Consider the following 141,183-nt stretch of genomic DNA (forward strand, 5'->3'; position numbering starts at 1 on the left):
CAGTCACATCAGTCATATTTTCTTTGCACTCAGAGAGTGAAATAGGGTTGTGCAGCAAACTGACATCATGCAACAATTATTTGAGTCCACTAATAAGTTTGGGTTTTGTCAGCAGTGAGTTTTGAATACATCATTCACAATGTTGAGATACTCTCCTACAAACTACACATAACACCCCTTCATTTTCATGTGATGTACCAAATTAATTCAAATCAAATCCCTCTAAATGTATGCAATACCTTGCCAGCAAAAAAATGCCTTTATGTCCAGAAATGTGCTACATAAACCTGACGGATTATTATTATTATTATTATTATTATTATTATTATTATTATTATTATTATTATTATTATTATTATTATTATTGTTATTATTATTATTATTATTATTATTAAATATTTAATTAATAATTCACATCCATTTTATGAACCGCTTATTCCTCACAAGGGTCGCAATGGAACTGGAGCTAGTAGTACTAGTTGTAGTAGTGGTAGTTGTATAGTATTTGTATTAAGGGTCCAATGGCCTGTCACTGGGGCTGTACCTTCAAGGCCACGGTATGCCAATTGTACCTTATAAATAGGGTACACATTTGGACCCTTATGATTTGTACCATTTGTAGGCTAATGTAGCCTACCACAGGGTATTTAATGTAGGCCTACACTAGGATATTTATAATCTGATACTTATATATACAGCAACCCCCCAGCCCCATCGAGGCAACTTGGGTCATATATGTTACAGAGCAATAATAGTTTAAACGAAAGCACATGTTGAAGGGGCATGCTGCTGGGATAGAGGGGGCCTAAAGTTGGAGGAAGGTCAGTTCCGGCTTGTGAGATGTGTGCATTCATGAAACCTTGACCGTGGAGTGTATGATAAACTTCTCACCCATGTTGTTTTCTTGCTGGGGTATGAATGCAGTTAATTTGGTGTACATTAAGCATATTGTTTATTTTTTTGTTTATGTTTTGTTTTTGTTTTTTTAAGGACATGTTCTTGAATGGCATTGAGAGGTTCCACTTTTGACTACCCTTTGTGTGCCAGGTTCTTGGGGAACAACGAAAAATAAGTATTTAAATTATTAATTGCACCGCATTGGTCCCTAAAGATGCCGGCTTTATCACCTAACATATTGGGATGATCTTTCTAATATTTTCAGAGCTTGAAATGGGCATAATGTCCACATACATTCTGATTACTTTTTTGACATTATTATTATTATTATTATTATTATTATTATTATTATTATTATTATTATTATTATTATTATTATTATTATTATTATTATTACCGTTATAAGTGTTTATGTCCCTTTTTTATGGAAGCGTGGATGAATGAATGCCATTTCAATAGGGAAATTGATGTGATATACGAGTAAAACTGAGTCACAAGCTTGGTCACGGAATGAATTAAACTCGTAAATCAGTGTACAGTAGGCCTACATACAGCACGTCCCTCCCTTTAGCTGTAACAACAGTCACGTGGTACGCGAACACGGGGGTGCGTGGAAGGACCGTGGTGTTGTCCCTTGCCACTGTTGTGAAGACGGAAGTGACAGCAAGGACGACTTCCCTCAGGCAACACACCTTTTTGGAAAGAGCTGCATGAAAATATCACCGCTTGCCCAGATATGTCCGTTGCATACAAAAACAGGTACGTTCTGCGTGGGATGATGGACGCGAAAATTGATGGAAATGCAATAAATTAGCGTTTGTTTTTTTTTGCTCCAATAACAAAAGCATCCCGACCATACGATTGCAAATCGAGCTAGCAGAACCGTAAACTTTCATTCAAAAGTTATCGTAGATCGCACCACTTGTATTCCACTTTTGTACTGTTAGAAATGAGACTGGTGTCATCGGGAAATCGTTGTGCTGTCGTAAAGTCAAATATTTATCTATCAGTTTGAAAAGCTAGCGATGCTAGCATTCCATTAGCATGTCAGCTGATAACATCCCACTAAACACGAGCCTCTAACGTCTAATGTTCCTACATTGCTGGCTGTGTGTTTGTGAAAATGTGATCAGTGATCTAAACGTCAGACGAGGTTTAATTGAATCAATGGACTGTTTGGTCTCCAAACCCATTTTCCATCAAAAAAATAAAATAAATGCTTGCAATAGTTCCATGGTGTTTTGCATTGCGAGTGTTTGTGTTCTCTGCTTGTTCATTTTCACAAGGCTTGCTTTAATTTGGGATAATAACGAGACATAAGCGATACATTTGAGAAAGGACCCAAACATATCACGTTGCAGAAGATTTACAGCTTTAATTTCTTGGTATTTGCATATATATGTGTTAAACAACTCTGGACATGGCACCTTTTATTTGAACCCACCCACTTTTCAAGTGAGAAAAAGTATTGGAGTTTGCAACAGACATTTTTAAATTAACTTAAAGTATATAACATTTAATATTTGGCGGCATATGGCTCATTTGCAATAAGTGCATCAAGCCTGCGACCCATTGACTTCACCAGACTGTTGCATTTTTTATTTGAACTCTGTTTCCAATTCTTGTTCTTTCTTTCTTTCTTTCTTTCTTTCTTTCTTTCTTTCTTTCTGTTTCCAATTCTTCAGTCTCCTCTACAATAGGAAAAATGCATACTCTATTTGTTTAATATCCGTTGATTGACCTGGCCAGTAAGATTTCCACTTTTCCCCCTGATAAAGTCCTTTGTTGTGTTGTCAGTGGCAGTTGTGTCATTGTCTTGTTGTTTTCCCGCTTAATTTGGATACATTTATCCGTAAATTGCCAGACAACATGGTTTTATAAACTTCAGAATTCATTCTGCTGCTACCATCATGATGAGTTATATCATCAATATAGACTAATTGTCATGTGCTGAGGTTGGATCCCAAAGCGCAGATACAAATAAGATTGTAACTATTTATTCACATTGAGAGGCATGGAACAAACTTGACTAGACGAGAAACAAAGAGAGTTGCACAGAGGGACAGTGGTAACAGAAGTAATAATCTGACAAAGACACACACTTCTCAGGAGGCTTATATAGACAAGGGATTGATCTGATTGGCTGTGGCTTGACATATGGGAAACAGGACTGACATGGAATTATCTGATTGGCTGTTGACCAGGTAAAGGGATTAACGATTCTTGACATCACATAGCCCTTGACATCACATAACATCACACATCTTAAAACTAGATGCTAGTTACATCAGTACATAACAGACACTTGAAATGAAATAACAAATTAGGGAGTCAGGGACTTTTATTTTGAAATACATTTAAAGAAAAGATTTTGTATCATCAAGAACCCATGCGAGCAGCAATCAGGTTTGTACTGTCTCACAACTATGGAAAAAAGTTAGTCTTTTAGCAACTTCTATGTTGTGGTCATATTTGGACATCATGTGGGATGACCTGAAAAATAATAATTACAATTAATTTTGTCCAAAAATTACATATTTTCATTAGAATTTTACTTGTGTGGCGAGCTAGCTGGTTTTGTTTAGATGGCTAATTGTTAGCTTCATAACTTAGATATGAGCTGAAAATTAATTGGTGCAACCAACCGTCATGTGGTGAGACCATTTTAAAAAGTGTTCCATGATAGATGTCCTAAATTATAGATGTCATAAATTCTAGATAATTGAAATTGTAAAATTGTAGGTTTTAGTAAATACGTGAAGTAATAATGTAAGTTAATAGTCAATGAAAGAATACACATTTTGTGTTTTTGTAAGAAATGTGCTGGCTCTGGTAAAATCCTTATCGGTCAATGACCCTAAAACATTCCAATCCAGCTTCCTACTAATGTAGTAGCGGGGTTGGAGGATGATATATATATATAAAAAAAAAAAAAAAAAAAAAAAAAAAAGTGGTCAAGACAACATAAACTCGCATGTTTTGCTTTCTGAACTTGTCACTTAAGACGAAGCAATGAGAAATCTCAAAAGTTGATTTGTATCAGTAACTATTAATAAAGTTGGCCATGTTTTGTTGTCACCCCCAATGCTATTTTTTTATTTATTTATTTTTTTTTTTTAATGGTTCAAAGCATAAATCAGTGACATTTCAAACACTGCAGATTGCACACACATTTTTTTGGACCCAAAACATTTTGTGGTACTCGCCATTTTCATTTGAAGACATTTTCAAGGACCAAAATAAAAACAAAAGATATATATATATATATATATATATATATATATATATATATATATATATATATATATATATATATATATATATATATATATATATATATATATATATATATATATTAGGGGTGTGAATTGCCTAGTACCTGACGATTCGATTCGTATCACGATTCACAGGTCACGATTCGATTCGATACCGATTAATCCCGATACGAATGGTCACGATTCGATACCGATTAATCCCGATACGAATTTATAAGTCGATTGTTGCGATTTTTTTCCATTCAAATTTAGAAAATACTATCAGTAAATTTGTACATGTACACTGTAAGATTTGTATGAATATATTTATCTAAAACTTGAGGCTTATAACCGTGAGCCACTGTACACAAACAGTTTGCAATCTGTTTCACATTTGAACAGCATTAAAATAAAAATATTAAGGCTTAATGTGCCGTTCATATAACATTCTTCCATGCTCAAGGTGTGAATCCTAAAAAAAAAAAAAAAAAAAAAAAAAAAAAAAAAAAAAATCGATTCTGCTGATTATTGAATCGATTCGAGAATCGCGCGATGTAGTATCGCGATATATCGCCGAATCGATTTTTTTTAACACCCCTAATATATATATATATATATATATATATATATATATATATATATATATATATATATATATATATATATATATATATATCACACACCATAGATGTTTGTAGTGTTATAAGGGTTATCCATCCATCCATCCATCCATCCATCTTCTGAACCATTTATCCTTATTATTAGCCAGTTAGCACTATTATCAAGTTCGAGTCAGCTGCCTTTGTTATGTTGCCTCTGCCGCCTACCACGTCCGCCAAAATCAATAGCCATCGACGGAGGTCCCGCAAGTGGAGCAATCTTTCCGGGGTGTTAAACGTGCAATAAAAGTCGTCAGAACTTGTCAATTTGTACAGTACTCCAATGTTGATTCAGGCCACACGATTATACAGTATTTATGTATATACAGTAAGTAGAGTATTTATGTGCTTAAGTTCTGTGAACTATAGATATTTTCAAAGTGTAAATATTTGGGTGCACGCACTACACAGCATGTTGCTCATTCCATTGGGATAGTTTCAACTTAAGCTGTGATACTGATAGTGATAGTTCTGATGGCATTTCTTTCTTTCAGAATACAGGACTTCAAAGTAGCTTTGACAGAAGAAAATATAAATTTAAAAACACTAAGAGAGCTGTGCTTCAATGGTAAATTTCTGTCATATGTTTTTCTATTGCACCAAATTACTCTGATAAGGCATAAGGCAGTGTTTGAACCGACCTTTTCTTTATTCATTTTAGGAATACCATTTGAAGGAGGCATACGGGCACTTTGCTGGAAGGTAAACATGATTTATGTTGTGTGCATTAATTGCTTCCCCTCACTGTGCCTGCACATCTTTTTGTTTAGAAATTGCATTTACTGTCCAAATAATTTTTTTGAGTGTAATTAATAAAGCAGAGTATTATTTAACATAAGAGGAATTTTGAGATACTATATGATTTGATCATTTAACATACATTTGAAAGATGAATATTTGAGCACATCAAGACTCAATAGAAGAATTTGAAATAATACCACCTTATAATACAATAAACACTTCTCTTCTCCTTTTAGATCCTTCTTAATTACCTTCCTCTTGATCAGACACGATGGGACTCGTTCCTCAAAAAGGAAAGGTAAGGTAGACATTCTAGACATTAAAGGCAACACTGCTTATTATTATTATATAGAGATTGCAGTGAAGAGAAATGTCAGCGGGGTTAGATATGACATACTAACTTACATTACCGTCTTCTCACACTGTAGAGTTAAAAAGAAAAAGGCTGTTATTCCCGATCTAAGAAAAAATTTTGCCATGTCTGACCCCAATTTATTACTGTTCTATTTTTTTTAAATAAATAAATAAGAATTTATTTAATGCCTTTGTATATTCTACTAATAATGGTCAGTGATCCAGAACAGTGTTAATTTTGACAAGAAATTTTAACTTAGTTTTAGTTATAGTCTTTTGACACAAATTGTTTTAGTCATCTGATTTTATTTTAGTTTGAATCCAATTTTAGTCGACGAAAATAATGACCAATTTTAGTCGACGAAAAAAAAACAGGGCAATTTTAGTCGACTAAATTGACTGTTTAATATATATTTTCCTTCAGCATGCATTTCAACTTATTTACAGAAATTTATAACACACTTATTTGTAACTGTAGTTTAACACGCAAGACATATTTAATTCAACGGTGTCTTTATTAATTATTTCCATCAAACATATTGAACTGACAATAATATAACAGTTTTCACCTAAATAAAAGTGTGTAATTGCTTGAGATTAATTTTACAGCTGCACAATGAATGTAAACATGTTTGAACATTAAATAATGTGAAGTGAACACTGAACAGTTTGTTTGTTTTTTCCTCCAACCCACATTTCATTCCTTCTGATTAGAATCTGAATTTTCCTCACTGTGTTGTTTTCATTTTCGTTTTAGTTATTGACAAAATTGTCAGTCAATTTTACTTATCATTATAATCTCAATGAATGGCTTCTATTTTAGTTTCCTTTTAATTTTCGTCTGGGGAAAAAAAAAAATTGTGACGAAAATTATGCCGAAATTTTTTTGTCAACGAAATTATCAATGATCCCAAAGTTTAAAGCGACTGAACATAGAATATTCAATTTTGAATCGCCACGGTGATCGAGTGGTTAGCACGTCCGCCTCCCAGTTCTGAGGACTCGGGTTCGAGTCCAAGGCTCCGGCCTTCCTGGGTGGAGTTTGCATGTTCTCCCCGTGCCCGCGTGGGTCTTCTCCGGGTGCTCCGCTCTCCTCCCACATTCCAAAGACATGCATGGGAAGTTAATTGGGCGCTCTGAATTGTCCCTAGGTGTGCTTGTGAGTGTGGATGGTTGTTCGTCTCTGTGTGCCCTGCGATTGGCTGGCAACCAGTCCGGGGTGTACCCCGCCTACTGCCCAGAGCCAGCTGAGATAGGCGCCAACGACCCTTGTGAGGAATAAGCGGTCAAGAAAATGGATGGATGGATTGCATCTTTAACATCAATCAGTACTTATGGTAATTCTAAAGAAGAAGAAAACGCTATAAGACAGTATTCAAAAGCTGGTGATTTATTTTGTGATTGTCAACATTTAAAAAATAATAACATGAACACAATTTATTCAGAAATGAGTTTATCTCTAGATATTAATAATGGCACACCTCTTAGAAAGGTAAAATTGTGTCAAATATTTCATTTGCTCCAGGGAGGTGTATTCCCAGTTTCTGAAAGAAATGATCATCCAACCTGGCATTGCCAAAGCCAACCTGGGCCTATCCAGAGAAGACGTTACTATGGAAGACCACGTGAGTCAATTTTTTTTTTATTTTATTTATTTATTTTTTGTTCTACTACGATTCTTGAATCAAATGACACCAACACATAGACTAAAATACTTGGTACCATTACGTTAAAGAAAGGAAGAAAAAAAACAAAAAACAATTGTCACTGAAATGACTTGAAATTGACTGAGTGAAGTTTTCTGTAAAGATCCTACAAAGTGGGGAAAAAAAGTCTTCTCTTGCAAATTTGACACACCACAGAGAAGAGTGTTGTTAAAAGCATGCCAAATTTGAATGAATAAATAAATCGCCAATTATCTTGAAATCAGACTACAAAACTGAGACTTCAACTCGGCTCTCAGACTCTTTGGGCGTGTCCGCTGACTAGGCTGGAAACACGCCACTCTCAACTATTACCTGTCACTCATCACACAGTATGTGCTCAAGTGTCTGTTGTTACGTCAGGAGTGTGACCCACAATTTATTTATTTTTTTTATTTTTTTTAAAGAGCTCAGAATTGTTCATTCGGTAGTCTTACCGATTCAACGTCTTGTCATCATTGCTCTTTTTTTTTTTTTTTTTGTGTGTATGTGTGCGTGCGTGCGTGCGTTTGCGTGTGTGCGTTTGCGTGCGTTTGCGTGCGTGCGTGCGTGCGTGTGAGTGCGTGCAAATACGTATAAATTTATACTCATTCATTCACCTAAAACCTTATAAATATCCCATTACCCTTCGCCTTAACCAGGTACTTCAGAATCTTGCCAGAGTCGTGAGGTTTAAATGGTCAGGAGACCAGAGAAAAGGTCAGAAAAAAAAAGAAATAAAGAGAAAAGAAAGGTAAATCAAAGTGAAATCCAGCACCGACCAAACACTTCCTGCCTTCCCCATGATTACAAAATCAAAGTCTTACGCCAACCCCGGAAGCCTCTAAATTCCAGCAAATTTAGCGAGATCTCAAGAGACCAGAGGAAAAACTAAAGAGAGGAAGGAGGGAAGGATCGATAAGGCAGAGTGAGATCCATAGAAGCCAGTACATCCAATCCATCAAAGTGAAGTCCAGCAGCAACAAGACCCCTCCTGCGTGGTTACAAAACCAGAGTCTTATGCCAACCCCAGAAACCTCATACTTCTAATAAATTAAGATCTCAAGTGACCAGAGGAAAAACTAAAGAGAGGAAGGAGGGAAGGATAGATAAAGCAAAGTGAGAACCACAGACACCAGCACCAACTGATTCAAGGGGCTGTGGGAGGGAGAGGGTACTTCTGTTGAGTTTCAGTAGATGCTGGTGCGACGGATCTGGCATGCATAAGGACCACCACCAAAGAAAGAAGCCGTCAACCGCGGTCCAGCAAAGCGAGCACCCCCCCCCCCGGAATCCCCAGGCCGCGGCAGCACCAAGGCCACCCCCAAGCCACCCGAGCGGACACCGGTCGGCGAGCCGACCCAGACACCCGGAACACCCCCGCCCCAGCCCCGGCCCACACCCCCGAGCACCCCACCCAAACCCGCCATCCACCACGACCCAGGCCCCACCACCCCCGACCCCCAAACCCCCGAACACACCCCGACCCCCAGCACCCAACCCCCCACCCACACATACCTCCACCCCCCCCCCCAAACAAGCCGCCCCCCCCCCCCCCCCGACGGCCGCCACCCCCCCCCGCGAACCCGGCCCCCCAGCGGCGGGAGGGGGGAAGCAGAGGAGGAAGCACCAGGGGAGAAGGCGGAACACCAGAACACCGAGCCCGGTGGGGAGAGGCCCCGGTCGTCACGCCAGAGTACTAGTGACACCTAACACTGTTACTGAGTCCGCCAGCTCGCCGACTGGCGAGCTCTACCCTTACACCGTGAATGTGGCCCCACCCAGTGTATATACAAGTGTGTGCGTGTGGTGCATTAAAATTGGGAGCAGGTGAGTCGGAGCAGAGGGAAAAAATTTCCCCTACTCCGACACACCCGTATCCCCCCCAAAAAAATGAATATGTATATGTGTGGTGCATTAAAAAAGGGAACCCACAATTTAAATAACGTGCATTAATATTTTAAGAAACGTCGTATAGATGGTAAGACTGCTTGCTGAATGATAACATCCCTTTGGGTCCTTAGGCAAGAGTTGTCATACAGTATGATGATCAAAAACGAGTTCCTTAAGGAATTCCATTCAAACCACTCACAAAGGATACTACAATGTTATCCATGTAGTGATCGTCATATAGGTTAATTAGAATATCGAGGATAAGTACATTTATTTCAATAATCTGTTTCAAAAAGTGAAATTTGCATGTTGCATTTTTCACGGCATATAAAGTGAAATATTCCAGCAGAGGTCTTACCCCAGGTTTACACCGGTTGCGGTGCGGTGCGTCTTGACTGCGTGCTCCGGACGGGTCAATTTTTTGGCCAATCCACACCGGCTCCGCACAGCTGCGGTCCGGCAGCTCCGTCGCCGACCACTTCCCGCCGTGTCTCGCGTGACCGCGCGGTCATGTGGCATTAAAAACAACGACAAACACACAGAAAGTCTGTGCTCAACAGAGAAGCAGAAAGAGAGGTGGACTTTTTTTATTTTGTGGCTTTCTACCTCCAATATAAACCTCTCCTCGTCCATGTTCGCTGGTGTCTAAACCGTGAATGAGCACCTCGCACGTTAACTCCAGGCCCGTCTACGCCCACATCACTTTTTGCTAGCATGCTTGCGAAATAGGAGCTGGCGAGTGTTTTATCTTGAAAGGTAACCGGAAATTTATTTCGAAACTGCGTCGGTCTTCCTGTCCCGCTCGATGTGTTTTGTGCTACCTTGCCATTTGCCGGAGGCCTACCGCTGCGGCGTCCGGCAAAAATAGAAAATAGGTCTATCCTTGCGGAAGGGCTGCGGCACGCCGCAGCTGAGACGCAGTCGACACACAACGCACCCGCAAGCGGTGTAAACTGCACCATTCGAATGAATGGAATCTAATTGCTTGCGTCGCCGGAACGCACCGCAACCGCACCACAACCGCAACCGGTGTAAACCCGGTGTTACACTAACTTTTTCACTGGTAGCACTGGAGTAACTTTTTTTAGTTGGTCGCACAGCACAGGATTTGGTCGCACCATTTTTTGTGGGGGTACAGCATGACCTTAGGTATACGCAACTCGATATATTTGCAAAATATTTTATTGGAACACGAGGTTTGCCTGCAACAGCAGTGGCTATCAAAACAAGTCAATAATTTCGTATGACTTAACTCATGTGAACATTATTTTGTTTAGCTCAGTAAAATTCAGTACTTTTTTTTTTTTTTTTTCCTTCACCTGTTCCATGGCCAATGTTCCCCTGACCTTTTCATCTGTATCATTTGAACTGTCCAAGCCATGCTTGTAAGCTTGCTGCCATGAAATTTCACGAGTGGCAAGTCACGCCAAATTCAACCATATTTACAATTTAATATGGACTACCATGAATGAAATATTGAGATTCACGACCGGCTCGTGAGTCACGAAACTATTTGTGAACGGAGAGCTCTGCCGCTGGAGCTCTCCATTCAAGTGAATGGGAACACATGACCAGCCAGCGTTGTGCACTGCAGAACCACTGCCGAAAAGGGCTCTAAACAGCGGTTACAATGGAACCGCTCGACCCCGACAAAGTCCCATGGAGACATTAACATACGGTGACAAAAAATGCTGCTTCAATGTGGAACCAGTCCGGTGGAAAAGCGGATATATGTTTGTATGTAAATTGTAGTCTGCGCGTGTACGCATATGCTGTGCCCGATCAGGAAGTAGCCAGCCAATCACATTGCAGAGGCTCATGTTTCACTCAGTCGGCATGCGGCAAACATTGTGCAGAGGGAGCATTTATGCACTCGCGAGCGGCTTTTTTTTTATTTTTTATTTTTTAACTAGCACGCACTTGAAAGTTGCCCGGATTTGCGAGTGAAATGCTCGCACTGTCGAGCCCTGTCCAGGCCTTTATTTGTTTCAATTTTTATGATTATGACACAAAAATAAAACAAATCTAGTGTTTCACAAAATTAGAATATTGTGACAAAGCTTGTAGGGTCCCAATCTCGTTAGCTAGTTACTACAAAACTGCAGATGTTTTTATCAGCCTTTAAATTGGCTCAGTCCATGTTATTAGGCTTCAGAATCATAGAAGAATTACAGAATTAGCCACTTTTTTTTTTATGTTTCCTGAAGGATAGTGTAGAGTCCACTATGACTCCCAGGTATCTGAAATCATCCATCCATCCATCCATCCATCCATCCATCCATTTTCTTAACCACTTTTCCTTACTAGGGTCACACGGGTGCTGGAGCCTATCCCAGATCATACAAATTATTGAAATGAAATAGACTATTCCTCGACATTCTAATTATATTACTACTAGTAGTACATGCTATTTTAAGTAGTGTGCATCTCAAGGCAGTTGATGTGGCTGCTGCCATTATACACAGGAGGAAGTAATCAGCTACAAAATTATAGTATGGAACAGTAAAGTCAATTCTTTGATTTTGTTGTTGGCTGAAATCATTTAAGATCATTTAGATTTGACATCAAAAGGCGAACTATTAGACAAGACAAAAAAAAAATTGGTCTGTTGCACAGAGTGGTTCAGTCCCTATTCGTGTAAATAAATAAATAAATAAATATCTTGTTTTGTTTTTCAGCCTCTAAATCCAAATCCAGAGAGCAGGTGGAACACTTACTTCAAAGATAATGAAATTCTGCTTCAAATTGATAAGGATGTAAGGTATGGTTGACCTCAATACTGTGTGTAATATCTTTTTCTTCCTAAATCTTTGTCCTTGTCACCACATCAGTACACAGAGTTAGTGAATATTAGGTTTGTCGCACTATGCACTTGCAGTAAAATATGGACGCTTACATTTCACAGGAGGCTGTATCCAGATATGGCCTTTTTTCAGCGCCCAACGGACTACCCATGCCAACTTATCTTGGACCCTCAGAATGATTATGAGACATTACGTCGGCGAGTGGAACAAACTACCCTGAAAGCACAAACTGTAAATCGTAACCGCAGTGGAGTAACCAATGTACGTATACATTTCTTCTTTCATATACCTTATTTGGGAAAATGCCAGTTTGATGTTCTATTTACAACAGTGTAAAAATCACAATTATACGATAAAACATTGGTTCATAACGTTTCAAATGATTTTGATTTTGAATTTCTATTTCAAGCATGTACAAAAGAAAAAAACAAAACAATTGAAGCAAACAAGAAAACTTAATAAAAGATATGAAGTAAGACGTGAACGGGTCTTTGGTAATAAGTTCAACATACTGTATTTTCTGCACTATAAGGCGCACCTAAAAGCCTTTAATTTTCTCAAAAACCGACAGTGCGCCTTATAATAAGGTGCGCCTTATATGTGGCTCAATATTGGTTAAGTACGGCTACCATAGTCAGAGGGCGTCACCGAAGTAACAGCAGTTAGAACGGTAGTACCACACCTGAACAAGGCTGGGAAATATTGTAGATATGGATAGTGATGTTTGAACAATATTGAGTTAGTGTTATATTGTTAATACGGAACCATATTGTGACTGCACTACTGGTGACTTGTTTTGGGAGTGAACAAAGTTGTCAGAATGCCGGTTTGTATTCAATTACTGGTCATACATATTGACTGACTCATCTGTTTTGTTCAGATTCCCTTTAGCACAGCTCCATCTCTTGCAGGGGTGGCAAACTGCGGTCCTCGAGGTCCTGCATAAAATCTTGATTTTTTTTGCAGTCATTCAGGACGATTATGATTTTAATCGATTTTAACCTAATAAATCCAACAAACGTTTACTTAAAGGTTTCATTTATTCAAAAATAATTCCTGTGCAAAATGTTCAGACACCAGTAACGTATACTGATTCTAGATCAGTTTTAATGCAAAATTACATCACATAAAAGCATTTGGATGTAACAGAACATAAGAACAACAGCTTTTAATCATCCAGAAGACAAAATTAGATTTCACGATTTTGCAAATTTTCAACGATTCGATTTTTTAAAATGAAGATGTATCGAATTAATTCGATTTATTGCCCAGCCCTAGGCCATTCATTGAAGGTGTGCCTTTAAAATGCGGTGCGCCTGATATATGGAAAACATTTTTTAAAATATGTAATTCATTGAAGGTGCGCCTTATAATGCAGTGCGCCTTATAGTGCGGAAAATACGGTACATTTGAAAAGGGGTAGGAAGAAGTATAAACTTTTATATTCCTACCCCAAAAATAAAATACAACAAGTGCTGTCTAGGCTAGTAGTGTCCAAACTATGGCCCGGGGCCCAGTTGCAGCCTGCGGCATGTACCGATAGAAAAAATTTAATTTGACACAGCCCGTAAGACTAGTTTAAAAAATGGAAATGGTTAGAGAAAGAAGGGTGTTCAAAACATAGGTGCCACTACTACAAATACATTGGTTTATGTACATTATAGCTTTTCTAAATATGCATAGACACAAAAATATTTGTACAATTATTTAGGACTAAAACACCACAATTTCTCTTCAAAACACCTTCGTGAATAAATATTGTTCAACTTTAGAAGCAAAAATAAAAACAGTCCAGGAAGGCAAGTTCAGGATAAAGATGTTTTGTTTTGTCTATTTACTTATTTTTTGATTATGAATGTCTACTATTTGCTTTGTGTAAGCGCCTTTAGACTGGTTTGTATTTTTACACCACAAACATCTGTACTGTTTCGGTCCTACCAGGTGAGCTCCCCTGGAAAGTCTTTGAACCTGTATCCATCAAACGAATACGAAGTGTTGCCCAATGGGAGTGAAGCACACTGGGAAGTAGTAGAGCGAATCCTTTTTATCTATGCCAAACTCAATCCTGGGATCGCTTACGTCCAGGGTATGAATGAAATTGTTGGTCCGATTTACTATACCTTTGCCACAGACCCCAACAGCCAATGGAAAGGTAGAGACCCTTCTTTCTTTTTTTTTTACCTGTTGACATTTCATTTAAGTAAAATACTGCGTAATCCCTGTTGTGTCATAGTTCAACCACATTGTGTCAAACTTTTAATAGCAGCAACTGAAAGGCCAAAGTAAACACTTGTACTAACATTTCATTTCATTTGTATATATCGAAATGGAAGAAATAGAAGCTGTTTTTGTTTTTACAGAGCATGCTGAAGCAGATACGTTCTTCTGTTTTACGAACTTAATGTCAGAGAACAGGGATAATTTCATCAAGAGCCTGGATGATTCCCAATGTGGCATAACATACAAGATGGAGAGTGTGTACTCAATGCTCAAAGAAAAAGACCAGGAGCTCTATTTGAAGCTGGTAAGGACACAATCAAATTTTCATAGTTGTGGGAATGTTAAAAGCATTCCTACATATGTCATTTGTATTCTTTATTATTATTTTAGGCACATTTTATTCTCCTCACTTTTTTTGCCGTCAAACAACTCCCACATAGCACTTCCAATTTACACCGCTCAAATTTCAACTTTCAACAAAATTCATGCCTTCCTGCGAATATATCGTCTGATTCGACATTACTGACAGTACTTGCACAAATTTAATGTTAAAGATCAACTTTTCCTCATTCATTTTCAATGAGACTGACATGGAACCTTCCATGCCCACTTCCATACATCCAACTGACCGTCACTACCAGCTCTCTGATGCTGATCAGTCGCGCAGTTGGGAGAGTGTGTATTTAGCTTAGCATTTAGCTATTAGCATTCAGCTTTCAGCATTCCCATGCAATTTCTCCAGAAATTGCACTTACTCTAGTTCAATCAAAAGTATTCTCCCAAAGAGATATCTAAAAACTTTAAGATAGTTGTTTGTATATACAGTATATACTAGGGGTGTTAAAAAAAATCGATTCGGCAATATATCGCGATACTACATCACGCAATTCTCGAATCGATTCAATAGGCGGCTGAATCGATTTTTTTATTTTTTTTTGTTTTGTTTTTTGTTTTTTTGTTTTTTAAAAGAGCTCAGAATTGTTCATTCGGTAGTCTTACCGATTCAACGTCTTATCATCATTGCCTTTTTTTTTTTTTTTTTTTTTCTTCCTCTCCTTTTGTGTGTGAATCGATTTTTAAACTTCCATTTTTAATGGAAAAATATTCAACAAAACGTCTGACTTCGGGTTAGGATTCACACCTTGAGCATGGAAGAATGTTATATGAACGGAACATTAAGCCTTAATATTTTATTTTAATGCTGTTCAAACATGAAACAGATTACAACCTCTATAAGATAAATAAATAATACATTTTCATATAAATCTTACACTCTACAAGCTTACTGATTAGTATTTTCTAAATTTGAATGAAAAAAAAATCGCAACAATCGACTTATAAATTCGTATCGGGATTAATCGGTATCGAATCGAATCGTGACCTGTGAATCGTGATACGAATCGAATCGTCAGGTACTAGGCAATTCACACCCCTAGTATATACAGTGGATATAAAAAGTCTGCACACCCTGTTAAAATGCTAGGATTTTGTCATGAAAAAAATAACAAAAAAAATGTTTCAAATGTTTTTCCACCAGTTACTTACACAACTCAGCGGCAAGAAGTGAATGTAAAAAAATTAGCTCTTCTAAACCCCAAATGAAATTTATTTTGGCATTAATGGTGTGCTTCTTCTTTTTCCTCGCACATAGCTAGAACAGAATATCAAGCCTCAGTACTTCACCTTCCGCTGGCTGACCCTGTTGTTATCGCAGGAGTTCCTCCTACCAGATGTCATCCGCATTTGGGATACTCTGTTTTCTGACCAAGACCGCTTCCACTTCCTCATCCTGGTCTGCTGTGCCATGCTCATGTGAGACGCTCAGCCTCGCAGTCATAAAATGGATACTTCTGCCATGTCCTCATGATGTTACTCACGGTTTCTCTTGACTCAACACATTTACAGACTGATCAGGGATAACCTCCTGGCAGGAGACTTCACAGTGAATATGCGATTACTACAGGTAGGTGTTTTTTTTACAAAATGCAACAAATGCGATTCTATGGTATGTGTGTATTAGTCTGTAAACTTTCTGTTGGTTTTATTTTATTCCTCATCCTCAAAAATCCAAGCAAACTCAAATGCGTCACAACAAACCATGTGACGAGGCCCTTTTCATTGGATGTAAGAACATAAACAGGAAGAAGGTTTGCACGATAAACTCAACTTCAAGCAAAATTGGTATTTTGTTGAAAGATTTTATTACTAAAATGTATATTCAATATTATTAAAGCATCTGTATAGGGATGTAACAAAAACCCCAATTTGTCTCGCAAATGTTGGTTTTGATTTAAAAAAATATATATATACGAAGCTATCGAATCAAAACAGATCGAATCTTTCCACTTGTAATATGCCGAAATACGCATTAAGAGATATCTGATGAAAATGGCACATTTACAGTTCTGACAAGGTCATTCATATGTATGTAAATGACAACAAGAAACTCATTCCATCATACCCTCTGGAACTGAGCCGAAACATCAAATCAAATCACAATTCCACAGAATTTAACCTAATCGAATTGTGTCACTTTAAAATTGAACCATATACAGTCAAACCTTGGTTTTCGAACATAATCCGTTCCAGAAGGCTGTTCTAAAAGCGATTTGTTCGAAATCGAAATCCAAAACAATTTTTCCCATTATAATTGTAATGCATTCCAAGTCTAAAAAAAACGTTTTCCAAGTTTTTTTTTTTTTTACTATTTTACACCATAAACTGCACTGTACACTGTTTACCATAAATAGAAAAGGGTAGAAATCTACACTTTTTCTATTTAGATATCCTATCTAAAATGAAAAACAAAACAAAATGCAAACATTTCTTTTTTAAATTCAATAGTTCTGCGCACTACTTTCCTCTTTTCTTCACCAGCTTTACCACTTGCACTTGCATTCTTTGGACCCATGATTAGGGGCAAATACACGATGCAAAACTAAAAAAGAGATTTGTGTAAATAGATAACAATTAACAGGACTGCTCCAAATGAACTTTGAACACGAATGTGCTACGGAGGAAGCATCCTGGGCATTCGAGTTAACTCTGCGCGTTCAGGTACGCTCGGCTTTTTTCAGTTTGGTCGAGAGACGATTTTTTTTACGAGTTCTGAGACATAAAATTCTCGAATTTTCTGGTTGAAAACCGATTTAGTTGAGAACAGAAGCGTTCGAAAACGAGGTTTGACTGTAATATGATAATATGATGTGATTGTCTTCTGTTTTGTGAAACAGTAAATTATTTTGCCACTTGCATAGTTTGTTCTAAAAATTACAATTAAAAACTGGTGAAAAAAAATTTATAATCATTCAACATCAAAATAATGTCTCTCCACAATATTAATTACTATTTAATCAACAATTACACAAAAATCTGCTGTCTACAATGTCCATGTATTTTCATTAAAAAGCTTTACTTGATGAGTCAATTAAAATGTATTGCATGTAAGAAAAAAAAATTAACATGGATAAAAGTTATTAAAAAAAAAATGTGCAAATTAAATGCAAATGTGTTGTACTAAAAGTTAAATACAACTAAATTGTACTTGAGCTTTATTAGACACAGACAATCTTAATCATGTTTAGCGCAGTGTTAATTATTTACGGCAATTCACTGTAGTATCCACTCTGTACTACTGAAATTCCAGCAAAACACTTACTGAAATGTATACCTGGCATACTCTATAGCAGGGGTGTCCAAACCTTTTCATTTGAGGGCCACATACAGAAACTCAAAAGGATGCAAGGGCCACATCATGTTATGAAGAGAAATTGTGTTTAGTCCTAAAAATTGTGCAAATAATTTATTTGTGCTTTTGCATATTTAGAAAAATGCTAAAGTATATAAACCAATTTATTTGTAATATGGTAGGGTTATTATAGTTTTGGAATTTTTCATTTTATTTTTTATTTTGTTTTGAGTTTTGCTTTTTAAATGTAGTTAGTTTTAATTAGTTTTCAGGGTGTTTCTGTTAGTTTTAGTTCTTTAATAAATGCTTAGTGTTAGTTTCAGTATTAGTTTTAGTTTTTTATATTTTTTTATGTGTATTACTTGTGCGCAATATTTAAAAAACACCATGGGCGCACGTCATTATTCCGGTTTATATCAAAATAAATCTACTAAAGATCACATTTAAAATAATCCGCAAAGGCTCATGCATTAAATTAATTACCAAAGACTAAAACGATGTTAAAACGATGATAGTTTTATTTTAGTTAGTTTTGTAAACATAAAATGTAGTTTCAGTTTTCTTTTTTTAAAAAGCATCTTCGTTTTTATTTTATTTCGTTGACGAAATTATTTTGAATTTTATTTTTTTCGTTAGTTTTAGATAACTAAAATAAACTTTAATAGCACCTGTGTTTTTCGACACCCTCCCTTCTTACTTTGACCATCTCCAAACATTTTTGTTTTTATTTTATTTGAACTGAGTCAAATGCCATTTTTAGCATATGTCGCGGGCCACTAAAAAAATGCACGGCGGGCCGCAAATAGCCCCCGGGCCGTAGGTTGGACACCTCTGCTGTACAGTCTTTTTTTTTTTTTTTTTTTTTTTTTTTTTTTTTTTTTTTTTTCTAAAGATAAGCTTCAAGACAATGGATATGGGGCATAAATAGGGCATGAAAGCACTTACATGTATTGTATACTTATGTTGCCTGTTTTTTCCTCAGGATTACCCCATCTCAGATGTCCATACCATCCTGATGAAGGCCAAAGAGCTGCAGGACAACTCCTAACATGTTCACTTTTCCATCAGCATTCTTTAGATGTAATGAGTGGAAGCCCAGACAACAACAAAGCATTATCAGTTGTGTTTAAGGACCTAAGCGCATGTGTTGTGTGGGGGTAAAAAAACGACAAAAAAACAGTATATTGCCTTTTAACTGGATGACTGCTAAGAGAACGATGGAACGTCCTTAATTGTGGTGAGGAGGAAATGCATCTCAGGTGCATTATGGGGAAACAAGTCCCCGTGGTCATCCTCCATTCGCAGCCATCTCTCCCATGGAGACTTGTTGTTCTGAGCAAGTTTGCATCTGGGGCAGCAGGAGGCATGTTACATCGGTCCAACCAATCATTATGGAAACATTCCAGAGATGTTCAATGACATTTGAAAGAAACACCGCAATAGCATTTGTAAGTCTGTAAAATTTGAGCAAGAGCGCACGTTTTCTTTCCCTGTGTTTTTGGTTGTTGTGTTATTTTAAAAAATGTTATAAATCCTGGTATCATTTTTCTGATTGTTGACAGTGACAGTATTTGAAAGGTATTTTTTGAAGTGATTTGGAAAATCGTTACTACGGTACTTCAGCATTGTGCCTTTCACCCTGTGGTGGATTTAAACCCTGACAGAATGAAATATTGTATTAGTAAAAGAATTGGTGAGAAAAAAAACATCAGAAGATAGTTCACACTACCAAATATGCTTTAAGTGTAGTAACATTTGCCAACATTTTTTAAAATATCAGTTTTAAAACAAAAGTACCTGATGAGCCTAGGTTTATGTTCTAGGTGAAACATTTAGTAAAGTTAATAGCTTATATGTGACACATTTGTTATGATGTACATGTATGTGAGTGTGGGCTTGTGCATTTTGTTTTGTCTATGTGGAGCGAGCACATGGAAGCTGCCTTGGGAAAATGTGTTAAACATATTTTCTTTGGCAGATTTTCTTGTGCCTCAACCCAACACTTGTTCATTTTTAGTTGCTTCCACTTCATTGACACAGTATAGTCAGTTTGGAATCAGAATGTGAATATACAGAATGTACCCCTATACCTTGGTCTACAGCATATCATCCACCCAAAAACATGTTAACAGGGTTAATCTACTGATATCATCTCAGAATTGTTTATTGTTTTGTTTATTTGGAATGAACACAGACAGTAATGTTGTAGAATAATTACTTTCTGGATTGGCTGAATGTAGAGAAAGTGTTCTGGTTTGGTCAATGTCTCATTGGCTCATGTATAATAGGGATGTAACGATAAGTACAATATCGTGATATTAAAACTGCCACAATATCATTGTCGTCATGTTCACTATATTTAAATGCCACAAATCTGTAAAAAAATACAAATAAAAATCAGGTTGATTTCCATTTGTGCGGTTCTCGCACCCTCTGGTGGCAATTTTTTTATTTTTTATTTTTTTAGTGCAATTTAATTTTCATTAGGGATGTTTTGGCCCTTCTATGTTTAAAATCGACACTAATTTTGAGATGAAGGAACATAATATTCCTGTGAAGCAAGTCAATATGTGGCGGAACTCAATGTGTGCATGCATTAACAACATAACATAATAATAATAATAAAACATAATAAGAATAATAACATAACTGATGTTAAGCACAAAAGCACAATATTGTCCTTTGTTAGCATGAGCTCTTTTTTTTTATATATATATTGTGACCTTTTTTAAATATCGCCAACCTCCCCACAATATCGTGATAATTATCGTATCGTGAGCTTCATATCGTGATGATATCGTATCGTGACATTTGGATATCGTTACATCCCTAATGTATAATGCCAACTCGATTTGCAATCAATGTATGTTGTTGTGACTTTTGGCATGTCCCATCATTGGTCACCATAGTGAGACACTCACGCGATTTGTTGGTGCAAGTTTTACACCTGATGACCTTCCTAACACAATCCACCCATGTTTTTTTTTCTTGTTTTTTTTTAAACCCCACCTGAATTCGCCGGGTATTGGAGTATTTGAACCCACACGGTCTGCAACAAAGGCAGCATCATGTACCACCATACTATAATGCGATATGTAGAGTTTACACTTAAAACAAAATAAACACTCCTCATAAATTTTAACGTTGCTTATTTCATGATTCATCCTTATTCGGTGTATTGGTACCACTTTTTTTGTAAACTGCGCAAGTGTTCAGCATGAACACTTTATATATATATATATATATATATATATAATAAAAGGTGTGTAAATGAATGTATAGTTCAGTGGGGTCAAGTGAAGAAAATGTGAGGATTAAAAAAAGATTCTCAAAAGTTGCATGTTGCAATTTTACATGCTCAAATTTAATTCTATTTTAAAAAATTATTGCATTTTTTTAAACACATTTTTGTGTGCAATGACGTATGAGCAGTTGTAAATAATGGAACAAATAATGCAAGGAAATAATGTTCTCCTTACTGTAATCTGCATACAGTAATTGCAAAAGCCTCCAACTTTAGTTGTTAAAAACAAAAAAAACTATAACACCACATGCATGTATGTATTCACTAAAAATAAACACCAATTAACACACACACCAAAAAAAAAAATCATTTTAACATTCTAATATTGCTGGTATGTGCGGTTATGCACCATATGAAGCGCCTTAAAATTGAAGTTTGTTTGGAGAGTTGTGGAGGGAGGGGTAGTGTTCAATGATGTAAAATCTGCCAGATTGCATGTTCCAAACTTTATAGTCATGATTTTATAATGACTCCAGTGTTAATACTTGTAAATATGTTTTTACTTGTTTTCAGATGTGCATTAAAATGAATGATGGTATGACCTACCTTACAGGTGTTTGATTTGTATAACGGAAATGATATGCAGGTTACCATACTAGATTTTGCTGACCATACATCTTTTTCTTTTCAACAAATCAGACTAAACTCTTCCTGCTTTAGGTCAGAATTACCAAACTTATTTCCATTTTCTAAATGTCAGAATGAGAGATGTATTTTATTCGATTTTTTTTATTTTATTATGTGTCGATTATTATGGTCGACATGAAATATAAACTACATGTAAAACCAATCCACGAAAACAAGTCATGACACACGAGAAGTTTGGCATTTGACATGAAATATATGGAGCCCCCCAAGTGCCAGCGTATGAGAAAAATGATATTGCTAATCTCTTCCCTCAATTTAGTAATCTGTATCCCCAATTTACTAATATGTACCCTCAGTTTATTAATATGTACCCTCGGTTTAGTACACTCTAAAAAGTAAATTAGAGTTTCAGTTAACACCATTTGATTTAATACATAAATGCAAGTTTAAAAAAAAAATGTAATGCATTGTGGATTTGAAAATATTAAAGCTTTTTCTTCATCATGCATGCTTAATGCCCAGATGAGTACAAAGAGCCCTTAGGCTACTTTTTAACAAAGACCACGTCTATCATCTTGTCTCATCCCTTCAGTGTGGCGTGTTGGCCTCAAACACTGGAAGCTGACTGTGCCTTTTACCTCGCACCGGTCACGCTTGAATTATACCGTTAAAAAGCTTAGCTTGTGTCTTTTCCTTTGAAAAGCAACTTTCAAGTGCTAAAATGTATTCTTATGTTTGATTCAACCTTAATACACTGAAAGGAAATTAGAGATAGTTTTGCTCTCCTTCTTGGGCGCCATCCTGAACTAGTGGCTTTCATCACTCAATGTTCAGTCAACAGTTATAATTTTACAGCAATGTTCTAAATGCTCTTTGTGTACTATTCCTTTTAATAATTGCAAACAAATTTAGATGGGGAACCTCATGAGCATGTTAATTCAGTGGACAGAACATCTATCTATCTATCTATCTATCTATCTATCTATCTATCTATCTATCTATCTATCTATCTATCTATCTATCTATCTATCTATCTATCTATCTATCTATCTATCTATCTATCTATCTATCTATCTAATCTTCGAACTGAATTCAAAACTCATGGAGGGCCTTATTTATTTATTTATTTATTTATTTATTTATTTTACAACACAAGCTCAGCGTTCAAGTTGTATTTGAAAGTGTGGGGGAAAAAAAAGGTGAGGTCACGTGTTTCCGGCGGCGTTCTCATGAGCAAATGGAGCGTCACAGGAAATACATGACTTCCAACGAAAGTGCCAGCAGTGCATATTTTATTTAGATAACAGCGAAATGTAGTCGAATATACAAAACAACTTCGCGTTCGTTCGAGTTAAGGTTATGGTTATCGTTATTGTTATGGTTAGGCAACAGAAAAAGTGGATCGCAAGTGGAGGTCACGTGTTTCCGGTGGCGAGGACACGCAGACCTGACTGCCATCTTGAACCGGGAGTCCAAGTCTTTCATTCGTTGTGTTGAGGTAACTTTGTCTCCAATAATTTAATCATAAATCGTACAATTCTTGAACGAGTTTGACACAGATTGGTTTGTTACTAACATCAGACATCGTGCAATTATGATAGCAGACCAGACACGTGGAGTAATTGAATGTTTACAGTCAAGCGCCTCGACTGGAGTTGCATAGTTCGTGAAGTACTGTACTACAGGTAGTCAGTGTGTAACTGTAGGGGGAGCATATAGACACAAGACGAAACTGTAGGGGGAGCATATAGACACAAGACGAACTCTGCATTTCTAAAACTCTGGTTGCACCGCATTTCATATATATATATATATATATATATATATATATATATATATATATATATATATATATATATATATATATATATATATATATATATATATATATATATATATTGTGCCCGCCCATTTGAGGCATGGATCTCTAAAATGGTTCTCCTTTTTTTATTGTTATATTTTTCCATTCATTCGGTTTAGCACTCTTATATACGAGTCTCAGTAAACGCAACACAGGTCTTCCGGTGTCGGAGGTATGTTACGTTTGTGTTGGCTACTTCAGTTCATTGCTTCTAATGCTCGCCACTCGCCGAATTGTTCTTGTTTTTGGCTACGGCCAACGGTGGCCGTTTGTACAAGACAACTAAAAAGGGTGACATTGCCAAGTAACGTTTTCTGGCGGCATTCTTGCAAGATGTCACAATATGAAGAAATATTGGTATGGTTTTGTTTGATTGATAGCCTTAGTCTTAGATAGTTTTAGCTGCAAGAGCCATCACAGTCATACTGAAAATAATGCTAGGTATGCCTTACGCTGACTTATACGCATACGCGACAAATATGTCAATGTTGGCGTGCAATGCAAGAGTCATGTACATTTTGTACAAGTGAAGCTGCAAGTTTCTGAGGACGCTGGCGCACAACACAAGTGAGGAGGGACATACTACAAACTACTTTTGTGTCGGCAACTAAAGAGTCACTTGGAAAAAGATTTAAAAAAAACTAAGGGACCCACATATCATTTTGGCATCTACTATGAGGTAGGATTTTGCTTTCCTTTTTAATTCTGCTGCAGACACCGTTCAAACAGGTGGCCCGTTCGAAGCAATATGTCAGCACATCCGCCCTATTGGATGTGGCAATATTACATCGGCAAAAATAGTAAGATTGACTTTGAATGGGATAAGATAATCAAAGGTAATAATAATTCCTTATTAATCCAATGAGTTGTGGCTTGATGATCCATCTCCAAGGAAAAACAGAAGGAGGCATCTTTACAAATAGCTTCACTTTGCTTCATCCAATATGCCTGCGGCGTCAACGTACTCACGACGCCACTGCAGTCTACTTTATGTGTGTGTACTGTAAATGCGGTCTATGATAATACTGTCAGCGGGCGCCATTCAATGGATAGATGCACGACAGTGCTACATAAATTTATCCAAATATATTGGGCAAGTTAATGCTGTCAGTATGGTATTCATAATAATTGGGCCCTATGCATTTCATGTGCCCCCCTTAAGCCTGGGCTCTGGTGACGGACGGGTCTGTATACATATACATATATTTGACAGCCAACTTCTTTGAGCATAAACGAGAATGGCTATATGTAACCTATGTAGAAAGAAAATAAGTTCCTGATGCCATTTAAATTGTATTAGTAATACAGTATCACTAAAATAGTAATTTCACATGCGGTTTCAAAGCAACGTGAGTTGAAGTAATACAGTACATAAGCTTCTTTTGTTTATTTAGGTTTGTTCAATGAAGTATTGCAGTACACGTGGTGGAGTCCATGGATGGGACTTCCGGGATGTACTCTTCTCAGGTTATGCACCTGATGGCGGGATGTTCATGCCTGAGAGTATTCCCATGCTGAATTCCGAAACTCTGAGGTGCTGGAGTGGACTGTCCTATTCCAAACTGGTAGTGGAGGTAGCCTCAATCTTCATTCCCTCTCAGCTAATTCCCAGAGAGGATCTGAAGGGTGAGCTCACTGTCAGAAGGGAAATAGGACTACAGTGTTTGAAACATTTTTTGGAATTTATACCTTCCAACTACATTTCATTTCTTGTCACAGTTCTTGTGCACTCTGCTTTGTCTGGATTCACTGTGCCTGATGTGATCAGAACTGTCCACCTGAAGGATGGCCTGTCAATCCTTGAGCTCTTCCATGGAGATAGCCTGGCCTTTAAGGACCTGGCTATTACCTGCACAGTTCGCTTTTTGGAATACTTTCTGCAGAAGGAGAAACACAGAGCTACCGTTCTTATTGGTATGAAAGTAACAGCATGAATGAATCATTTTGTTGGTTGCTGTGTTTTTGTGGGCTACGGCGATCATGATAACTTGCACATACTGCAACATGTTAAAAAATATTATATGACTTCTCCACTTGCATTCCAATGTAGGTACATCAGGTGATACAGGTGGCTCGGCCATCCAGAGTGCAAAAGGCCTTTCTGGCTTGGATGTGGTGGTGGTTTACCCTCGAGGACGCGTTACTCCTGTCCAAGAGAAACAAATGATCACTTGCCTGGAGGATAATATCCATGTCTTTGCAGGTGAACACACTACAACTATCAGTGTTTGGTGTTGAATCAAGAAGACCAACACATTTTTGAAGAAATACACTCACCTCTCTTACCTGAGAAGCCAATTCTCTTATTTTTGGTCGTCACTGGAAACATTTGGGTTTGACATCAAAAGATGATGAGGAAACAGATCAACATTTCTTTTTTTTTTTTTTAAACACATCCTCACATAAAACATAATTTAGATTAGATGATACACCTTTTGTTTTAACCCACCCAATTTTTATGTAAGCAGAATAGTGCTGTCACTATTGAATATTTTTCGATCAGATTCGCCTTAATTTTGCATTTAAGTGTATTACAAAGGCATTACCGTTTATTAACCAGTGATTGGTGTTTATTTCATACTTCATAGTCATATAGTGATTTAAAAAGGGATTGTTTTGTACTATGTTACCAATTCAGTCATTGCTTTCCAAAGTAAGGACAAATATTTGTAAATGTCATATTTTGATTAAACACTGTTGTGTGCTGAGAGGTTGGATCCCAGAACGCAGACACAAATAAGGTTTTATCTATTTATTCACATCGAGAAGCAGAAACTAAGAGAGCAGTACACAGAAACAGTTGGACAATAATCCGGCAAACCACACACAATTCTCAGACTTCACCTACAGACAGTGAATCGTAAAGGACTAAAGAACGACATCACATAGGTCCAGACATCACCGAAAGGATTAAAGGTTGACATCACGAACATCACGTTTTGTAAACAGACACTTGTTACATCAGTACCTAAAGAGACACAGAACAGGTCATGAACTCTGGCGCACGGTCATGAACTCTACTCAAACTTAACCCAGGCATGACCCCAAACATGAGACAAGACCCAAATATTACTCCTGCATGACTCAAGCCATGACAAACACAGAAGATAATCAGTCTTCTTTCATCAATGATGACAGAAATCAGTGAACAATTCCTGTTGAGATGCTGAAATCAGAGGATTTGGACAATTTAAAATTAAAAAATTGCTCCAAACGATGACTTGATTATTAAAATAGTTATCGATTAATTTGATAATCAATTACTTGTTGATTAATCGATTAATTTTGACAGCTCTGACACGTGACTTACTTGTGTGTGTTGTTGCCCTGTTTCGTGTTACATTAATTACACTAGGGAAGAATTTGAAAAAAAAAAAAAAATCTATTGAGTTATATTTTAATGCTGATTATAATAAAAATTGGTATGATGATTCCAAAATTGCAGTCAGGTTTTTATAGCGTGTCAATTTTTTTTCTCCACAGCTTACCCGCCAGGTAATCAAAAGTCCACTGATTAGCATCAAACCTGATGTAATGTAAATTTTAACAGTAACAACTTGTACACAATTATAATTTCAGTAGCTATGTCCTTTGTAAAAACATAACAGTCTTACGTAAACATTACAGTCATGCCTGTTTCTTTCATATTTCATTGTTTGCCAATATTTGATTTTTTTTTTTTATATATATAAAACAAGCACAGATTTGTTAATTACAGTTTACAGTATTTTTCATGATTTATTTATTTTTTATTTTTATTTTTTTAGCTCAAAAACTTGTCGTGATAAGAGAAAAACTGAGATCAGTTTTGGATTCCGCACCCAAAAATTAAAACGGCTGTCAGACCGAACTCACCAAAAAATGTGTTCCCCAGTGTTATTCAAATCAGAAAATTGTCAATGTTGAACTGCTGCTGTCTTGTCTCATTTTCATCTTTTGATGCCCCCCTTCGAATAGATTTGGTCTCACAATACTGCTTCGAAATTTGGAGGTGAGTGTAGTGCATGCACATTTTGGTTTCATTGGATGCATTTTGTGTTTTCAAAGCGGACGGCTCCTCAGATGACATCGAGCAGCCTCTCCGTCATTTATTTGCTGACCGGGAATTGGTGAAATATCACGGTCTCATGAGCCTTAGCTCTGTGAACTGGTCTCGTATCATGATCCAGCTCGTGCATTTCATCTATGCGTACTTGCAGCTAAATGGTATGGAGCATGATGAGGCTCACAAACCACTGCCTGAACTGGAGGTGATAGTGCCGACTGGGGGAGCAGGTAACATTACAGGTAGGCTGATGACCTAAAATACATATGCAAAGTAAAAAAATAAAAATAAATGCTCACATAGTTACTTTGGGATTAGGAGTCATCCCTGAAAGAATATATTTTTTATTTGTCCCTCCTAAGTGCAAAGCTTAAGGCAGAAGGTTACATATGGATCTTATACACAGTGTTTTTGGTCTCTTGGAGATAAGCAAGAAGTAGGAGGGGCATAGCTCAGGTAGTAGTGTAGCAGTCTCCCAAGCTGAAGGTCGTGAGTTTGTTCCTCAACCCTTGGGGGACTTTTATTTTTTTTCCAATTCTTTATTTTACTCTCTTCCAAGTCTAAATATTAGCCTACAATAAAACTGAGTCGATTTGACTCATCTTCCTCTTGTTTTTGTCCACGTCTCTCTCAGCTGGCTTCATTGTGAAGAAGATGGGATTACCCCTGAAGCTGGTGGCCATGGTGAATGCCAATGACATTGTTCACAGAACAGTAACTTCTGGTGACTTCACCATGGCAGCTAATGTCACACAGACACTGGCTCCTGCCATTGATATCCAGGTACCGCAACTGTTACAAGATATGATAAATATGTTTTTCATCTAATGGCACGATTGGTAGCGCACATAAACGGTGTGAAAGTATTTTGATAATGATTGTGATTTAGGACCCTTATAACATGGAGAGAGTGTTCTGGCTGCTTCTGGAAAGAGACTATGCTGTGGTGAAGAATATTATGGAAGAGTTTCAACATTCACATAAACACACACTGCTTGAAAACCACCATAAACTGGTAACGAATTTGGAGACTTCCTTACTGAATGTCCACAATGACTATTAAACATTCGAATTGTTTTGTACTTGTAGTTGTCCTATACTTTCACAAGTGGAACGGTGGATGATGAAGGCATCTTAGCGACGATGCGGAGATGTTGGGAGGAAAACCAGTATGTGCTGTGTCCCCACACAGCTGTGGCTGTATGGCATCATTACCAATTTCCTCACGATCCTGCTGTTAAAAGGTTATGTAATTCTTGGAATGTATTTGAACATTCACAAGACAAGGACTAGTACAAATAACTCTCATTTCTTTGAGCTGCAAGAAATTAATTAGCCTGAATAAGTGTGAGCTGAAATATAAAATGACCCCTTTCTAATGTTAACAGTGTTCAGTAACACATATCCAAAGACTGAGAATACTTTATGCCTTGTTTTGGGCTAAGAGTAAAAAGCTATTTTTATCCTACTTTCATCTCAAACTCATCTTTTTTTTTTTTCCCCCTTTCAGGTGTTATCTCGCCACAGCTTCCCCAGCCAAGTTTCAAGCAACAATAAAAAGGGCCGGGTTGAACTTTGACCTACCTGAAGCAGTCAAGACTTTGGACAAATTACCCTCACGTTACGAGAACCTGGAACGCACCTCTGACTGGTGCAAAGATTGGGAGCAAAAACTGAGAATGGCAATCCAGTCGGTTAGCTCAGCCAGGAAAAACAAAACGGCTTATTACAGCTGAGTTAAACAGCGCGCAATAGTTTTAAATTTTATTTGCTAATTGCTATATGCTCTTTCAAATGTATATCTTTTGATATACTGTATATTTTTATATGATTGTTTCATTTATTAATTTTTTTGCTTGATGCACTCAATCGAGTATTATCGATTCATAATCAAACACAGTTGCAAACATTTAAGTTCAAATGATGTGAGCTAGAAAAATACTTTTTTTCAATATACTGATTATAATATAATTAAATATTTTATATTTATTATAATGAACATTTTTATTTACACTTTGCTACATATTTTGTATAACAAACCACAGAAAATCAAATAACTAATGCAGGCATGGGAAGAGGAAGTATAAACATGTAGACTTGAAGAAATCAATAAAAGATAAACTTGAACATGAAGTGGTGTTACCAGGGTGCAGTGGAGAAGAGGAGAAAGGAGTTAAAAAAAAAACCAAAAAAACCCGAAACTACTTTTTTCCAATCACTGTGACACAAAATGCGCGGAAACGACAACATCGAAAACAAGATGCTCTTGCCAGTGGCAGAGGCACTGCTGTCAGTGTAGCATGGAGAGTGTAAAACTTGTTATAGAGGTTCACGGATGTGGAGCCTTCACAGTTGGTTTGCGGTGCGGCGCTGTCCACCGTCCAGAATACATTGGTTTGATTGCTTTCTGCACTTGATATGTATGTTCAAACAGACTGTCACGGAACAGGAAAAAGTCTAGCACCTCACTTGCCATCTGAGCGTGTGTAAATACGTGTTGCTGTTTGTTGGGTATAATATGCGCAAATATGTCGACAATTCTGCTATTTATCCGAGGGCATTCTACGTTTCATTTGTGTGGCATAATTAAATAACACAATGCAACAATGAAATGTATGTTTTTGAATTCAAAATGTCAAACAAAGCAAGGCCGTGCCAAACGTGTTTACAGGTTTCGGATCATGCATTTTCCGAGGCCCTATGAACGTAACATCTCATTTGACAGCACGACAGCAAACATGGCGCCTGGGAGAGTCACATCAACACATTCTCCTCTGTACTGTCAGCTGTCAGGAAAGAAGTGGACTGGTTGAGGATTAGTCGGAAGTGCCTTTGATCAGCTGTTGGCCATTTTCCATCTTCCGTAGTTTTTATCTACCAGTCTTTGACAATGAGAAGGCGGCCTGTGAGATAAGAGCGAACCCGACCGCAACAACAGCCTTGGAGCTTGGACCGCGCGCATGAACAGTTTCGGCTTGGTGTGCTCACTTCAAGCGAAATGTTAAACAGGTCAGACATGATTTACTTAAACCTGCTTAGTGTAGCGTGACTGGAAAAGTGTCTTATCTGTGAGTTGATGACTCGTTTTGGTCAGTGGATGTCCACGACGAGCGCAGTCATGGTTAGGAGGACAAAGGCTAGAAGTATTTGTCCTCCGAGAACGGCCGGTTACGGCAGAGAATTTAAATAAACTCCATACGTTCAAGGTGGACGCATGAGATTGCAAGGCAACTTCCACCATGACAAGCTATTTTTATCGTTTGATGTGTGGAAATTGGGAAATTCATTAAGTGTAGTGCACACAGACAGCGTAATGAATGGCCCAATCATTAATGTTGCCTTTATTCATGGTGACATTACCATCCTGACTTCCTATGTTGGGCTCACCTCGGTTGACCGCTTAAATCTTCACATAATGGTTTAAAAAAAAAAAACAACAAAGGAAAGAATACTATTACAATGTAAAACTCTAGATCACAGTTGAAACTACTGGCATTTGACCAGAGTAAACAACCAATCATGAGTTGTAAACATGTTATTCTCAGCTGCAAATTTGTCATAATATAAATAATTAAAATGTTAATGAAAAGGGTTTGAAAGCTCAAAATCTTCCTCAACCGTTATCAAAAACAACCATATGATCAGAATGGTAACGGCTTCTGCATTTAATTGGAATTTTGAGATCTGTAAGCACAACAGAGGCAGTTCTTATCGTTCACAAATAGTTTTTACGTCGTTTACGATGATAGCGCTTTAAATCTTTTGACATAAGGACATTTTTAACTGCCTTATTTACTTCCAATCATAAATTAGTAGATTATCATTAGACAGGTTGTGTTGTGTTTCATGTCAGCAGTCACTTAACTAAATTAATCCATCTGTTAACTAAGAAGAGCCTTGTCTGTTTTCAATCTATAGTAGGAATATTTGATATGACAATAATAATATATTTCCAGAATATATGTTAAACTTTTGTGTTTGGCAATAAATCAATTTTACAAAGTGATAATACAAACCTATAGTGTCTTTTTTCCCCTTGTACTTTGCCAAGTTGGCCACATTTTTATTTTATTTTAACTGAAATTCACTTCTTAAGGTGCATTTCTGATGCTCTTGCTATCTCTTTTATGTACCCTCGCATTACTCCTCCATTTCTTCCTCAGTTGATGTGGGAGTGACATATAAGAACATTTTGTATCATGTTACCCTTCAGTTATGTCATGTTGTTTAGGCTTTATTATGGCCTTTTGTAACAAAACAATGTGTGCCCTTTTTCCAGTCAATTCTTATATGATGGTGTTTACACATTTATTTTGGGAAATATTTCATGTCTGGTGTATAATATTATTTTGTTCAATTTAGCTTTGCTTCTAGACAAGAAAATACAGTTTGATGCCATGCAATGTGAATTTAAAAAATCTAAACTGTTGGTTCTATTGAAAAAAAATGTTCGTTCGTTATATTGTCATAATTTATTGTTTTAAAAAAAACCTTATACAGGTCTCTGGCATTAACCGGCAAAAAAAATTGTTACACAAAATTACATGGTTGCTCATCAGATTAAGTAATTGATTCACGAAATTGCTCTCCAAATGAAAAAAAAAAAAAGAGCTGATAGAAATTAAGACTTATCAGAAAGTTGTCTTGGATCCAGGGACAATGTAGGCATTCTTTCGGCAGGTTGGGATGGACGCCAATTGTAATGAGGTGTTGCAAATGTCTGTTAGCACCTCTGTCAGCTAGTGGATACAATATCTCAGATCTGTAGTTTTGCATTCAGCCAGGACTTCTGGTTTTTAGTGACAAACTTGGTGGAGGAGACAGCATCAGCACATTTTGAGATGAAGCCCAGGATGGATGAAACATATTCCTCCAGTCCCATTTCTCCCTCCTGGGTATCTGCTCATTAGCGACAAATTTGGGAGGGCTTCATCAATTTCACATGGTTAAAAATCACCTGAAACCACATATAATGCCAATGAATGCTTGAATTGTAGAGAGCTATTCGTGTTGCTAGCGTTAGCATTGGCATGATCTCTGGGAGTAACATAAGCATCCGTGAGCTCGTCAGACAAATAGTGTGGCCGGCAACCTTTGCTGATAATGATACAGAGTCCACCAGCACCTTTCTTCAGGGATCATGTTGGCTTGAAACAGGACTGTATAGTCCAGGGGTGTCAAACTCATATTAACTCATCAATGGAGGAAAATATATTACCAAGTGGGCCGGATCGCTAAAATAATGGTACAGTATATAACTTTTGCTGTCAATTATATGCAGATTTTCGCTATTTGTGGGTTAACCCTAAATTACGGAGCTAAACTGTAATCATACTGTTCCAAAAAATAACATGAATGCAAATGTAACGCGGCAAGACTTTCACCATTTTCACTCAAGCAACCCCCTTCGCTCCCGGCTGTTTTCTTGGATTTTAACAGATTTTTGCAAGACCGACAGAATATTGTGTTCTATTGTTGTAAAAACATGGAACCGACCAACAGAAAGATTAGTCTCTCATCAGGAAAAAAAAAAGTACATTTCTATCTGTTTCCGTTTTGCAGCAATTAGCATTAGAAAATAGCTAAGTTTTATCATGATTCACAAATCTGTTTAAAACTCTGGGGGAAACAGCTTGTTGCAACATGGCTGTGGTTGATCTCTTATACTCTGCTGGCACCTGCTGGCCGTTTTTATAATAACTACCATTGTTTCAACAGTTCTCTTAATAAGTTCAGAGGCTGCATCAAAGCCTTCTGTAGGGTCTATCATAAAAAAAAACACGTCTTTCGAACACTGTTAATATTTAAAATAGAACGTATTTACACGTTTTTGGGAGCAAATGAGTTAATGATATTATAAGGATGTTAATCCTTGTCATATCTATTGTGTTACCAGTAAATAATTTGTGTCGTATTTAACATGTTTATGTCGGTCTATGATTTCAAAATAAATAAATAAACAAATCATAAATTTAAGTTGTGTGTAAAATAATGTCATCCAGGACGATTCCCCGTACAAGTTGCCTTGCTCATCTGAGGACTGCTTGTGAAATTATAAATTTATATGTTTTGATTGTGGCCAGCTGATTAATTGGTCCGACATTACAAATTATTTTTTACTTTACAAAATCATCTCGCGGGCCGGGTAAAACTCCTTTGCGGGCCTGATCCGGCCCGCGGGCCGTATGTTTGACACCACTGGTATAGTCCATCCGTCGATTAGACACGTTTCCATCAAACAAAATATGGAACAATTCCTCGTCTTGCAAAGGTGTAAAAATTGAGAAATACAATTTGTGTGCCCTACGAACTCCTAATAACAGCTTTAACCAGACACAAGGTTATGTGCTTTTTGAAATTTATAAAATAACAGTGAGGCTTCTGGTCTATCATAGCGTCAAACTGTTTAAGTTGGAATCCTGTGCATTCATCATCATTGATTGGTTCTTTTTCCTCAACATTCTGCAGGTAACCTCCCTCTGCTACCCAGCCTCTCACTCTCATTTAGTCCTCATTCCCACCTGCTGCTGATGTCGTCATCCTCACCAGTGAAGCCCTGCCCCGGGTCTGGACTTTCAAAAGCACTGGACTCTCTGTCCATGTCTTCCCTTTTATCTGGGGAGTTAGACGAGGATGGGGTTGAAGGACGAGAAGGAGGCCAGGACGCGGATGGTCTCAGAGACCTTGAAGTGAACCCATATGATGGTCTGCCTTTTTCTTCTCGCTACTACACACTACTGCAAGAGAGGCAACAACTTCCAATATGGACGTTAAGGCAGAATCTCCTGGAACACCTGGAGAGTCACAACATGGTGCTGCTAAGTGCACCCAGTGGAGTAGGAAAGAGCACCCAGGTAAATCAATCAAATAAATACACTCAATCACATTGATCCTGTCTTGGGCTGCACGATATTGGAAAAAAATGGTCTGCAATATGTATTGCAATATTAAAAATGGAAGAATGTTCACCAAATGACTTGAATAGCTGTTTGGGAAGAATTTGTTTAACTCACCATGACACCACTGTATTCATATAATATCAAACACGCATTGCATTTGGTTTCCGTTGTAATGAAGGGAGGCAATTTTTTTCAAATAAAATTTTCGTCTTAAAAAATTATCGTACAGTAACTCAGGGTGGCACGGTGAATGAGTGGTTAGCATGTCCGCTTCCCATTTCTGAGGACTCGGGTTGGAGTCCAGGCTCCGGCCTTCCTGGGTGGAGTTTGCATGTTCTCCCCGTGCCCGCGTGGGTCTTCTCCGGGTACTCCGGTCTCCTCCCACATTCCAAAGACATGCATGGCAGGTTAATTGGGCGCTCCGAATTGTCCCTAGGTGTGCTTGTGAGTGTGGATGGTTGTTTGTCTCTGTGTGCCCTGTGATTGGCTGGCAACCAGTCCCCCGCCTACTGCCAGGAGCCAGCTGAGATAGGCGCCAGCACCCCTCGTGACCCTTGTGAGGAATAGGCGGTCAAGAAAAGGACAAAATCACCACCAAAGATTAACATAAACCCAGATGTGTAGACTGAGAGAAATTTAAAGTGTGTACATCCTGTATTTAAAAAGTGCATTTTTCTGAGTGAAACCGGCATACTGGGCCTTTAAGGAAACCAAATGATTTTCAGATAATAATCAGTAGTGTTACATATCCACTTTTGTAGAATTATCAACCATGAGTGAGGGGGTATTCATGGTATGAACAAAGGGTTCGGGGTTACACAAGACAAAAAAAGGTTGTGAACCACTGGTCTATTCCACTAGTCTTACGTTGTACATCATCCTGCTGTAACCTGAACACCCAACATCAACACCTTGGGGGATTTGTTTTCATTTCTCCTGCCAAAAAAACACTTGTATTTACTTCCTCAGGAAAAAAAAAACACACATTCAAGCAGGTAAAACGTTGATGATCAGTGGGCACATAGTAGATTTTTACTCTCATTTTTTTTTATTTTATTTTATTTTTTTTTTTTTTATTTTTTTTTTTTTTGAAGAGCTCAGAATTGTTCATTCGGTAGTCTTACCGATTCAACGTCTTGTCATCATTGCTCTTTTTTTTTTTGTGTGTGTGTATGTGTGCGTGCGTTTGCGTGCGTTTGCGTGCGTGCGTGCGTTTGCGTGTGTGCGTTTGCGTGCGTTTGCGTGCGTGCGTGTGCGTGCGTGCAAATACGTATAAATTTATACTCATTCATTCACCTAAAACCTTATAAATATCCCATTACCCTTCGCCTTAACCAGGTACTTCAGAATCTTGCCAGAGTCGTGAGATTTAAATGGTCAGGAGACCAGAGAAAAGGTCAGAAAAAAAAAGAAATAAAGAGAAAAGAAAGGTAAATCAAAGTGACATCCAGCACCGACCAAACACTTCCTGCCTTCCCCATGATTACAAAATCAAAGTCTTACGCCAACCCCGGAAGCCTCTAAATTCCAGCAAATTTAGCGAGATCTCAAGAGCCCAGAGGAAAAACTAAAGAGAGGAAGGAGGGAAGGATCGATAAGGCAGAGTGAGATCAATAGAAGCCAGTACATCCAATCCATCAAAGTGAAGTCCAGCACCAACAAGACCCCTCCTGCGTGGTTACAAAACCGGAGTCTTATGCCAACCCCAGAAACCTCATACTTCTAATAAATTAAGATCTCAAGTGACCAGAGGAAAAACTAAAGAGAGGAAGGAGGGAAGGATAGATAAAGCAAAGTGAGAACCACAGACACCAGCACCAACTGATTCAAGGGGCTGTGGGAGGGAGAGGGTACTTCTGTTGAGTTTCAGTAGATGCTGGTGCGACGGATCTGGCATGCATAAGGACCACCACCAAAGAAAGAAGCCGTCAACCGCGGTCCAGCAAAGCGAGCACCCCCCCCCCCCCCGGAATCCCCAGGCCGCGGCAGCACCAAGGCCACCCCCAAGCCACCCGAGCGGACACCGGTCGGCGAGCCGACCCAGACACCCGGAACACCCCCGCCCCAGCCCCGGCCCACACCCCCGAGCCCAAGGCCGCAGAACGAGGCCCAGCGGGCCCCCACAGCGCCCCACCGGTCCCCAGCCCCCATCCCCCCACGACCCCCCCGCACCCCGCCCAAACCCGCCATCCACCACGACCCAGGCCCCACCACCCCCGACCCCCAGACCCCCGAACACACCCCGACCCCCAGCACCCAACCCCCCACCCACCCATACCTCCACCCCCCCCCCCCCCAAACAAGCCGCCCCCCCCCGACGGCCGCCACCCCCCCCCGCGAACCCGGCCCCCCGCGAGAACCCCCCACCCCCCCCCGAAAAACCGGCACCGGGCAGCAGCGCAGAGAGGGAAGATGTGCCCACCCCACCTCCAGCCGCGCGAGATTTGCACAGCGGCGGGAGGGGGGAAGCAGAGGAGGAAGCACCAGGGGAGAAGGCGGAACACCAGAACACCGAGCCCGGTGGGGAGAGGCCCCGGTCGTCACGCCAGAGTACTAGTGACACCTAACCCTGTTACTGAGTCCGCCAGCTCGCCGACTGGCGAGCTCTACCCTTACACCGTGAACTCTCATTACTCTCATTTTACTCTCACTGTTGTAATTGGAATGGTTGGTCATCTTTTCACTCCCAGTGGTTTCTATAAGACCTCACTGAATTTTTAATTTATTTCACCACGTGATGGGCACCTTTTAACACTCCTACCTCAAGATTCTGGGGTTGAATCTTAGATTGAAGCTGTCTGTGTCGAGTGTGTATGTTCTCCATGTTTGTGAGGGTATGCATTAATTATTAAACTCTAAATTGTCAATTGGTGTGAATGTGTGTGTGAATGGTTGTTTATGCTGCATGTGTCCTGTGACTAACTGGCAACCAGTTTAGAGTGTATTCTACTTCTTGACCAAAATAACATGGGCCCGATTCCAGCTCACCTGTGACCTTGAACAAGACAAATACCTTTAAAAATAAAAAAAAATTAAAAAATTAAAAAAAGAAAGAAAGAAAGAAATGCATGTTTGCCCTGCGATTGGCTGGCAACCAGTCCAGGGTGTCGCCTACTGCCCAGAGCCAGCTGAGATAGGCGCCAGCACCCCCCGCGACCCTTGTGAGGAATAAGCGGTAAAGAAAATGGATGGATGGATATGCATGTTATTCCCAATGCCATCATTTTCAAGCAAATTTATGTGGTGATTATTGTTACCTAATCAGGGTTGATAAACTCATCTCAACATACTGTTGTGCTCATAACTTTACATACTATATGTAAATTTATGAGCCACAACCGTATGGTGAGAAAAAGGCTCAATGCCCATGAAATCTAAATGCTGTGGCAATTGTTTTAATATTTTCAAAGGGTGAAGTGGACATGAGTAAAGATGTGTATGTGAATTTTGGCGACGATTCATAGCATTTTTGCTATGTCTGCATTGTTAGATATGGGAAATGTATCTGACATGCATAAGGAGCAGCAGAATTGTGCATAAAGCAGCTCCAATATTTCCTTATCTTTTGTCCACCAAATTTATTTGATGATGAAGTTGATAAATATTGGATCGAAATTTACGTTAAAAAAATGGATATGTATGGGCCTTTTAAAAACATGTAAAAACATTTCAAGTTTGTTTTCTCCAGCAGAGCTTATATCAGGGGTGTCCAAACTTTTTAATTTGAGGGCCACATACAGAAAATCCGAAGGACGCGAGGGCCACATAATGTTATGAAGAGAAATTGTGTTTAGTCCTAAAAATTGTACAAATAATTTATTTGTGCTTTTGCATATTTAGAAAAATTCCTGCAGTATATAAACCAATTTATTTGTAATATGGCAGTAGAGTTATTATAGTTTTGGAATGTTTCATTTTAGTTTTTATTTTGTTTTGAGTTTTTTTTTTTTAAATTTAGTTAGTTTTAATTAGTTTTTAGGGTGGTTGTTAGTTTTTGTATTAGTTTTAGTTTTTTTAATACATTCTTAGTTTTAGTTTAATTAGTTTCAGTATTAGTTTAGGTTTTTTTTATGTGTATTACTTGTGCGCAATAAAACACACCATGGGAGTGACGTCATTATTCCTCTTTATATCAAAATAAATTACTAAAAATCACATTTAAAATCATCCCCAAAGGCTCATGCATTCAATTAATTGCCAAAGACTAAAACGAAGGCCATTTTTGCTGTAATTATAGTTTTATTTTAGTTAGTTTTGTAAACATAAAATGTAGTTTCAGTTAATTTTCTTTTTTTTTTTTTTTTTTTTTAAAAAGCATCTTCATTTTTATTTTATTTCGTTAACGAAATTGTTTTTTGAATTTTATTTTTTTCGTTAGTTTTAGTAAACTAAAATAACCTTTAATAGCACCTGTGTTTTTCGACACCTTCCCTTCTTACTTTGACCATCTCCAAACATTTTTGTTTTTATTTGATTTGAACTGAGTCAAATGCCATTTTTAGCATATGTCGCGAGCCACTAAAAAATGAACGACGGGCCGCAAATGGCCCCCGGGCTGTAGTTTGGACACCCCTGGCATATATGATCCTCCATTGTGTACAGTATTAATAAATCAACTTCCTCTTCCTGATGCCCTTTCTGTCTTCTTCTTTTCTTCTAGGTGCCGCAGTGGTGCGTGGAATATGCTTTGTCGTATGAATTTTCTCAGGGTCTGGTGTGTTGTTCCCAGCCGTATTCGGTGGCAGCAGTCAGTCTGGCCCTTCGTGTGGCCGACGAGATGGACCTGAGCTTAGGTCTGGAGGTGGGCTACGGGGTGGCTCATGATGACAGTTGTACGCCAGACACCTTGCTCAGGTCAGGACACATGACAAAGGCCAATAACATACTGTACATACATACAGCATCATACTGTGTCTGTATTTCAACTACTTGCTGTTAAAGCAGTGTTTTTTAACCATTTTTTGCTGCACCATCACGATACGATATTATCAAGATATGAAGGTCACGTTACGACAATTATCACGATATTGTGGGGGGGTTGACGATATTTAAAAAAGGTCACAATATTGTAAAAAAAAAAAAGTTCATACTAAAAAAGCACATATTGTGCTTTTGTACATAACAGCAATGCATATAAACCACCTGCAATTGCTAATAACAATATTGAGGCACTTACTTGCTAATGTAAGCACACATTGATCGCTTCACAAGCAAATTAGGTTCCCCTTCATTTGACAATTAGCAAAGATTTTAAACATAGAAGGCCAAAACATCCCTAATGAAAATTAAATTGCACTAATAAACTAGCCACTAGAGGGTGCTAGAACTGCACAACTAGAAATCAACCTGGCTTTTTTAACAGATGTGTTCCTTTTAAACGACGACGATATTGTGGCAGTTTTAATATCACGATATCACGATATTGCTCTCATCGTTAGGGCTGGGTTCAAAATATCGATATCGTATCAAGACGCCTTTTCATATCCCAATATCGATACATAAAACTGGATGGATGGATGGATGGATAGATGGATGGATGGTTGGATGGATGGATGGATGGATGGATGGATGGATGGATGGATGGTGTTGGATGGATGGATGGTTGGATGGATGGATGGACCCCCAAAAAACTTGTTCCTTGAGGTCACACAGTCACCCCCACGATCAGGGTTTTGGAATCAATCATTGATCAGAACATTAAAAAAAAAAAAAAAAAAAAACTGACACAGATCCAATCAGGTTTATTTACTGTACAATCGAGATTAGCACTGGCCTGGGCCACAAATAGCCAAAATTTGAGTATAGTTGTCAGACACTGAACATTAATTACACCCTAAAATTTCTCCCCGAAATGCTGATAAACATTTAATACAGGGTAGTGGGGAAAGACAAACACAACATGCACTCAAAATTACTTAAAAAAATTGTGTATGCTTTCTGAGAAACATTGTTTTAATACCAATGGCAGCACAGAACATCCCTGGAGTGAATAACGTGTTTGCTGTATTTTGCGGATTGATCGGTCTTATCACATTACATCTACTACTCCAGCCGATCAGATCTGTGCCAAGTCTATTCACTACCATCTCTTACTAATAGGCCTTTTGCCCTCTTATTTGCTTCTATTGGCACATCTTGTATTTTACAAAGATGAGTTCATCTAAATCTCAAGAAACTAACTACACAATAATTATTTTACTTTTAAAAACACCATGAACATATCGATATCCACCTCCTGTGAAGGACATGAATCTGATACACCGGTCTAAAAAAATTTTTTTCCACATGTACAATATGTCCTGTATAAAAGCTATACTGGAGTTAAACTAGGTCACATTATTGGATTTCACCAGTTTTGTAAAATATCACATGATCCATGTTTTCTTTGCTGCCACACCTTGAGTGTTCTTTGTTCCCTGCAGTAAATGTGTTACAGTACTGTAGCGTAATTTAATACCTGTGCTGCCTACACTGGGCTTCAAAAACTACAAAATAAAATTAATGTGATTTTTGAGTGGTTAGCTTCTCCTGTATCAACTGTGTGTCCTAGAGATTGATATTTTTTTGGAAATATATCTGTTATACAGGATATTAGCACTACATTCTGCTATATCAACTCTAGCAGAGCTAAATCTGTATTTAAAGGCAGGGTCTGCCGGTTTCACTCAAGAAAATGCACTTTTTAAATACAGGCTGTACACACTTTAACTCTTTCTCAGTCGACACATCTGGGCTTATGTTAATGTTTGGTGGTGATTTTTTCCTAAACCCCCACCAAGCCCCCCCACCCCCAGCCTGTATTTTGCCATTTTGTGTTTGTTTTGTAAACAGTGGGATGTTTCTCTGGACAGACAGTGTTTTATACCCCTCCAGCCAATCACAGATCTGGGGTGGCGGGGGGCGTGTTGGAGATGGGGCCGTTTAAATTTGTCGGCTTTGTGACGTCACTCCCGCGGCAACGACAGCACGCACGGATGCCCCCCCGCTCTGCGATTGGCTGGAGGGGTATAAACACTGTCTCTCCAGAGAAACGTCCCGCTGTTTACAAAACAAACACAAAATGGCAAAATACAGGCTGGGGGGCTGGGGGTTTAGGAAAAAATCACCACCAAACATTAACATAAGCCCAGATGTGTAGACTAAGAAAGAGTTAAAGTGTGTACATCCTGTATTTAAAAAGTGCATTTTCCTGAGTGAAAACGACAGACCCTGCCTTTAAATCCAGATTTGATTACGCTTAGCTCATAAGAACTTTGGAACCAGAACGTGAAGGTTCGAGCCCCGACAGATAAAATTATGGCAGCTAGATATTGGAGCGTTGCTAGTCTTCTTTCTAACTGCTGTCGAGGTGCCTTTTAGCAAGTAGGGATGTAACGATATCCAAACATCACGATACGATATGAAGGTCACGATACGATAATGATCACAATATTGTGGGGGCGTCGGCCATATTTAAAAAAGATCACAATATTGTACAAAAGAGAGTTCATACTAAAAAAAAAAAAAATGAAGCACAATACTGTGCTTTTGTACATAACAGCAATGCATATAAACCACCTACAATCTCTAATAACAATATTGAGGCACTTATTTGCTAATGCAAGCACACATTGATCGCTTCACAAGCTAATTAGGTTCCCCTTCATCTAACAATATAGATTTTAAACATAGAAGGCCAAAACATCCCTAATAAAAATTAAATTGCACTACTAGCCACTAGAGGGTGCTACAACTACACAAATGGAAATCATCCTGAGTTTTTTAACAGATGTGTACCTTTTAAATATTGTGAACATGACGACGACGATATTGAGGCAGTTTTAATATCACAATATTGGCCTTATCGTGACATCCCTTTTAGCAAGACACCCTCCCTCCACCTCCTCGGGCCTTAAGAGGTTCAGCACTGTTCAACTCTGACATCTTCTTCTTTGCTTCTATCTTAAGGTTCGTCAGTGACACTCTCCTGCTGGAGGAAATGATGTCGGACCCCTTGTTACATCAATATGGCGTCGTGGTTTTGGACGAGCTCCAGGAGCGCACCGTCGCAACAGACGTGCTGCTTGGCCTGCTGTGCGACGTTTGCCGCCAGAGGCCAGATAACTTCCGCGTGGTTCTTCTGACTCACCCGAGTCTCGCCCCTCGGCTCGCCTCCTTCCTGGGCCCCTCGGTCCCTCACCTCTACATGGACGGCCTCTCTTCTGAGGCACCTGCAAATGGACACGGAAAGGGGGAGGAAGAGAGGAACTCTGTAAAGCTGAACAGGATGGAGATTATGTATCGGGAGCTTTCACCTGGGAAGGATCCCGTGGTTACTGCTTGTCACATGGTTCTCGATCTTCATCGAAGAGGAGAGGAGGGAGATATGATGGTGTTTCTTGCTAGTGCACAGGTGCCACTTTTTATGCTTGTATTCTACAGTAATTAAATGGAAAGCTTGTCTTTCTTTTATCAAATCTTTCATCCGATTTTTGTTTTTGATTAAAGGGAGAATATATATATATATATATATATATATATATATATATATATATATATATATATGTATATGTGTATATATATATATGTATATATGTATATATATATATATGTATATATACATATATGTATATATATATGTATATATGTATATGTATATATATATATATGTATATATACATACATGTATATGTATATATATATATATGTGTATATATATATATATATAGAGAGAGAGAGAGAGAGAGAGAGAGCTGTCAAACGATTACATTTTTTTAATCAGATTAATCACATCTTAGAATTTTAATTAATAATGATTAACTGACTTAAAAAGGCTTTTTTTCCCCCAACATATTTTGCCCGCTGAATTTGAAGCGCACCTTCTACGTGTTAATTTTTTCGACATTTAATGTTATGATGACGTCTTCAAACATTTATATCCACTGCACACGCTCATCCTGCTTTTTCTAATCAATTAATTATTTGCATAATTTAAAATGGGGAAAAAATGACCTACGGCATATGTAAACATTTATTAAATGCTTTAATGCATGTAGTTATGTTTATTGCTCAAACTCCAACAGCTACCTTTTATGTAACCATCCGCTGCCGGCTAAAAAGGATCATCTGTGGTCAAAATAAATAGTGTGATTAATCTGTGGTAATACAATGATTAATGCGGTAATTTTTTTGATAGGAGGGTGATGATATATCGATATCGTGATACTTTGTCTTCCACCGATTGTCGATACGTCTATGCAAGTATCGCAATATTTGTAGTTAATATACAACCACTATAACGCCTCTATTGTTCATGACTTATTGAGCAATTACTAGGCGGGCCACTAGGGGGAGCGCCTCATAAGAGTGGCGGGGAAGTCTTCAGGCAAAGAAGACTCATGAGCTTAGTTTAATTCTTCTTCTTCTTCTTATTCTTCTTCTTCTTATTCTTCTTCTTCTTATTCTTATTATTATTATTGTTATTGTTACTATCATTGTTATTATTATTATTATTTATTTATTATTATTTTTTAATTTATATTTTATATATATTTATATATTATGTATTTATATTATATTTATATTTAATTAGATTATTTTTATTATAATATGAATTATATATTTTTTTAATTAATTAATAATAATAATAATAATAATAATAATAATAATAATTATTATTATTATTATTATTATTATTATCATTAGTTTTATCGTAGATTACCGTGGATTTATTACCTGAGCAATATATTCAGAATCGTGGTACCTTCATATCGTGAAATAACCGTTTGGATAAAACGGACTAATATTCTGTTGTTTGTTTTGGTGTGTAGGAAATCGAGGCGTGTGCGACACAGCTCGAGGCAGAGTGTGCATCTCTGAGTCCTCAACTTGGTTCACTCAAGATCATTCCCCTCCACACCGGACTGGGTGGGCTGGCTCAACGAGTATACAACGCAGAAGTGTCTACTCACAAGGAGAATGACGGGTCCGAGGGAAAGGAGAGCACAACGCTGGGTGGGGACGGCGCAGCCATCCAGAGGAAAGTGATCCTCACGAATAGCCTGGCCGAGGCTTCTTTCTCCCTACCAGCCATTCGCTATGTCATAGACACAGGTCTTCAACTCAAAACTGTAAGTTTGTGGTCATAAGAAGCCCTCGAGAGCACATGCACTTTTATCCACTTTAAAAACGACCTTCACTAATCGTGAAAAGCAGGGGCTATTTGTCTACGAACTAGTAGGGCTGGGTATCGATTCAGATTTCCAAAAATCGATTCGATTCAGAAGGGGCCGATTCGATTTGTTATTTGAAGGAAAAACACTCCCCGATTGGCCAATGTATTAATGAAAATAAACACAAGTAAATCAAAAATAAATAAATTTCCACAGAACTGTATTTTTAACAAGTCACAACGTGCACAATCGCAGTCAACGCAGCAAGTAAGATTGTTCGATGCTAACTTCCCGTTAGCATTTGCTAACTTCCTGTTTGCGCTACGCTAGCGATGATTTAATAACGAAGCGTGTTTTGTACAGTGGATCTGCCTGTTACATGATGGCACGAGTGATCCAAGCGTCATCCGCCTGCATTTGTTTTTACACAAACACAATTCATACTTTTTCTGGATTGCGGTTGCTTTAAATTTGGAGACTCAACTGGCTTGATTTACATATTGTGTTTTACAACAGCTGTCAGCATTTATAATTCCATGTGCCACACTAGATGACATAAATAAGTGTGCAGACTCCGCCTTCTGTGTGGCAGTCGATGCACTGCATGCCCATCCTATGTGACAAAGTGTTGGAGCACTTTCTTCAGCATCTTGTTATTTTTGTCCCCTAAAATTCACAATAAGATAGGATGTCACGCAATATGATGTATTGGGTCTGACTGGATACTGATCTAGTGGATCGGATTAGACCATTTAGGAATGGTCCAATCCGATCCACATTTGCCTGGCAGTTGCAACTACGATTTGATTTTGCAAGTCAAGCAGTGTAATCTGTCGGGATGTAACGATATCCAAACATTGCGATACGATATTATCACGATATGAAGCTCACGATACGATAATTATCACATTGTGGGGGCGTTGGCGATATTTAATTAAAGATCACAATATTGTGAAAAAAGAGCTCATACTAAAAAAAAAAAAAGCACAATATTGTGCTTTTGTGCAAAACAGCACTGCATATAAACCACCTACAATCTCAAATAATAATATTGAGGCACTTACTTGCTAATGCAAGCACACATTGATTGTTTCACAGGCAAATTAGGTTCCCCTTCATCTGACAATGAGCATAGATTTTAAACATAGAAGGCCAAAACATCCCTAATGAAAATTAAATTGCCCTAATAAACTAGCCACTAGAGGGTGCTAGAACTGCACAAATGGAAATCAACCTGACTTTTTTTTAACAGATGTTTTCCTTTTAAATATTGTGAACATGACGACGATGATATTGTGGCAGTTTTAATATCACGATTAGGGGTGGGACGATACGGGTAAACCACAATTCGATACTGTGACGATATTTCATTCACGATATCGATAATATGACGATACACAATATCTACGATTTTTGATATATTGTCAAAAAAAAAAAAAGCAATATATCACGATATGTGACTGAAAAAGTCAAACAAATGCCCATAAAAAGGAAAATGTCTAATTATGCATTTATTTAATGCCAAAACTTGTACAATGTAAAAAGGTCTGCATTGTGCCTCACTGCCTCTTAGCCTTTTAACTATAAATATTGTAAAGTGAGACAAATTAAAGTGCATAAACATTTATAACATAACACTGTACAACTGGACACATGACATTGATATCTACCGTCAGTGTATCGATAATTTATTGCATGAGAGAGAGCAACAATATATTGTGATATCGATTTTTTTTTCCCCACCCCTAATCACAATATCACGATATTGCCCTTATCGTGACATCCTTAGTAATCTGTCGAGACATCACCAGTTGCTGTTGTGGCAAATCGCCTCACATTTGTCTCTTTGTCTATTTTAGGTTTACAATCCTCAGATAAGAGCAAACTCGCAGATCCTGAAGACAATCAGCAAAACACAGGCGGACATGCGGGCTCAAAGAGTGAATAGCAACCTTCCTGGTAGGTCAAAGGTTACCGCTGCACTAGTAAAATGGTGTCAAATGCGTCACAGACATTTACATGGATGAGCTGTTTTTGCCAAAATTCAGCTTGAATGAATTCTGCTACCGTGTGAATGTTTCTAACATGTTATAAACATTAAATTAATTCAACAAAAAAATGATTATTAGTTTTCTAAATGTTTTACACGTTGTTTCCTTATAGGTTTGTGTTTGCGCCTGTACCCCCAATCTACGTATGATAATGGCATGGGGGAAGCTCATTGTCCTGGTGTAATGGAGGAAAATCTAAGCCACCTGGTGTTGTTGCTCAAGAGACTCGACATTGCCGACATGGGTCAATGCAAATTCCTAGACAGACCAGGTACCTTTTTTGTGTATCAAAAAAGTATGGGTGTCAAAATTATCGCGTTATTATCTCGTTAACTTAAAGTGCCTTTAACGGCACAAATTTTTTTTTTAACGCTCGATTAACGAGCGGAAGCCATTCCCTGCTTTGAAAGATCGCACTCGGTTAGCCGTTAGCACCGAGCACCAAGAAGTGTCCATGTGCACTCTCAAACCCCTGTGAGAGTAAAGAATCGAATGGACGCCGTCTTGTCAGTTGGAGTGAGCCCAAGCTTATTTATTTTTTACATGTGAGGTGTATTTATTCAGCATCTCCACAAAATAAGGGTGAAAGTGAAAGTACCGATGTGTTCGCTGTAACAGTAGAGCGGCCTCAGCTGAGACATGGCGCATCCGAGGACTTAACAAAATAAAAGCCTCCAACGTCGTGATAAGGAGTCATTATAACACAATTTAGCAGTAATAAATTAGTTTATACTGCATATATTTGTGGGGATTGGCAAGTTGTATTTTACAATTTTAAAATGTGCAGAAACTCGCAAGTTACTTTTTATTTAAAATTAAATAGGTCTTAATATGAAAAGAACACATCGATCGTTTCTGGTTCCTATACAGTAAAAATTTGTCATTTTACAATGCACATCCTAGTTCACTTAACAAAATAAAAGCATCAGCGAATGCATATATTTGTGGGGACTGTGTTGTATTTTACAGTTGTAAAAATGTGCGTAATTTCACAAGTTACGTCATGTTAAAAATTAGGCAGCTCCTAATATGAAAAGAAAAATGCACTGAGCTGTCACCATTGTCTTGCAAATGCACTTCTGCCATGTTGTAGTGACAGAAAAATTACCTAAACAATTCAGTCACACTTTGGTTTGGTTTTACAGTACAGTACATATTTTATTTCTTATTTTTTTAATGTTTTTTTATTGAATTGTTATGAAATTACTCTATCAATGAATTTTTTTTAAAACTTTTTTTGTTATTGAATTGTTATGAAATTATTTTATCAATGAATAAAAAATAAAAACATATTTAAATTAGGGATAAAAGAAATTGTACATTTTATTGTAAATTGATATATAAATTGATATATATATATATATATATATATATATATATATAATTTGCGATTAATGTGCGATTAATCGTCAGTTAACTCATTCACTCCCAGCCATTTTCACAGAAGCAATCCCGTTCGCTCCCGGCTATTTTACTGGATTTTGACTGATTTTGCAAGGCCCACAGAATATTGTGTTCTATTGCTATAAAATCTATCTGTTTCCGTTTTGCAGTTAGCATTAGAAGAGAGCTAAGTTTCATCAGTTTTCAGAAATCTATTTAAAATTGTAAGGAATTTAGCTTTTTTTCTACATGGCCCTGGTTGATCTCCTTTGCTCTGCTGCCACCTGCTGGCCGTTTGTGTAATAACTACCATTTCTGCAACCGTTCTTTGCTGTTGAGAGGCTGCATCAAAGCCTTCTGTATGCTCTAGCATAAAAAACAACAACATAAAACCTTATAAATACGTCTTTGGGACACTTAAAACATTTTTTTTTTTTTTAAACGTATTTACACGTTATTGGGAGCAAATGAGTTAATTATTGAAGTCATGCGATGAATTACGATTAAAAATTTTAATTGACTGACACCGCTGCAAAAAAGAAAAGACAACAAATGTGATCTCTTCTATCTTTCCCTGTCTATATTTAATTCCCTCCCTCCCAGCCCCGGAGGCTTTAATGCAAGCCTTGGAGGACTTGGACTACCTCGCAGCACTGGATGATGATGGCAACCTATCAGAAGTGGGCATCATTATGTCGGAGCTGCCGCTGGAGCCACATCTGGCTAAAGCCCTGATCGCCGCGTGCGAGTACGACTGCGTTGATGAGCTGCTCACAATAGCTGCAATGCTGACAGGTAAAGTTAAACTCAAAGTATTATTTAATTGAAGAACAATCCAAATGCTCTCATCTTTGTCCTGTGTCAGCTCCTTCCTGCTTCTTGAGGCCAGAACCAAGCAAAGAGGAGGCTGCTGTTGCTCGCTGGCGACCTCTAATGCACAATGAAGGCGACCACATGTCTCTCATTAACATTTACAATGCCTACATGGAACGTAAGTTCACGCTCACTCACATTTTGTTACGGAAAGCAGTTGGTGGCTGTTAGAGCAAATAATAGTTTATCGCGTAACGGCGAGATCCTTGAGCTAAGTCAGCAGACGCATTCATGACTTTTACCGAGCGTGCTAATTGCAGATAATCAGGATGAGGCTTGGTGCGCGACACACTTCCTGAACCACGTGGCCTTGCGCCTGGCCGTGGTGATCAGGGCCGAGCTGCTGGAGGTCATGCAGCGAATTGAACTTCCTGTGTCGCATCCTGCTTTTGGTTGCCAAGACAACTGCACAAACATCAAGAGGGCTCTCATCTCAGGCCTCTTCCTTAAAGTAAGCTCCCACTTTATTCGAAAGTAGATTGGCGAAGTTTCAAACCTTAACGTTGTCACTCGTTTTTGTCTTAAAGGTTCCCTCATATGAAATGTTCACTTTGGGGGGGGTTTGACATAAGTATGCCTTAGCATAGCCTGACTAAGTTCCCAAAGTTGTGAAATAAACCAAAAATGTTTCCCTTTCCTATGGGCGTTTGTATCACATTAGCTCAAACAGCACTCTCAAATGGGCTGTTTCAGCAAGTCGGTTTTACACGTCACTAACCCCACCTTTTTCGGTTTTACACGTCACTAGCTCAGCGTGAACTCCACCCTCACAATTTTCAACCCCTTCCCCCGCCGGAGCAAACAGTAGCAGCAGCAGGAGGACAGAATGGTGCGCGATTTCACGGCCCCGTATCTCCGGCCCCGGAGGGTCGTGGAGGGCCGACGATCGACGCTGATGGAAAGCCGAGGTCGACCCGGTCCCAGGGATGGGTTCATATACCCCGTAGGACTTATGGTTCGACCGGTACGGGGGTCTCAATCCCAGTAGCTGTACCCGGAAAAGGTGCATAGTGAGGAGGGTTAGCGGCCCTGTCAGTTTGTGGCAAACATTTAACTGACGACTGCTTCAGGAATTTGGGACAATACAAACGTGGATTAGCAGAACATCTTTCACTTACCCCGGGATCGGTACCAACTATTAAACTAATGAGCCAATATTTACGGAAGCGTGTTGCATTCACTTGAAGAAAAAAAAACAAAACAACAACCTGTTTTTCTGACAATTTTTTTGGGGAGCTTTGTTTTTTTTGAGTAATTATTTGTTCTGTTTTTTTGAATATTTTTTTTTCTGTTTTACTGAATATTTTTTCAGTCATTTAAAAAAATAAATAAATAAAAAAATTAAACCTCTGAACTCCAAGTGACCTGTTGCAGACCACTGACCTGTATATATGACTGGATAGCCGATAGCCTATACATACATGCCAGTGCAAGCCATTGAAGTCACAGGGCCGCCATCTTGTTACCGCCACGTCACGAGCAGACTACTGTATAAACTATATGGTATATGTACAGATGAGACATATGCAGCTCATAGGCAGTTAGTATAAGGCCGGAGGCGGGGTGGGTGTTTTGTTCCATTTTGTTAAAAAAAATAGTGACCACCCCGGCACAAACCCCCCACCCCGCCTCCGGCCTTATACTAGCTGCCTACGAGCTGTATACTGTATGTCTCATCTGTACGTATACCGTATAGTTTATACAGTAGTCTGCTCGCGACGTGGGAGTAACAAGATGGCCGCCCTGTGACTTCAACGGCTTGCACTGGCGTGTATGGGCTATCGGCTATCCAGTCATATATACAGGTCAGTGGTCTGCAACAGGTCACTTGGAGTTCAGAGGTCCAAAAAATTTACTCTGAAAAACAGAAGTTGGTCCTCTGTTTTTTGGAATACATTTTTTTTCTATTTTTTGAAATAATTTTTTTCCCCCTGTTTTTCGGAGTAATTTGTTTTTCCGTTTTTTGGAATATTTTTTTTTATGACAGAAAAAAATATTCCATAAAACAGAAAAAAATACAGTATATTCAGAAAAAAAAAATACTCAAAAAAACAAAGCTCCCCAAAAAAATTATACAGAAAAACAGGAGAGTTTTTTTTTTTTTTCTCAAGTGAATGCAATACGCTTCCGTAAATATTACTTCAGGTGCAGAAGTGAAGACTGTTTGTAAACAGGAGCACACGGAAAAGATGAGACTTGGCCACGCCCAACTCATTTTGTAGTCATAAACACATGGAAGTCTGAGCCTTGGCCACGCCCACCAAAATCCGCTCGTTTTATGCTAGGCTAACAGTAGACCTTCCTCGTGGAGGCTGCAACTCTACAACAAGGTACAATTTTGTGAACATTTCTTTTGATACAGTATTAGGGCGTTCAGGTGTCATTGCTGCAAAGCTCATAACAGGGGATATATCATATCTGTACACATAACACTTTTATTTTCTGTAACTGAATCATGATTTGGGTTGTTTTCCTGCTCAGGTGGCTCATGATGTGGATGGTTCCGGTAACTACCTCCTGCTAACTCACCGTCATGTGGCTCACCTGCACCCTCTCTCTTCGTACCTGTGTCGTCAGCCATGTCCCGCCCCCCCTTCTTGGGTTCTCTACCACGAATTCACCATCTCCTGTGACAACTGCATCTGCATCATATCTGAGGTCCACCCACAGATGTAAGTCAAATCGCGCATTGACGACACTAGCGATTATAAATATTATTACGATATTTAACATGTACCTAAAGAAATGACATTTTTATTATCATGCAGAAATAAAGCAAACTCAATCTAATCTCAGTTATGTGACTGCTGCGGAAAGGGCAGCCACAAATGAGGTATCAAAAGATGCGTCTCGATCTGACTCGGCGGGGAACCATTTTTTTTTTCCGGAATTTCGAGTTACCATGGCGATGCAATTCCCCAAAAAAACGCCAAAAAATCCCATAGGAATGAATGGAGAAGAGGGGGAAATATCCACAAGTTAAGCACCTTTTTTCAAGCCACGCTGCACGCACGTACGTTAACCGACCAAGATGATTTTTCGCTCATTTTGTTGCAATTTTTCCCATCTTTAGCTCGGTGTCGAATTTTTTTTTTAAGGAACGCAAGCTCTCCCTCCTGTGCGGGTTCAAAGACTGTGCGAAATGGAGCAAAAAGGCTTTTTACATTGGTGTGTATTGCGTCTGCTACAGTGGGGCAATCAACAATAGAGTGGAGGGACCAAAAAAATTATTTTGAAAAATCTCACTTCAACTCGTCACCGTGGCCACAATATTTGCTCAATAAACATCAAAATTGGACATTTTGTAGTCACATGGGTCTTCTTTCAGACAAACCCACTTTTGTGTGGCAAAGGTGTCGTTTAGTACCTTTTATTTGATTACAAGCGAGAAGAAGTCACACTATTTCAGCCATTCAACCCCATGTAATTTTGGCCGCTTTTTTCTTGTCATTTTTTAAAAAGTCACACGTTTTCAACCTGCTCTAATTCGGTCATTTTTCATCCGATATCAAAAAATGAGAACATGCTTACGTTCCCCAAACCCTTGCCGTTCTAACGAACCCATTTCTGAAATCTGTATCTTAAACCGTTGAGTCGTGAGAGCCTTTTGTTCGAGGTGTGCGCTTTCTCATTGAACTCAGTTTAACAAAATGTTTGTCCACCTGGTAAAAACTAAATGTGTGTGCGTGAATGTGCATATTTGTTAAAGAGACAGTAACTCATTTTCGCTTGTTGATTATGGCTTAACTTCCACATTTCTTGATCAATTAAAACCATTCAAATTTTAAACTGTTTAGCTCATTCCCAATTATTATTATTTTTTTTACCTTGCAATAGTCAGCAGTCACATCCAAAATTTCCGTGGAAATTTTTCTAGTTAATTAATTGTAATTACATCTCGATAATGTTCAACTATTGGATGGCGGTGCACATTTTAGTTAGTGGCAGACTCATCAAATTCAGATAAAATTCCATATGAAACTTATTGCATGTCTTTGGGATATGCATATTGCATGGGCCAATATAGCGATATCGATATTTTTTCGATATATTGTGCAGCCCTAGACGACGCAACACATTATTTCATATTTACATCACTCAAATAAAAGCACACATACACCACCAAGCTACTTTATAACTAGAGGTGTAATTTTTTTGTATTTTTTTTTAGCATGATTGCTGTTTTAATGTTTATTATTATTATTATTATTATTATTATTATTATTATTATTGTTATTATGATTATTATTATTATTATTATTATTATTATTATTATTATTCTGCAATTGGCTGGCAGCCAGTTCAGAGTGTACCCCGCCTACTGCCCAAAGCCAGCTGGGATAGGCTCCAGCACCTTCTGCAACCCTTATGAGGAGCATGCGGTTGAGAAAATGGTTGGATGGATATTATTATTATTATATACTTAACACAAAAATTACATAAGTGGCACAAGTGTAAACTTATCAACTTATGTAAATATTGTTTAGTAATACTGGAATCGATTCACCTATAGCTTATTAATTATAGTAATTTGTTATTGTTGACATTGTGAATAATAATACAATGTTTTTTTTCAGATCATGTCCTATTTACTTGGGTGATTGATCCAGGGTGGGAGCAAGATGAACCTTTTTTTTGCTCTGATTATTGTGTATTGCCAAAAAATAAAAAATAAATAAAAAAATGCCAGTGGGTACAAGTTAGCCCCAAAGACAACATGAGTAGCCCATGTTTCTTTTCTAAAAATAGGTCAAATGTGATGGGACACTGTGCCTCACTATGAATTCAAACAGAAGACTGTTAACATTTATTAAACGTAACATGATACATGATTCTTTTGTTCCAAATATTCTATATTTAAAAAAATAAATTAAATACATTGTGTTCAATGGGAAGAAAATGCTGTTTTTATTTACCCAACTATTTCAAAGAAGGTCATTTTAGAGCAATATTTTTCAATCTGTCAGAATCTAATATCCCATGCCTCATTAAAAATCATATTTTCCAGAAGGAAGCAATTCTTTCTGAAGAACAAGGAGTGATGCGGCTTTTTTTTTTTTTTTTTTTTGGTGCATTTGTCACCTTGTGTTGCAGGCTTGTGGAGCTATCGCCGCAGTACTTCCTGGGAAATCTGCCCTCGAGTGATGGCAAGGATCTGCTCATCAAGCTGAGGCAGAATACAGAGCCTTACTCTTACCAACAAGACGGACTAACGGACGGTCGCAGCAGAACCCACAGAGACGCAGACGCTGATGGAGATGCTCAGAATCAGTCGGGCGCCGAGCTCTGCGTTGTCCAGTGAACACTGAACATCATTGATGGATTGATAAGATTGATCTTAAATTGGACTTTTATCATTTACTGGTCGTGGAAAACACTAATATATTTTTAAAATATACGTTCTCTAATAATTTGGGAAAAATTTAAACCTCATGTCTTTGTCCTTGTTGCGGTGTACTGTAATGTTAACTTATTTATAGAATTATGTCAGTTTAAAAAAAAACAAAAATCACAGGTATTTTACTTTTCATGATGGTGGGGAATTAGTTTCTTTCCATTCATTCTTCAGAGTATATACAGCAGCTTTGAAGAGTCTTTGTAGGGAAAGGGAAGCTATTTAAATTAACATCTGAACTGTTATTTCCGTACTACGGAACCCCTCTGGTGTCAGGGTCTGAATTTTTTATTTTTTTTATTTTTTTTGCTAATCTGTACCCACAGGTTAACAATCTGTACCCACAGTTCAACAATCTGTACCCACAGTTCACTCATCTGTACCCACAGTTTAGTAAACCGTACCCACGGTTGAGCTCTTCTGTGGCGTTATGTAACACGCATGCGCACGCAACGTTCGAGTGGTTGCTTGACAGCAGTATTAGCAGCGAACGGCTGCTTCTTTTCATCTTAAAACTGTAGACTTATGTATTCAGTTGATGTGTAATGTTGCGCTTGTGCCACTGTGAGGCGCTCGAACACTTCTTTCTTTCTTTTACTTCCGTGTTAAGCCTGAAGACTGTTGAAATGCAGACGTATTTTGTTGTGCACCGCAATTAATACGCCATACTCGGCTAAAGAAACTTAATCTTTCCGTCATCCATTCATCCGAATGCATCGTTAAGCTGCCAAAACTAGTCTACAGTTTATTTAAGATAAAAAAAAAAAAAAAAAGCAGCCTGCTGTCAAGCAACCAACTAGCACGTTGCGTGCGCATGCGTATTACATCACGCCACAGAAGTGTTAAACCGTAGGTACGGTTTAGTAAACTGTGGGTACAGTTTGTTAAACTGTGGGTACAGATTAGCAAATAAAAATAAAATTTCAGACCCTGACACCAGAGGGGCTCTGTACTAATGCAATATGTGATGATGCACTTTTGAGGGGGAAAAAAAAGAAAAAGGCTCCAGACAATACATGTTAACTTTTTTTTTTTTTTTTTTTTTTTTATACTTAGATACTGTTTGTACAGTCTTTAGGGATCCTACCTTCCATCTTATGTCTGGCACCTTGGCAATCATGAAAACCCTCTGTTTAAAGTGGACTCCTATCTAGTTGGATGAATTAATGCAGGGTTCCCACAGATCCTTCGGCATTGAATCCATGAATCTAGTTTTTTTTTTAAAAAGGCCTTACTTGGTATTAAAATGTCTTAAATCGATCTTTCCAAAGTCTTAAGAAGTGTTAACACATGATACGTAGAATTTTATGATTGTAAATAGCCTCAAATTGCAAAATAAACATTCTTAAGAAAAAAATTATTTACCGAACAATATGGGACATTGGGAAGTTGGGTTTAAAATTGATTTCAAATGGAATTAAAAGTCTTCAGTTGTAACTTGCCTTAAGCTGTCGGAACCCTTGTATTTTCTCACCAAATACAAATTTGTTTTAAACAACTTGGCTGTTGTGATTTTCTTCAGTACACACAATTACACATACATTGTGACACGTTTTTTTTTCTCCCCGATTTCATGATTGCTTTAGATGCAGCAGCTGTGTTTAAACTTCCTTTTACTGTTAAACGGATAGTGTTTAGAATGTTTTGATATTTCAATGTTCATTTTAAACCCACTATTTCAATAATATGTCAAAAAAAATATTCTATCACATTTTTTTTTTATATATATACAATCATAGGTCGAGTAATCGATAATTATAATGCATATATTACAGGATGCTGACATGTTTCTCCGCCATCTTTCTGCTACAGATACCTGGCGGAGAAGTATTTTGCGAACATAGTAATTGGTGGTCGGCTTGCTAAGTGTGGTCTCGCTTCAATATGAATTACTTTCAAACTGAGGTTGTGACATTCTATTCATTCGCCGATTAAAGACCCTAACTCCTCAGATTGACTTTGACCTCAAATGGTCAAATTGTCGTGTTTATTCTATTCTATATGTTTTGTACTTTTTTTATCCTATGTATTAAATAAAGGTGAAAACGACCCTTGTGAGGATTAAGCGGTCAAGAAAATGGATTGATGGATAACCATAGCGAAGCAAGTCACAACAACATACAAAAAAAAAAACAACAACACACACACACACGAAAATTTCAATTTAAAAAAAATATGTAGTATACAGAAGGTAAAGTGATGGAAAAAATGATTAAATGATGAAACACCCGACCAAAACAGACCGAAACCCCATATATATATATATATATATATATATATATATATATATATATATATATATATATATATATATATATATATATATATATATATATATAATTTTTTTTTTTTCTTTTTGAAAGACGCGTTTCATTGATTTCATATTTATTGTCTGTATCTCAATAGCAGTCTGGCCTCCTCATGTTTGGCATTGCGTCTCGCTACACTAAATTTAGAGCTGCAGCTCAGAATCTACTCACATACAATGTAAAAATAGCAAGGAGGGAGACTTGCTTTCCACACAGCTAATACACTGCGCAGACTAAGTCTGGGCTTGTTTAAACCGACAGCACAAAAGACCAAGACCAAGAGACTGAAGACATTCGTGTGGCCCCAGGCCGTGAAATATTGTAGTGACAGACCAGCACCTTGGATACGTACTGCGTTTGACCCATATATTTCCTGTATAGGTGTGTTGGATAACGCTAACAAACACTCAAAGGGAAATCAACTGACTGGACAAAAGACATCAGGTAAATTCAGACTTTTTTTTTTTCTTTTTCCCTGTAATAATTTTTTAAAAATTGTTTTTCAAGTTTGTACTTACTATGTATAAACTTGAAAAACAAAACAAAAACGTTTGTCCTTACGACATACTTTCTTTTTGGACTGCTGTCATCATGGTAAAAAAAATAAAATAAAAAATAATAATAATTAAAACACCAAGTTATAGTGGTACACATCAGTTTGTGTTTTAAACCGCAATAATATAAGCAGGTTTGGAGGATGCAGGTCCAGAAAGTAAAATCCCTCAAACTGTTTGGCTTTAGCCACAGGTGCTATCTACTCAACAGGTGCCAACGAGCTCGTTTACCTGCAAGTTGAGTAGAAGCACACGTGGCTAAAGCCAGTCTGTGGCAGGTTTTTACTTTCTTGACCTGGATTCACCAACTCTCACTGTAATTGTATTTTCAGTGGTTTCCATTCAGTGGGGCTGACCTGCGGAGGTCGAAGATCATTCCCTAATTTTAGATAATAATGATTGCATTAGACAGCACCAGACACTGTTGAGCCCTGAGCTTCATCCTGCTGACAGAAGGCTGATCTTCAATTTACATGTATCAAATTCCCAAATATATTCTTCAAAATTCTTCTTAGCTGCATATCCTGAATTTAATTCATTTGTGTGTTTCCAGACAAATGAGGTTTGTATTCATGTGAACATACATGTTAATAATCAAGTACCTGCCAGCCTTTTTCTTGATGCATTGTTTGTTAGCGGGTTCAGAGAAACATGAACGACTTTTTGTGCACATGCAACACAATTCTATCGCTTTATAAACATGAGCAAAACTTGTCAAAAGATAAACATTTACAATACATTGAAACCAATTATTCAAAACTAAACTATGTCGCTACTGTACATTCTGTCCCGTGTAGTGTTCATATCGAGCACGTATTATGTCATTTAAACATCAAGTTACAAGTGGTGTTTATTTGTTTATTGTTGATTTGAGTTGCTTGTGACAACCGTGTGTTTGTGCATGTGTGGAAAAGAGAGATGGTATCTCATGTCACAGTTCGTCGAGTCATCATACATCAATGTGAAATGCATGGGAACTCAACCAAATACTTGACCCTGACACTTAATATTAGACCATGTGGTAATATTCTCTCTCTGGTAATACGACTAAACCAGGACGCAAGATTCAAGGATGTGCAACTTCCAGTAGCTCTCATCAATGTTTTAGCTTAAACAAAGTATCCAAGTGACTGTGTGGACCATTTGAGAGGTTGCTCATCATGAGGAAATGTGTTGTTCATTTGACATCATTTCATTTTTCTTTGTTTTAGGCGATAGCAAAAGCAACAGTCATGTCATATTCCTGTTGTTTTTGGGGTTTTTTTAACGTGTATGTCTGCGTTTGTGTGCGTGTGTTTGAGTGCGCGTGTGTGTGCGTGCAAATACGTGTATATTTATACTCATGAATTCACCTAAAACCTCATAAAAATCCCATTACCCTTTACCTTAACCAGATACTTCAGAGTTTCACCAGAGTCGTGAGGTTCAAACGGTCAGGAGACCAGAGAAAAGGTCAGAAAAGATAAAAAGAAAAGAAAGATAAATCAAAGTGAAATCCAGCACCGACTAAACACTTCCTGCCTTCCCCATGGTTACAAAACCAAAGTCTTACGCCAACCCCAGAAGCCTCTAAATTCCAACAAATTAAAGATATCTCAAGAGACCAGAGGAAAAACTAAAGAGAGGAAGGAGGGAAGGATCGATGAGGCAGAGTGAGATCCTGACACGACGAGGAGAGGTAGGACTCAGACGCAGGGTAAAGGTAGGCCACCAAGGCAACAGATTTATTGCTTGTCAGCTGCTGTCTCCTCTCAAGCTGAGAGGAGAAAGGGGAGTCAAAAAGTGGAGAACTAAAAACGCTCCACTGGGGAGGAAAAAACAGGCACAAGGTACAGGGGACAACTAAAGGCGCTCCGCTAGGGAGGAAAAAGGGCTCAGGGCACAAGGGGAAACTAAGGACGCTCCGCTGGGGAGGAAAAGGCACAAAAACAAGGCAAAACGACAAGGCAACGGGATCAAGGACTCGAGGACTGTGGAACGCTTCCATGCACTGACGTGACACTTCGGCAACGGAGGGAGAAGGCTGATGGCTTTTATTGCGTGGGTTGATTGATGGCAGGTGGCGATAATCATGGGCGGGGACCGGTAATTAGTGAGCGGCAGGAAGGGCAAGTGACCTGGGGTGAGAGGAGAGTTAGATTTTCACAAGTAAACAGGAAACATGATTGCAAAAATAAAAGCATGGACCGCCACGCCGGTGGCGGCGTGACAGTGCCCCCCCCTCAACGGCCGGCTCTTGACGGCCCAGGCATGTCAGGGTGTTCTCTATAAAAATCTTCAATTAGCGAGGGATCAACGATGAATCGGGAGGGAATCCATTGCCTTTCCTCCGGGCCGTATGGTCTGGATGGGATTGGTAGCGGTTGGAGAAGGCCCATCCGGGACTGATTTGAGGTCTTGTTGCGGGCACAAGTTGGACAGGCAGCGACGTACTCTTTTATGGTGGTTTCCATTGCCGGCCACCAGAATCTCCGGGCAACAGCAAACATGGTCCTGCGGACTCCAGGATGACAAAACAGCCGTGATGTGTGAGCCCAGGATATTACCTGGGATCGGAGCTCCTCAGGCACGAAGAGCCGACGTGGAGGGCATGTCGTGGGAGGAGTGACGTTTCGAAGTGCCTCCTTGACGTCGTCCTCTATCTGCCATCTCATAGCTCCTACCACGCAGTCTCGGGGAAAAATTGTTTCGGGCTCGGTCTCAAAAGGTTCGGATTCGTGGACCCTTGATAAGGCGTCAGCCTTGATGTTTCTGCTGCCTGGCCTGTAGGTCAGAGAGAATGCAAAGCGATTAAAAAACAAAGACCATCTGGCCTGTTGAGGGTTGAGTCTCTTGGCATGGCGTAGATCAGGGGTGTCAAACTCATATTAGCTCAGGGGCCGCATGGAGGAAAATATATTACTAAGTGGGCCGAATCGGTAAAATAATGGTATATAACTTAAAAACAATTGCCATCAATTATACGCAGATTTCTGAGATTTTTGGGCCAGCCCTTAAATTACGGAGCTCAACTGTAATCTATTGTTTAAAATAATAACACGAATGCAAATGAAAGGCGGCAACTCTTTGCCTGTATGAGTTCCGGACGTGTTAAATCTACCTGTTTTGCATCTATATAGTTCCCAGAATGCATTGTGTGGCACAGTTACTGAAGTTATAAGGACGTTAATCCCTGTCATATGTATTTGTGTTACCAGTAATTGAATTTGTGTCGTATTTAACACGTTTATGTTGGTCGATGATTAAAAACAAACAAACAAAAAAAACACTTTTTTTTTTTTAAACAAACCATAACTTTAAGTTGTGTGTAAAATAATGACTTCCACGGCGATTCCGTGTCCAAGTTACACTACTCATCTGGGGACTGCTTGTGAAATTACAAATTTATATATTTTATTGTGGCTGGCTGATTAATTGGTCCGACATTACAATTTTTTTTTTTTACTTTACAAAGTCATCTTGCGGGCCGGATTAAACCCCTTTGTGGGCCTGATCCGGCCCGCGGGCCGTATGTTTGACACCCCTGGCGTAGATATTCCAGGTTCCGGTGGTCGGTCCAGATCACAAAGGGGTGTTCAGCTCCTTCCAACCAGTGCCTCCATTCTTCGAGAGCCACCTTCACTGCTAGCAGCTCCCGATCTCCAACAGAATAATTGCGTTCTGCTTTTGATAGCTTCCGTGAGAGGAAGGCGCAGGGATGCGTCTTGCCGTCCTCTTGGCAGCGTTGGGACAATACTGCCCCAATCCCAATGTTCGAGGCGTCTACCTCCACCACGAACTGGCGTTTGGGATCAGGGACTTTGAGGATTGGGGCGTTGGTGAATCGAATCTTCAAGTCCTTGAATGCTTTTTCGGCTTCTGGGGTCCAAATGAAACGAACCTGCGGGGAGGTCAAGGCGTGAAGGGGCGCGGCAATGGTGCTGAAGTTCCTAATGAATAGACGGTAAAAGTTGGCGAATCCGAGGAACTGCTGAACCTTCTTTCGCGAGTCCGGCGTGGGCCACTCTCGTACGGCGCTGACTTTGTCTGAGTCCATCTCCACCCTCCCGGGTGAAACGACAAATCCCAGGAAGGAGATGGTGTTCACGTGGAACAGGCATTTCTCAGCTTTCACGTACAGATGATGTTCCAGTAGGCGTTGCAGGACTCGATTTACATGGTCTCGATGGCTCATTAGGTCAGGGGAGTAAATCAGGATGTCATCCAAGTAAATGTACACAAAGTGGTCAATAAAGTCCTTTAGTACTTCATTAATCATGGCTTGGAAGACTGCTGGTGCGTTGGTGAGTCCGAAAGGCATGACGAGATACTCATAATGTCCCCGAGGGGTGTTGAAACCAGTCTTCCATTCATCCCCCTCGCGGATTCGGATGAGGTGATAGGCGTTTCGGAGATCGAGCTTCGTGAAGATCTTCGCCTGTTGCAACTGGTCGAACACCGAGGACATCAATGGCAGTGGGTATCGGTTCTTAATCGTGATGTCATTCAGGGGGCTGTAGTCGATGCATGGGCGCAGGGATCCATCCTTCTTGTTCACAAAAAAGAAGCCTGCCCCTGCTGGCGAAGAAGACGGTCGGATGAGTCCGGCTTTCAAGGAGTCGTCGATGTAATTGTTCATTGCTTGGCGTTCGGGTCCTGAGACCGAGTACAACCTCCCCTTGGGGATGGTCGATCCTGGGATCAGGTCAATAGGGCAGTCATATGGTCGATGTGGAGGAAGAGTCATGGCCTTGGTCTTGCTGAATACCTCCCTCAGGTGGTGGTAGCAGGAGGGAACGGTGTGCAGGTTCGGGTATTCCTCTTGAGCGGACGAGGCGAGGGACACCTGGTGGACCTTGGCTGTGGTGGTCCGGGGTGCTGGTTGTTCCAACACGTGAGTCATACAGTCCTTTCCCCATTCCAGTACGACTCCGGAGTTCCAGTCGATTCTGGGGTTATGTAGACGTAGCCAAGGGTGTCCCAGAACCAAAGTGGGTGACGAAGCATGGAATACATGAAAACGGAGAGTCTCGATATGCTGACCGATTCGTACTTCCAGGGGTTCGGTGATGTGGGTGATGCTGAACAGCTCCTTGCCATTCAGCGCTGTGGGCTGGATGGTCAGGGGAAGGGGTTCGGCGGTGGCTCGTACTTGCTTTACGAGGCCCCAGTCCATGAGGCTCTCGTCAGAGCCGGAGTCGATGAGGGCTGGCAGATCTGTGGCGAGATTGCGGTGGGTTATCTGGATTTGCGTGAGCCTTTGGTCCTTGGCGGTTTGGGGTGACGGGGAACTCACCGGTGAGCCTCTTTTAGCGGTGCAGGTCCCCACCAGGTGACCAAGTTCACCACAGTAGTAGCAGCGGCCCTCTCGGCGGCGACGCTGTCGCTCCTCGGGGGTTAGCTGAGCCCGTCCAAGCTGCATGGGTTCCTCTCCGGCCTGGCCCACCTCCCTTGGCGCCGGTCGGGGGGGCAAGATGGGCTGCGGCCTCCCTGTCACCAGTGGCTGTGACCGGGAGGTCCCTCCCTCCTTTGGAGTCCGCTGATCTTAGTCAGTTCTCGGTGACGATGATCTGTGCGGATCGCGAGGAAGATCAAAGCGTCCAAGTGGGTGGGAAGTTCCACGGGGATCAGGAGTTCTTGTATGGCGGGTGAGAGTCCTTTCAGAAAGTGATCCTGTAGTGCTGTGGAGTTCCAGCCACTGTTTGCTGCCAAGGTGCGAAAGCGGATTGCGTAATCTCTGACGGGTTCTTTGCCTTGTTGGAGGCTCAGTGCTCGTGCCTTCTCTCGGTCATTGTTGTCGGGGTCAAAGACTTGGCGCAAGGCTGCTTGAAAATCCTGTACATTCTGGCAGACCGAGGAGCCCCTGGCCCATTCCGCGGTTGCCCAGGTTTTGGTCCGTCCAGTCAGGTGAGATACCATGAAGGCCACCCGGGACCGGGCTGTGGAGAATGCCTGTGGTGAATGTTCAAAATGAATATCACATTGCGTGAGGAAAGTCTGACAACGTCCGGGTTCACCGGAGTATCGTTCTGGGGAGGCCAGTCTCAATCCTACCCCGGTGAATGACGTGGTCGGAACGGAGAGTTCGGGCTGAGGTAGCTGTCCGGTGGTGGCTGGAGCCCGGCGCCGCATGTAGCTCACCAGCTCGTGGACCTGGCTTGACAGTTCCCCCAGCTGTGACACCATGGCTTGCTGAACCCTTTCATGGTTCTCAAGCCGGACCTCCTGGCTCTGCAGCGGAGCCTTGACCTTTCCTGCTGGGTCCATGCTGGCCGAAGTGTACTGACACGACGAGGAGAGGTAGGACTCAGACGCAGGGTAAAGGTAGGCCACCAAGGCAACAGATTTATTGCTTGTCAGCTGCGAGCAAGCTGAGAGGAGAAAGGGGAGTCAAAAAGTGGAGAACTAAAAACGCTCCACTGGGGAGGAAAAAACAGGCACAAGGTACAGGGGACAACTAAAGGCGCTCCGCTAGGGAGGAAAAAGGGCTCAAGGCACAAGGGGAAACTAAGGACGCTCCGCTGGGGAGGAAAAGGCACAGAAACAAGGCAAAACGACAAGGCAACGAGATCAAGGACTCGAGGACTGTGAAACGCTTCCATGCACTGACGTGACACTTCGGCAACGGAGGTGAGAAGGCTGATGGCTTTTATTGTGTGGGTTGATTGATGGCAGGTGGCGATAATCATGGGCGGGGACCGGTAATTAGTGAGCGGCAGGAAGGGCAAGTGACCTGGGGTGAGAGGAGAGTTAGATTTTCAAAGTAAACAGGAAACATGATTGCAAAAATAAAAGCAAGGACCGCCACGCCGGTGGCGGCGTGACAAATCCACAGAAACCAGTACATCCAGTCCATTCAAAGTGAAATCCAGCACCAACCAAACACCTCCTGCGTGGTTACAAAACCAGAGTCTAACGCCAACCCCAGAAACCTCTAAATTCCAACAAATTGAGGAGATTTCAAGTGACCAGAGGAAAAACTAAAGAGAGGAAGGAGGGAAGGATAGATAAAGCAAAGTGAGATTCACAGACACCAGCACCCACTGATTCAACAAGCAGTGGGAGGGAGAGGCGAATTCTGTTTGAATTTCAGTAGATGCTGGTGTGATGGATCTGGCATGTATAAGGACCGCCACCAAAGAAAGAAGCCGTCAACCGCGGTCCAGCAAAACGAGCACCGCCCCCCCGGAATCCCCCGAGCCGCGGCAGCACCAAGGCCACCCCCACGCCACCTGGGCGGACACCGGTTGGCGAGCCAACCCAGACGCCCGGAACAGCCCCGCCCCCGCCCGCACCCCCGAGCCCAAGGCCGCAGAACGAGGCCCGGCGGTCCCCCACAGCGCCCCACAATTTCAAATCGCTACTGCCACCTGTGGCCGAAAACAAACTGCACGCTCATACACGCTGCGCGCACTCGTACGTGCACGACCTCAATACTGAAGACTGGGCTCTTCATATCCAATTAAACTATGTTTTCAGAGGTAAGAAGTTTTATAATGTTATACAAAGCTGGCCACTTCACGGGATGAGACTCTCGATCCCCACTAAACAATTGATGTCCACGGGACGTGCAGATCATATTGCTTTAGTCGGTCGAAGACCAGTCCTGTGCTGTACTCCAAAACGATGTGCAAATTACGTCACTTAATTGGACCTCATTCCGATGTTAATATGCAGTTACATATTGTAGTCACCCCGCTCGACGGACGTCAACCTGATTCTAGTCATTATTAGTGTATGTCGCCCCCAGGCTAGCGTCATTGTGCATTAGCCGAAAGGTGGGCTGTCATTTATGGAAATTGACGATTGTGAAAAACATATAGACCCATTCACTACTTAGTGTGATATGGCTGTGAATGTTATCGCCATTCAGTAGTACCGTTCACATTCCGTTAGCATAATGTAGCTACAATAGGCTGTTTTCACGGAGGAAAATAAGGCAACATTTAGCCTGATTTAAATGCCGCGGAATGGAACGTCTGTTCTTCATAAAGTCATTCTGTTCTATTTCATTCAACTTTGCCGCCCCTTTCACGCTAAATGTTGCCGTCCACCTCACTTTCACCCCAATAGTTACGACCGAGAAGTGATCGATCTTGAGGTTACTGCTATCACATTTTCTTCTAAATGTCAAGATACTCGCTTCTTACCTTTTGGAGTAGAAAGAAAGCCAGCTGTGAATCACTTTTCTAATCCAAGTCCGATCTCAACTCTCTCCACCGCTGAAATGTCAAACCAATGTTCACTCTCGTTCTTGCCCGGCGTTGGTCACTATCAAGTTTAGATTTTTTTTTTTTTCGTGGCACTTGACATTGTTTTCTTTTTTTTTTTTTAAGCAGCCTTCCATGGAGTAAAAGCGGGTGTCTGGGGCAGCGAAAATCTGTACTAGTTCCGTCTTCGCGACTACAGGAAACAACTGACGAGGACGCGCATGACGTCACATCCCGCAGACAGAGGGCGGGAAATTCGAAGGATTCGGACCGGACGCTTCCTAAATAATATTGGCCAGAGGCTTGTAGGAGTACCCATTGTGAACAGCTAAGATGTTGATCTACTAATTAGAATATGTTTCAGTCATAAATGGTCAAATAAAAAGGCTATTGTTAAAATATTTTTGGGGAAATCCTCCATATAGTAGCTTTAATGTAAATGTGAAAGATACATTCACTCAGTGTTAAATTTAGCATATAAAAAAAATGAATCATGCATACAAAACATGCTCCCATCATAAAAATTATTTGTGACCACATTTTTGAGTGTCACAACAGTAATACACACATTGATGTGATTGATTGTCTTACGTGTCGTTAAATATTGTTTTAGTTGTCCTGTTGGAACTTAACCCCCCCCCCCAAAAAAAAAAAATTCAGATAACATCCAGCTATGAAACTGCTGGGAAGATATCATGATCATTACTCCACTCAGACGTGTTGATGTGGCTAATTCAGAATAGATTAAATGTGAAATAGCAGGTGTTATTGTGAGCATAGGATACGTTGCTATTTTTAGCACAGAAGTCGAACCCTTCTATAGACGTTGTGTCCCAATTAGCGCTGGTTTATATAGACGTTTATACGCTGCTTATCAATAGGGATGTAACGATAACGGTAATATCGTGATATCCCGATATTAAAACTGCCACAATATATCGTCGTCATCATGTCACGATATTAAAAGCAGCACATCTGTTGAAAAAGTTGGGTTGATTTACATTTGTGCAGTTCTAGCACCCTCTGGTGGCTAGTTTACAGTTTACAGGCAACCAGTCGCGACCAGCTCAGTGGACAGTTTCCTTCTCTCAACACAGCTGATTCATGATCAGCAAGCTCTGCAGAAGCCTGATAACGAGCCTGTTAATTGGAATCAGCTGCACTTCGAGTAGGGAAATCGATAAAACCTGCAGGACTCCGGCCCTCGAGGACCGCAGTTTGCCACCCCTCATTCTAGACACGCATTTCATTTTTTAAACACTATATTTAATGTAATCACATAATAATAAATACATTTAGAATACAATCAATTGATACAATAAATAATATATTTCCAAGTGATCGATCTAGACCAGGGGTGTCCAAACTTTTTATTTGAGGGCCATATACAGAAAATCAGAAGGACGCAAGGGCCACATAATGTTACGAAGAGAAATTGTGTTTAGTCATAAAAATTGTACAAGTAATTTATTTGTGCTTTTGCATATTTAGAAAAATGCTACAGTACATAAACCAATTTATTAGTAATATGGTAGTAGGGTTATTATAGTTTTGGAATTTTTTATTTTAGTTTTTATTTCGTTTTGAGTTTTTTTTTAAATTTAATTAGTTTTAATTAGTTTTCAGGGTGGTTCTGTTAGTTTCTATTAGTTTTAGTTCTTTAATAAATGCTTAGTTTTAGTTTAGTTAGTTTCAGTTTTAGTTTTAGTTTTTTTTTTTAAATGTGTATTACTTGTGCGCAATATTTAAAAAAACAGCATGGGAGCGACGTCATCTGAAAGTGTTTTTCTATTGGCTGCTGCAAGATGACGTCACTTCTGTGTGACATACTTTCAAACGTCATTATTCCGGTTTATATCAAAATGAATCTACAAAAAATCACATTTATAATCATCCCAAAGGCCCATGCATTAAATTAATTACCAAAGACTAAAACGAATTACATGTTTGCTATAACTATAGTTAGTTTTAGTTAGTTTTGTAAACATAAAAAGTAGTTTCAGTTAGTTTTCGTTTTTTAAAAAACATTTTTGTTTTTATTTTATTTCGGTAACAATATTGTTTTTTGAATTTTAGTTTAAGTTTTTTCATTAGTTTTAGTTAACTAAAATAACCTTTAATAGCACCTGTTTTTTGACACCTTCCCTTCTTACTTTGACCACCTCCAAACATTTTTGTTTTGTTTATTTTATTTGAACTGAGTCAAATGCCATTTTTAGCATATATCGCGGGCCATTGAAAAATAGACGACGGGCAACAAATGGCCCCCGGGCCGTAGTTTGGACACCAGTGGTCTAGACTTACTTTCTATTGTTAACAATTTCATTGGTTGTTTGGCTAATCGATAAAATTGTATGCCCGTAACCACCCAGAATGGTCAATATCTAACCTATCTATTGGTTAATTAAGCCAATATCAGCTTAATTGGTAGGGTTTTTTTTTTTTTTTTTAACCAATCCACTCTTAGAGTGTGGCCTCAATTTTTGAAGACCTACTTTTCTTCTCATGGGACAAAAAGGTTTGAGAAGTGCAACGAAAACTCACAGAGCCTTGGAAACTGTTTTTATTAAAATTTTAGTGATTTAGTTTTGTTGTTGTTGTTTTTTTGTTTTTTTTACAATCCCATTTCAGGAAGACAAAGGTTTACATGTCTAAGCCAATTGTTTTTTTTTTTCTACACAGAAAATAGTCCTAAACACAATTAATGTCAATGTCACAATCTTTTGTATAAATACAAATTAGAACACAAACATAGCACATAATTTGTTCATTTTGTACCATAGTATTAACTACAAATGCTGATTATGATTCATAAACAAATGAAACGAACCCCAAAATATATCTAATTCTGGTGTTTCAATTCGAGTTATATTTATGCGGACACTCCTGTTAGACTGAAAAAAAACAACAACAAAAAACAAAAGACAATCTTGCAGTTCAAATACCGGTCCGTAACAGTCAAGACTTTGGTCAGCACAGGGGTTTGTGTGCATGTGAAACTGCACGAGCTGGATTTTTTTGTGTGAACAATTTGGTTAGAAAGTTGTTGTTGTTTTTTAATGTATGCATAAATCCTTTAAATGATTTGTATTTATGGGCAAATCATTGATTCTGTGTATCTACATACTGTATTGCGACTTTTCAATCCACCAATTGTTTACAGAATTTCTTCTTCCTGATTCTTTGAATCAGGATGCTGTCAAAGAAAGGCGAGCAGAGGTCTTTCAGCAACGGGCGGCTAAGAGACCAATGGGAGAAACGAGCACAGACCATAGCAGACCAGTGCAAACGGGAGGGGCAACTGAAGGAGAAAAGTTCCCTCAAATTGTGAGTATTTCATGTATAGACATAACCAATTGAAACCACCAACACACTTGGGACTTGTAACTGTAGTAAGAGTAGATTGAAATACAAATCAATGAGTGTTCTATTTTCACTGTGTGACACAATCAACAGCTTTGCAGTAAAAATGCCACAAGTTCATTTATTTATTTAAAATCATCACACATTCAACAACAGTTCTTAAAGACACATTTCTTTTTTAAAATGTTATAAAGAATGGGTCATTAACCAGAGAACATACATTCAAAAATGTGTTTATAAATTAACTTAAAGATTAAAATAGCTGTCAACGAGTACAAAAGTGTCATTGAAAGTTACAGGAAACATAAATATAAAGTTCAAAGGTAGACAGTTGCATTTGTTTATTAACTAATTTGCTCCCATTAACGTGTAAATACATTTTTTTTTAATGTTTTAAGTGTCCCAAAGACGTATTTATACGTTTTTTTTGCTTTTGTTTTTTTAATGCTAGAGCATACAGAAGGCTTTGATGCAGCCTCTCAACTGCAAAGAACGGTTGCAGAAATGGTAGTCATTACACCAACGGTCAGCAGGTGGCAGCAGAGCAAAGAAGATCAACCAGGGCCATCTAGAAAAAAAAGCTCAATTACTTACAATTTTGAATAATTTGTGAAAACTGATGAAACTTAGCTCTCTTCTAATGCTAATTGCTGCAAAACGGAAACAGATAGAAACACACTTTTTTTTCCTGATGAAAGAAGAGACTAATCTTTCTTTTGATAGGTTCCATGCTTTTATAGCAATAGAACACAATATTCTGTGGGCCTTGCAAAATCAGTCAAAATCCAGTAAAATAACCGGGAGCGAACGGGATTGCTTCTGTGAAACTGGCTGGGAGTGAATGAGTTAAAATAATTCAGCTAGACCACAAAAATAAAGAAAGGCCTTTTTGTCAATTCTCAATACATTTATTATAAAAAAAATTTAAGTGACTATTATAGTGTTTTCTTTCTTGAACAGAAGATTAGCAATATAGTGTGAATCTAATGTGTGCTTTGAGGCTTAAACTAGATGTAATTTTTCTGGAACATCTAAAATAAGCTTCAGTAATCAAAACATTTTCAATATTCTAGTAAAACACAATTCTCAACATTGGCACTTTGTTCTCCTTTTAATTTGCCTGCAGGCTTTTCTCAAAGTGGAACTATCACTGGGCTCTGGTTGCCAATGGAGAGCAGACAAAAGGTGAAACCTCTGACATTCATGGGGCCACTTCAGGGGAAGAAGAAAAAAACAAGCCGAAAATCAAATTTAAAATCGTACCTCCGCCTCCTCCCCAACCCAAAAGTAAACCTGCACCACCTCCTTCTAGGAGGGCATCGCCTCAACCTCTTATAGTGAGGCGTAAAGTTGAAGTGGACATTTTCCGTTTACACTGGAGAGAGTCCTGGATGAGTCTGAAACCACCAAAGTATCTTTTTCTTAAGGCCAATGAGACAAAAAGCAAAATCCAAGGATTTACAACTATAGTAGTGGTCAGAGACAAGAAGAACAAACCTGTGAAATATGCATCAGAGCTTGAGTGCACATCGACTGTTGGCTGGAGCCAGTCCTGGAAACAGGTAAATGGATACAAATCGATAATTTTGAATGAAAATTGTTTGCCTATTTGAAAGTAACTGATCAATCTACAAGTGGTGTCCAAAGTACAGTCCACGGGCCATTAGTGTCACGAATGCGGGGACACAGGCAGGAAGGGCAATGTGAGGAACTTTATTTACATAAAACAAGTAAGGTGAAGGGACAAAGATGTGAGAGGACTGGTCGCCAAGACCTGACTGGACGAGGGGAAGCCGGTCGCCATGGCTGGACTGAACGAGAAAGGTAGGCAACTTGACAGAACGTGGGCAATTTACAGCGACGAGGACGACTTGATGGTGACGTGGATGACTGGACGTGACAAAGACAAGGATAAACTTGACTGAGACAAGGAAGACTTGATGGTGACGTGGGCAACTGGATATGACAAAGACGAGGGTGGTCTTGACTGAGACGAGGAAGACTTGTCGCGGTGGGTGGAGGTACAAGTGGGTGACGGGCGTGAACGCGGTGTATGTGAAGTAAGGACCCAATGGTGGAGACACATGACGGAGAGAGGAACATGAGGACCTTATTTTTCAACAATCAAGAAATAAGAGGACAGGACATGAGAGGACTGGTTGCAAAGCCTGTAACAAGGTGAGGGAGGACAGGACTGTGGGCACATGACAGAATGTGGACGACTTGGCTTGACGTGGGGAGACTTGGCTAGACGTGGGGAGACTTGGCTAGATGTGGGCAGACTTGGCTGGACGTGGGGAGACTTGGCTATATGTGGGGAAACTTGGCTAGATGTGGGGAGACTTGGCTTGAAGTGGGGAGACTTGGCTAGATGTGGGGAGACTTGACTGGATGTGGCGAGACGCGGCTGGATGTGGCGAGACTTGGCTGGATGTGGGGAGACCTGGCTTGACATGGGGAGACTTGGCTAGACGTGGGGAGACTTTGCTGGACGTGGGGAGACTTGACTTGATGTGGGGAGACTTGGCTAGATGTGGGGAGACTTGGCTGGACGTGGAGAGCCTTGGCTGGATCTGGCGAGACTTGGCTGGATGTGAGGAGACCTGGCTTGACCAGGGGAGACTTGGCTTGACGTGGGGAGACTTGGCTAGATGTGGGGAGACTTGACTGGACGTGGCAAGACTTGGCTCGATGCGGGGAGACTTGGCTTGACGTGGGAAGACTTGGCTAGACGTGGGAAGACTTGGCTTGACGTGGGGAGACTTTGCTGGACGTGGGGACGAAGACTAGGGAAACTTGACGGAGGCCAACTTAAGTTAACGACACCAACATGATCAAACAAGACAGGACGTAACAGAACAATGTTCCCACCACGAGTGAACAAACACCACTGACTAAATAACCAACACTAATGAGACACTAACAAGACACACCTGGGAAACACAATAGGCACTGATTGGTCACACATACTGTGAAGGGAAGACACACGCAGGTGGACAAGGTTAATGATAACGATACAAGGGAGACAAACCAGACAAAAGACAACCTGAACACCCAAAATGTAACAAAAACCCAACCCCATCGAACCAAAACATGACAACTTGATGGTGACGGGGGTGACTGGACGGTGACAAAGATGATGTGATGAAGACGAGGGTAAACTTGACTGAGATGAGGAACACTTGAGGGTGACATGGGCGAACAGACGTGACGAAGACAAGGGTGAACTTGACAGAGATGACAATGACAGCGACAACGACAATGCTCCGACACCGACACTACTGACTTACATGAAAGACGGTTTCAATGTATCCGCACAAGTTTCTTATCATTTGGGAAGGTCGTCCACATGGTGGTGCGATGCACTTTTGGAACCGGGCTCAAGAGTGGAAAGATTTGAAAATGTGCCGCGTACGTTCCAATGTGGACACCATATGCAGGATAGGATAGGATACTCTTCCAGTGATGACGCAATTCTCACGTAACTCTTGCACTGTTACTGACTGGCCGCCAGTCTATTTAAGTACCAATTTGAATTTCTAATTCTATAGTACCTTCAATATCAGCAGTAGAAAATTTAATCTAACAAAAAAAAAAATGTGTGAATAGTGAATACTACATAATTCCTACAAATATCTTAGGTTTGCAAATACTGTAACATTAATTCTACAATGCAATGCATGTTTAACCTGAATGGGATTTCTTCACTAGTGCTGAAATGTGGATTGACTTTTTTTTTTTTTACATCCATAATCAATATCCTGAATATGATTCAAGCAAATTGCAATAGATATTACATAACAAAACCAAATCAATGTTCTTTCTTGACGAAGGTGATAAGTAACTGCTCTGTGTTACAGGTAAAAAGTACAACCCTGTCTGAGAGTTCAGAGGAGAGACAATTCCATTGGGATATTTTGTTCAACAGAGATGAGATGCCCCATCCAGAAATTGGAGTATATCGACTTCCGTTATGGGCTGGCACCTGGAAAATTATGAACTTTGCTTTCAGACAACAGAAGCAAAAGTGGGATTGTGAATGGCCTGCTTTCCAACAAAGCTTCACGAAGTTTGACCAAGTACAGCAACTGCTGGAGCAGGTAGGTCTTATTTTCAACAGAGACTTCCCTTCTTGTTTTCATTCAATTCCCAAAGGATTTTATTTCAATCGGAAATGTAAACCATACAACTTCTGTTTCAAACAGGATGAGCCTCCAGGGTGGGAGGATTCATGGAGACTTTCAAAACCTCCAGTTAGAACTGAAGACTGTACACTCTTTGAGCTCACAGTTGAAATTATGAAAATAAATGATGTGCTACTGATGGGGTGGAATAAGTCCTGGCTGATCTCAGAAACTACTCTGGAGGAAGAAGAAGACCATGAGAAGATCTGGAGTTCTTGTTGGCTTTTCAGGTTTCAGCTCAGGTGAGTCATTACACATCTTATGCAAGGTAACATCGCATGCAAACAGCTACCACCACATGTTTACAATTGACATATTCACATTTTTTTGTCACAATATTATTTAATAATATTTGTGCAATTTTTATTTGTTTTGTTTGTTTGGTCGCAAGACAGTTGCTAGGGCAAATATAGATACACTTTTGGAAGACAAATATGGAATTGAATACAGTCCCATTGCTAATATGTATATCGCTGGTGTCAGGCCAAAATCTCCAAAATGGTCACGTTACAGGAGACCCCAAAAACTGTATGTTTGTTCAACTATTAACATTGTATGCTCAAAGAGAGTAAGCCATTTTAACACTTTAGTTTGGTAAATAACTTGTTAAAAAATCAATCAATCAATCACCCACGCGTGTGTATAGTATAGCTGTTTGGGGAAAAAAAAAGTGAATTTGAGCAAATTGTGACTTATGAGGTTTCATCCCAACGCCAGCAATCCTGCATATCGTTTAAGTTACACTATTGATTTTGAAGGGTTTCGGCAGACAAGGCTGACTTGGCAGAACACGGGCTTAAATCTAATTGGACAAAAAAAAAAAAAGGCCAACATGTACTGTACATATGCTAGTGTAATAGAGCAGTGAAGCCAAAAGAAACACCCCAGAATGAATAGAATAGTCTGTTGGGAATATATTCATGCAAATTAAAGCGATACTTGACTCATTGAGCCATTTTCAGCAGTAAAAAGTGAATATTTTGTCTATAATTAATGTGGTAACTTCATTATATTTCATGTATATTTAATACCTTTTAAAAACACATTTTTCAACCTGCTGTCGATTTATGATGACATCATCTGTGCTGAGGAAGTAGGTAACGACATGTCTCAGCTTACTGACCAAACCCAGAAAACGGGTGAGCCATGATTGGTCGTTACCTACCTCCTCAGCACAGGTGATGTCATCATCAGTCGACAGCAAGTGCAAAAAATAATTTTTAAAGGTATTAATTGTACATGAAAAGTAATGAAATCATCAAATTCATTCTGGACAAAATATTAACTTTTCACTGCTGAAAATGACTCAATGAGTCAAATATCCCTTTAAAAAGGTATTTTTCTACTTGCTGTCGACTGATGATGACATCACCCGTGCTGAGGAAGTAGGTAATGACCAATCATGGCGCACCTGTTTTCTGGGTTTGGTCAGTAAATTGAGCCATGATTGGTCGTTACCTACTTCCTCAGCACGGGTGATGTCACCATCAGTCAACAGCAAGTAGAAAAAAATACTTTTTTAAGGTATTAATTGTACATGAAAATAATGCAGTTACCGCATTAATTATAGGCAAAATATTAACTTTTTGCTGCTGAAAATGGCTCAATGAGTCAAGTATCCCTTTTTTAATGGTACACATGTTAGAATTGGAATTATAAAATAATGTAGGTCATTGCTTCTGACAGTGATAGCAGCAGACCCGTCACCAGAAAGAAATTGTAGGGGGGGGCATTACCTTTTTTTGGGGGGGGGCACACTTCATCAACCTAAATCTAATGTTCATCAGGTTGAACAGCGGCATTGTGACAACTGCAAAAGTGCTCAGAAATATTTTCTGTCACTTAAAAGCGGAAATCTGAAATCTAAAAGACAAACTGAAAAAAATGTGTAGTTCATTTTGCATTTATTCAACTCAAAAGTTCATTTGAAACAAATCCACTCTTCACTTCTGTAAACAACTATGTCCGAATGAATGACTCTGTGACCCAGCTTCTTCTATCTGGAATTGGCTAGCAGTTGCCTTCATTTGCGTGTTGGATTAGGGCTGTACGATATGGACAAAATTTCCTTTCATTTTTGCCAGACATCTCTATTCTTTGATCTTTGACTCAGCATGAGACTTCACATCATTTTACTTTTTTTTATGGTGCCTTCTGTATTTTGTGTTATTTTATTTATATACTTATAAAGAATTTTTTTTTTTTTAGTATTTTATTTGCGTGTACACTTATCTACTTATATTTACTCTAATTAATTTTATTTTGTGTTATTTTATTTCACTTGTGTCTACTAAAAGATTAATTTCTATTCCATGCACAGCACTTTGTATGCAGCATTGGCTGTTTTAAAGTGATTTAGAAATAAGGTTGAGTTATGTCGATGATATACAGAAACAAAATATGGGTTCAGTGAAAAACTAAGCAGAATATCAATCCAAAAGGATGTGTAAAGTGCTGTTTTTTTAAATTAGAACTTAGTGGCAGTCATCAACATTAACAAACTAGGCAATAAAAAAAGAGAATTCAACTCACATTGTACTGTAACTGCTTTAGTGATAAATAATTTTATGCTCCTTAGTTGTTGTTGTGTATGTGTGACTGCTTGGGTCTGTTAACCGCATACTGTGTATTGCTACAATTCATCCGTGCTGTGTGGCTTGACTAATTAAAAGAAAAGTTTGATACTCACTTGTAAACGTAACCAGTGGACTCAGGATTCCCATTGATGTCAACTGTGTCATCCTGGATCGAGGTTTGGCGTTTGGTGGCTCCCATTAAAGCCGCACGACGTGCTCACTGCTTTGCCAGCCGGCAAATGCGCACTATCTACCCGGAAGTAGATTTGGCTAAGGCACGTCTGCAGAGCGCGCGTCTCCCCCCCGCCCCACCCCATCCCTCCTGATCCTGATTGTCATTGGCTCGCTTAGTTGTCAATCACAGCCAAACTTGAAAGGAGGTATGTGGTTGGCTGGCACGCGATGCTTTACTTAAAACAGAAGGCGCAAGTTTACGTGACTGATAGGACAAATAGGTGGTGAGTCATCTTGCTAGGGCGGGCACGGCTGACTGACAGGGCGGGCACGGACCCCCAAGGCCCCCCATGGCGACGGGTCCGGCAGAGCAGAGACCTGCTACTACCTGATACTATTTCTTCCTGAATTCTACATGCCCAACAACTACCTTATGGTTGATTTCAGCCAGTGCTGGTTTTTCACTGGTTAAGCAGATTGGCCATCCCCACAACATTTTACATTTGTAACATTTGAGGATGACAAAAATAAACACACACGGTAACGTTATCTTACCCTTCTGCCGTTCCTTAGCTATGGACACTGCAGCAGTATGCTCCACAATCTTCATTTCCTTGCAACCTGTACTCTTGAATTTAGCTCTAACAGGCATAAGAAACCCGAAAATTATCCATTTTTTTTGTGTTAACATTCACATTGCATGTTTTTTTGCAAGTTCCTGAAGTACTGTTTTGAAGTGAAAAACTGGTTGGTCTTACTAAGTCAAGTGGCGCTGGTACTGTACCTTTACAATCCTGCAATAGGCTGAATGAGAGCAGCGCACTGAATGCTACTGAATTACAGAAGTACTTTTTCCAGTGTCAAAAATATGTAGAACTAAGCGACGGTATACTGTGCCCACAGGTGGTGTCGGTCTTCACTGCAATCCCATCAAAGACACAGCAACATGATGACAAGGAGACGTAACATTGTCAACGCCCTCCTCACATCGGAACTGAATGATGGGAATGCTAATACCAGCAAATGGTGGGATTCTTGGAAGACTGTGAAAAGATGGAACCCGCCAGAAGACGATGGCCTGGATGAGGTAGATGACAATGAATCGGAGGATTCCGAATTGTTTAAAGACACAGAGGAAGAGGATGAAGGAGTGGACAACGACGAGGAGGAAATAGAGGATGATGAAGAGGGTAGTGAAGATGATAAAGAGAAGGATGAAGGTGTTGATGAGGAAGAGGAAGCGGAGGACACAGAGATGGAATACAATGTAGAGAATATAAACATAAAGACAGAAACACATAATGGGGACAATGATGAAAATGAGTCTAACGAGGAGGAGGAAGATACAGAAAACCAAGAGAAGGGCAAAGAAGATGAAAGGCAGGAGTTGAATGAGGAAGAGGACGTCAAAGAGACGGAGGAAGACAACATTGAAACGTATGAGATGAAACTACAGAATGATCACAATGCCATTCATAATCACGAGGAGGAAGAAGATGATGAAGATGGAGACAACAGGACAACTGACGATGAAAAGGACAAAGACAATGAACAACATAACGGCACGGACCAGGAAGAGGAGGAGGAGGAATTGAATGGATACGACGCGGACAATGGAGTTGATACAAACGAGAATGAGGAGAAGGATGAAGTTGAGAATCACAGGAAAAATGATAAGCGCATGGATGACAATCATGGAAAGGAAAAGCAAGAATACAGGAACATCACACTGCAGCTCAGAGAAATATTCCGAATGATTTCAAATGAAAGTTTGGAAGATGAAGAGAAGGATAAGAATGAAGGAGAAGACAGAGAATCGATTAAAATACAGGCTCAAGTACATCGGGCAGGCAGAGAAACACATGATGATGATGCTGATAAAGAAGAGGAAGTCGAGGAGGCAGACGTTGAAACGGAAGAGGAGCATGAGGAAGAAGAGGATGAGAAGGAGTGGGGTGAGGTTGAGGAGAAAGACTCGACAAAAGAGGCTGAGGGGGAGGAAGAGGACTTCAAAGAGACGGATGAAGAAGAGGATGAGATTGAGGACAAAGACTCACAAAGAAATATTGAGGAGGATGAAGACGAGGAAGATAAGGATGCCAATGATGATGAAAATGACAAAGAACATGACCACGATGAAAATGGAGAGAAAAATGCAGACGAAGATGACAGTGACGAAGGGGACGATAAAAGTAATGAATGGGACAACAATGTTGCAGAAAAGAAAAAACATGCTGATTGTGAGTGGCGAAAAGACAGTAGAGAACAATCCCGAGGAGCAGATACCAAGGAAGAATTACAGGAGGCAGAACAAGATGAGGACGAGATTGACGATGTGGAAGAATATGTCTCTTTTGATGATGAAGATAAGGGGGAAGAAAAAGTCCTCAAAACAAAAGTTGACGAAGATGATGACAAGGAAGCAAGTGAAGAAGAAACAGAAGAAGAAAAGGAAACAGAAGAAGAAGAAACAGAAGAAGAAAAGGAAACAGAAGAAGAAGAAATAGAAGAAATAGACAAAGCAATAGAAGAAGAAAAAGAAATACAAAAAGAACAAATAAAAGAAAAAGCAATAGAAGAAGAAGAAGAAGCAGAAGAAGAAGAAGAAGAAATACAAGAAGAAGAAATGGAAGAAAAAGAAAAAGCAATAGAAGAAGAAGAAGAAGAAGAGGAAGAGGAGGAAGAAGAAGAAGAAATAGAAGAAAAAGAAAAAGCAATAGAAGAAGAAGAAGAAGAAGAAATAGAAGAGAAATCAATAGAAGAAGAAGAAGAAGAAGAAGAAGACGACGACGACACTGAGGAGAGATCACTTTGTGAAGTCCAAGCAGCCGAGGAGACAATGGTGGAATCCAGGAATGCAATCAACCCCAACCCGAACGTTCCGCTTCACCTGCAGTTCCACAAACTCAACACAGCCTTCTCTTTGTGGAAACAGTCTTGGATGGTGGCGGTGGCGCACAGGATAAGCGATGAAGATGAAGAAGAGGACGACATGGAGGGAGCGCAAGAGGAGGTGAAGGCTTGGCAAGAATCGTGGAGGATTTGTCATTGGAGAAAGCCACATGAGAATGAAGTAGCGTGTTTCTATAGAGCGCACTGGCAGGTGAAACAAGGACTGATGAATGAAGACTACAGCCTGCTTAAGAAGAAATGGACTCTCAGCTGGAAGATGACCAAGAAGGGCAAAGACATGAAATAATCCATCTGAATGGAGAACAGGAGAAATAAGTCTGGTATGGTGTGGTGTGTTAATGCAGATATGAAATGAGGGAAAAAATGGATGAACTCCTCTGTTTGGAATCATCATCTTGGCTGCTTTATTACTCTTGATTCTTGCAATATATTTATGCTTACTGAAGTGTACTAGTTTCCCAACATGAACAAAATTTCCATAAAGCTGTACAGTTCATGGATTCTGGTGAAATTAAGTTCAATTTACTCTATTAGAGATAATGGGGAAAAAATCTAAATCATAAAACCTTTCATAACCATGGGAGTCCAAATCTGGTCCTCGAGGGCTACTATATCCTGCACGATGTTTCCCGCCGCCAACACACCTGATTCAAATGATCAGCTCATCAACCTGATAATGATCCTGATCATTTGAATCTGATGGGAACATCTAAAACAACACAATACAGACATACGTTTGTAACGTTAAAATTATCCAACATCATACAAGTAGTTTAGATTGAAAACAATATAAAGCAAATTTTAAAGTGACAGTGTGTAATCTTTAGAACCATCTAGTGGTGAACTTATAATTCATTCAATTTAAAAGCCCACTATTGATTTCAATAATCCATCCATCCATTTTCTTGACCGCTTATTCCTCACAAGGGTCACGGGGGGTGCTGGAGCCTATCTCGGGTGGCTTTGGGCAGTAGGCGGGGTACACCCTGGACTGGTCGCCAGCCAAACACAGGATTTCAATAATGTGAAAATAAAATATGTTCTATCACATTAATGTATTTTTAAAAAAAATTTTTTTTTTAATAATCATAAATCTAGTTATCACTTATTATTTTTACATGGCTGGAGCCTCACCTTACAAGAGACTGACATGTTTCACAAACAGAGGTGACTTGACCAAGGTAGTGGTCTCTTTGAGCCACCGTAGTGTGCATGCTTCAAAATACATTCTATGATATAAAGACATCTAGTGGTCACTTATTACACACTGTCACTTTAAGAACTATTTCCTTTCATGAAGAGGTTCTTACCATGGTTGAAAATTGCACTTTTCAATTGTACTACAAAAAAACTGTACGACTTGGTGTGGTTGATAAGTTCTATTTTCAAACGATGAATCAGATCACAGAGTGCTGACAAACCTTTAAAATTGTTTTCATGCTCCAGTATCATAAGCATTGATATTTCAAAATATGTGGGGAATATAAAGCTTATTAAATGTACAAAGTACATGTGCGTAATCTAAGGTTTGTATATGTGTAAAATAAAGTCTGAATGCACTCACATCAGATTTGTAAATGTGTACAGGATGGCATAATATTCAATATAGAATGTCTGCTTTGACTTGTAAATAAAATTATGGAAATTATGAATGTACTGGTACTGAGTAAACATGTTTTGTATACTTTTTAAACTCCATGTACTAGTAGTACTGTGTATTTTTTGCTCTCACTAGTACAACATTGGCATGCTAGAAGGGCAAAACTGTGCACTATTTGACCGTGTGCTACTAGTACGACAAGCAACATGATAGAACTCAACTAGTTAACATCTAGTGCTTCACTAGTAGGACTACAGGACCTTTCTGATGTTTACAAGTGCAGTTTTTCTTCATCTGTAGTTGTTGTGTCATACTTGTAATAGTCCTACTATGCAGAAATATTCCACAGTAGTGGAAGGCAGCACTGCTCTGGAAAAAAAATGCTACAAGTTAGACACAGTCAGTCTACTAATTAGTGTTGTTCCGATACCGATATCGGCAGAGGTGCCGATACTGCATTAAAACAGTGGTATCGGTATCTGTGACTACTCACAAGTAACATGCCGATACCATTAATTCCAACGCTAATATAGGATTTTGAATGCAGCATCTTGTGTCTTGCTGGTGCACGACATTCACTGGTATGTGTCATGTTCACTGCATGCCGATCTAAGATATCCTATTGGCCCTTGAATGCTCTGAACCAATGGCAGGACAGCTTTTTCATGTTGAGGAAAAAAAACCTTAAGTATCGGTATGGTATCGGTATCGGCCGATACTGCAAAGCTGGGTATCAGTATCGGGAGCCAAAAACGGTATCGGAACAACACTACTATTAATGCAATGAAGTCATTCTACGAGCGAGTTCAATTGGCTTACTAGTGGGATCGAAGAGTATAACGAGTAGCGGGGAAAAAAAAGAAGCTCAAATGGCTTGTAGTAGCAGGCGATATTAGCTTATCTGGCAAGCACATTATGGTTGCAAATTCTTCTCATCATTTATTTATTGTGGTGACAAAGGACACGTTATACAGTAGGGATGTAATGATATCCAAACATCACGATACGATATTATCACGATATTTTAAAAAGATCACAATATTGTAAAAAAGAGATTATACAAAAAAAAAAAAAAAGCACAATATTGTGCTTTTGTACATACTAGCAATGCATATAAACCACCTACAATCGCTAATAACAATATTGAGACACTTACTTGCTAATGCTAGCACACATTGATCGCTTCACAAGCAAATTAGGTTCCCCTTTATCTGACAATTAGCATAATTTTAAACATAGAAGGCCAAAACATCCCTAATGAAAATTACATTGCACTAATAAACTAGCCACTAGAGGGTGCTAGAACTGCACAAATGGAAATCAACCTGACTTTTTTTAACAGATGTGTTCCTTTTAAATATTGTGAACATGACGACGACGATATTGTGGCAGTTTTAATATCACGATATCACGATATTGTCCTTATCGTGACATCCCTATTATACAGTACAAAGCAGCAACAACCCATTGAACTTTATTTGTTTCGGGTAGCAGCTGAACATCAGGTCGCTTCCTATTACTTTCAACTATGCAAATTCTCCTGTCCAGACTTGTGACACGTCCACAGAGCATAACCTGGCTGTAATTCATGGAGCATGGGAGTTTCCTGCAACTTGTGAATGTCATAGAAATATATTTGGAAGCGTAACACACTATTGACAAATGTGAAAGTACCTTCCCTAGTCAATGTTTAGTCACCAGTGAGACATGCGATGCTCCGTCTCTGCTCCGGAGCACACTTTGCTTGTATGAAATAAAGCCAATACAATATAATCAGAATACTGTGCTCATGACTGGATCATATTTGTAGGTCTAACAATGGAAAATGTGTGAGAAAAGAAAAGAAGACAAGCCTATTATGTGACGTTTATATTATTAAAGGCATCTTAAACAGAATATGTGCTGAAACATGTTGCAGAGGCATTTTCTGTCCACTAGATGGGAGTATGCAGTCGCTTCACTTATCACTGGCATGCCTGTGGATGTAAAAGCACACCACTGCTGGCAGAACGTGTTGCTGATTAATGTCCCTCCCTTTGTGTTGACAGTTTGAAAATATAGGATTTCACTGGAGGCGTCTCAACTGAGCTCAACTTTATTTATATCAATAGTACATTCAAAACAGCCACAGCGGTACCAAAGCACAGTACGGAAAACTTAAAATGATAATACAATCACAAGTAAACAAAATCTTCTACATTCAACTGAATGTAATCTACCAAGCCTCACTGAGGCTAAAAAATCAACAAAGACAAAAAAAGGACTCAAAATGATTTGTTGAACAGGATTATATAAATATTCTAATTATATCCCATTCTGTGAGAACAGAATTCATTTCAGCGTCCATTCAGCTATGTTAGGTTTGTTTGTTTCCTCCGGCGTCGACGCTTCCTGGTTTCGTCACAGCTGCGTGTCTCGCCCCAAAACAACACCTGATTTGTGCGACCGAACTAAAAACGTCGGTTGTGAACGTATCAGCTGGAGCAGTATAAGATGGATTCCTTGTAGTATTTGTGAACAAATACCGCAAGAATTCAACTTTTTGGCAAGGTTAATTTTCTAGTTCCTGACTGTAAAATGGTATCAGCCTATCGGTACTCGCTCATCCCTATTTTTGATACCTGAAATTTTCCTCCCTAAAAGCAATGATAGATAATTTTACAGAATGGACCTTTGAAAACCAATATATCATTTTTTGATTGTAAAAAAGCTACAAAATGGTGGCCGATACTAGCATCGGTCACTGTCGCAAGTCCTGATACCTTGAAATAAGGCCAGGTATTGACGCAACTCGCCCATCCCTACTGGTCACCATAGCAATCTTGCTGCTAATTCTCCCATCTTAAATCATTTTCTCTCTCTGCTTCTCTTCTCTATTACTCTCTGTCATGGGGTCCATTTCACAAAGCAGGTTTAGTGAGAACCCCGAGTCTGTTAATCCTGAAATGCGGGAAACTCTGTGTTTTCCGTTTCAGATGGGGAGTTAAACTGAATCCAGAGAAAAAGAGGTAACTCTCGCCTGTTTCATAAAAAGAGGTAACTTAAACTCTCAGTCAGTCACCATAGTAACAGAGTCTATGAACCGAACCTGGTCGGTAGCACGTGTATCACAATGAGCCTCGAGGTTTCCCTGTCTCCGCCTCCTTTCAGCCACGCACAACATTTGATTTCCTCATTCATTCAGTCAGCTGGCGAGTTGTGGTAGAACATAGTTGTGACGTCTATTATTTAAAAAACCCCAAAACAAAACAAACAAAAACAGGTAATATGCCTATATTAAAAGTCCACTTTTTTTCACGAGCATGGCATGTACTTTGGACAAATGATGAAGGTGCACTCAAAAAAGAGAATTGCTGAACCAAATTAAGATTACACACTGAGGGGCATATTCACTAAGAATGCGCTGCGTCCAGTAATAGCACGAAATATTGCACCACAACTGCACCCGCAGTCTGCGCCCAGTTACCCACCTATTCACGAAGGATATTGCTCTAATCATATACCGGCTCAAACACGCCCACAAAACTGACAGCTTGGAGCAAATTTGCACCTGATTTAGCACACATGGCAATGGATTTGCGCCAAGAACATGGTTGTTATAGTAACAGTTACGAGAAAGATGACATTATCAGAAAGCGAGGTTGGACCGAGAGTAAGCGTTTAGAGCGCCATTAAACTGTACAGAGCAGTCAGGACGACAACGACGTCATTCATTCATAAAGTTCAAATTATTGGTGCGATCGTTTTTAAAAAATATATTTTCAGAGGTTGGCGTGGGTGTACAGTATGCATCTGGCACGTAAGAATGATCGTAAAATGCCTCCCCGCCATTGCCGATCAACCCGGGTTACGCGATGTGTCTTAAACTAACACGGAAATATTTCCCCCTCTCTCTCTTTTTATCTCTCTCTTTCTCTCCTCTCTGCATGATCAGCCGCGCATGTTGTGCGGCAAATGGCATGCACTGCCGGAGATCGAGGTGCATCAGGTTAATACATGCTTTCCAAAAACGTAATTTGCGTCACACAAACGAGGTGTTGCTATTTGCGCTGGCGTTAGTAAATTAGACGCTGCATATCAATGAGTCTCATTTGCATTGGGGTGGGTATATTTTGCGTCAAATGTATGCAAATTACCTAATTTACATACGCGCAAATAACACCGGCGCACCGTGACGCAATCTGTTCGGCAGAGCACTTAGTGACGAATTTCCCCATCTGCGCGTGTTTAGTGAATTAAGCGCTCCCTAATTGCTCCATTTTTGCCAGTTAGCGCGGTGCAAAGGCGACGCAAATTATATTTTCAGTAGTTTCAATTTGTAATCTTAAATTTGTTCAACAATTCTCTTTTTAGAGTGTGCAGGAAGCATTACTGCGCAGGAAATTAAATATTCATCGTGAGATGGTTATCCACGCATAAATGTTCTGGCATTTCCAGACAGTTTTCTTTTTGAACGGTACCATTTCACATTAAAGTCCATTATCTCCATACACCACTTAATCCGTCCTTACATTTGCAATATTACCAGCCATAGTCGTGCGTTTACATCCCAGCATATATTATGTGATGCGCTCAGTTTTTTTTTGATTGATTGATTGATTGATTGATTGATTGATTGATTGATGATGATGCTTATTCTTCCACACAAGGTTCGTTAACATGCTATCAATGTCCTTAGCTGTTGAGTCTTGTACACAAAGTGTTGTATCTTTAGTTCAGGATACATTTAAGCTATGGTAAATTCATATTAAATATAATAGAAGTTATTGAAGTTAGTATATATTAAGGTGTAGTTAAAAAGAGAATCAAAAACATTGACTCTTTTCTGTTAAATGTAAGTGCACTGAAATTATCCGCCACTAGGTGGTAGCGTTTTATAACTGGACATTGCTGTGCATTTGGAGACGAACACGAAGGAGAAAAGAGAGACGTTAATGATAGGGGTGTGCTCAAAAAATCGATACGGGCCTCATTACAATACACGTATCGATACGCAGGCATCAGAATCGATATTGCTCATTAACTTTAAATAGGCAGTTTTATTTATTTTTTATTTACTTTTTTAAAATTTATTTATTTCCTTATTTATTTACTTCTAAACTTAACATGGCACGTGTCTTAATGTACCAATTTTCGTATATTTTGTTTAAAAACGAAATAGAATGTGTTACGTGAAAAAAAAATCTGTTTTTATTTCCCGAAATATTTCAAATAAGCACATTTTAGAGCTGTAATTTTAATACTTTGATATTTTTGCTCCTATCGGCTCATGCATATGAATACATTTTCCTGGTGTGTCTGTGAAAACTGCTCCCTGCTCTGCAGTGCGTACACATTTAAATCAGGCATGCCGCTTGGTGGTAAACCAGAAGAGCTGCTAACAAAAATATTTTTGTCAGTCAGCATAACAAACATATGCTTTAGGTATACATATAACTGTGATTATAAAATGCAAGTAAATTAATGTAATATATCGGGATACGTATCGCCGTGAAGATCAAGTATTGGGATACATATGTATCGCGATATGTATCGTATTGTGACCCTGTATCGTGATACGTCTCGTATCGTGAGGTTGGTGGCAATACCCAGCCCTAGTTAATGACGCAGTTGTATTTTTGTGTGCATTTTCTAGTAAAACCCGAAGAAAGACAACTCGAGTCTCCCGTCCATTTTGTATCACAGAAACTTACATTTAGCCGCCACACAAAGTAACAGAGCAGGATAAACAAATTGTGACACCCCTTCAGCTTTGGTTAAGAGGACTCTACCCAATATCGAAAGATTGATTTAACTAAAGTATCTAGGCCCTGTCATCGACTGGCGACAAGTCCAGGGTGCGCCCAATCAGCTGGCCAGTTTACACACGAGCCATGACCAACAGATATAGAGCGTTTTCACTGACGTCACAAACTCGGCAGTAACCCGGATGCGCGGCCATATTGGCGATATTGACGTAAACTAGCTAACACAAGCTAATGGAGAATTACAACGAGAATTGTTCGACGAGTCTTTATCGATGTCAAAACAACTTCAAAAGCTCGGCAAAGCCCACCAAAGATGCTAAGGCATATAGGGACGGACTTGGCAACAGGAAAAAGCCCGCGATTTGGAAAAAAATGTCTTATCAGAGGTACAGATCCGTATGAGTTGGCCACCTCTTCTTGGATCCACGACGACCCGGCAATTCTTCCTTCAATTACATACCCCGACATTGTGAACTAACTACCTGATTTTCTCGCCGAGCCTGTACACAGCATATTGCCTTAAATCGTACAAAGGTTTGGAAGCTTCCTACCAAATGGTGTGTGCATGGGTGAGGGAGACACATTACCAAGTCATCAACGTACCATAGTCTGGATCAAAAAAGGAAGGAAACCTCGAAATAATTACAAGTATTTCAGTCAACTGTGTGAAGTTTTGCACTTCAGACGGTTTACTTGTGGTTTGAAATTATGTTGAATTAATTTATGTATATATTTATTTTTCCAAAGGTTGAAGAAATGTTTGTTATGCCGTAGTATAATTTATAATACACTCTTATATACACTGTTGTATTTATAATGCGGTTGAGATGCATGTGTGAGCTGCTGTATGTTGTATGTTGCATTCTGTATGTTGTCTTCCATAACCATATAGTAACAATGATTACTATAAATAGTAAATCTTTTAGAAATATCTTGAGGCTACATATTTGCAGACCAGGGAAGTATATGCAACAAAATGAATGGATGTTCTCACCACTAGAGACCGCTATTGTATTACTATTATCCTTTCATTCTGATTGTTGAATTGTAACAAACGTCATTGGCTTTACTGAAAACAGCTCACTAGGTATAGACCGGATAGTTGCTATTATTAATACAGAAACACCCTAATCAAGCATGATGCATTTAGCATTTCATCTGTGTGTTTTTTTTTTAAATTACTAAACAAAAAATAGTCATCTATTAATTATTAACGGTATTTTATTTCCAAAGTGAATATGGAATACACTTTAATCAAAATCAACATCTGATGGACAAAGGTCCACCATTGTCCTCAACAAAGTTCTCTGTTGTGGTAATGTGGTGCGGACTCGGAGTGTGGACAACGGAATATCTCCAAAATGACTACTTCCGGGTTAGTGACGCGCCGGATGACGTGTGGTGAAAACGCTCTATTGTTTGTGCAAAAGTGTGGTGAGTTGCATTTATGACATAAATAACCCAAATTGAAATACTCTAATCTGGTCATATGGCAAGTTTAAAGTCGAGTGACATTTAAGACAAGAATCTATGTTTTAATGCAAATCAGAAAACATTATGCACTCTGCTATTCGACTGTAATGAACATCATCGACACTAGGGGAAGCCAGAAGGCCTGGAACGTGGGTTCGCACGTCATTGGTACAAAAAGTAAAAAAAACAACAACAAAAAAACAAAAACATACTACTGGGAAATGGCAAAGCCTATAGTTTTGAATTAAAAGGTCTGGGAAGTAACTCAACAGGTTAATGTGATAAACCTATTGTGAAATTTGATTGTAAAGATAGCAATATGCACAAAATTAAAAACAAAAACAAACGAAAAAAAAAGGGTTAACGTGATTGAACATTGTTATCTTTAAAGGGTCGTGCATGATCATAACATCTTAATGGTTCCTCATCTCTCTCTCTGTCTCTCTCTCGCTCTCTCTCTCTCTCTCTCTCTCTCTCTCTCTCTCTCTCTCTCTCTCTCTCTCTCTCTCTCTCTCTAAGCACGCACGCGCTCAATTTTAGTTGTGTTCCTGACGTTTACTCATTTGATACATTCTGGTTCTAATTACTAAGACCATTTCCGGGAAATAGTCTTAGTAATCATAGTCGCAACCATAGTCTATTTACGTCTTCAGTTCGTGTGTCTGAAAATTAAAAAGTGTTTTTCTTGGTATTTCCATTAAACGTGGATAAACCAATTTCAATCCAAATGAATGACTTTAATAATATAAATGATTATGTGGCAGAGAGAAAAAAGCAGAACAAACGCGTCAGCGTGTGAGTCACTTGATGGTCGGGGAGCGAGAAGTGAGTTAGTTGGCGTGTTTGTGCGCGCGCGCGCGTCTGCGTGTGTGCTGACTGACTCACTCTGTCTGCTCTCAGATGCTTCGACATCGCTCTGTCTTCTTCTGTGTGAGTATTCACGATTTTTATCCCCCGTATTCGCAAGCCGACCTAGCTGTTTTGCATGACTTTCAGGGGATGCATTGTTGTTTTTTGTTCAGTCGTGTTCGGATCGGAAAACGGCGATTCTTGAACTTTATGGCAATAGATCGAACTTGATTTGCTCTGGCATGAATTAGTTGAGGAAATTAGTTTTTTTTTCACCTGCTCATGCTCATCAGCGACTATCATAAAGATGGGACACGACTTGCATGCTCGTCTTTTTGTATGTAATCTCCAGTAGGCTGCAGTGTATCTTTATTACAAACGTTTATGTGGGTTAGACGAACAGTATTGAGGAAGGATGTTTATTATAGTTGGTCTAACTTTTCTTTTTTTTCTTTTTTTTGTCACACGGTGACAGCAGAGACGTGTGACCTTATGTTGAGCTTCTTTCCTGAGAATTGTACCCACAAGTAACTTTCACATTGTCAATTTCAACATGACATGGACAAATTTAATAAGTATTATAACAGGTCTGATGTAAAAACATTTTTACTTGACTTTTATAAGACTTTTGTCATTAATAATGATAAGTGCTATTGAAAAAACCTAAGAGAGAGTGACAGAGCGAGAGATGTCTAAATGTAGTTTTTTGTTTTTAAATGGAGCAGTGAAGAGTTTTAACACATTCAAATTGTGATATAGTTAATGCCAAAAAAGTAGGGATGCTAGTATCGATTCCAGGTATCATATCAGGCCGATACCCAGCAGCTTTCAGTACTTTTTCTGGCCACTGGAATATTTGTTTTGGTTAATTAGCTAATTAATTAATTACATTTATTGCATGTATTTTATGTTCAAATGAAATAAAAAATGAAGGAAAAATGCTAAATGTGAATAAAAATATGTTTGTATCAAGTACTAGTGGTATCGTAATAGTGACTACTCAAATGTTGAGTACTTGTATCGGTATGAACAAAAGTGGTATCCAACATCCCTACAAAAAAATAAATAAAATAATATAAAATAACATTCTAACCACTGTTTTGTACGCATAGCTGGTGATGCTGGTGACATCATCTAATTGAAACCATGACTAACAGTAGTAAAAGCTAGATCACAGTCCTGAGATTTTTTTTGATTTTTTTTTGGTGTGATTTGTGACTTCAGCATAGTGCAAGTGTGTTGATGATGTGTGCCTCACAATTCTGAGGTCCAGCGTTAGAATGTCAGCTCTGGCCTTTGTGTGGAGTTGGCATGTTCTCTTTGTGCTGCAGAGTTGTTTTTCGCTGGGCTTCCTCCCCACAACCCCCAAACAACATGTATGTTACATTGACTGAAGACTGTAAATCAGGGGTGTCCAAACTACGGCCCGGGGGCCATTTGTGGCCAGCCCTCCATATTTTAGTGGCCCGCAACATATGCTAAAAATGGCATTTGACTCAGTTCAATTAAAATAAACAAAAATGTTTGGAGATGGTCAAAGTAAGCAGGGAGGGTGTCGAAAAACACAGGTGCCATTATAGGTCATTTTAGTTAACTAAAACTAACGAAATAACAAACTAAAATTCAAAAAACAATTTTGTTAACGAAATAAAATACAAACGAAAATGCTTTTTAAAAAAACGAAAACTAAATGCAATTACATTTTATATTAAAAAAACTAGCTAAAACCATAATTATAGCAAAAATGTACTTCGTGTTAGTCTTTGGTGTGATTTTTGGTAGATTTATTTCGATATCAACTGGGATAATGATGTTTGAAAGTATGTCACACAGAAGTAATGTCATCTAGCAACAGCCAATAGAAAAGCACCTTCGATGATGTCGCTCCCATGGTATTTTTTTTTTTTTTTTAATGCACAAGTAAAACACATTTAAAAAGAATAACAAAACACATTTAAAAAAAATAACTAAACTAATACTGAAACTAAAACCAAAACTAAGCATTTATTAAAGAACTAAAACTACTAAAAACTAACAGAACCACCCTGAAAACTAATCAAAACTAACTAAAATGAAAAATTCCAAAACTAATAACCCTACTGCCATATTACAAATACATTGGTTTATATACTGTAGCATTTTTCTAAATATGCAAAAGCACAGATAAATTATTTGTACAATTTTTAGGACTAAACACAATTTCTCTTCATAACATTATGTGGCCCTTGCGTCCTTCTGATTTTCTGCATGTGGCCCTCAAATGAAAAAGTTTGGACACCCCTGCTGTAAATGATCTGTACGTCTGATTGCTGTTTGTCCATATTTGCCGCACAATGTGCCCTCCAGTCCGCAAACGGCGTCTCGCCCAAGCTCCAGCTCACCCACAAATGTAAGCTGTGTAAAAATGGCTGGACATATTTTAATAATCATAATTTACACCTAATAAAGTAAATCGCATTGAGCCTGTGTTGCACCAAAGCATGAGAGAAAGTTGTCGGTTGATTAATTTTTGTTTTCCGTGAAATATAGTGGAGGGGGTGGCTAAATGTATCCGTGAATCTATCCATCCGTTTTGTTTATACACAGCACAGAATCTGTCGACTTTGAGGCAAATGTTCAATCTACCACTATTGCATCATCAAAATGTGAACAGAATCATTTATTTTTTTATGTTCGTCGTAAGGGTTTGAGCTAGTTTGGATATTGCAGACATCTTACAGCACCCCACTCCATTAGCACAGTAGTTTGCTAGCTAACGTACGGAAAAACAAACACAAAAAAGTGTGTGGCTTTTTTTTTTTTTCCACTTTTCATAGAGCGGGTTGTTTTTCTGTTTGGAACATGATGGAAATGTCCCCCCATGCCCCAGAATAAAAAAAATGGTACAGTCCTGTCATCTGTGTGTATCACACATGATGATTTGCATTACTTTGCTGTTCTGTTGACTTCTATTGCACTTTACTGACAAGATTTGTATTTTTGCACCAGGAATCAACTGGCTGTCACAATATGGAAGCATGCTCTCTACGGCACAGCGGTAGAAACTGACCGGGCGGTCCTGCGGCAGGCCTCAGGAGTTTTTGTAGGTAATGTATGCATTGCTGTGCATTGTTTTTTTTTGTTTTTTTTAATGTGGATGGATTTAGTGTTGATGTCAGCAACTTGACATTTTAAATCCTCTGTACAAAATATTCATTTTGCTGTTGTAATTTATGAAAGTCCTTTCCTTGCTTTATTAGAAGAGTGTGTAGTTGTTACTGTTACAGTACATTAATTTAAAACATTATCCACTTATAGTGATCGTGTTTTATTTTTTTCTCAGAGAAGAGGCCAAGCACTGAAGTTTAATCTTCAGTCCAAATTTGAAGAGGTAATTGGAGATATAAAGACTTTATTTAACCCACCGAGAGAAAGAATGATTGCAAAGGTAGCGAATGTTGATTTAATTTCTTCTTGTCAGGGTTCGTTCACCGTTTGGTAAACATTCGCCAGAATATTGAACATGTTCCTACTTTCCTTGTGAAGAAAACAAATTGACTCCCAGCCATTTTCACAGAAGCAATCCCATTCACTCCCGGTTGTTTAACTGGATTTTGATTAATTTTGCAAGGCCCACAGAATATTGTGTTCTACTGCTATAAAAACATTGAACCTACCAAAAGAAAGATTAAGTCTCTTCTTTCATCAGGAAAAAATGATATTTCTGTTTCTGTTTTGCAGCAATTAGCATTAGAATTAGTGCTATCAAAGTTAAAGCGTTAACTAATTAATTAATCACAAAAAATTATCGCATTAATCATTGTATCACCACAGATTAATCACACTATTAATTTTGACCGCAGATGATCCTTTTTAGCCGGCAGCGGATGGTTACGTTAAAGGTAGCTGTTTGAGTTTGAGCAATAAACATAACTACATGCATTAAAGTAAAGCATTTAATAAATGTTTACATATGCCGTAGGTCATTTTTTCCCCCATTTTAAATTATGAAAAAAAATGATTAGAAAAAGCAGGATGAATGTGTGCAGTGGATCTAAATTTTTGAAGATGTCCTCATAACATTAAACATCGAAAAAATTAACACATAACAGCTGCGCTTCAAATTTAGCGGGCAAAATATGTTGGGGAAAAAAAAGCCTTTTTAAATCAGTGATTAATCATGATTAATCAAAATTCTAAAATGTGATTAATCTGATTAAAAAATTTAATCGTTTGACAGCTCTAATTAGAATATAACTAAGTTCTATCATTATTCACAAATCTCTTTAGAATTGTGAGTAATTGAGCTCTATTTCAACATGGCCCTGGTTGATCTCCTTTGCTCTGCTTCCACCTGCTGGCCGTTTCTGTAATAACTACCATTTCTTTGCAGTTGAGAGGCTGCATCAAAGCCTTCTGTATGCGCTTGCATTAAAAATACCCCCCCCCAAAAAAAACCCCAAAACAAAACAAAACAAACAAACATATAAATACGTCTTTGGGACAACTAAAACATTTAAAATAGAACATATTTATACATTTTGGGGAGCAAATGAGTTAAAACTGTTTGTGAACGTCTGGTGAACATTTAGTGAACGTGAATGCAACCACTCGCAAACATTCGACCCGCGAAATGTGCGGGCTTAAGAGGGGAAGCAGTCATGGGTGAATGAGTGTAGATGAGTTTTTGGAATCGAGCCAGTTGAAGATTTGTGTCAAAAGGAACGATGACATCGTAATGCTGCTCCTTTGTTTTGATTGCCAGACCGCAATTTTCTTCACGTAACTTTTGTTGTACCATCTGTGCTTCTCATCTCACAACTCTTAAAACCTCTCCAGTTTGGTCCGTCTTTTAAACTAACAAAGAAAAAGCATCAGTTAACCTTTTGATACTGGCTGAAATGAGGGGACCACTTCAAAATTCCAAGTAAGCAATTATGTATTGTTTATATTTCCTGGTTAATTTAATAAACAACTACATTAACAGCTTCCTCTTAAAGGTGATAAGACAAATAGTTAAGGATTTTGGGGTGCACCGTGGCCCTTTATTGCACTAGACTAGATCCACCCCTTGCACTGAACATTTGACAAATCCCATCTCAAAATTCAGAACCAAAAACAAGAGCAAACTGTAGTAAAATGACCATTTTGAAAACAGTTACATGAGAATCATTAATGTGACAGGTTCAAAAATCAGACCTTAACACAGCACAAAGTGGAGGAAATTTTTGCATCTAAAATTGAATTATCTTTATTTGCTGCAATGTTTTGAAGAGTAATTGTGTTGTTTTAGTCGTTGTTTATTTGTATCTTTGTATATTTAGAAAAGCTTTACAGCAGTGATGTCAAGCATAAGGCCCGCGGGCCGGATCAGGCCTGCAAAGGGGTTTAACCCGGCCCGCGAGATGATTTTGTAAAGTAAAAAATAATTTATGTCGGACCAATTAATCAGCTGGCCACAATCAGAACATAAATTTATAATTTCACAAGCAGTCCTCAGATGAGCAATGCAACTTGTACGGGGCATCGTCCTGGATGTCATTATTTTACACACAACTTAAAGTTACAGTCTGTTTATTTTATTTTTTTTAAATCATAGACCGATATAAACATGTTAAATACGACACAAATTAATTACTGGTAACACAATAGATATGACAAGGATTATCCTCCTTATAACATTAATACATTTGCTCCCAAAAACATGTAAATATGTTCTATTTTAAATATTAACTGTGTTCCAAAGACGTTTTTTTTATTTTTTTATGATAGAGCATACAGAAGGCTTTGATGCAGCTTCTGAACTCAAGATAACTGTTGAAGCAATGGTAGTTATTACAAAAACGGCTAGCAAGTGGCAGCAGAGTATAAGAGATCAACAAGGGCCCTGTTGCAACAGTTTTAAACAGATTTGTGAATCCTGATAAAACTTAGCTATATTCTAATGCCAATTGCTGCAAAACGGAAACAGATAGAAATATACTTTTTTTTTCCTGATGAAAGAAGAGACGGTAATATTTCTATTGGTAGGTTCCATGTTTTTATAGCCCCTGGGACGTAGTTTGGACACCACTGCTGTATCTCTTTCACAAGTCTCTCACCTTATCCATCTCTTCTTAGGATTCTAAAACTAATTGTTACAGCCATGACTTTTATTTTCCTGGCCCCGCAATGGTGAAACAAGCGCTATTCAGTCACAGCATTACATCAGAATTGTCATACCCTGACATTATAGTTCATTTTGTGATTGCTACGACTGCAAAAAAAAAAAAAAAATAAATAAAAAAAAAAAAAAATAAAAAAAACAACTTTTCTGTGCCAGCAAAGTATATAAAAAGTTTGGTGTCAGTGATGAATGAGAGACTTGACCTCAGAGCAGTATCAAAACAGTACAACAGTGGTGTCAGACATACGGCCCGCGGGCCGGATCAGGCCCGCAAGATGATTTTGTAAAGTTAAAAAAAAAAAAAAAAAAAAAAAAAATGTATTGTCGGACTAATTAATCAGCCAGCCACAATCAAAATAAATACAATTTGTAATTTCACAAGCAGTCCTCAGATGAGTAATGCAAGTTGTACGGGGGAATCGTCCTTGATGTCATTATTTTACACACAGCATAAAGTTACGGTTTGTTTAATTATTATTATTATTATTTTAAATCATAGTCTGACATAAACGTGTTAAATACAACACAATTTCAATTATTGGTAACGCAAATACATATGACAAGGATTAGTGTCCTTATAACGTCATGAACTGAGCCACGCAATGCATTCTGGGAAGTATATGCAAAACAGGTGGATTTAACACATTCGGAACGTATACCGGCAAAGTTTTGCTGCGATCCATTTGCATTTGTGTTATTTTTCGGAACAACATGATTACAGTTGAGCTCCGTAATTAAGGGCTGGTCCACGAAAATCTGCGTATAAATGACGGCAATTGTTTTTAAGTTATATACCGTTATTTTACTGATGCGGCCCACTTGGTAATATATTTTCCTCCATGCGGCCCCTCAGCTAACATGAGTTTGACACCCCTGCAGTACAACATCAGTGACCTCTGTCGTCATAAATGTGGATGGATTTTGATTAGTGATAGATTGATATGGTTTTTTGAAGGGCGATATCGATTGCGATTATTAGTAGTCAAGGAGACCGATTACCAATTTTTCTAAATATTCATTTGCAGTAAAAGAGGACATAGCGTCAAAAAACAAACAACATTTTCGATTAATTTTAAACATATAAAGAAGTGACATCATTGTTTAAAAATTATAACAAAAATTGCAGGGAGGGTCATCAGCATGTTAAGCTAAATTAAAAACTAAGCAAGTAAAACTTCCTTAAAATCTTCAACAGTAAATAGTTTTCTCAAATTTCAACAGAATTTATTTATTTATTTATTTTTAATTAAAAAAAATGTAGGGATTTCCCAATGTCAGAATTGTTTTTTTATAAAGTCGACATTTAAATAAATCCATAAATGAAAAGTTCCCTGTATCTCACTGAGTGACAAATGCATGTGAATGTAGCTAATTTGGGGGTTTTGTCAGGGTTTGTAAAAGATTTCAAAAGAGCTTAGCAGTGAAAAATTGAAATGTTTTTGTGACAAGTAAAAACTGTCTGTGACCATATTACAAATCCTGATGAAAACCCTAAATTCGCTACGTTTGCAAGCATCCACCGCTCAGTGAGATACCAGCTTGATCGGGCTTCAGATTCGTAAAAAGGACGATGCCGATACTTGTCAAAAATGCCAAATATTGGCATTGACAATTAGGGATGTAACGATATCCAAACATCACGATACGATATTATCACGATATTGTGGGAGTGTTGGCGATATTTAAAAAAGATCACAATATTCTAAAAATGAGAGCTCCTACTAAAAAAAAAAAAAAAAAAAGCACAATATTGTGCTTTTTTCCATAACAGCAATGCATATAAACAACCTACAATCTCTAATAACAATATTGAGTCACTTACTAGTTAATGCAAGCACACATTGATCGCTTCACAAGAAAATTAGGTTCCCCTTCATCTGACAATTAGCATAGATTTTAAACATAGAAGGCCAAAACATCCCTAATGAAAATTACATTGCACTAATAAAGTAGCCACTAGAGGGTGCTAGAACTGCACAAATGGAAATCAACCAGACTTTTTTAACAGATGTGTTCCTTTTAAATATTGTGAACATGACGACGACAATATTGTGGCAGTTTTAATATCACAATATCACGATATTGCCCTTATCGTTACCTCCCCATTGATAATCAGCCCAGCTGATAATCGTAATAGCTCCTTGTTAATTTGTCATCTTTCTGTTTCGTTTCCACTTCTAGAGTCCTGCCAGGACTTGGATTGTATATTCTCCTTGTCGTCTCTTGTTCGTGTTCTTCATCCTCCACCCACTGACGTCGGAAGAACGTTTCAATCTCTTATGTTATTGAGGTTAATCTGATTATGAAGATTACCTCGAAGAGAATTCCTCATCAATGACAGCCAAGATGGAGACTCCTTTCTACCATGACGACTCCCCCGCCATTCACAGCTTCAGTCAGTTTCCAGAATACGAGCGCTACCCTGGAAACAAGATGTTGATGTGTAAGAAGGCCATGTCAGTAGGAAGCCATCATTTTCCTGCCGGTGTTGCGGGCGGGAGAAGTACCAACCCCAACAACCTCGGGCCAGCTAACAACAGCTCCCTCATGACATCATCGGCTGACATGAACATGCTGAAGCTAGCCTCCCCTGACCTGGAGCATTTGATCATCCAGTCCAACCAGGGATTGGTCACCACCAGCCCTCTGTCCAACTCCACCAACCCGTTCATCTATCGGAACCAGGCCACCAACGAGCAAGAAGGCTTTGCCGATGGCTTTGTCAAAGCGCTCGCGGACCTTCACAAGCAGAACCAGCTGGTGGGCGGCCACATGTCGCCGTCATCTTCCTCCAATGTCTCCTTGCAAGCGTCCTACCAGAGGAACTTGATGTCCACGAGTGACATGCCCATCTACACCAACCTGAGCAGCTACAACCAGGGACAGCTGGCGTATTCCGGAGGGCAGATGGCATACAGCTCGGGCCATAACGGCGGCGGAGCCTCTCAGCCGCATCCCAGAGGTCTGGATGCCCCTCAAACTGTCCCCGAGGTCCCTCACCTACCCGGAGACCCTACATCTCCGCCTTCCCTCTCCCCCATCGACCTCGAGACGCAAGAGAGAATCAAAGCCGAGCGCAAGAAGCTCCGCAACCGCATCGCGGCGTCGAAATGCCGTAAGCGCAAACTGGAGCGGATCTCGCGACTGGAGGAGAAGGTGAAGATCCTGAAGAGTCAGAACTCCGATCTGGCCTCCACCGCTTCGATGCTGCGGGAGCAGGTCTCGCAGCTCAAACAGAAGGTCATGAGTCACGTCACCAACGGCTGCCAGATTGCCGTCAGCTCTCCCAACAAATCCGGAGGACGAGGCGGCAGCGCCGGCAGCGAGGACTCCAGCTGCTGAGGAGGCTTGGGACATCGGAAGAACAAGGGAAGGAGATAAACCAAACGGTTTCTACAATTTGGGATTTTCACTCATGCTCGATGCTGTCAACGAGAGCTTCGTGAAAGTGGCGCAAGGGTCAGTTACCGCCCCATTTAGGCAGCGATACCCGTCAAACACTGTTGAACGTGAAAGGGTTTCATCGCAGACATGAGGTTCCGGGCCATGAAGGACGTTCAATTGAATGATTTCTATGGTGACTAATATTATTTAAAGAGACAATTCCGAAGGATTTGACACAACTTTGAAACACTTTAAACAACTGAACTATTATTTATTATTTTTTTAATTATTATTACATCTCACTTCAAGTGGAACTTCTTTTTCCCTTGTTAAATCGATTTTTTTTTTTTTTAAATTTTTTATCAGTGTAACTATTTTTGAATAATTAAATCAACCAGTGCAAAGGCAAAAATGTAAGTATGAACACTTTATTCAAATCAGTGGTGTAATTAATGAGCAACTTGTAGAATGCGTTTGATCAGACTGTCACTGTATTTCTGAATTCATAATTTAAAAACATTTACTAAAAAGACCATTTGCGTTTCGCAACACGGTGCAATTCGCTATTCTGTTACGTTCCTGTGTTTGGTTTGTGTTTTTTGATTTCATTACATGTACACGATCAACTCTGGTTGAAAGTCCAATTTTCAAATGTAAAATTTGACATTTTTCATGTGTTTGCTGCTGGAAGTTTAAAACGTTTATTGCCACTTTATGTAAAATAAATAAATAAAATCTATTGATCAATCATTAATGTTCACCACTTTTTGTATGTTTTTTTTTTTTTAAATGAATATAAATTGAATTTTTTTCTTTTTTTCTTTTTTCTAATTTACATTTTTCTATACATTTGCAATGCAATTTTCAAACCATCAGCAATAATATTAAATATGATGAACTTAATAATTATTGTGAAAAATAATTAGGGCTGGGTATCGATTCAGATTTCCAGAATCGATTCGATTCACAAGGGCCCGATTCGAGTCACAACAATTTTCGATTCAGTTGAGGAATTCATGCAGCACATATTTTAGACAGTCAAAGGTACCAATGCTGCAAAGAGTAGAAACTTCTTACTCTAATTTAATGCATTAGTAAAAATATGAATATTTGCATGAGGAATTGAATCCATTGCAGTTACATTAATCTGTTTTATTTAACATGGCCTTATAAAAACAATAAATGATCATTTAAATCAATTACAACCACAGTACAGGCTGTGTAAATAAAGTGACAAAAGGGGGGGTTGATATATCGATACATGGTTTTATGTATCGATACTGGGATATGAAAAGGCGTATTGATACAATATTTTAGACTCAGCCCTAAAAATAACTGTTTTATGTTCCCAAATTGTGACAGTGAACAACATATTTGTTTGCTATTTGATGATATTTTAAATGAATGATTGACTAATTAAATATTTGGTAATTTTCTAAAACGAGGGAAAAAAGAAAAGAATAAAAGAAACAAATACAAATGCAAGTCATCACATACTATACAAGTTTCTATTAGAGAGAATATCCAGCAGTAATAGTGGATTATCGACCAAACATTGGTAGCAACTGTACGTGTAATTTATCCTACTAGTGCACTGTTAACGTATCTTTTATGTTCCAGCACTTTAGTTGCTTGACATTGTTTGACTGTCATGTTTGTGTCAATATAAAAAAAAAAAATTAGGAAACCTTCAGCAGCTGCTGCTTTGTGTCTGAGCATTCAGTTTAAATCAAAAGGTAGAAACATGGTATATAAACAATCTTTAAAAAATTTAATATATATAGTAATATATAATAGACATTTTTTTTTCTCAAAACTGCTCATGTGCTCTTGTGGGGGCATTCTTTTGCAACAATGAACGATATATCTTGTCAAGGTATGGTGGAACCAGTAGGGATGTAACGATAAGCGCAATATCGTGATATCGTGATATTAAAACTGCCACAATATCGTCGTCGCCATGTTCACAATATTTAAATGCAACACATCTGTTAAAAAAAAAGTCAGGTTGATTTGCATTTGTGCAGTTCTAGCACCCTTTAGTGGCTAGTTTATTAGTGCAATTTAATTTTCATTAGGGATGTTTTGGCCTTCTATGTTTAAAATCTATGCTAATTGTCAGATGAAGGGGAACCTAATTTTCTTGTGAAGCGATCAATGTGTGCTTGCATTAACTAGTAAGTGACTCAATATTGTTATGAGAGATTGTAGGTTGTTTATATGCATTGCTGTTATGGAAAAAAGCACAATATTGTGCTTTTTTTTTTTTTTTTTTTTTTTAGTTCTTTTAGTGCCATTTAATTTTCATTAGGGATGTTTTGGCCCTTCTATGTTTAAAATCCATGCGAATCGTCAGATGAAGGGGAACGTAATATGCCTGTGAAGCAAGTCAATATGTGGAGGAACTCAATGTGTGTGTACATTAACGTACGATAATAAAAACATAACACAACACTGCTGTTATGTACAAAAGCACAATATTGTGCTTTTTTTTTAGTATGAGCCTTTTGTTTTTTTATAATATTGTGACTTTTTAAATATCGCCAACCCCCCCAGAATATCGTATCATGAGCTTCATATTGTGATAATATATCGTGACGTTTGGATATCGTTACATCCCTAGTAACCAGTGGCAAAATCTTCCAAATATGGGCATGCTGGAAATTGGTAACTTTGGCATTCCTCTTTCACACTGACTGAGTGCAGTTGGAAAAGGGCTTAACACTAATGAGGAGAAGCATTTTAGAAAGTGGCTGAATGGATGGTTCTTTGACTTGTAATAAGGGACAGGTGTAGTTCATTATCAGCTTTGAGTTCTTTTAGTGCCATTTAATTTTCATTAGGGATGTTTTGGCCCTTCTATGTTTAAAATCCATGCTAATCGTCAGATGAAGGGGAACGTAATATGCCTGTGAAGCAAGTCAATATGTGGAGGAACTCAATGTGTGTGTACATTAACAACGTACAATAATAATGATAACACAATAACACAACACTGCTGTTATGTACAAAAGCACAATATTGAGCTTTTTTTTTTTTTTTTAGTATGAGCCTTTTTTTTTTTAATAATATTGTGACCTTTTTTAAATATCGCCAACTCCCCCCCACAATATCGTATCGTGAGCTTCATATCGTGATATATCGTGACGTTTGGATATCGCTACATCCCTAGTAACCAGTGGCAAAATCTTCCAAATATGGGCATGCTGGAAATTGGTAACTTTGGCATTGCTCTTTCACACTGACTGAGTGCAGTGTGAAAAGGGCTTAACACTAATTAGGAGAAGCATTTTAGAAAGTGGCTGAATGGATGGTTCTTTGACTTGTAATTGTTAAGGTTCCGGTGCGACCGGAGAGTGGATCCCAGAATCACAGAACACAGAGGAGTAAGCGAGAGGTTTTATTCACCAAAACACGTGAATATGAACATAAAGCGCTGGGCACAGCCAGGAAAAAGGTTAACAAAAAGTGCTTGCAAATTGCAAGGAGGGAAATTAACACAACACAAAAAGACCCGAAGGCTACAAACCACAAACACAAGAAAGCAACAACTTACTATAGCTATGAAACACGCCACATAAAAGTGGGAACAAAAAGAGACGTAGCAAAACTTACGTAGATGAAAATCGAGAATATTGGACTACAATAATTAGCGAAGGCGAAAAACAGTAGAAACACTAGACGATGGCTGTGAGCAGACGGAGCAACGACCCAACAGTGGCTGCAAGGAGTCCCAGTCCTTATGAAGGCCTAATAGGTGATGCACTGCAGGTGTGGTGCAGGGGACACGCCCCTCTCATTAATCAGGCACTGTGAGACAAGGAAAACACACTGAGAGCCCAGCAACATGACAGTAATAAGGGACAGGTGTAGTTCATTATCAGCTTTGGGTCACTGTTTGAGAACTTCGTAATCCCCAAGGTCAATTTCAATGTCAAATTAAAGAAAAAGGTTAAAAGGTTACTAGAATGTGCAACAATCATCAAGTACACCAAGTTCCATTAAAATCCAAATCTGCTTGGTTCAACACTGTGCTTGCATGGGCTTTCTCCGGGTACTCTTGCCTCCTCCCACATTACAAAAACATGCTAGTTAAAAAACAAAAATATTCCTTTATTCATCCCCAGACGATGCATTCAAAATTTACAGAAATACAGCAACAACTGGATATTGTTTAAACCTACTGCGGACTCAAATCGGACATTGAGTCTATAGATGACAGGCATTTGTTTGGGTTTTGTGGTGATGTGGGTGCAGTGACAAATGGTGGCCCACACAGCCATTCGAATGTCTGATGGTGCCTGAAGCGTTTAGTTCAACTGCCAGGGTGGTGTGATGCACTGGCTAAAGGAGCCGCCCGTCTGCCAGCTCATCGTTGAGAGGGTGAGAGGAGTGGTCCAAGATGGCTCTCACTTTGTTCTTCGTCCTCCTCTCAGTCGCAGTCTCTAAAGTCGTCCAGCTGTGATTCATTTAAAGAGGGGAGTCTTCGTCACCTTCATGATTCTGCTCATGAGTTCTCAAATTATTCAAAGATGTGAATGTCAGTGTTTGTCTATATGTGCCCTTTAACATAACCAGTTCAGGGTTTAGTCTGTCTCGCACCCAAAGTCAGCTGGCATACGTGATATATCTTTAAAGGCCCAGTATGCCGGTTTCACTCAGGAAAATGCACTTTTTAAATACAGGATGTACACACTTTAACTTTCTCTCAGTCTACACATCTGGGTTTATGTTAATCTTTGGTGGTGATTTTGTCTTAAACCCCCACCCCCCAGCCTGTATTTTGCCATTTTGTGTTTGTTTTGTAAACAGAAGGACATTTCTGTGGAAAGACAGTGTTTACACCCCTCCAGCCAATCGCAGAACAGGGGGCGGCGTGTCGCAAACGGGGCCGGGCGAACGTGTCGGCTGCGTGACGTCAATCCCGCGGCAATTTGAAAGCATGCACAGATTTTTTTTTTCTCACTCACTCACTTACAAAAGCTTACGTGTGTGAATGAGTGAGTGAAGAAAAAAAGAATCCGTGCGTGCTTTCAAATTGCCGCGGGAGTGACGTCATGCAGCCGACACGTTCGCCGGCTCTGTTTGCGACACGCCCCCCTTTCCCCCCTACCCCCCCGCTCTGCAATTGGCTGGAAAGGTGTAAACACTGTCTTTCCACAGAAACGTCCCGCTGTTTACAAACCAAACACAAAATGTTAAAATACAGGCTGGGGGGGGGGGGTTAGGACAAACCCACCTCCAGAAATGAAGACAAGCCCAGATCTGTAAATTGAGAAGCAGTTTGTTTGTTTGTGTGCATTTTCCTGAGTGTAAGCGGCAGACTGCATCTTTAAATTTATATATTTATCTTGGCAATTGATCACAACAATTTGTTAATGCCAGTTAATGTGCAATTCAAAACACATGCATAAAGCACACTGGACAAAAGTGCTTGGATTCTGCTGTCGTCATTTTGCCTTAGAATGTGAGTCTGCTTATTTCTTGGTAAGTTCCTGTGAATTTTCTGCTTCTGCTCTTCACATTGTTAATGTTTGCCATTCCGAAGAAAGTGTTGCAAAAACTAAAAAGGAAAGGCGGAAACACAAATAAATGTTGAAGAGAAAAGGTGAAGCTCTAACAATTTGCAAATTTAACTCTTAGGCCCCTATGCTACATTCCCACCATCAGTGGGCGCGATCGCATACCGGGTGGCACGTTTGGGACATTTCCGGAGAGCATTTCGCTACTTCGCCCATTTCGCTGGCGTTGGCTGAATTGAACTTTTACCGCCATCGCGTCAGCGACAGCCAATCGGTGTCACGTCACCAAATACGTCCCACAGAAGACAAGACACAGGAAGGGGTTAGAATATTGTGTGCAGAACATGACGTGTAGCAGAGCAATTGAGGATAGCTTGATCATCGCGGTTTGCAGGCACGCGGAGTTGTACGACACGGCGAGCTACGTGTACCGGGACCAGGCCAAAAAGGAGATTACTTGGAGGAAGAGAAGCATGGAAGTTGTCTTATCTTGTGAGTTTGTTTGTTTGTTTAATTGTTGAAGTGTTGCGCAAGCTAACAATGCTACAATAAAGTTAGCACCACCAACCGAAGCGGAAATCTCTCTTCTTCCTTTGTTGCGGCGCGGCACAAAACAAATCCCATTGGAGAACCCTGCGAACAAACGTGTGAGACCAATGTAGTTCGGTTCAGTGTGAGCGCAGCATTAGAGGTAGAAAAGAAGTTGGGAAGATAACCTTCTGGACAGCAGTGCAAAGGAGCAGCGATGATTGGCCCACTAAATGTAGGATACTAAAGTCTTGGAGCGAGTGACTTAAAGAGATAGCTCGGATTTTTTGACATGAATCTCTATTTCATCCTCACCTTCTGTGTGTGCGATCATCACTGACTTACCCCTGACAGCGTTCTGTGACACAAGTTCTGGTCCGGTGTTGGTCGAGAGGTCAGTCGTCAAGCAAGTTGGCTTGGGTCAGGGAAATTGTGTTCAGAAGAATGATACATTTGCATCACTGACTCCTTTCTGAAAAAAAGTCAGACGCCATTACTGCCAGGCACTACTTTTCTGTTCGTTCGTATCACTGCGCGGCACCTCGCATAGAGCTGATAGACACGCGCTAATCTACAAGTTGTTTGTCTTTTCGAAGGCGGAAGGTGCACGGATCAGCTGTCTGCAGCGCGTCGATTAGCTGTCCACAGGGCGCCGCGCAGTGATACGAACGAACAGAAAAATAGTGCACAGCGGTAATGGCGTCTGACTTTTTTTCAGAAAAGGAGCTTAGTGATGCAAATGTGTCACTCTTTTGAACACAAATTGGTTTTAGAAGAAAAACGCTTTATTTCCGTGACCCAAGTCAACTTGCTGGACTATTTTCCTCTCGACCAACACCGGACCAGAACTCGTGTCACAGAACGTTGTCGGGGGTAAGTCAGTGATGGTCGCACACACTTGAGGTGAGGATGAAATAGAGATTCATGTTAAAAAATCCAAACTATCCCTTTAAGGGGGATGGCAGCTGACACCCAATGATTACATACATTCATCGTTCGTCGACTGGGGAAGGGACTGCACATGGCGGTAGGGCCGGCGACATGTGGCAATTTCTATTCATCGACGAAGGAGTGCAGAGGAGGCGACTTGCCAGAAAATGGACCCACCGTTCGAGAGACTCCCAAAATTCCTGATGGCCAACTTGTCCCTTTTCAAGATAATGCCCCCACTCTTACGTCAGACATGAAAACAAGAGATATCAGCAGAATAAAATCTTAGCTGTTGAATCAAGGCAGTCTGAAACGTTTATCTTCATTTTACTGGCTTTTTTTTTTTTTTTTTTTACAATTCCATAGTAATAAGTGCTGACTAATGATGCTTTTGAAATCATTTTCCATTCAATTTTCAAGTGAAATCGTCCGCTGGAGTTTTCCTGCTACACGTTAATGACATCCTCCCTGATGATTAGCTCTGAGTCATACTGACTCACAAGTGAAACTGTGTTTGACCGAGTATTGACGTGCTACTGCCTCTACTGATGATGATAATGATGACGATAGATGTGTCAAGCATCAGTCCAAAGAATTCCCATTTATCATTGGATTGTGCCGGACCGCACAACCTTCATTAACACATGAGTTTTGTTTTAATACTTAAGAAAAGGAGCAGCATGTTAAATAACTGATAGAGAAAAAATGGAATCCTTGCAGCCGGACTTAACAGGTGACAGTTGGGATTTTTGGGTTGGAGTCAAATTGAGTCACTAATGTCATGATAGATTAGTCAAAGAGATCAGAAAAGAATACTGATTGCTGCAGTGTGGCAATTATTTTAAAGCAGCAAAGTTGCACTGTATTCCATGTCGTGATGGGCAGTACAGTTCTTTTAGGTGAACTGAATCACTAGAATCAGTTCATTTAAAAGAAACGTTCAAAAGATTTGTTCACCGAATTGTCCCCCCTCCGTTCACTTAATGAATCGTTGGGGAACCGGAAATGGTAACACACTCATTCACTGAATCGTTCCTGAACCCGAAATGACAACACGTTCACCCACTGACTCGTTCACTCATTGATCCGTTCACGTCTTCGCGAACGGGAAGCTTCCTCAGTGACTCGTTGCTGAACACCAATAGTGAGGCTGCATGTGTAGTAAGATCCCGCCCACGTCTGACGCTAGCTTCTGATTGGTCATTCGCAAAGACTGACGGCATGAGCGTGGCTGCTCTCATGAACTGAGAAGAGAACGAACCACTTCAAGAAGTCACCCGTTCACTCACGTTCACTGAAAAGATTCGTTCTAAAGAACAAATCGGTCGTGACCGACACAACACTAATTCCATGAAGAAGTTAGATCCTTCAATGTGCATTTACAGAAAATAGTTGCCAATCTAAAAGTCTGTGGTCACAAATGTGCCATCTGCTTTGCTGTTGTGTGCTGGGGAGCAGCATCAGTGCCCAAAAGAATCAATAAAGTCGGGTGACAGCATGGGACTGAAGATGGAGGTGTTTCAGCCAGTGCTGGACTAGAGATTCACTGAGAAAACTTCTCTCCATCACGGACGATCATTCACATCCTCCCCCATGACACTTCGACAACAGACTCATTCATCTTTGCTACCAGAAACAACAGTTTAAGTCACCTATTCATGCCATTCACTATTTATTTATGAAACGACTCTCCAATGTGTGTGAGACAAATGCATCTAGACACAGTGAAATAAATGTTATGGTATTTGCAATCAATATCATGAGCAATATTGACATCTCTCAATTTGTACTCAACATTTAGAAATCTAATATAACCTTAATTGCCCTGTGATTGGCTGGCAACCAGTTGAGCATGTCCCCCGCCTACTGCCCAGAGCCAGCTGAGATAGGCGCCAGCACCCCCCGCGACCCTTGTGAGGAATAAGCGGTCAAGAAAATGGATGGATGGATGGATGGATGGATGGATGGATGGATATAACCTTAATATAAACTCATCTAATACGTGATATTGAGTATTTCCACATAATTACCTTGAGACTTATTTTAGTAAAGACACTTTGATGACAGAGGATCAGCGGATCGGCAGTTTGGATGGGTGGAGATAACTGGCCTCCATTTTTGTCTTGAGTGACTTAAAGGGGAAGCAAACTTTTGCATTCAAGAGTCACAGTTTGATTTTCAAACACAAAAAAACAGACAGATGGCCAGATCATTTGTAGAGGACCAGGAGATCCTTAAATCCGTATTTTAAATACAATAAATTAAAAAAAAGATAGAAAATCATTTTCTATCACACAATAAAATATGTTTATGTAATTATGTATAATTAGTGAAACAGTTATCAAATCAAATAAATAAAAATTCATCATATGATATGGCATTCCTAGTTTTACTATGTTTTTTAAATCCCAATATTTCATATAAGTAAACCAATTACTTCATGAGCGAAATGATTTAAAAAATAAATACATAAATGAATAAATATATTTTACTTGACCAATTCTGGGAAATAAACAGTTCAATTCAATTCATCAATTACAATTTCCCAGTCTTGGTTTTGAAGATCTTAGTTGTCATGTCTTTGGAGCGATTGTCGAGTAATCCAGGAAGAAATTTCTGAAGTGCGCGTTGAGGCGTGATTCATTCCGGACGAATGACATCACTGATGACGTCTGACATTTGATGGGTTCAGGAAGTGGTTCGACTTTTCCATAGTTTCACACAGCGCAATGCTTCTCCGCAAAAGTTGCGTGTCGGTGCGTGTTTTAGCCGTAACATACTTTTCTTTTATTATCATGGAGGATGCTAAAATAATAATAATAATAATAATAATAATAATAATAATAATATTATCCATCCATTTTCTGAACCGCATAATTTATCCACTTACTCCTCACAAGACAAGGGTCGCACGGGTGCTGAACTGGTTGCCAGCCAATTGCATAATAATAATAATAATAATAATAATAATAATAATAATTATTATTATTATTATTATTATTATTATTATTATTATTATTATTATACTAGAGGCAGCACGGCGGTTGACTGGTTAGCACGTCCGCCTCCCAGTGCTGAGATCTCGGGTTCGAGTCCAGGCTCCCGCCTTCCTGGGTGGAGTTTGCATGTTCTCCCCATGCCCGCGTGGGTCTTCTCCGGGTACTCCGGTCTCCTCCCACATTCCAAAGACATGCATGGAAGGTTAATTGGGCACTGCGAATTGTCCCTAGGTGTGCTGGTCAGTGTGGATAGTTCTTCGTCTCCGTGTGCCCTGCGATTGGCTGGCAACCAGTCCAGGGGTCCCTGCCTACTGCCGGAAGCTGTCTGGGATAGGCTCCAGCACCCCCACGACCCTTGTGAGGAATAAGCGGTCAAGAAAATGGATGGATGGATGGATAATAATCCATCCATTTTCTTAACCGTTTACTCCTCACAAGGGTCACGGGGGTGCTGGAGCCTATCCCAGACAGCTTCTGGCACTAGGCGGAGGACACCCTGAACTGGTTGCCAGCCAATTGCATAATAATAATAATAATAATAATAATAATAATAATAATAATAATAATAATAATAACAATAATAATTACGGATGGGCGAGATACCAGGTATCGGTATCGGGCCGATACCTTCCTTTTTTCAAGTACTCGAGTACTCGTGACGCAGACGAGTACAAGCGACCGATGGCAGAGGGAGAAGACGTTAAGTGAGTCCTCCTTGCCTGTAACTGGCGCTAGCTTGCAGCAGTTTTTCACCAAAACTTCACCGGTTGGAAATACTTCAAAATTGTGAATCTTAAACTAAAAGAGCATTTTTGTGTTTTATTTTGAGCGTTAAGACTATTGAAGAGTGACTGTGCTGTTTTTTGTTGTTGTTGTTTTTTGTCAAAAGTAAAGGAAATATATTTGTTTAAAAATATCTTTTAGTGATTTTTTTTTTATTTGTCAAAATGTACTACTGGTATCAGCAGTTGGTATCGGTATCGTTGAGTACTGAGGGTCTGAGTATCGGTATCGGTATTGGTCTGAAAAAAAGGTGGTATCGAACATCCCTAATAATAATAATAATAATAATAATAATAAGCACATTATTGCTGGTTTGGCAAAACTAATGGATTGACACATTACTTTGAAAATTGACGTCATTTGCATTGCAAGGTGAAGTGCTTGTTGTGCGCTAATGGCGCCCACCAACAATCATGTTTGTTAACCATTCATCTAACATAACAACTATCAGTACTGTGATAAACTAAAATTAATAAACAAAATGAATCCCCATCACTTCAGTATCCATAAGAACAGTCTCCATTAAGGATTACTAATTTCATAACATGACATTACCCACGCAATATGAACTGATTAACTGTATAAGTGCAACACAATGTTACTCTTTTTTTAACAACCGTACAGTTCAGCGGGCCCGTCGCCATGGGGGGGCCTTGGGGGTCCGTGCCCGCCCTGTCAGTCAGCCGTGCCCGCCCTAGCAAGATGACTCACCAACTATTCGTCCTATCAGTCACGTAAACTTGCGCCTTCTGTTTTAAGTAAAGCATCGCGTGCCAGCCAACCACATACCTCCTTTCAAGTTTGGCTGTGATTGACAACTAAGCGAGCCAATGACAATCAGGTTCAGGAGCGATGGGGTGGGGTGGGGGGAGACGCGCGCTCTGCAGACGTGCCTTAGCCAAATCTACTTCCGGGTAGATAGTGCGCATTTGCCGGCTGGCAAAGCAGTGAGCACGTCGTGCCGCTTTAATGGGAGCCACCAAACGCCAAACCTCGATCCAGGATGACACAGTTGACATCAATGGGAATCCTGAGTCCACTGGTTACGTTTACAAGTGAGTGTCAAACTTTTCTTTTAATTAGTCAAGCCACACAGCACGGATGAATTGTAGCAATACACAGTATGCGGTTAACAGACCCAAGCAGTCACACATACACAACAACAACTATGGAGCATAAAATTATTTATCACTAAAGCAGTTACAGTACAATGTGAGTTGAATTCTCTTTTTTTATTGCCAAGTTTGTTCATGTTGATGACTGTCACTAAGTTCTAATTAAAAAAACAGCACTTTACACATCCTTTTGGTTTGATATTCTGCTCAGTTTTTCACTGAACCCATATGTTGTTTCTGTATATCATCGACATAACTCAACCTTATTTCTAAATCACTTTAAAACATCAATTGCTGCATACAAAGTGCTGTGCATGGAATAGAAATTAGTCTTTTAGTAGACACAAGTGAACTAAAATAACACAAAATAAAATTAATTAGAGTAAATATAAGTAGATAAGTGTACACGCAAATAAAATACTAAAAAAAATTAAAAAAAATCTGTATAAGTATAGAAATAAAATAACACAAAATACAGAAGGCACCATAAAAAAAGTAAAATGATGTGAAGTCTCATGCTGAGTCAAAGATCAAAGAATAGAGATGTCTGGCAAAAATGATAAGAAATGTTGTCAATATCGTACAGCCCTAATCCAACACGCAAATGAAGGCAACTGCTAGCCAATTCCAGATAGAAGGGGCTGGGTCACAGAGTCATTCATTCGGACATAGTTGTTTACAGAAGTGAAGAGTGGATTTGTTTCAAATGAAATTTGAACTACACATTTTTTTTTTCAGTTTGTCTTTGAGATTTCAGAACGAACTGCCGCTTTTAAGTGACAGAAAATATTTCTGAACACTTTTGCAGTTGTCACAATGCCGCTGTTCAACCTGATGAACATTAGATTTAGGTTGATAAAGTGTGCCCCCCCAAAACAAGGTAATGCCCCCACTACAATTTCTTTCTGGTGACGGTTCTGTAGTTCAGCATGTTAAAAAATTAATAAAAACAATATCCAAAGTAATAATACACAAAAAAATATTACCCAATTAGTAATTAAAATAACTAAAACATGTGTAATTGGTCCTAAACCTTAACACGTTCAAGAGCAAAAAGGAAAAAAGTTGCTTCAAATTACAGTTTTAATTTCGGCCACCAGGCGGGTTTGTGTGCACATGGAGCCTCACGAGCAGAACCTTTTTGTGAACCAATTTGATGGAAAGCTTCGAGTGTTCAAAAAGCTTCATCTGCCCATCACCACCTGTTGTTATTTTCTCGTACTCAAGTTTGATCATGTCCACCTCGTCATCCTGGTTTCCTCCCAATGTGTCTTCCAATCAGTTTCCTCAGTCACTTCTGTCTTGTCCAGGTGATTCTCGTTGTCTCGTCACTGTCCAAAATGGCCGAAACTGTACTTAATGCAAAAATATTCATAAAAAGTGCTATAAAATCATAATCGCTCAGCATTAATTGACAATTTATTCAAGGGAGAGTTGAAATGAACTATTTCACAGAATAGCTGGTTAGTTTTTCACAAGTCTTGTATTCCTTTAAATCCAAAAATGAGCCAGTTCTTTCCATAGTTTAATGGAGGAGAGGTACTGTTGTCGTGAAAGGTGAGCAAAGAATTTGCAAGTTTCCAATCTGTCAGGCCTAAGTTTGTTAAATTAATTGTTCTCTTACAAAAGAGTTTGCAGCAGAAGCAGAAGTGGCTTTTGTTTTTCTCTGAATCGACTACAGAGCTTCTGGGAATCTTTTCACGACTCACCAATGGCTTTTTGAAATACTGGTGATGACAACTTCTTCCAAAGCAAAGTCAGCATGTACCTCACTTGGTTCACTACAAACCAGAGGTATGCAAATTCTGTCGGTCAGAACTGAAGGCCGATGGGAAAAAAAAAAAAAAGCAAAAACACACAAAATGCAAAAAAACGCTCCAGCTGCAAAATATTTCAGTATTGTCCCTGCAGTGACAGTAAAAAGACAATATGTAAATTAGATAACACCGTTACCCAATTAAAATGACCATAAAATGACCATAACCACATTTGTTACATTTGTTAGCGTCCTATTTACTTAGCACAACACACTGCAAATTGTATGTTAGAAGTTATTTATTTTAGCATATAGGAATAAAAAAAAAAAAGTCAGGAACTCTGTGTGAATTTGCACTTACTACATTATGTTGCCTTTTGGTGAAAATAGTTGCATGACATAATGCCTTCACTTTTAATGGTTGCTTGTTCAGAAAAGCTAAATACCAAATACAGTTGTCTTCTGTGGCTTATAACAACATATAAGCAAGATGTTACTAAATCGCCAATAGAGGATTCAGATCTCTGTGCAATAAAAGTAACATATCCCACAATCCCATGCAGCCAACCATATTGTTAGGTAACGCCTCCGTTTAGGAGAGGGGACTTTTTTTTTTTTTTTTTAGTGAACTTTGACAATCTGTAGCGATAGAACAGTACGGAGACCATGGATGTCATGACTAGGGTCATGCAAGGCTTGTGCTTACTGTCATGACCAGGGTCATGCAAGGGTTATGCTGACTGTCATGACTAGGGTCATGCAAGGCTTATGTTTGGGTCATGACCGTGAGGTCAAGTGTGTGTTTGGAACTGATGTAACCAGCATCTAGTTTCAACTGGTAAGACGCTATGTGATGTCAGAAGCTATGTGATGTCAGGAATCTTTAATCTCTTTTTCTGGTCAACAGCCAATCAGATAATTCCATGTCAGTCCTGTTACCCACATGTCTAGCCACAACCAATCAGATCGATGCACTGTCTATATAAGCCTGTCTGAGAAGTGTATGTTTTTGTCGGATTATTACCTCTGTTCCTCTGTGCAACTCCACGGGCCAGGTGAGCTTAGCGTTTCGTGATTCTTGATGCATTCTCGTTGTTTCTCGTCTAGTCAAGTTTGTTCTATGCCTCTCGATGTTATGCAAATAAAGAGTTAAAATCTTTTTTGTGTCTGCGTGTTTGGGATCCAACCCCAGAACGTAACAATGGACAGGCAGGCAAGTGTGCAGAATGGCAACAAATTGAGTTTGATCGCCGATTTGAATCCGTGTATACTACAGTACAACCTAGAGACTGGATTGCTGACTTGAAAGTGCTGCCCAGCGTGACGCACATCGATCTTGAATCAATCAAAAACATTATTTATATGATGAAATTACATGATTACATACAAGGCAATTTTTCCACTAAATTGCGACTCTCTATGCTCACTCTCTTGTTGATTGGAGGTGTTTGCATGTACACAGGAGCGCCCTCACTCGTGATTGTGACATAACTTGCTTTAGTGCATGAACACATGAAATTAAATATAGAAATAGACTCGTTAATTAAAGAAAGAGATCCTGGAAATCACAGCTAAGTATATTTGGATTACAGACATTAACCGGTGTTAGTTTTACAACAAAACCATGCTTGCGTATGTTGGTTTATTTATTTATTTTCTTTTTTGAGTAGTCTAACTAATGAGATGAAAATATTATGAAGAAAAATCGAACAAAGAGTGACCACCGTGACGTGGTAGAGTTGACAGTTAAAACCACCCAAGAATTCCTAATAACAAAAAAAAAATAGAGGCCTGGACTCCCTTAAATAAATAAACAAATAAATAAATAAAATAAAGTAATAATAACAATAATAATAATAATAATTCTAGACCAGAATTCAGTATTTATTTACTTCTTGTTACTTTTGTCAGTTTCAACTGTGTGTATACAGTCAACTTGAAGTCGAAAGAAAAGTGTTATGTACAGGTGTGAGGATCCCAAAAACACGGACAAGAAAATAAAGTTTGACAAAGTTTAATCTGTCACACAGCTGCAAAAATACAATAGCACACTTGCAAATGCAAGGACTAACAAACAAAAACGCACACTAACAATTCGCGAGAGTACTAAACAAAAGAGCTTACAATAGTAAGAATGATAGTCAACAGAAAACGCACGTCACCGAACGCGGAAAAGGATCTAACAAAAAGAGCTTGCAAAAGGCAAGAATCAAAACTACCGAAACTAGAATACTTACTAAAAAAAAAAAAAAAACAGGCACAAGATCAAGGCGAGATACAAGAACGAGGAGCAGGTAAACGGGAGGTCGAGACTAGTTGGGAAAAGGGGACAAGCAAGAGGAATAGTCCGACAAACTGGTGTCTTCTAAGCAGAACATAAATAAGGAGGCTAATCAGCAAAACACAAGGCAGGTGTGTGTGGGTGGCCTTGGCTCCCTCCAGTGGTCACAAGAGCAACTGCAACAGAGAAAAACAGAGCAGGCCAGCCAACACAGAACATAACAAAAAGTTGTTTTGCAATCTCCAAACTGTATCCAAAATATGGGAGAGCAGTCAAAATGTTTTTGTTCTAACAGTTCGGTTGAGATTGTTTTGCAGTTTTTCCATATTCTGCTCCAGATGGAGTGACCCACTTACTGAGAGCGAGGCTATGTGCCATTTCTGGTGACTAATACCCCCTCCACCCACACCTCAACACACACGCACAAACACGCGCACGCACGCACACACTCCCGTGCGTAAGCTCAAACAAACAAACACCGAACATTGGCAATTTTGACAGTAAAAATGACATTTTTTAAATAAATGTGTTGACAGTAAACATCAGTGTGTGTTGTACTTTAATATGTTTGCAGTTTAAAAAGCCTTGAGTTAGACGCCCACTACTCTGTTATGGCCCCTAAAAACTGATCTTAACAAAATGAAATCAAGCATTTTATTTGTATTACTTAAATAACAATATGCACTGTCTAGTTGACACCCTCTTCCACATTTACACACACATCACTAGAATGTCTATCACTATGAAAAAGTGAAGGGCAGAGCATTGTACATGCCACACGAGATGATTAAAATTTGGTCGCAACCTGCCATCATTGGAGTGCCTCTGATTAACCGCAAACATGAAAAATAAAATCAGCTTTTCTAATTGGCTTTTCCTGACATGATTGTAGCACAAGCCATGTTTTGTCAGATCAGTGTTCCAAAGTATCAGCACGGAGACTATTTATAAGAAATTCCAGGGCATGAAATCAACAAGTCATCGTCCAGCAGAGAAAATATCACATAACACTGACTTCACCAAGATCTGGACATCCCTGATCTCTCCAAAATTGATTCAAAGATGATAAGAAACCAGCTGACAGGTAGGCTGCCAAAAGGCTGACAGCAACATTGACGGAGCTGCAGAAATTTCCGGTAAGTACTGTCCCTTTAGTCTTTGGGGTTGGGTGGCAAGACTGAAGCCTTCTCTCACAATGGGAGAAAAAAATAAAAAATGAAAAAAAATTATATCCATCCATCCATCCATCTTCTTCAGCTTATCCGGGGTCGGGTCGCGGGGGCAGCAGCTTCAGGAGGGAAACCCAGACTTCCCTCTCCCCAGCCACTTCAACCAGCTCCTCCGGTGGGATCCCAAGGTGTTCCCAGGCCAGCCGAGAGACATAGTCTCTCCAGCGTGTCCTGGGTCGTCCCCGGGGCCTCCCACCGGTGGGACATGCCCGGCACACCTCTCCAGGGAGGCGTCCAGGAGGCATCCGAACCAGATGCCCGAGCCACCTCAGCTGGCTCCTCTCAACGCGGAGGAGCAGCGGCTCGACTCTGAGTCCCTCCCGGATGACCGAGCTTCTCACCCTATCTCTAAGGGAGAGCCCGGACACCCTGCGGAGGAAACCCATTTCGGCCGCTTGTATCCGGGATCTCGTTCTTTCGGTCACGACCCACAACTCGTGACCATAGGTGAGGGTTGGAACGTAGATCGACCGGTAAATCGAGAGCTTTGCCTTTTGGCTCAGCTCTTTCTTCACCACGACGGACCGATACAGAGTCCGCATCACTGCAGACGCTGCACCGATCCGCCTGTCGATCTCCCGCTCCATCCTACCCTCACTCGTGAACAAGACCCCAAGATACTTGAACTCCTCCACTTGGGGCAGGATCTCATCCCCGACCTGAAGACGACACTCCACCCTTTTCCGACTGAGGACCATGGTCTCGGATTTGGAGGTGCTGATCCTCATCCCAGCCGCTTCACACTCGGCTGCGAACCGCTCCAGTGAGAGCTGAAGGTCCCGGCCTGATGAAGCCAACAGCACCACATCATCTGCAAAGAGCAGAGATGCAATGCTGAGGCCACCAAACCGGAGCCCCTCCACTCCTCGGCTGCGCCTAGAAATTCTGTCCATAAAAGTTATGAACAGAATCGGTGACAAAGGGCAACCTTGGCGGAGTCCAACCCTCACCGGAAACGAATCCGACTTACTGCCGGCAATGCGGACCAAACTCTGGCAACGGTCGTACAGGGACCGAACAGCCCGTAACAAGGGGCCCGGCACCCCGTACTCCCGAAGCACCCCCCACAGAACTCCCCGAGGGACACGGTCGAACGCCTTCTCCAGATCCACAAAACACATGTGGACTGGTTGAGCGAACTCCCACGCACCCTCGAGGACCCTGCGGAGGGTGTAGAGCTGGTCCACTGTTCCACGGCCAGGACGAAAACCACACTGCTCCTCCTGGATCCGAGATTCGACCTCCCGACGGACCCTCCTCTCCAGAACCCCTGAATAGACCTTACCAGGGAGGCTGAGGAGTGTGATCCCTCTGTAGTTGGAACACACCCTCCGGTCCCCCTTCTTAAAAAGGGGGACCACCACCCCGGTCTGCCAATCCAGAGGCACTGTCCCCGATGTCCACGCGATGTTGTAGAGGCGTGTCAACCACGACAGCCCCACAACATCCAGGGTCTTTAGGAACTCCGGGCGGATCTCATCCACCCCCGGGGCCCTGCCACCGAGGAGCTTTCCAACCACCTCAGTGACTTCGACCCCAGAGATAGGAGAGCCCACCCCAGAGTCCCCAGACTCTGCTTCCTCAAAAGGAGACGTGTTGGTGGAATTGAGGAGGTCTTCGAAGTATTCCCCCCACCGCTTCACGACGTCCCGAGTCGAGGTCAGCAGCACCCCATCGCCACTATACACAGTGTTAATGGTGCACTGCTTTCCTCTCCTGAGACGCCGGATGGTGGACCAGAATTTCCTCGAAGCCGTCCGGAAGTCGTTTTCCATGGCCTCACCGAACTCCTCCCATGTCCGAGTTTTTGCCTCAGCAACCGCCGAAGCCGCGTTCCGCTTGGCCATCCGGTACCTGTCAGCTGCCTCCGGAGTCCGACAGGCCAAAAAGGCCCGATAGGACTCCTTCTTCAGCTTGACGGCATCCCTTACCGCTGGTGTCCACCAGCGGGTTCGAAGATTGCCGCCGCGACAGGCACCGACCACCTTACGGCCACAGCTCCGATCGGCCGCCTCAACAATGGAGGCGCGGAACATGGTCCATTCGGACTCAATGTCCCCCACCTCCCCCGAGACAAGGGAGAAGCTCTGCCGGAGGTGGGCATTGAAACTCTTTCTGACAGGGGATTCCGCCAGACGTTCCCAGCAAACCCTCACAATACGTTTGGGTCTGCCAGGTCGGACCGGCATCTTCCCCCACCATCGGAGCCAACACACCACCAGGTGGTGATCAGTTGACAGCTCCGCCCCTCTCTTCACCCGAGTGTCCAAAACATGCGGCCGCAAATCCGATGACACGACTACAAAGTTGATCATCGAACTGCGGCCTAGGGTGTCCTGGTGCCAAGTGCACATATGGACACCCTTATGCTTGAACATGGTGTTCGTTATGGACAAACCGTGACGAGCACAGAAGTCCAATAACAGAACACCGCTCGGGTTCCGATCAGGGGGGCCGTTCCTCCCAATCACGCCCCTCCAGGTCTCACTGTCATTCCCCACGTGAGCGTTGAAGTCCCCCAGCAGGACGAGGGAGTCCCCAGAGGGAGCGCTCTCCAGCACACCCTCCACGGACTCCAAGAAGGGTGGGTACTCTGAGCTGCTGTTTGGTGCATATGCACAAACAACAGTCAGGACCCGTCCCCCCACCCGAAGGCGGAGGGAGGCTACCCTCTCGTCCACCGGGGTAAACCCCAACGTACAGGCGCCGAGCCGGGGGGCAATAAGTATGCCCACACCTGCTCTGCGCCTCACACCGTGGGCAACTCCAGAGTGGAAGAGAGTCCAACCCCTCTCAAGAGGACTGGTACCAGAGCCCAAGCCGTGTGTGGAGGCGAGTCCGACTATGTCTAGTCGGAACTTCTCGGCCTCGCACACCAGCTCGGGCTCCTTCCCTGCCAGAGAGGTGACATTCCATGTCCCAAGAGCCAGCTTCTGTAGCCGGGGGTCGGTCCGCCAAGGTCTCCTCCCTTGGCCGCCACCCAGCCCACACTGCACCCGACCCCTTTGGCCCCTCCCACCGGTGGTGAGCCCGTGGGAAGAGGGACCCACGTTGCCCCTTCGGGCTGTGCCCGGCCGGGCCCCATGGGTGCAGGCCCGGCCACCAGGCGCTCGCCAGCGAGCCCCGCCTCCAGGCCTGGCTCCAGAGGGGGGCCCCGGTGACCCGCGTCCGGGCGAGGGAAACGCGTCTCCAAGATTTATCATCATCATAGGGGTCTTCTGAAAAAAAAAAATTATATTTTTATGGAAATCGAGCCTTCTTAGTCAAGGGGGAAGAAATTATGACCAGCACCATATCAGTCTAGTCCAATTATATTTATATAGCCCATAATCACAAAAAACTCTTAAAGGGCTTCACACACCCGTAAATATTGACAAATATTAACGACATCTCCTGATCGTAACTCCACAGGATGGCAAGGGGGAAAAAAAAAACAATAGGGGAAAAATAAGAAATCTTGAGAAAGGGCCACATGTTGCAATCCCCCTTTCAGGAAGGGAATTTATGGTTTTATACAATGTTAACTAGAATAGTGTGAGAGTTCATTCAATGAAGTGAAGCACTGCAAGTGTCAGTGTTAGGTGTAGTGATTAATTCACAAATAATCAATCAAATTAATCAATATTTTTACTTATCGTTAATCAACTTTATTCGATTAGAGGTTGGCCAAATCCTCAGAACTTTCAAACGTGAATATATTCAGATTTCTGAAGTATACCATGAAAGCACACTTGTTATCTTTGTGTTGAATCAAAATAAAACATTTGAAAACATCTTGAGTTTACTTTGGAGAACAATGCTACAACATTTTTGCCCATTTACAAATATGTTGCAGACCAAACCAGTAACTGTATCTTAATTAATTTATGTGTGCATTATCAGCGCTGTCAATTTGAATTTAGAGATATAAATTGACAAAATAATCAACGGATCAATTAATTATTAAAAATAGAATCATTAGTTGCAATTCTAGTGAGCAAAAAACAAAACAAAAACCTACATGCTAAAAATGTCACGAAAAGCCTACTGGAACATCTAGAATCATTAAAATGTGGCAGGTGAGTGATAGCTCTAATTTAACTTGAGTTTGACTGTTATTGGTTAATTTTGACAAAGCCTAATTCCCAGTTATTAAGGGGGTGTGAGCACTTTTGCAACCACATTATTTAAGGTGTTTATTTTTACTTTCCCCTTTAAAAATGTATATATTTATTCATTTATTTATTCATTTAATTTTATTTCAACTGAATAGTCCACTTTCTACGACTGATGTAACGATATGGGCAATATCGTGATATCCTGATTATATCGTATTAAAACTGCCACAATATCGTTGTCGTCATGTTCACAATATTTAAAAAGAACACATTTGTTAAAAAAAAGTCAGGTTTATTTCAATTTTTGCAGTTCTAGCACCCTCTAGTGGCTAGTTTATTAGTGCAATTTAATTTTCATTAGGGATGTTTTGACCTTTTATGATTAAAATCTATGCTAATTGTCAGATGAAGGGGAACCTAATTTTCTTGTGACGCGATCACTATGTGCTTGCATTAGCAAGTAAGTGCCTCAATATTGTTATTAGAGATTGTAGGTGGTTTATAATAATATAATATATAATGATAATTATCGTATCGTGACCTTCATATCGTGATAATATCGTATCGTGATGTTTGGATATCGTTACATTCCACTTGCTACTGTTTTGAACCAGCTGTCAAAATGTAGCATCTCCCCGGTAAGCAATTTGCTTGTCAAGCTAAAATCATCATTCAAGCCATTAACCCTTTTTTCTCTCGATCACTCTGCTTTGGTCAAATGACATGTAGCTGTATGCAAAATGTGATTTTGGTAGATTTGTTTTTCCATTTTGTTAATAACCAACCTTTTAATCTTCACTCTTCACTTACTGCGTTTCAGCACACCTACCTTTGCCACCCACACTGTGTAGGTCTACAACAAAATGTGTCTCAAGTTTGCGAGAGAGGAAGGACTGAGGGACAATTATGCAAATCAGATTAATTTCAGCCCCTGATCTGCTGCTGACCTCAGGTCAGGTCTCTGGAACACACCAGCTCTGTACTCCCGCACACTTACCTAGAGGGAAGTCTGCATCTTCCTTCATTCTATCTTCCTGCCACATGAAATATTCATGAGACTCACCTGAGGCGTCACCGAGCCCCCACCCACCGCCGCCGCCTCAAGCTGTGATGTCACACTGAGGTGATAGTGGTTATCTTGATGGGAGTGGGTCTCCAGGGGGAAGCGATACAACATGGTGGATGTCAGCGGGGATCTGATGGAAGAGGAGACTTGAGTGTCTGACAGCTGCTGACTGGCAGCAGAGTCACATTCACCTCCTTTGTCAAAGACGATTGAGTCTGCATCCGTCTCTACAACTTCAAATGCACGTGCATGAGAGAACACAGCAAAGACTTACATTGACGGCTCAACACCAAATACTGACGGGATTTGGGAACAAGATATGTTAGCGGAAAAAAAGGAATGTAGGATCAAAAGTGTCCTGTGTTTATTCAGTTGTCACTTCACTCTTCAAAGTATTGCGATGTATTATAAACAAAAGTATTCGGACAGCATGCCAGTACACAAACAAGAAATCCACCCCTACTTTGCAGATGTAACACAGTGATGGGTAACTGGCAGACCATGAGCCACATGTGCCCCTAACCCAGTGCTTCTCAAATAGTGGGGCGAGCCCCTCCAGGGGGGCGCGAGGCTTTGTCAAGGGGGACGCGTTTGACCTCGGGGAACATGCTTTTTTATTTTTGTGTATTTATTTTTTACTCTTAGAATAAAGTGCAATTGCACCTCCACTACATTAGGGGGCAGTGGCACTCTCATTGACAGAGTGTGCGCAGGGAGCATTCGCTCGGTGGTGTAGGGGTTTTGTTTGGACGTGTGCCACGGCGTCGCTTGTTGCGTTCCTGTAGGCCAGTGCTTCTCAAAGAGTGGGGCGGCCCCCAGGGGGGCATGAGGCTTCGTCAAGGGGGGCGCGTTTGACCTCGGGGAACATGCTTTTTTATTTTTATTTTTTATTTTTTTTACTGTCTTAGAATAAAGTGCAATTGCACCTCCACTACATTTGGGGTAGTGGCACTCTCATTGGCAGAGTGTGCGCAGGGAGCATTCGCTCGGTGGTGTAGAGGTTTGGTTTGCACTGAGCATGCGCGCTTTGCACACAGCACAGAGTATGAATGAGTATGAAGTGTAGGCACGAAGTGTAGCAGACCCTCAAATGACACCATAACAAAATACTTAACAGGGATGAGAAGACAGGCGGAGAGAGACGGAGATGATTATATTTATTTATATTTATATTTATAGAGTCGTGTGTGTGTGTGTGTGGGGGGGGGTGGGGTCGCGAGATGTTTTCTTCTTCCTAGGGGGGGCATGACAGAAAATAAGCACTGCCCTAACCACATTCTGAATGACCCCTTGATTAACTACAAATAAATAAATAAATTTGAAAACACCAAGAAATTCTTTAAAAAGAAAATGCTGATTTCCATGGAAAATGGGGGAAACAAATCCCGGAAAAATTGGAAAATAACCCATAAAAAAATAAATACTGTATATACTGCAAAAAAAAAAAAAAATCTTCGGGTGCCAAACTGCGAGTAAGTAGGTATCGACTGCAGATTTAAGTCGCATTATCACCAGTTACCACTAGATGGCAGACATCTTTTACTGACAGGTGTATTTCACAAAGCAGGTTTAGTGAGAACCCTATCCATTTGAATAATGTTTTTATATTTCATCTCAAGTCAAGTGTGCTTCTCCCTCGCAGGATTGCACCTATATGAAATAAATTAATGAGCTAGCTATGAGCTAGCCAGCTGGGTTAGGCTCCAGCAATCCCCGTGACCCTTGTGAGGAGTAAGCGGTCAAGAAAATGGATGGATGGATGGATGGATATTCAATACCACTCATTTTCAGAACTACACTAGTACTAGTACAAGTTAATTACTCAGCACTTTAAGTTACATTTATATGTATAAAAGGTGCTATATAAATAAAGTTTGATTGGCTGTGATGTCTGAATTTTGTATTCATTTATTACCTTTATTTACGTATTTATAGACATGTATATTCTTTTATTTTTTATTTAAAGTTTGAATTGTATTTATTTATTTATGTATTTATTCAGTTATTTATTTATTTATTTATTTATTTATTTATTTATTTATTTATTTATTTATTCATTTATTGCCTTATTTTTCTATTTAGTTTTTTTATTTATTATTTTGGCAGTTTTTTTTCCCTCCGAGTAGCACTGATGAAAAATGATGGCCCACTCTATGTAACAGGTTCCACTCCAAATAATAATCGAAAACTCACGAGTGCTTGCAAAAGTCGCACACTTACTATTGCTTAGTTCCAAGTGTACCAACGCTTAATTTCCACTGGAGATGAGCAGCACAAGCTGCAGCATCAGCGCTCAAAGAACTGTCAGCTGCGTGACAGATGAGCTAATGAAACCTGGTCAACCTTTTATCTTCTATCTTCCCGTCACTCTTCTTTTGCCTCACTCGTGAGGGTTGCTGGCGTACTAAAAGACTGACTGCATATTGCATAACCACACACAGAGTGAATGTTTTCAGCTGTGTTTGGCTTTGACGTTGCTACGGTGAAGCAAAAAGCAAAGAGACAAAACAGTGACATTGAAATTAAAAGTGTCACGAGGATATAAAGAAGCTGAAAATGTTCACAAGATGAAATAATTAGTTACTCTCAAACAGAGATTTGTTTTTAATTTTACATGGCAAATGTAACACTTTTTTTATTTTTGGCCCAATATGGTTTTAAAATATAGTAACTAAGAAGACATGATGGTTTCCTCACTACTCAATAATAATAATAATATTACACTAGATTATGTAGAGACCACTAGAGTTTTATTCTAAAACCACAATACATGCATACTAAAAAAACACACCAAACAAACAAAAAAACAAAGAAAGAAAAAAATAACCCTGAAGCAGGTCAGAATCCGCGATCTTCTGAACCTGATGGAGAAATGATGAAGGTGTTCAGGGGATGGAGGAATGTTATACTGGCGTGGTAGTTGTTGAAGAGTGACTCAGATGCTCCGCCCACACACGTACTGAGTCATCATAAACTGCCAAGCACTCAGTTGGGGAGTGTGTGTGCGCGCGCGCGTGTGTACCTGATTTAAATGTCAGGAAAGTGAGAATCTGACTCAGTGTTTTTTCTTCTTCTGATTGGATGATTGTAGCTTTGAGAGGTTAGAGCAGGAACCCACACTCTAGTCATATTAAACCTAATCATGAGCAAACGTATGTTTAATGGCCGTAACGGTTCAAAGTGTGTCCTCATTATGGGAAAAACAAAACAAAAACTTTTCTCAGAACCAATACTGGTTTACTGCTACAGTAAATCTTTTTTTTTTTTTTTTTTTTCTTCAGCATTTGCTCTTGCAAGTAGGATCATAAAATGGTCCTCGTATTGTTTTAGGGTGAAGTACTCATTTAGGTAACTGTGCTGTCGTAAAACACATTGTTATTTACTTTTATCACAACAACAAAAAAAAGTTTTTTTTTATATTTATTAGAGCTATCAATTGATGAAAAATTTTAATACTGATGAATAAAAACATAACTCAATTAATTAATTTCTAGTTAATCTAGAGCTGTCAAAATTAATCGATTTATCGGAAAGTAATCGATTATCAAAGCAATTGATGACTGTTTTAATAATCGAGTAATCATTTGGAGCCATTATTTGATTTCAAATTGTCTAAATCCAACAGTAATTGTTCACTGATTTCTGTAGTCCTTCATGAAAGGGGACTGATTATCTTCTGTGTTTAATCAAAATAAGACATTTGCAAACATCTGTTTTTACTTTGGAAAACATTCACCCAACCAGTGACATAGTTCAACATCGATCAATCCCTCCTCTTTTTTTTTTTTTAAATTACTATATGAATATGAAGTAAGAAATAAACACCAATTACTGGTTAAAGATCCCCTGTTATGAGCTTTGCAGCAATGACACCAATCATCCTCCGAACGCCCTAATACTGTATCAAAAGAAATGTTCACGTAATTGTACCTTGTTGTAGAGTTGCAGTCTCCACGAGGAAGGTCTACTGTTAGCCTAGCATCAAACGAGCGGATTTTTTGGTGGGCGTGGCCAAGGCTCGCCAGAATTCCTTGTGTTTTTGACTACAAAATAAGTTGGGCGTGGCCAAGTCTCATCTTTTCCGTGTGCTCCTGTTTACAAACAGTCTTCACGCCTGCACCTGAGGTAATATTGGCTCATTAGTTCATTAGTTGGTATCGATCCCGGGATAAGTGAAAGATGTTCTGCTAATGCACATTTGTATTGTCCCAAATTCCTGAAGCAGTCGTCAGTTAAATGTTTGCCACAAACTGTTAGGGCTGCTAATCCTTCTCACGAACGGGTGCAGTTACTGGGATTGACACCCCTGTACCGGTCGAACCATAAGTCCTGCGGGGAAAATGAACACATCTCCGGAACCGGCTCGACCTTGGCTATCCAACGGTGTCGGTGCCAGCCCTCCACACCCCTCTGGGCCGGAGATACGGGGCCACGAAATCGTGGAACATGCTGTCCTCCTGCTGCTGCTGTTTGTTTGCTCCGGCGGGGGGGAGGGGTTGAAAATTGTGAGGGTGGAGTTCGTGCTGAGCTAGTGACATGTAAAACTGAAAAAGGTGGGGTTAGTGACGTGTAAAACCGACTTGCTGAAACAGCCCATTTGAGAGTGCTGTTTGAGCTAATGTGATACAAACGCCCATAGGAAAGGGAAACATGGGTCGTTTATCTTACAACTTTGGGGACTTCGTCAGGCTATGGTAAGGCATACTTTCGTCAACCCCCCCCCCCCCCCCCCCAAAGTGAACATTTCATATGAGGGCACCTTTAAACACTGTCCTGTGTGTTGCTTGTTCGTGAATAAATAGATACAATCTTATTTGTGTCTGCGCTTTTGGGATCCAAACCTCTCAGCACATAACAATAGTTTTGTCAAGCAATCTCATGTCCACCTGTTTGCCTGCCCTTCCTCATGTGTCAACCAATCAACATCCTCTGCCACTTGTGTCTTGCCCAGCTGTGTCTAATTGTCAATTGGTGTGTGTGTGGGTGTCTGTGTGTGTATTTAGTGTCTCCCTTCTGTCCGCGTCGATTCATTGTGTTTTCCTCCCATCATGCTGCCCGTTTTTGCCTCGGAGTTCCCCCATGTTTTGCATTGCTGTTTTTGTTGGATATATTCATTTTTTAGACAGATTCCAGCATTCCATACCGTAACAGAAAGAAAAATAAATAAATTATATATATATATATATATATATATATATATATATATATATATATATATATCATAAACTATTTGGCTTATCACATTTTACAATACAATATTTTTTCAAGATAACTGTAATATAAACTATAGTATAAAATTGTTTGATTGATGGATTTTGGAGTGTTTAGTAAGTTAAAGTCGAAAAATTTGCAGGTGGCCTTTGCATCCTTCAATTTTTCTGTACGTGGCCCTCGGAGGAAAAAGTCTGGACATCCTTGACCTACAGGCCATCTTTATGTAGAGCAACAATTAACAATTAATGTACTTACAGCTGCTCTGCCATTGGCTATTACTAGCATCTTCCTGGCATCCCATTGGCTAAGAGGGACTTGTACCGTATGTGACCATAGATACATAATAGAATGTGTCTATGTAGCGTCCTCGTCATTTGCCCCTTCGGGCCATGAGGTGTTTAGATAGTTTTACATTAATGTATTAACTAACGGCTGACGAATTTGTGCAAAAATTCAAACAATTGGTGATTGATGACGGCTACGTTGCACAGTAAGTTTTTAATTGCGACGAGACGGGCCTTTTTTGGAAAAAGATGCCTCGCCATCATACCTGAAGTTTCCATCAAGTTTCGGAATTTAATGAACAGAATCACCCAGAAAAAGTGTTCACGATTTGGGTGATCGCTCACTATGATGATGTTTGCCTTGGACATTTTTAAAGGATTGTTTAAAAAAAAAAAAAAAAAAAACTCGGGCTCCAGGTGGAGGAGTGGAAAACCGTCACTTGCGGTGCCGGATGGTGTGGGTTCACTTATCCGCCTGGGAGATCATGTGCGGCTTACATGATGTAAGCGTGAGTGAGTGAGTGATAAAAAAAAAAAAAAATAAGAAGATTGTTAAAAAAATAAACACCATTGGATCAGTTCTTTACAAATCACCAGGCAAAAACACTTCTGAGAGAGAACATGAGGGCAAAAAACAGAGGACAGCAGTTAAAAAGGTAAAATGACCATCATTTTTATTCTTTACTCTATTCTTTGTTTTTTACATTATGCACAACTCTCATTTATTGTGCAATAATCGAATTGGAACATGTATTTGTTATATGTTTTGATGCATTTTTATGCGTTATAAAATATTTATGCCTGAATTTTGAGAGGCTTGGAACAGATTAGGGCATTTACATGGAAAATGCGTCTCTACTTACAAAATTTTCTACTTAAGAACTTTCTTCCAGAACCAATTAATTTCAAAAGTAGAGGTACCACTGTATTTAGAGGGAGCAATACATATGCACTCTCATTTTGTCAAAGTGTCATTTCCTCAGTCTCATGGAAAGATATCATTATATATGTGCAGAAATATGAGGGGTGTACTCACTTGTGTGATACTGTATACAGCACATGTCTAAGAGCTTGTTTCCAAAATGCTATAAAGCAAAAAAACAAACCAAAAAAAAAAGAAGCTCACCAGTGAGCAAGACCATGCGCTGCTTTTTGAAGTGTCATGTCTTCATACTGAGACCAAGAAGGAGGTGATGAGGTTACTTGACTGGAACACTGTTGCCCCAACTCCTCCTCATCTTCAGCTTTTTCCTTTCTCACTCTGTCTATATGAATCACATCCTGCAGGCATTCGCTTTAGTTCTTTCTTCCCCAACCAACAACGGCAGCTCGTTCTTTTGTCTGGGAAGCATATTTGTCCGCCGGGACGTCAGCCTGGATTATACTGAGTTGTGGTCCAATCTCGTTTTAGCTCTGACCTCCGGGCACCTGCACGAATCAGACATGCTGCTTCCAAAACGCTGGGCGTCCATGTTGGAGAATGTGAGCAGACTTCAGCCGCAGGCAAACATAATTGTCTCTGTCCTCGAATCCGATGAAAAACTAATGAGATATAAAGTGACATTTTATTTAAAGCCACTGCCTCAGAGAATTTCACCTGCAAACTACAAAAACGGACTGAAAAATGCAGAATAAAATGCATTTATGTAGACAAAGAGGGAAATAATTATTTTAACCTCTCACTTACAAATAAATTCTCAATTTCTATGGTTATCTATTGATTATAATAGACACTATGCCCGTCAGTCAAAATGCATAAAAGCACAACATAGGAGTTATCAAATGTGCATTTTATTGGTGGAGAACCCATCTTGGCACTGCTCTCGATCAGCCTTCAAGTTCTTAGCTGCCATTTGTAAACTCAAAAGTCAAAATTTCCGATGGTTCCTCAGGTTTCGTTTTGGTCCGGAGAATACCAGGCCGGTCCATGACCAGAATGTGAGACACTACTTTTTTTCTCTCTCTCTCTTTTGTTGTCATAATTTTCATAGTGAAATACCCATCCGTGACCCTGGAAAAAATAAAAGGGTTTCATCTGAGACTTTACGGAACAGGCCTCCGTTTTTTGGGACTTCACTGTGATGAAGTCACCCTTTACACGTTGTGAAAAATTAGTCTCCAAACACAATATTTCCATGCTTGATGGTGGGGATTTGTTGGGCCAAACTCAGATTTTTTCATCCTACAAACAAATATGGCATATGATGCCAAATAGTATTATTTTGCCTGACCTCAGCTATTTCTCCTAAATCTTCTCGGAGTCATTTATATGTTCACTGGAAAGCTAACGTTGGACATGTACACACGTTCTTGAGCAGATTTTAGTCTATTGTGGCACAGTGTGTTGCCAACTGATTTCTTGGTGGCTAAAATCGCAATTGCTAAGCATGTAGAGCGTCCACATTTCACACCTGCCACTGACAAAACAGTCAAAGAGATCATGTAAAAGTGTCTCATGGTTTAGCTCCAAATGAATTTCAGGAAGTGATCTGTTCACTCAAAAGATTTATTCTTTTGAATAAAAAGTTCACAAATGACACAACGGTAGCTGCATTGTGTGTTTGCCACCCAATTGAAAGGTTTCTGGCTACGCCCCTGGCCCTTCATACATAATTCTTATTTAAGTCACATGGTGCAAGTTTCTGTCCATTTACTTACGCAAGATGATTGAAACAATTACAGAAATCTGGACCTCACAGATCTCATATACGGGCTTACTATCATTTTTAGTGGTTTTCTCATTTTTATGGTGGCCGTGTGTTCAATCAACACAAAAGTAGAAACACGGACACACAGAAACAAGATGTAACACAGTCCAAACAGACAACATATACTATGACGCTATTATCTGGAAGATTGGACATTTTAGTCATGGCACATTTGTTATACAGCCTGACAAGGAGAGTCCAAAACACTGCAATTCCATAGCATAAATCATCAGGTTCAGATGACTGCCATATTTCAGCTGGCTAATGCGTTTTGGCCTTTTCCTCTGATGGAGAGGTGCCAATAAGCTCACACTGCAGGGAAGAATTAACCTCTCACAGAGGGAACTTATAGAGCGTATGTGCATGACATCACATTAGGCGGAGGTCACTGCAATTGCACCCACTCAATATTCCATTTGTAGGAAAGGTTTTTTTTTTGTTTGCTTTTCATCAAATGTTATTTAAAACACCCAGTTATATGAATGATGCTATGTTCCTGGACTAAGCTAACCTTTTCTCCATAAATGAGTTTCTTGTAGCTAGAAGTCCATGAAACACATTTTTATAAAACACAAGCCATATTTGCCATCAAAATCTTCAGATTCCATCCATCCATTTTCTGAACCGCTTACTCCTCCCAAGGGTCGCGGGGGGTGCTGGAGCCTATCTCAGCTGGCTATGGTCAATAGGCGGGGTACACCCTGAACTGGTCGCCAGCCAATCGCAGACTATAGATTAGTCTATGAAACCAAAATGAAACCAATCAGTAAATGTACATTAAATTGGATAAGACATTTTACACTTCACAAGGCACACTTACCAAATGAAGTTAAATCCGCAAGATTAAGGTAGCCAACACTGTACTTCCTGTTCGTACTCTTATTTTGAAATGTGTTCTCACCACTTCTGGTGCACACCTACTGAGCTGACTGATGCTAACTTGAAGAGAGCAAAGTAATGGTCGGAGGCTTTCCCTTTATGCTTTGTCGCTGTTACTCGTACTTGTGATTGTGTTTTGCCTCTTTTATGTCTTATTTTTGTACAGGAAAGGTTTAATATAGCTATATTGTTTAATGTTTCTATTTGTGGATTAAAGTTTTGCTACTTTTGATATTCAAATATTGTAACTCGGTGACACCCTTAGTAACACAGGCCGGCAATCAGTGCTATGTATTATTTAATGGCCTATACAATGGATTTATGTTACAGTTGATTGACAATGAGACTGTCAACATAAGATGATGTGGACTGTCTTTATTTCCTGCCTGATTTAAAAACGAACGTGTGGGCTGCTACCTGTGGATTTTGGAAATGAATGTGCAGGGCCCCAAATATAGGGCGGACCACTGAGAATTGTCCCACCTGTCTGGAAGGCCCCCCTAGAAGTCCTCCAGACCCTCATCATATCTTCTTTCATCTTGGCGAACAGTCAAAAGACATAGGGAGCAAAGTCTGTTTAGATTTATATTCAAGGAATTGTTCAAAACCCTTCCTTCCTTTATATTTTGTGTGCAATAAGCTTTGGCAACAATGATGTTTCACTGGTTATTGTTTTTCATTTAGCCACTGGGGATTAAATAATCTTGAATTATACTTCACTGTTTGCCTCTAAAAATGGTGAAGCAAAATAAGTCAATATCAGGAATGTTATATTTTAAAACAACAACAACAACAAAATGATCACAAATCAGGGCAGAGAAGCAAACCGATGGATGGAGAATGTGAGGTTGGGGGCTACAGGCATTACAAGGTTGTTGTTGTTTTTTGTGGTCACAATATAGATGACACAAAATTATAATTTTTCGTCATAAATTATAGGCAAATAATATACTAATGTGTGGGTTAAATTCTCATGAACAACTTTGACATCTGGGTAAGAAAATGGTGTGCATCTTAACACATATACAGTGAAAGATGTCAATTAAAAAAATAGTACAAATTGAAAGTTAGCAGCCTTAATATTCAATGGACATTTTTATTTTTTTTATTTTTTATTTTTGTAGTTGCAGATGAAATAGTAGATTTGTACTTATCAGATTTCTGTGGAACAAAGTGCTTTTTTAATTCAATTCACAACAAAGCTGCGGATATATTTAGACATAGCTTTTTAATATTTATGAAAACTCAAGTGGAAAAGCCTGAAAGGAGTTTCAACTGTTTTGCAACGTTAATCAGAATCAGATCTAAATGGCATAATGTTGTTTGTGGCTTTTTTATGTCTTTATAATTCTGTATTGCCTTGTGTGCAAATGTCTCCCAGAGGACAGCAGTATGCAAAATACTGAGATGAGAAAAAAGTTTAACATTCGTGTTTAATTACTGAGTCTTGCAACTACCACGTCCTTAATATAGTGTACAATTCAAATAAGCTCCTCTCTCCTCCAAATCCATGAAAAAAAAACACCTCCATGAATTATAGATGAGCGTGACAAGGATTAATTATAGCGCAGTAAAACCTGTGGTTAATATGCTGCACTCAGACCGACACTAATGCTCATGACAGACTTAAAGAAACCCTGGATATCCATACAGGAGAATCTCAAAATAGTTTCAGTTTTCTTTTGCAGGGATTTGATTTTATCTGACCAGACAGCAACGTTAGTCAATCATCATTGCAACAGTTGGGATTGCGACCAGTTTCGCTACAATTCTGTCATTTTCCCCCCTCAGCACAAAGACACCAGTCAGGATTTCAAGCAGGATTTGAGTAAAGGCCAATGAGAGGAGTCTTTTATCTTCTCATTGGTAAATATTCTCGGAGCAAATCATTTCACCGGGATTTAACAGAAAACCATAACCATGCCAGATTGTAGATTTCTGTTCAAACAAAGTACTAGACTCGAACCCGGTGTGTTCGCGCCTGCGACTTCTGTCAGTCGTCAGCCAAACGGGAGTCCATAACATCAGTGACGGACTCAGAAAGTCTGTCGGTACCAGAGTAGCCAAAAATTGTACTCAAGTAAGAGTAGCGTTACTTCAAAATAATATTACTCAAGTAAAAGTAAAAATTAGTCATTAAAGTAAAAAAGTATTCGCTGAAAAGAATACTCAAGTACTGAGTAAATGCTTGAACATTGCCTAATTTATTTTTTAAAAACAATGTAATCAGACAGATAAAAACATTCATATTGTTGGGGTGAACCCTCTGTTGACACAAAAAAATATCAGGCTATGAGTTTACAGGCGAGTAAGCCATTGAAATCACACATTCAGTTTAATTTGCAAAGTTAAATGAAGTTAACTATATTAGAGTAGGATTTCTGATTATTAATGTATTCAATCTGAGTGTACACCTGAAAATATTGTGGTCATTACATTTCTGTAAATACCCATCAGCAGAACAATTAAAAACTTGTACTTTTTAGCCTAAATTTTTTTGTTTACATATGCTATCATTACTACATTGGATAAGAATGTTATCTTAACGTTGATATGTTTTCTTACCAGGTTCTGGCATTACATGGAGTCAAGTGTTTATCTGTTACCAAAACTTCTTTACCATTAATAATTTGTGACACTTGGTGGCTACCGCCAATTCATGCCTCCATATAACATGTATCGTCATCTGTTTCGTTTATGTCAACAGTTAGTGTTTGCAAAAGAGTCTATGTGAAAAGATCCTTTTCAACACTTAAGACAAATACCTGCCTAAATACAGCAAAAAGGAAATTTAGGTCAAACTTACCGCGAATGTTAACTCAGGTTCTATATGGAATTTTTATATGCCGAAATGTCCGTTTGTTTCGGCAGTCACATAAGACACCGCATTATAAAGCTGTTATTCCGCACGGCGTGTAAGGTAAACATGCTAATTATTTGAGGCCATGGGTGTTCGGCTTCGTCCTCTCCCGCTGCCATGTTCCAAATGCCGACAGTGTTTCCGCTGCCTGTGGTCACGTGACTGCATTGTTACGTCTGATTGGTAGAATGTTAAGGGAAGGAGTCGTCATGTGATTATTGTTGCTACGTCTGATTGGTGAAACGCAGTCATGTGGCAGAACCGCTGTTGGCGTCTCTGGTAAAGATAATGAACGAAAAAACGAGAAAAAAAAAGTAACGACTTTAGTGTAGCCAAATATAGCCGAGTAAGAGTAGCGATCCTTCTTCACACATCTACTCAAGTAAAAGTAAAAATTACTCTTAGAAGTACATTAAAAAAAAACAAAAAACAAATACAAGTTATTCAAGTTCAGGTAACGGAGTAAATGTAACTCGTTACCTCCCACCTCTGGTCGGTACTGACCCGGTTAGAGACGATTCCGGTGACGGACGAAAACCTGCTTGCGTGTAGGCCTATCAGTTTTTCTAAATTTCCTGTCATTCGCCAGCAAAACAGACGTCTGTCAGTGACATCAGTACTGATGGATACTGCTAATCTGCACCATAATATGTAGCTTATCAGGGGTAGAATTAAATGTAGCAACCCAACAAAGCTCCCAGACTCCACAAGTTGTTCTGCCACCTCTGACTAACAGTATTTATGAGCAATATGCATTTGAAACAAATTTCTTACAAAACAAACAAACAACAAAAACCTCACAAAAGTTTGGTCTACTATTGTTTTTGTTTTTAAACTTTCCTTTGTTTGTTGTGTGACGTGCTAACCTATGATAGTCTTGAACGGTAATAAAACCCATATAAAACTCCATCACATGTCTACATTTGCATAGACTCATGCAAAGCTCAAATTTGACTTTAAACATTGCTTTGAAGGTTTGGTTGTCGAGGAAACAAAAATATTGTGGACTCATGTATTATGAATAGCTAACAAAATGGCAAAAAAAAAATGTGAGGTGCATTCAATAAGTTTTTAGCGTTTTTTTCACAGGGGCAATTACAATCATCCCACACACTTGTAATTTTTGTATGACATTACCATGTAGCTAAGGACGTGACGTTTTGAAAGGCATGCATCGTTTCGAGACAATTTTAAAAGTTACATATTTTAAATACAACATAGCTTATTGTAACACATCTCTCAGCCCTCGACTGATGTTGGTGAGTTAAAAATAAATAAATAAATAAATAAAAAAATAAAAATAAAAAAAACTTTTCTCCCTCTTCTCCGCCATCCTATCTTTCCCCCTCCCCCCTTCACAGACGACTGTTCCTCAGCTTTTTTTTTTCCCCTTTGGCTTTTTACTCAGCATGAGAATCTGTATTTTTAGATTTACTGTTTTTAATGTTATATATTGTATTAACTGTTTTATTTTGAGCGGCGGCACGGTGGTTGAGTGGTTGGCACGTCCGTCTCCCAGTTCTGAGGACTCCGGTTCCAGTCCAGGCTCCGGCCTTCCAGGGTGGAGTTTGCATCTTCTCCCCGTGCCCGTGCGGGTCTTCTCCAGGTACTCCAGTCTCCTCCCACATTCCAAAGACATGCATGTTAGGTTGATTGGGCGCTCCGAATTGTCCCTAGGTGTGAGTTTGAGTGTGAGTGTGAGCGTGGATGGTTGTTCGTCTCTGTGTGCCCTGCGATTGGCTGGCGACCAGTCCAGGGTGTCCCCCGCCTACTGCCCAAAGCCAGCTGAGATAGGCACCAGCACCCCCCCTTGTGAGGAATAAGCGGTCAAGAAAATGGATGGATGGATGTTTTATTTTGTTGTGTTTTTGCTCCATATATAGCAATTTGTAAGCAATTGTGGTTGTGTTAAACTTCTCTTTCCATGAAAAATAGGGGGAAAAATGGTGAAAGAATTGTGGAAAAAAAAGAAAATACACCAAGAAATATTTAAAATAATATCAAAAACATTTAATATAATATTGAAAATATTTTGGGGGAAAAAAAAACATCTGCGAAAACTGTATGTGGGGTCGACTGTACTATTATAAGGCCAAAAAAAATTGGTAAAAAAAAAAAAACATATTCCAAAGAAATTCAAGACTGTATCCCACTGAGGAGCAAATGTTTTCAAGTGTTTGCGAAGTATAGCGAATGTGTGCTTCCTTCAGGGTTCGTTCAAGGTTGCAAACGTTTACCAATCCAGATGTTATTTATTGATTGATTGAATTATTTATTTTATTTTATTATCTGTTCTCATTGCTGCTGGACATGTAAATTTCCCAGAGGGAGCCATCCCAAAGGGATCAATAAAGTCAAGTCAAAGTCTAAAAACCATGAATGAATGAATGAATGAATGATGTGAAGTGGCCAAGATAAGGTCCAGGCTTGAATCGAAATTATGTGCCATGTAGGGGTGGGAGAAAAAATCGATATCGCAATATATTGTTGAGCTCTCTGTTGCAATAAATAATCGATACACTGACGGTAGATATCGATGTCATGTGTCCAGTTGTGCAGTGTTATGTTATAAATGTTTATGCACTTTAATGTGTCTCACTTTACAATGTTTACAGTTAAAAGACTAAGAGGCAGTGAGGCACTATGCAGAACTTTGTACATTGTACAAAGTTTTGGCATTGAATAAATGCATAATTAGACATTTTCTTTTTTATGGGCATTTGCTGGCTTTTTCAGTCACATATCGTGATATATTGCTAAAAAAAAAATTGACAATATATCAAAAATCGTAGATATTGTGTATCGTGATGTTATCAATATTGTGAGCCAAATATCATCACGGTATCGAATCGTGGTTTACCCGTATCGTCCCACCCCTAGTGCCATGACCCTAAAAAGGCTGTTCTTGATCAAAACCCCTCCATGTTTTCAGATAATTCAATAATTAATCTAATAATTTAAACCATTTAGTTAGCATTTTCCATGCTATTAAAATGTGTCTTTAAGCAATCAAATACTGTAATACTGTATCGAGCGGCCGACCTCACATTGATTGCCTTTTCCTCCGTTGTTGTATTTGAAATCACCCCCTGCTGATTTGTTTTCTTCCTGAAGGCACTGGGAGCAGATCAGACTTTAATCAGCATGGATGTTTTAAAGAATCACTCTCAGAAACGCTCCAACATCCTCCTGTTCAGCGTTACAGAGCCGTGAGTCACTCCAGTGAAGGAACCCAGTGAGGGATGAAAGCGGTATTAGTGCCGGTTAATTCGTCCTGACAGTTGGAAATGTTAAATCCTGCAGGGGGCTCAGCTTAGCTCGTTCACTCCCTGCCTAAGTAGTTAAATACAAACCAGTGTGATCAATCTGTAGACACTAACTAAATCCACACAGCGTTGCCAAACACCAGCTGCATGTTCTTGGGAGGAGGCAACAGAAGAAAGTTGAACGTGTCAAAGCACCAAGAATACTTTCGAGGGCCTTGGAGCAGCTGACACACCAACTAGGCATAGCCAGACAGCTATAATGAAATGGTTGAAATGAAACCAGGGATGGGCAAATTAAATGATGGAGGGGGCCACAATTTTCATCAGTGCAACTGGAGGGCCACGTATGACCACGTACTTCCTAACCAGATGTATGATAAAAATGCCATTTTAAAGGGCCTATATCAGGGGTGTGCAAACTTTTTCATTTGAGGGCCACATACAGAAAATCAGAAGGACGCAAGGGCCACATATTGTTATGAAGAGAAATTGTGTTTAGTCATAAAAATTGTACAAATAATTTATTTGTGCTTTTGTATATTTAGAAAAATGCGACAGTATATAAACCATTTTATTGGTAATATGGCAGTGGGGTTATTATAGTTTTGGAATTTTTCATTTTACTTAGTTTTTATTAGTTTTCAGGGTGGTTCTGTTTTTATTCGTTTTATTTCTTTAATAAATTCATAGTTTTAGTTTAGTTTTAGTTAGTGTCACTATTAGTATTATTTTTTTTTTAAATGTGTATTACCTGTGCGCAATATTTAAAAACAGTGGGAGCGATGTCATTTGAAGGTGCTTTTCTATTGGCTGTTGCTAGATGACATAGTTTCTGTGTGACATACTTTCAAACGTCATTATTCCGGTTGATATAAAAATAAATTACTAAAAATCACACCAAAGACTAACACGAAGTACATTTTTGCTATAATTATAGTTTTAGTTAGTTTTGTAAACATAAAAGGAAATTTCAGTTTTCGTTTTTTAAAAAGCACTTTCGTTTTTATTTTTTCGTTCGTGAAATTGTTTTTTGAATTTTTGTTTATTTCATTAGTTTTAGATAATTAAAATTTAATAGCTCCTGTGTTTTTTGACACCCTCCCTTCTTACTTTGACCATCTCCAAACATTTTTGTTTTTATTTTATTTGAACTGAGTCAAATGCCATTTATAGCATATGTTGCGGGCCACTAAAAAATGGATGGCGGGCAGCAAATGCCCCCCGGACCGTAGTTTGTACACCACTGGCCTATATCATCAAAATCTTTTTTTTTTTTTTTAGGTTTTAGCCATATCCAAATGCTATTTCCTGACTAAAAACACCACCAAAGTGTTTCTTTCCTCCATTCACTCATCTCGAAGCATTCCTGCTCTCCACCAGCCCCTCCCAACCCAAGAAAAAGACTGGGTCCAATAGATAAGTGAGGACCCACCCCTGTACCGTCCCTTCAAACTAAACACACGCCCACTTTCTCCAAGCAGCCTGCGGGACGTCCTACAAGCACATCCGGGAAAGCGGTGCTATTAAGGCGGCCACCTTGATCAAGATATTGGCCTCCCTAGCTGGAGCTCCGCTCTTTCAAATTTTTTCTAAGTCAGGTGGGACGCTCGGCAAGCGTAAACAGAAAAGAGGCACTTTGACACGGCAACCTCGGCGGCAGACCATCTACCAGCTGTTTGTCTGTGATTACTCACCTGGTTAACCTTGGCCAGTACCAACATGGATTGACCGGGAGATCAAACCTTAAAGGGGAAGTCATCCTTGAGCATTTCTTGACAATAATATGTTATATGTGACCTCACTAGCCTAAACATGACATTCTGATTAATATTACATTTGCGGAATATGAGTTATGAAGCAAAATCCAGACATTTTTATCCATCTCAGGGGGGCGGCCATTTTGCCACTTGCTGTTGACTGAAGATGACATCAATGTTGGTCAAGGCTTAGACGACCAATCACTGCTTACCTGTTTTCTGAATCTGAGCTGTGATTGGTTGTCACCTGAGACCTGAGCAACTCGACAGCAAGTGGCAAAATGGCCGCCTTCTGAAATTGATCAAAACTGCTGGATTTTGCTGCTTAATTAACTCATATTCAACACAATATGAACAACAATACTGAGTTTACATTAGTGGGGCTGCATAGAACATATTTTGCTCCAGAATTTTTTGGGGTTTGACTTCCTTTTTAAAACTTGCGCAACTGCTACAATCAAACCTGATGGAGAGGCCAGAGCTGTAGATAAATCAAAACGCTAACTAAATGATGGTATAATACTAACATGAGCACTTACATTAGTTTTGTTGTCAAGCATATGTCAAACATATTTTATTGTATAAAAATAAACTTACTTGTTACACACATTACTATGTGCCGAGATGAATAGTACATCAATACTGTATAAAGATTGCCACTTGACTCCGGTTCGAGGACGTGAAGCGCCACAAGATCGTAGCAAGCCTAGTGCGTATGGTTCGTGGTTTTCTGCTCACAAAAATGTCATTGTGAAATGTTAACTTACAGGGTGAGGGGGTTTTCCCATCTCTTTTCGGAATGCTGTGCGGTGCTTTCTTCTAGGTTTGAATTAGTGTTCCGATACCAGTATCGGAAGAGGCCCCGATACTGCATAAAACACGGTGTCGGCATCGGCAAGTGCTAACAAGTAACATGCCGATACCATTAATTCCGACGCTAATATAGGATTTTGGATGCAGCATCTTGTGTCTTGCTTGTGCACGACATTCACTGATGTGTGATGTGTTCACTGCATGCCGAGCTAAGATATCCTATTGGTCCTTGAATGCTCTGAATCAATGGGAGGACACCTTTTTCATGTTGGAAAAAAAACATCTAGGTATAGGTATAGTATCAGCATCTGGGTATCGGAATCGGTATCAGGGCCAAAAAAACGGTATTGGAACAACACTAATTTGAATATTAATACTGTGCTATCAAACGTGTATGAAATGGCCCATCAATAGTTTTTTTTGTTTGTTTTTTGTTTACCCCCCCCCCCCCCCATTCACCTCCTTATGATGCAAATGGTCCATTTTTTGTCTCCTGAAAAATATGGAAAAGAAAGACGTGATTATTTTTAATAAAGTTTCAATATTAAGTTGAAATATAGATATTTTTTTTGTGTGTGTATTTTTTTTTCCCCAAAAGAAAATCTTAATTGCCCAACTAGACCAAGTGGTGCCCATATGAGCCCCAACTGTGTGTGTTCGCTGGGGCAAAGACCGTATAGCAAAAACATCAGCTCTAACGACCGTTACCATGAAATTATCACACTCTAAAAATGGATTGGTTAAAAAAACAAACAAAAAAACAACTACCAATCTAGTAGGTTAAGCTCATGTTGGCTTGATTAACCAATAGATTGGTCAGACATTGACCATTCCAGGTGGTTACGGGCAAACCAATTTTATTATAGTGATGAAATTGGTTACAATAGAAAGTAAGTCTAGATGGATCTCTTGGAAATATGTTTATTTAATCAATTTATTGTATCCCAAATGTATTTTTTATAGATTAAGTGTTTAAAAATTGAAATGTGTGTCTAGATAGATCACTGTAGGTGTGACCAGTTCCGTGTCCTAGTGGTAGAGTGTCCCTGTCAAGGTTTAAGGGAGGTTGAGGACCCAAGTGGAGGGAGGCAAAGCGAGGCGTGGCAGGGGTGCTCTTAATCATGATTTAATTCAGACTCAAAACGAACAAAGTACAACACAAGATACAAAGTGCAAACCAAAGCTGGGAATAAACTTACTGGCAGGACTGACAGGCGCAGGAAACAAGGTGTGACAATTGCATCAAGTCAAAAAACTCGGCAGCATGACTTGGGGGGGGGGGGGGGGGGGGGGGGGCGAAATAACAATGAACCGACACAGACCGACGGGAGACAAGAGACTAAATACACACACACACTAATTGACAACGAGACACAGCTGGGCAAGACACAAGTGGCAGAGGATGCTGATTGGTTGACACATGAGGAAGGGCAGGCAAACATGGGTGGACATGACAATGCTTGACAAGAGTAGGACAACAACGCAAAACACAGATCATGATTGAACTTAAGGAAACATGAGGGCAAAATTCAACTAAACCAAAATTAAACCTAAGCCATGACAAAAGTAACAAAATCAATCCAACCCTACTTGGGTCATACCAAAAAAACTTTAGAAATTGGACCCATTTACTTTCCTGTAGTGTAGTGATGGCCATTACAGTTCTTTTAGGTGAACTGAAGCACTAGAATCAGTTCATTTAAAAGATTGGTTCACCGAATCGTTCACCCCACCCCCAGCCGGATGTCGTGACAAAAAAAATAAATAAATAAAAGTGTTTTTTTTTTTTTTTTATGAAGTTACTTTTTATTTTCAACTGTAATAATAATAATTTTAAAAATAATAATAATAATAATAATGATGATAATAATAATGATAATAATAATAATTACAGTAGACGACACCCACAGTACACAGAGAGGATAATAAATCCGTTAAAGATATCTCCAACAACGTCATCTCCCCGCTGCTACAGCGCAGGGCACACCGTCATGTGCTGGTGAGAGAGACTGTCACTCGCTCTATTTTGTTTTTATGCGTTTGCCCCCAACCCAGTACGTGGACGGACACCACATTAGCCGTTAGCTTGGAGAAACACATGATAATGAAAGCTTGTCCCCGCCATCACGGAAGTAGTGGCGTTTCTGTGAGTAGTTCCTTCCTTGGCAAATCGTGAATCACTCGTGGCAAGACTACAATCACTCACTCACTGAACTGGTATGGCAATACGTTCACTCAATGAATCGTACGCGAATGGGAAATGGAGGTAGCACGTTCACTCACTGACTTGTTCACGAACCGGAAATGGCAACAGCCGCAACACTCATTCACTGAATCGTTCGTTCCTGAACCGGAAATGGCAACACGTTCACTCACTGACTCGTTCACTTACTGAACCGGAAATGGCAACACACTCATTCACTGAATCGTTAATGAACCGGAAATGGCAACACGTTCACCCACTGACTCGTTCACTTACTGATCCGTTCACGTCTTCGGGAACGGGAAGCTTCCTCAGTGACTCGTTCCTGAACACCAATCGTGAGGCTGCATGTGTTGTAAAATCCCGCCCATGTCTGACGCTAGCTTCTGATTGGTCCTTCGCAAAGACTGACGGCATGAGCGTGGCTGCTCTCAAATGAACTGAGAAGAGAACGAACCACTTCAAGAAGTGACCCGTTCACTCACGTTCACTGAAAAGATTCGTTCTAAAGAACGAATCGGTCGTGACCGACACAACACTAACACTCAGCATTAAGGATTGGAATTGGGGGGGGGTTACCTCACCAAATGATTCCCCAATGTGTCCCCCGCTGTTGCTGCTAAACGTTCCCTCAGTGGATGTGGAGAACAAAGCGTGTGGCAATCAGTGGTATTAACAGATTAACCAAAAT

At 39.6% G+C, this 141,183-nt stretch overlaps 5 protein-coding genes across 14 annotated transcripts; all 5 read left to right on the forward strand.

Annotated features, from left to right (window-relative positions):
• The first annotated feature begins 1,486 nt into the window (after window positions 1-1,486).
• On the forward strand, window positions 1,487-21,334 carry tbc1d13 (TBC1 domain family, member 13). 2 transcript variants are annotated; one of them, XM_077498036.1, is made up of 12 exons: window positions 1,487-1,656; window positions 5,305-5,378; window positions 5,472-5,512; window positions 5,788-5,849; window positions 7,431-7,530; window positions 12,159-12,241; window positions 12,386-12,545; window positions 14,226-14,436; window positions 14,645-14,808; window positions 16,219-16,316; window positions 16,410-16,467; window positions 19,175-21,334. In XM_077498036.1, exons 1-12 carry the CDS (start codon window positions 1,634-1,636, stop codon window positions 19,238-19,240), a joined length of 1,140 nt encoding a protein of 379 aa, XP_077354162.1. In that variant the 5' UTR covers window positions 1,487-1,633; the 3' UTR covers window positions 19,241-21,334. The 2 variants fall into 2 exon arrangements, with proteins under 2 accessions (XP_077354162.1, XP_077354161.1); XM_077498035.1 differs by having other exon boundaries at window positions 1,489-1,656; window positions 16,156-16,316.
• A 1,988-nt stretch (window positions 21,335-23,322) lies between these two features.
• Window positions 23,323-30,123, forward strand: thnsl2 (threonine synthase-like 2). Of its 6 annotated transcripts, XM_077497048.1 has the most exons (10): window positions 24,637-25,129; window positions 25,340-25,571; window positions 25,665-25,859; window positions 25,996-26,148; window positions 27,993-28,054; window positions 28,145-28,232; window positions 28,625-28,773; window positions 28,880-29,005; window positions 29,080-29,234; window positions 29,501-30,123. In XM_077497048.1, the coding sequence occupies exons 1-10, from the start codon at window positions 24,953-24,955 to the stop codon at window positions 29,724-29,726; spliced, it is 1,563 nt and encodes a 520-aa protein (XP_077353174.1). In that variant the 5' UTR covers window positions 24,637-24,952; the 3' UTR covers window positions 29,727-30,123. The 6 variants fall into 6 exon arrangements, with proteins under 6 accessions (XP_077353175.1, XP_077353177.1, XP_077353176.1 ...); XM_077497049.1 differs by lacking the exon at window positions 24,637-25,129 and adding an exon at window positions 23,323-23,582 and having other exon boundaries at window positions 27,993-28,232; XM_077497051.1 differs by lacking the exon at window positions 24,637-25,129 and adding an exon at window positions 23,982-24,117 and having other exon boundaries at window positions 27,993-28,232.
• A 157-nt stretch (window positions 30,124-30,280) lies between these two features.
• On the forward strand, window positions 30,281-55,564 carry dqx1 (DEAQ box RNA-dependent ATPase 1). The gene is made up of 12 exons (XM_077497045.1): window positions 30,281-30,999; window positions 34,459-34,844; window positions 39,550-39,743; window positions 42,837-43,281; window positions 44,699-44,998; window positions 46,900-46,999; window positions 47,204-47,362; window positions 49,078-49,269; window positions 49,340-49,465; window positions 49,608-49,798; window positions 51,829-52,019; window positions 54,442-55,564. Exons 2-12 carry the CDS (start codon window positions 34,521-34,523, stop codon window positions 54,647-54,649), a joined length of 2,430 nt encoding a protein of 809 aa, XP_077353171.1. The 5' UTR covers window positions 30,281-30,999; window positions 34,459-34,520; the 3' UTR covers window positions 54,650-55,564.
• Window positions 55,565-57,476: 1,912 nt separating this feature from the next.
• LOC144002759 (uncharacterized) lies at window positions 57,477-79,290 on the forward strand. The gene is made up of 7 exons (XM_077498250.1): window positions 57,477-57,495; window positions 68,958-69,121; window positions 70,284-70,719; window positions 73,018-73,257; window positions 73,363-73,583; window positions 76,995-78,612; window positions 78,988-79,290. Exons 2-7 carry the CDS (start codon window positions 68,988-68,990, stop codon window positions 79,288-79,290), a joined length of 2,952 nt encoding a protein of 983 aa, XP_077354376.1. The 5' UTR covers window positions 57,477-57,495; window positions 68,958-68,987.
• Window positions 79,291-88,440: 9,150 nt separating this feature from the next.
• On the forward strand, window positions 88,441-98,956 carry june (JunE proto-oncogene, AP-1 transcription factor subunit). Of its 4 annotated transcripts, none has more exons than XM_077498222.1 (3): window positions 88,441-88,754; window positions 91,662-91,759; window positions 97,000-98,956. In XM_077498222.1, the coding sequence occupies exon 3, from the start codon at window positions 97,153-97,155 to the stop codon at window positions 98,158-98,160; it is 1,008 nt and encodes a 335-aa protein (XP_077354348.1). In that variant the 5' UTR covers window positions 88,441-88,754; window positions 91,662-91,759; window positions 97,000-97,152; the 3' UTR covers window positions 98,161-98,956. The 4 variants fall into 4 exon arrangements, with proteins under 4 accessions (XP_077354348.1, XP_077354350.1, XP_077354351.1 ...); XM_077498224.1 differs by having other exon boundaries at window positions 91,662-91,755; XM_077498225.1 differs by lacking the exon at window positions 88,441-88,754 and adding an exon at window positions 90,729-91,062 and having other exon boundaries at window positions 91,662-91,755.
• Window positions 98,957-141,183: the final 42,227 nt, after the last annotated feature.

This window comes from Festucalex cinctus, chromosome 15, assembly GCF_051991245.1.
Source record: "Festucalex cinctus isolate MCC-2025b chromosome 15, RoL_Fcin_1.0, whole genome shotgun sequence".
Taxonomy (NCBI): domain Eukaryota; kingdom Metazoa; phylum Chordata; class Actinopteri; order Syngnathiformes; family Syngnathidae; genus Festucalex; species Festucalex cinctus.

Coding starts and splice junctions, on each gene's coding strand:
- thnsl2 (XM_077497047.1), top strand. CDS start 24,953: ATGCGGTCTATGATAATACTGTCAGCGGGCGCCATTCAATGGATAGAT. Junction 28,233..28,624: donor GGGAGCAGGTAACATTACAG/GTAGGCTGATGA, acceptor CGTCTCTCTCAG/CTGGCTTCATTGTGAAGAAG. Junction 28,774..28,879: donor CTCCTGCCATTGATATCCAG/GTACCGCAACTG, acceptor ATTGTGATTTAG/GACCCTTATAACATGGAGAG.
- LOC144002759 (XM_077498250.1), top strand. CDS start 68,988: ATGCTGTCAAAGAAAGGCGAGCAGAGGTCTTTCAGCAACGGGCGGCTA. Junction 73,584..76,994: donor CTTTTCAGGTTTCAGCTCAG/GTGAGTCATTAC, acceptor CTGTGCCCACAG/GTGGTGTCGGTCTTCACTGC. Junction 78,613..78,987: donor AAATAGAAGAAATAGACAAA/GCAATAGAAGAA, acceptor CTTCACCTGCAG/TTCCACAAACTCAACACAGC.
- june (XM_077498222.1), top strand. CDS start 97,153: ATGACAGCCAAGATGGAGACTCCTTTCTACCATGACGACTCCCCCGCC.
- dqx1 (XM_077497045.1), top strand. CDS start 34,521: ATGTCGTCATCCTCACCAGTGAAGCCCTGCCCCGGGTCTGGACTTTCA. Junction 47,363..49,077: donor CAAATTCCTAGACAGACCAG/GTACCTTTTTTG, acceptor CCTCCCTCCCAG/CCCCGGAGGCTTTAATGCAA. Junction 52,020..54,441: donor TCTGAGGTCCACCCACAGAT/GTAAGTCAAATC, acceptor CTTGTGTTGCAG/GCTTGTGGAGCTATCGCCGC.
- tbc1d13 (XM_077498035.1), top strand. CDS start 1,634: ATGTCCGTTGCATACAAAAACAG. Junction 7,531..12,158: donor ACGTTACTATGGAAGACCAC/GTGAGTCAATTT, acceptor TTTGTTTTTCAG/CCTCTAAATCCAAATCCAGA. Junction 14,437..14,644: donor CCCCAACAGCCAATGGAAAG/GTAGAGACCCTT, acceptor TTGTTTTTACAG/AGCATGCTGAAGCAGATACG.